This window comes from Eretmochelys imbricata, chromosome 13, assembly GCF_965152235.1.
Source record: "Eretmochelys imbricata isolate rEreImb1 chromosome 13, rEreImb1.hap1, whole genome shotgun sequence".
Classification (NCBI taxonomy): Eukaryota; Metazoa; Chordata; order Testudines; family Cheloniidae; genus Eretmochelys; species Eretmochelys imbricata.
In genome coordinates this window covers 7,425,756-7,569,934 of record NC_135584.1, presented here as the reverse complement: position 1 = coordinate 7,569,934, position 144,179 = coordinate 7,425,756, and the positions used below count along the sequence as shown (strand labels likewise).

Here is a 144,179-nt window from a genome sequence, read left to right as displayed (position 1 = left end):
AAGGATTTATGATGAAACTGAAAAGCTATAAAAGCCAGAATGGAGGGAGAAGTGTGTCCAAAAGAAGCTGCATTCGCTTGGTTCTCACTTTCAGAGCTGATTATCCAAGCTTCCTATATATTTCAAATAAGCATCAATCTTCAGACACAGCAGCGCAGCATGGAGATTTTGTGAGCCCAGGAGTACTTTTTATTTGTAAACCCAGCTCGGCGTTTGCCAGCTCCAGCACCAGACTGAGCTTCTAGGGGGTCCTTCCAAAAGGACTACAGCTATGATGGCTGCCAGAGTCCTCTGACTCCATTTCCCAGCATGCTTTGAGTCACGGGTGGGGATAGAAGGATCTAGAAACTGTTCTGGAGCCAATAGGAAGGCTTCTGCCTGGGACGAGCAGTTCATGGACCAATGACAAGACAGGGCTGCACCACCCTCAGTGAGGGGACTGGCTGACTTTAAAAGGTAAGGGTCCCTGGGCTGTAGTAGTAACTATAGCTCCTGTAAGGCTTTTGGATCCATGTAATTCATAGACCTACGGCTATTCATGTGCCCCTCCTTCCCGCACCCATGTACCCCACCCAAATCCCTCCTTTGGCTCTGCAGGGAGAGTCAATGGGAGCTGTGCATGGGCTAACCACCCGCTATGCAAGCTAGTTGAATCCAGCGAGCGCAGGGAACCATAGCACTGAAGACCCTGCCGTATGGGTGACAGTGTGAGTAGTACAAAGTGGGCATGGATTCTGGGTAAGTACTTGGCTCACTAGCCCATGCTGCACTGTGACCACGGCTATTTTTACACGTGCTAGCTGGGTTCAGGCTTGCCCAGGAAAGTTAGCCTGTGCATAGCTTTTGCTGTGTGGACATACCCTAAGAATTCTTGAGTCCTGTACAGTCTCTGCAGTCTGGTTTCCTTGTGCTGTCTCTCCTGTGTTCAAGCCTTCAGCCCCAGGGGGTGGAAGATGGCCCCTCAAGGAAAACAACTTCCCATGCCTCCCACCTCCTCTCTAATATACACCAGATCAGTGGAGGAGGTTGTAATCTGTCTCCTTGCTTTCCAAATCACTTTTAAAAATCCTCATGGAAGCTGATAAGCCCTAGTCAACATAGGATTGTGTAGATTCCTTTCTTTTTTATTGCTGAGTTATTGGATTTTTTTTTTAAAGGAACAAAGCATGTGCCAATAATATGCCTGGTATCATATTTTGGTATTATTAGGAACTCGTGTTTTCAGACATTAAGCCTCATTTGCATGCTGAGCCTGGGATAGAAACATATTCATCACTTATTCATTAATTATTATTTTCTGTATTGCTTTAATGTCTCGAGGGCCCATTCACATTGTGCTAGGCACTGTACAAACATAGAACAAGAAGACAATTTAACACCTCCCTCTTTACTGGTCTGAGTAGATGGCTGGCTGCCTTGCAGGGAGTTAGCTTACTCCAATTTTATGATGCTGGAACTATTGGGTGAGGTTCCATGGCCTGTTATGTGGGTCAGATTAGATGACTGTGATAGTCTCCTCTGGCCTTGAGAAGCTGTGAAACTAGGCCCATCTCCCTGCAGGTATTAGGTACCTAACTCCCATTGATTGTGATGGGAGATAGGTTCCTAAATATCTTCAAGGCTCAGGGCTTTACTCCCTACCTCAGAGCGAGAGAGAACAGGGGGAGACATTGTGATTCTTGCACAATCCACTCCCTGCTCGTGGGTCATGGCAGCTACACGCTGCCCCTTACTCAGGGAAGACTGTAGAATTGCAGTCTAGACCGAAGGTTTTAGATCCTTTTTCTGCAGAATGGATATTTCAATTGGCACAAATGGAGAGGGGAAAAAAAGGGTTATCTTCTGGTGGGACTCAAATTCCAACATGCCTGCCTCCGTATATTGTGCATGCCTTGTCTTCTATTCGCTCAGACAAGTCTCTGCTAAAATACCAGAAGTCTCCACTATACACTTTTTAAATAACAAAATAATATGCACGCAGCAAGTTCTGTGTTTGGTTTGGAGTCGGACGTAATTAGGAAGGTTGTAACTGAAGAATAGGACCAGAGACAGTTAATTATATTCTTTACTGCACTGATAAAGCTGAGCCTGACTCTAATCACAATGGCCTTGAACAGTAATAATAGGTTACATACATTTCTGTTACAAACTTGCGCTGTTAGTTCATTCCCTTGCTGTGTGCCTCACAAGTGTAGTGATCTGCATTTGCATTCCTAAAACTTACTTCAGTTACCTTTCTTGGTAAGGCAACTAAATCCAAGCAGATATTACTGCCTGTTTCATGGCAAAGTCTGTTTAAAAACATTAAGGCCCTCTTATCTATATATTTTATCTTTATCTGTGTGCCACTCAATTCTATATAACTTCTAAAAGGTGTAGAAGGCAGGTCATGGTAAGTGAGGTGAACTTTAGGGTTGCTTGCTAAATATGTAAAACTTCAAACCCAAAACAATACTGGGTTAGTATTAGCTGTTATTTTCTATGCCGATGAATGCACAGAATGAAACATGGGAATGGTACATGGGTAATTAACTTTATGGACAACGTAGTCCGGAGCTCTCAAGTCTACCTGTATTTTGGGATTTTAGTTTGGCCATTGCTCCACTAATTTTGATGTACAGAGTGTCACTGGAAAAGCAGAAAAAAATACAAGCTTGTATTTGTTTATTAACCCAACAGTTTAGCTGATTACTTAGAGAGGGAATGCCCCCACAGCAACAATACTGTTATCTGTAGGGAAAATATCACAAACCCCATATCTGGTGACCTTTAAAACATAGGTGTCAATGATCAGGCAGGCAGTGTGGGTCCTGGTTCTAGTCCTAGCTCTGCTCCTGACCTGTTGCATAACCTAGGACAAGTCACTTAACCTTTTTGTGTTTCAGTTTCCCTATCTACAAAATGGAGCCAGTGATATTTACTGTCCCTTGTAAAGCCCTTTGAAATCTACAGCTGAAAAGTGCTAGATAGGGGGCTAGAGGAGTTCTGCTCTGCCTGCCACAGCCCTGGAGCTGGAGGAATTCGTTCTCCCCACCACAGCCCAGGGGAGAGGAGTGCTCTCACTCTCCCTGCCGCAGCCCAGGGACAGGAGGAGTTCTGCGCCCCTTGCTCTCCCAGCTACAGCCCCAGGGTGGGAGGAGTTCTGGGCCCCCCCGCCTGGGTCTGGACGAGCTCTCTGCCCCCCCCCCTTTTTCTTCAATGGTATTTCGTCCTAACATGCAGTGCACAAACTCAGTGAGGTTATACACACATTCCCATAATGTGAGGTTATGGATGCACGTGAGCCTACTTGGTTTGCACGTGTCCCCCCCCCCCCATAAAGTTAAGAAACTTTCAAGGTGGTTCAAAGGTATAGTTCATTGAAATGGTGAATATAATGCTGTTTATTTCTTTGCATCTGATGTATGTGCGTGTGTTGATATGGTTTAATGTGTATATAATATGTGTGTGTTTAATGTGCCTTCCTCCTCAAAAGCAATAAAATTTAAATTCCTGCAAACGCCCCTAATTCTAGCTATTAAATAATGATGACTGACAAGTGGCTGTTTGGGCACGTGTGAGGGGTCGGGGAGACTTTGAGTTTGCAGGATTTCATTTTTCCAGATGGCTTCATACAGAAGCATAAAGCCTGGCTTTGGGCTTTCTGTGTCTGTACCTCGCTGATGGGAGATCTCTCTCCTGCATTCATTAGCCTCATCTTCATAGGGCTTATCCTCTTTGCCTATTCATTTCCAGAGCAAAGCTTCCACTCTGGGCTGATCAGCTTTGTCTGTCTCTCCCTGGAAGTGGAACATCTGCTCAGCATTCATCCATTCGGGGTTTACGACTGCAGATGCAAATGCTCCCTTTGCAATTGCAGGCCCTGCTCCGATATGGAGCACCTTAGCTTCTAGGTGTCTTCTTCCACCTGTGTCATTTCTCAGCAAAGACCTTATTTTAGAGGGAATCCCATAAGAGGGTGGGGGGTGGAATGGCCAGGGTGCAATACAGTACACAACCCACACACTGTAATACTCCAGGGGCCCCCTGCCTGACTCTTCCATGGGAGGCTCAGGCAGGTGGATCAATGCAGTCACACATCTACTATCTACAAATCACACTCCGGGTTGTCAAGAAGTGAGGATCACGAGGGGAGGGGAGTTCTCCTGGGCAGCCTGCTTGTGGGCTGTCATCCTCCACCCATTGGAACGGAGGCAATTCTGCAACACTTGACCTTCCATGAATGTGCGAGGCAGGCAAAAAAACAGCATATCACCTTTGCAAAGCCAAATGTTCCATGTTAGCAAGGTCTCTTCTTTATATCCTCATCCTCATAGCCTTCTTGTACCATTCTATTGCTTTGTGAAACGCATTACAAGAAAAGCATAACTCCTATTCTCTCTGCCCTTAGCACTGCTAAGAATAATTCTTACCACTCCTACAGAACTTTGTAAATGGCATATGAATATAAATCTCTTCTCCCACCAATGAAACGCAGCCATGGGTGGAATTAACATCACAGAACGGTACAACACAATAGACTAGTATAGAAAGTGGACAAAAATAATGCTTTATCCAATTGAAACTACAGGAGGTGTTCAGGTAGGTGGAATGTACACTTAACCAAATTAGACTTCAACCAAGACAGCATGGCCAAGATGTGCGCTTGTGAAAAGCATCGTGGGATATGTATTGCCCACAGAACCATCACTGGATGATTTTAATGGATGATGTCTCACCTGAAAGTTCTGGGAAGTAAGCCCCAGACCCTCAAGGTATTTAGGAAATCAATGGAGGTTAGAAGCCTAAAGACCTTTGAGGATCTGGGGATGGGTGTTTAGAAATTATAGGAAGCTTTTCTGTTTGAAATTTGTCATTTCTTCAGCTTGTCAGCTTTTCCTCTCATCCGTGCCCCACCAGATGCATTGCTGTCTGGTGGCTGAGCTGAAAGAGAGTGAGGAAAATACAATACGGAGGATAATATCTGTTGTACTGCTGTATACAGCAGTGCTAATATGAAGGAGGGAGACTTTACCACGGTCATCTCTCATGGCTGGGGGGAAATGGAACAAAGCAATCTCAGACCCTCCTATGATTGTTCTTTAGCACCAGCTACCAGATCAGAGGAATAAAGTATTGCAGCTCCACATCCTAAGGGGAATTATCAAATTAGAGCGTTACAGCTGAGAGTGGTGGGAGGATGTGCAGCAGCTTGTCAAGGGAAAGTGATTCAACGGATAATTGTTTCACAGGAGAACTATCGGAACTAATAATCCATCTAATAGCTGAGAAGAGTTAAGTAAAGAGTGAAGGAATTTGCTTCTTGCTTTTTCCGGCTTGGATCAGTAATACCAGATGCCATGTAGCAGTTCATCCAAACTGAGTTTATAGAAAATCTTTCCCTCCCTGCATTCTATTTAAGTTTTACTTCTCGTTAAATGATGCAACCCTTGAATATGTGAGCAATGCAGTGCTCCATCTCCTCCAGTCAGGAGCGCTACTTAGCCCTAAATCCCCTCTGAATACCCGAGAAGCGACAGAGTAAAGCAGGGTCCAGGGTAGCGCACAGGCTTATTGCTTGGGCTCCCAGAATGGAACTACCGTCTGTTTTCTTTTCCTTTTCTTAATAATCTTTGAGGTTGTACGAAGCCAAAATGAAGCAGTGGGGATGCTCACTGGCGTGTACATAGTAGAGCTCTGTGTTGTTGCTTTTCTAAATTGAGACAAGCAACGTGTAGGTGTTGGACGAGAGAAAGGAACAACTGCAGTAGCATAAACGGAAGTGTTTGTGCCTTGGCTTTTGTCTAATGATTAAGGAATTAGTGGGATTTGGGCCCCTAACTCCCCTAGGTGCTTTTTAAAATTTCACCATTGAGAATTCGGGCCAAATTAAATCTGATTTTCCTTGGTATGTGTCAAACTCATTCCTGGCAGAACTCCATTTAAATCATAAATGTGGCCCCAAATGTTTCTTTTTATTCCACTCAGTGAACAATATGGGATCTCTCATGTAGAATATTCGCTACCTGCAAATTCCTTTGTATACCAGTAAAAGGCTGGTGGAGGTAGCTGATATTGCAAAAGGACTTCTATTTAGTTCCCGTTTGGGTAGTCCTTTTGCAAAAATCTTCTCAAATCTCTTGTATATGGCAAATTATCCATTGCTTCTTACATTTCTGTAAGATTCTAGGATCATAGTCAACAACAGCCCCATACGAGATTTTTATAGGTTCCCTTAAGGGACTCGTAAGAAAGCAAAGAGCTCCATTAAGTTATAGATACAAAGAGGGAAAAGTATATACTTTCAAAATGAATGAAAAAAGTCCCCATGGAGTCATTTTTATGAGCTTTTATGAGTTTAATCTACTATTATGCCAGTTATACTCAACTTTCTAAGGAACCAAAATGAATACAAAATGCACAGTTCATAAAGGCCAAGTCATTGAATCATGATTTGGAAGAATATTAAGCTGATAAATAAGAGCAGATAATTGCCATTTTGTGACTTGTTCTTAGTGCTTTTCTTGTATGTTCCAGCAAACCAAACGTACAGGCAGACATTTCAAAAGTTTATGATTTATCCATCTATTTAGCCGTCCAGCTCATGCTCATTGCCAGGGTTTCTGAGTGCCATACTGATGCATGAAACCAGTTACATTTAGCTTTAAAGGTAAAGGGCCTGATTTGAGAAAAATTGCACCTGAAAATTACAATGCTTTACTTTACAGACACAATTAACTATGGGCACAATTCATAGTTCTTTAGCATTTAACTACCCAATTGCACTTACCACCCAGGTAGTCTATGGGCAGTGAACTGCGTTCATAATTCATTGCAGGCACAATTATTTGCAGCTGCAAAATTGCACCCCAAAATTGGAGGATGGGGTAATGCTCATGGACAAAGTATTACATGCAGTGACGTCAAGGTCGTAAAGCAACAAGTACGGGCCAAATCAGCCTTTCAGCGTGTGCATTGCTCCTGTTGATTTCAGAGATTGGGAGCTGCCTATTCAGAATTCGCTCTAAGCATTTAGATTGCTATTGATTTTCCTTGTGATTGGCTCTTTCATTCTGGCATCATTTTATCCAGAGTAGGTCAGCACACAGGCAGCATCCATTCTCTATTCCTTCCTTTGATCCAGTTGACTTACAAATTCACAACAAGCTCATGTGACTTACCCAGAGGTCACACAAAGAGTTTCCTCCAACCACCACTATCTATGCCCTTCACTCTAACCACCATAATAAGGCCTCCTAGAGTTTCACTGCTTCTTCCTGGAGATACCTGTTTGTTTCTTGCTGTCAGTCTTTTCTGGGACTTCAGATTACAGCATCTGTATGTGGAGATCGGAATCCTGTTTGTGATATTGTAGTCATTCCCATAGCAACAGATGCTGATGTCACAGGGCACTGTATTGTGCCTTCCTCACTGGGATGCAAAGGACAAAGCTCTCATTTGTATTCAAACCATCTTCAATAATAACGCATTACTGAGATTTACTATCCAGTATAAGGCAACAGAAATCTGACTGATGCTTAAATAAAATAACTACCCTTTATCTACTCTGATTGTGATACTCTATCAAAGTGCCTCAAGTGCCTACTGCCTATCACTCCACCAAGACACTGTGCACTTTAGCCATGAATGAGACACCACCTGATAAACACTTGTTAGGCACAAGATAAAGCACTCATAAAATTATATATAAGTAACTGTTCCTAAGCGGTGACAATTTAAGATCACAAAAGTCAAATACAAGGCAATGTGAACACTGGAGAAGCAATTCTGACTCCGGGGATAATTTTAAAAATTAGACCACTTTGATGAAAAAGAGGTGGTGTGTGTGTACGTGCCTGGGCACCCGTGCATGTGTTTACATGCACTTAAAGTAATAATCCTATACAAGCTAATCTGGGAGCACATTCTGCCGCTTAGCCTCACGTTGAGTTTTCTTTGTCTGAATTCCTTTTGTGTTTGTTCCTTGATGGCTCAGTTACATTCTGTCACACAGACATTTAAGTCTGTCTGAGTAACAGCAGGAAAAACGATGACCATAACTTTCACGAGATACTTCTGAACTACCCATCTTACCCAACACACGGTGCCTAGCAGACTGAGATCTGCAAAAGTTGCTAGACAATTGCCTGAAAAAATCAAAGCAGATGCCCAGAGAATCAAAGATTTCAAAGAAATCTTTTAGTTAATTGCATGCCATTTTGCCCTGTGCCAGTTGACTCAGAGTTGTCTTCTTAGTATATGCACAGCGTGATTCAGGTGGCATGTGACCAGGATTCACCACCAAATTTGGTCTATTGGCTGGATCATTAGCTTCCCTGGCCCAAGCGGGTACTGGTGGGGAGCATGACATGAACGGCGGATCCATGCCCTCCCCCCGGCCCCAGCGACACCTTTGTGCCATTTATCTTCACTAATTCTTTTATATTTATCAGGCAGTAAAACATGTATTTCTTGCTCTGTTGATATCATTTTGAAAGGGGGGTTGTATCTAGTTTTTCTAGCCTACTTTTCATCCCCTGTCGTTAGTCAACTTTAGTTGATATTCAGCAATTATTTATATGAATGCATCCATCTAACCAAATCAGTTTCTAGACATTTTCCTCCAACGTTCAAGCTTGGGTGGTAGGCAGCATTTTCTATTCTGAGCACTTCAGTAACGTCATTTACTTCACTAAAGGAAAAGGATTTTGCTTTCCACACCAGTACATGAGCTTTGTAAGCACACACCTCTATTTGCACATGGCCTCATATGAGCTAACTGGTTTGCATGTGCTCGGATATATACATGCAGTTGTGTGTGCCCATCTTTAAAAATCTATCATATTATTTACAGCACTTGGGGTACCCCTTCCTTTTCTCTTTCCCTGGAGATGTCTTGGTGCACGCTCCCATCACAGTAATTGTTTTCAGCACAGTATGGCTGGCTTGTTAAATATTTGAACACTGATTGTGGTATTTGATAGTTTATGAGATGAATACTCTTTAGAAGTGCCCAGCATGGAGGTCACTTAGCAATAGCCCAAGAATCATGTCTTAACAAAGAGACTGAAAATCATATAGAAGGATATAACATGGGCACCATTTGATTTAACAGGCCGGGTAAAGGAAAGAAATCATGCTTCAGGCAACCATAAACCCAGAAATTAGTGCATTTGCTCAGTACAACTGTATTTTTTTTTGCTATATAGACAGCTAAATGAAGGGAGGATTGGATAACCCTCTAAGAGCTTTCAAGTGCCCAACAAGAAACCATATAGATTTGGCATGAGGGGAGGCTTCAGTTTTTATAAATGCATTTTCTACCCTAAAATTGCACATCCAAATTTTCATACTGTTCTACCACTCTCCCTTCTGGTCACTTCTGTTACTAAACTAGTGAGTGATGAACCTTCAAAGAGTTGGAGTGTGGGTGTAGTTCAGATGAACATCTAGACGTTTGGATGCTTCTCTGAAGCTTATATGAACTATTGGAGCTTGCAAAACTAGGCAGGAAATTTCACATGTAGAAATCTTCCTTTTGAGGTTTCCGTTATTATCTGTATTGTGGTAGCACCCAGAATCCCCAGGCATGAACCAGAACCCCACTGTGCAGGATGGTGTACAGACACAGAAGAAAAAGACTGTCCCTGCATCAAAGAGTTTCCAGGACTTCTACTTTGGATTGTGGCTGGAAATACCATAATGACAACCTTTTATACAGCAGTTCTGGTTCGAGCCAGAATCTTGAAATGAAAAAAACTGTGTCCAAATGTTTCCAAAACCTCAAAATAGCATCCAATTCAAGCACTGAAATAAAGACGAGTGGAGGTCTCTCCTCTGTTGTAAACATGAAAAATTGGAGTAATATGACCTAGTGATTCAAGTAAGGGACCTGCCATCAGGACAATTGAATTCTCAATTCTGCCACATGTTTGTGTGAATTTAGAAACGTCACTTGTGATCTGTGCCTGCTTCCACCGGAGTCAATGACAAAGCTGAATTTGGTGGAAGATGGATTGGGTATTTAACTGCTTTCAGCGTTAGTTTCTCCGTTTATAAACTGGAATACTAATACTTATGTACCTCAGGGGTGTGGCGAGGCTAAAGGCAGTTTTGCCAACCCCAGGCTTTCAAGAATCATGAGCCACCCCCCTCCCCACAAAAATCATGACATTGGTTTAAATTTTGAGAATTGGGGAAAAAAAAAAAGCAGTGTTCTTTTCATCGCTTGATTGTTGGAGACTTTGGGGTTCATGTTTTCCAGCTCTTCTCTGAAACCACGAAGCCTAGAAACTCTTTTTAAAAAACAGAAGCTGAGATTCTCAAATAATAACATGATTCCACCAGTTGGGAGCTTTAAGAAAATAACCTTTATCACAAGCTTGTGATGAAATCACCAGAGTCAGCGGCACAGTTCATGTATTGTGCTGAAATCCCCCCCTGTGCAGAGGGCCAGCACAAGGGTCTGTACACCATGTAAGTCCCACTTAACCCCTATTTGGAGGGATGTAAATGGTGTATGGGTCATACACTGGCTCTCTGAATGGGGGGGGTGAATTCCTTCCATCTTGGCTGAAAAGTGCGGTAAGCTTCTCAGGTGGCAGGTGCTACAGAAGCGCAGATTAGCACTATTGTGCTTTGATCCTCCGTATCCTTATTTTGAAAGCAGCTCCCGAGTCCTGAGGTAGCTCTGTCAGCAGAAGTCCCACATTTGCATTTTACTGGTCACTTGTGTCACAGTGACTCATTGTCACTGTGTCAAGTAAGAATAGTTTGTTAAACCACTTGGGATGCACCTCTCCCTCCTCATCCCCACTCCCAGAAAGAAGCCTCTATTATGAGTTAAATGTAACCCATTGGCACCTGTGCGAGACATTACAATGACAGGAAAATCTTATAGATTCATAGATACTAAGGTCAGAAGGGACCATTATGATCATCTAGTCTGACCTCCTGCACAACGCAGGCCACAGAATCTCACCCACCCACTCCTGCGAAAAACCTCTCACCTCTGTCTGAGCTATTGAAGTCCTCAAATCGTGGTTTAAAGACTTCAAGGAGCAGAGAATCCTCCAGCAAGTGACCCGTGCCCCATGCTACAGAGGAAGGCGAAAAACCTCCAGGGCCTCTTCCAATCTGCCCTGGAGGAAAATTCCTTCCCGACCCCAAATATGGTGATCAGCTAAACCCTGAGCATATGGGCAAGATTCACCAGCCAGATACTATAGAAAATTCTTTCCTGGGTAACTCAGATCCCACCCCATCTAACATCCCATCACAGACCAATAGGCCTATTTACCATGAATATTTAATTACAAAACCATGTTATCCCATCATACCATCTCCTCCATAAACTTATCGAGTTTAATCTTAAAGCCAGATAGATCTTTTGCCCCCACTGCTTCCCTTGGAGGGCTATTCCAAAACTTCACTCCTCTGATGGTTAGAAACCTTCATCTAATTTCAAGTCTAAACTTCCTGGTGGCCAGTTTATATCCATTTGTTCTTATGTCCACACTGGTACTGAACTTAAATAATTCATAGATAGATATTTAGGTCAGAAGGGACCATTATGATTATCTAGTCTGACCTCCTGCACAATGCAGGCCACAGAATTTCACCCACCGCTCCTGCAAAACACCTCACACCTATATCTGTGCTATTGAAGTCCTCAAATCGTAGTTTAAAGACTTCAAGGAACAGAGAATCCTCCAGCAAGTGACCCATGCCCCATGCCCTCTGATATATTTATAGAGAGCAATCATATCTCCCCTCAACCTTCTTTTTGTTAGGCTAAACAAGCCAAGCTCCTTGAGTCTCCTTTCATAAGACAAGTTTTCCATTCCTTGGATCATCCTAGTAGCCCTTCTCTGTACCTGTTCCAGTTTGAATTCATCCTTCTTAAACATGGGAGACCAGAACTGCACGCAGTATTCCAGGTGAGGTCTCACCAGTGCCTTGTATAACGCGGTACTAAAACCTCTTTATCCCTACTGGAAATACCTCTCCTGATGCATCCCAAGACCGCATTAGCTTTTTTCAAGGCTATATCACATTGGCAGCTCATAGTCCTCCTATGATCAACCAATACTCCAAGGTCCTTCTCCTCCTCCGTTACTTCTAATTGATGTGTCCCCAGCTTATAACTAAAATTCTTGTTATTAATCCCTAAATGCATGACCTTACACTTCTCATTATTTATTAAATTTCATCCTATTACTATTACTCCAGTTTACAAGGTCATCCAGATCCTCCTGTATGATATCCCTGTCCTTCTCTAAATTGGCAATACCCCCCAGCTTTGTATCATCCGCAAACTTTATTAGCACACTCCCACTTTTTGTGCCGAGGTCAGTAATAAAAAGATTAAATAAGATTGGTCCCAAAACCGATCCTTGAGGAACTGCACTGGTAACCTCCCTCCAGCCTGACAGTTCACCCTTCAGTAGGACCCATTGTAGTCTCCCCTTTAACCAATTCCTTATCCACCTTTCAATTTTCATATTGATCCCCCATCTTTTCCAATTTAACTAATAATTCCCCATGTGGCACGTTATCAAACACCTTACTGAAATCTAGGTAAATTAGATCCACTGCGTTTCCTTTGTCTAAAAAATCTGTTACTTTCTCAAAGAAGGAGATCATGTTGGTTTGGCACGATCTACCTTTTGTAAAACCATGTTGTACTTTGTCCCATTTACCGTTGACTTCAATGTCCTTAACTACTTTCTCCTTCAAAATTTTTTCCAAGACCTTGCATACTACAGATGTCAAACTAACAGGCCTTAATAAACTATTTCAGCTTTCCAATGGATACAGAATCAGACAAGGATGTTTTTTATAGACTTTACATTTTAAAGCCTGCAAACATTTCGACCTGGAAACCAATTGTTATTTTAAATATTTTCTTAACCAGTAAAAGAATCGTGACTTTAACAAGCAAGGTAGATTTAAGTTCCATCCCTCACCCGCCCCCAAACTCTCTTCAAAATAAAGTGAGAAAACCAAGAATAGAAAAATGTTAGAGAGAGAAAATTATTTGGGGGCCCAAAATATAATTTGCAGGGCACTGGAAAAGCTAAAACATTGCATTTTCCGTGAGCCACCATTTTCTTTTGTATTCTGTGCCAATATATGTTGGTTTCATTGGCAGAGACATAGCATTCCTTCTTCTCACAGTAAGTTCCTTGTCTGCCTTGGGAATCAATAAGAAATTAAAATTTCTACCAACAGCATCATAGAAGAAGCCATTGCTTTTGTGTTTAAATCTGCCAGGATGTTTACAATTTCGTATAAAACTAGAGGCAGAAAAGAAACCCTCCTCTGAAAACAAATGGAAGAATGTATTAAAAGAAAAGACACTCTTTTCTACAGCATGAGAACAGATGTAAGATATCATTTTCTTTGCAATGGAACAGATGGAATTATTTGTCCTTCATAGTCAGGATAGCACCCTGGGTTTATTGTTTGTTTTTTCGCTTGAAAAAGTTTAAAAGGGAGAGACTGTTCTCTGAGATTCCCATCCTTAGTAAACAAGATCTTTCTACCAAATTAACCAAAGATTTGTTTAAGAGCCTGATTTTCCGAGTTATTCAGCACCCCTGCAGCTCCAAACCAGCTCAGCAGTCTGCACTAGATTTTTCAAAAGCATTCAGCACATTGGAGGCACGTTGGGTGCTCAGCTCTTTTGGGAACCCGGACACAATTCTGGGTGCTCAGCGCTTGGAACTCGAGCCTTGAGCCCATTTGTAAACCAGGTCCCACTTGTCTAAAGTCCTAGCCCATAGCATTTAGATGTCACAGTATGAAAGGAGATTTGACCAGATCTCTCTCTGATTCAGGCAGACATGAGTGTTATCATTTACCTTTTTGCAAATAAATAAATAAATTTAAATTAGGAAACTAAAATGGAATACATATAAACCAGTCTGCACATTCCTCACCTATTTCTCTGAAATACTGGACCAGAGCCTGAGCTGCATCAAAACTCTGCTCAGCACAGCTGAGCAGGTGTATGTAGGGGAAGGAAAGAGTCATCTATTTGCTCTCCCAATCCCTGGCCCTTCCGCCCTACCCCAGTATACTTTAGAGCAGCGTCAGGGCTGCTCTAAATTATAATTACCCGCATTGGCTCTCAAGAGGCCTTTCTGCAGCTGGGAATCACGGGAGTGTAGGAGCACTCCTGCAATGTCCCTTTCCCCTTGGTATGCCCCCAACATCCCCACTATGCTGTGACCTGAAGGATGGCGGCGTCCACCTTGGATTCCCCTAACCCTGGGAATTCCCATCTACTTAAGATGATTTGGGGCTATTTTACACCACTGGAGCAACACAAAGCAGCTTGTCTGGGGCCAAGATTTGGCCCAGTAGTTTCACAGAGTTGATTTTGCACTCAGATTATATTTGAATCTTCTGCTTGGAAGGTTTGTAACACTGAATTGGAGTCTGCTCATGCTATTTCTCTGGAGATAAATTTTTTCTCCAACAATGGAATCTGTAGAACTGGCTTCATTAGACAGAGGTAGCTGCACTTAGTGGTATCAAGTGGTAGGATTATCATTTTGATAGGGCTCACTAGATTGTCCCCTATGCTAGAGAAAGCTGCACAGGGGATAGGAAACTCTGATAGAACTCACTAGTGGAGTTTCTTCTGTATGGTTCCACTAGCCCTCCCTCACACCTGCCCTGGTAACTCAACGTATGTTGCTGCCATGGACTGAATGTTGGTAGCTCACCTCAAGTATGGGGGTTCTTGAAGTTGGGCAACCCATGTATGGCCATACTTCGTTATCCCCATGAGTTTCCAAGGGATGATAGATACCATGGAGAGCAGCTTTGCTTCTCCCATTTCCTTTTCGGCTCACAATTATGTAGACAGAAGGCTCTTGCGTAGGTGTTATCTGACCACATTTGCCTCTCCCAGAGCAGAGGGGAGCAATGTGGCCTTTACTCTGGGTCCTTTCAGGATGTGCAGCACTGTAGCAAGCTAAGGAATTATTAAAAGGAACAATAACAATACAATGCATGCCTTTTTCCTTGGTGATAGTAGCTAGCTAACCACCAGCCTGCTTTGGTGTGTCCTCTGTGTATCTGACTAATACAATCATTAACAAAAAGAAAAGGAGGACTTGTGGCACCTTAGAGACTAACCAATTTATTTGAGCATAAGCTTTCGTGAGCTACAGAAGTTTTGGTTAGTCTCTAAGGTGCCACAAGTCCTCCTTTTCTTTTTGCGAAGACAGACTAACACGGCTGTTACTCTGAAACAATCATTAACGGAAGTCATTTCAAGTACAGAACAATAAAAAGCCTCTAGGAGCCAACAGAGGCTGCCCCTTTATAATGTATCTTAATCCCGCTTCTCATCAGCCCCCCTCCTTCCTCCAGAGACCGATCCGAGTGGTGCTACAACGCACTGACATTTTCTGTGTCAGTCGCCTGCGCCGGAGACTCACTGTGAACGTGGATTCCCCGTGGTCTCCCAAAGGGCTTGTCTTCACGGTGCAGCAATGTGCACCAGAAGGGTGGGATCTAAAGCTCACTAACTGGCCTGTGTAGCCCCTGCCGGGCTGCATTACAAGTTTCCAAGGGTGTGTTAACGCCGTGCTATTTCAAACAGTAGTGCGCATTGCCAGGTTGTGGTAGACAAGCCATTTCTTAATTGAATAGATTAGATCCAGTCTGACACAGTTTAGCTTCTTGAGTGCCCTGCCGTGCTTTACCGTGGAAGGTTCCTCCCAACCCCCCAGTGTGAAACTCCTTCACATTTATATCCGTTGTTTGTGGTTGTTTTCTGGTTTTTCTGTCTCTAATGGTGATGGCTGTACAGTGGAATGATTGTTGGCAATGACTACACTTGGCTTCTGAACACCACCTTCCATCAAAGTCTAACTCTTTTCCTCTTTGAATTCTGTTTAGTTTCCTTCTTAGCATTTTTTTGCTACAACAGAATGTTGGCTTTTGTCTGTGTATGTATGAAACAGAAACAATGACAAAAAGTCTACTTCTCTCTGTCCCTTCCTGCTATAGCAACGAAAACCTGGCTTATCTTTAAAAGTTCTTTTGCAAGACTATATATGACAGGCCTTCCACTCGTTATTATTGATCAGATCCTCTATTAAACTATTGATTGTATTTGCTGCTTCAAGACACCATTTGGAACCAAATTTAACAAACTTTCAATGCTTTCCATAGGAAAGTTACGTCATAATTACCCCAGTGTCTTCAACGTATTGAGCACATGCTTTCTCCATGCCAACAGCAACATCAGCTTTACCTCTCTGTCAAGTCAATGGGATTTGTGCTCTTAAGTCACTAAGATGCTTTTGAAAATCCCACTCCATGTCCATATTGGAAGGATGAAGGGATATATAGACTGGGTTGAGATTTAGAGTGGGATTTTCAAAGCTGCCTAGTGACCAAAACCCATAAAGCATCTTTGGAAATCCCATCCACTTACCTTTTGGCCAATAGAACCACCACTTGTTCTCCCACCTGGATTTTCTGGATTTCAGAGGCTCACGGGCTGGCACCGTTCTGTAATTTATCCACATTAGAACTTGGATTGCACAGGTTGGAGGAAGACGAGATTTTTTTTTTAAATCACTCTCTGGGAATTTTACAGAAATAATAAAAATTAACTTAAAACAAAAGGGTAGGAAAAATAATGCATTTTCATAATGAGTGAAGTGACCCTGATGCAACCCTTACAGGGATGTACTGTGAACTGTGGGACCAGACTGTGAACCCTTTAATCATAGTGGTGAGTATTTACTAATCCAAGAGACTCACTGAAATGAATGTGTTACTCCTGGGAGTAAGTGCTCTTGAATAGGACTAAAATGTTGCACAATGTAGCCCATTAAATTCTGAGTTTCTAATAATTAACCTGCCTAAGGATATCTAAATAAACACATACTCTGCGTAAACACTACAGGCCAGATTGTCAAAAAGAACTCAGCTCCACTCCATTAGTCACCCAAAGGGAGACAACAAGAGCTGCTGGGAGCAGATCCCTTTGGAAAATCTGGTTCTACAAGTGTGAGGGTTTTCTTTGGTGACTGCTGTTGAGTGGAACTGGAACTCAGGCAAATTCAAGGTGACTGTGAGGTGACAAAGTGGGAGGATGTAGGCTCTTAAGTGAAAGAATACCAGGAATGAGCTGAGACGTATGCTATAAATAAGGCTAGTTTACGGCTGTTCAGACTGTGCTGTGAAAGACCATATTCTCCTTTCTGCAAACTTCACTCTAGCATTAGCAGCACAAAGTGAATTGAAGCCGAATGGCAATTCCCTCAAATCCCTTCTGCAGCGGGGGCGGGGTGGGGGATGTCCACCCAATGTTAAATTGGCAGAGTCAGCAAGCATAGCCACCAGCTTCCCCACTCCCGGGCATAACTGGGAGGGAGCATGTTGTGGGCAGGAGGAGGTCTTGTGGAGCTGAGCTGCACTATACCTGATCTCCAGGTCCCCTATACTCTAACTTCCCCTGGAGCTGAGTGGCTGAGGGTCCGAGGATCATAGCTGTCTCATTGGCACAGTCACTGCACGCTATGTCTGAACACAGCTTGGACGTAGTGGAGAACTGGGGGCCTGAGCAGGTTTCTGCAGGATTAGTGTCTAGGATTAGGACACTGAACACCATGTGGTACCATTAGGGTGAGGCACATGGGGAAAAAAGCTTTATTAGCCCATGATCTTTTCAGCACAGGATATAAATTCACACAAGAAAACCATGTTAACTCTCGTGGTGTATAAACTTCCTCAAAACGGGACAATATTTCATAATGATTTCACTTAGGGACAGAGGAATCTACTGGGTCCTTGAATCCATGCCCCTGCTATCTCAGGCAGCCCTGTCATATAATTTCATTCATAAATTTATCAAGCGGTATCTTAAAACTAGAGTCATAGCGTTTAAGGCCAGAAGGGACCCCCAGATCATCTACTCTGACCTCCAGTATATCACAAGCCAACAACATCACCCAGCAATTCGGTGATGATGAAGAAACCTGTCATCTATCACACCCAGGGCCCTACCACTATTAAGAGCATTTCTTCTCCAATATATCCAGGAAGTTAAAGTCTCCCACTATGACACAATTCTCCAAAGTATTTATCTCCCTCATCGTATTAGAGAGATCTCTGTCCATATCCAAGTCAGACCTTAGGGGCAGGAGGTCTATAGGAGACCTCACACCACCCTAATATAAATTCTTTTACAATCCTTCCCCAAAGTGAAGAACAACTAGTTAGGTTGTTTGCCCCCACTACTGCTATCAGAAGTCTGTGCTAATTGCGGTACTTCATACACGTTAGAAAGTTATATGGGGCCAGATTTCAAGAGTATTCAGCACCCAGCCACTCCCACGGTGACACTTATGGCCAGCTTCTCAAAAGAACTCCGCACATTGGGTGCTGAAATCTAACCACTTATTTTGGTGCCTAAATGGGAGCTGAGCGCTCTCGGAAATCAGGCCACAGTTGTGGGTGCTGAGCCCTGGTGAAAATTCTGGTTATATGAGAGAAAGTCACGCATGAGGAACCCAGTGCCTTCGAAATATGAATGTTTTCAGTAGATGGACCATGATGTGTTTTGTGGAACAAGCCACTAAGTGGCGCTATTGACAGTCTACAACAAAAACGCGGGCAGGGATCTCATAGGTAATCGCCCAAGACTGAGAATCGGAAAAGAAAAGGAAACAATTTGGAAAGGAAGGAAACACTTATGGGCATTTCCACTGAATGGCAACATGCAATAACACAACCATTAGCAGTCACACAAAACTACCATCTTAATCTCTAGTAGTGCACGCACCCTATAGGATTGTAATCATGGGTGCAATTTGAATGCAATGAAACTCTCCCTGTCCTGTTGGAATTCTTCACTCCTCTTCATTACGTTTGTATCTATGGTAAAACTGACTATTCCAATTTTGCCAGACATAATGGTGGGCGGGGGGGTGCACGCAGCGCACAACCATTTATATTGTGCCCTCAAGCTGCTTTGGCTGCCACAAGGAATCTGACTCTTGCCTGTTTCTTGAACAATTTATGGGACCTGGAAGTCACTGTTTCCGATGAAAACCAAGGCAGGTGAAACTGATGGTGTGTCCAACTTTCAAATTTGAGTGCCTACCCGTAAGTGTCTAAATCCACATTTCAGTAGCCACTTGGAAATCTTGAGCCAAATACTGCAGCCTCTAGTTGACAAATACTTCAATTCATTTTCAGAGGAGATTTGCCTGCTTGAGGATTGGATAAGGACTAGCTGCAATTATCCTGAGGCACCTAGTCCCTCTTTCAGGTGTCGCAGTGACTAGTTTAGGTTCACACATGCATTTTACTGTGAAAGAAATCCAGGATCTCTGTGTCAGCCCGTAGTGTGACCTTCAATGTGCGTAATCACTACATATTAAGGGTTAAATCCTGTCCTTTGTACTGTGAGGGCGTGGGAGGTAGGGATGGCTGATCAGGGTTCAGGAGGAAGCTTTTAAAAATCCTTTAATATGTGAGGGAGGAAGAAACCTCACCACTCCTGAGGGAATGAAAGCTTTGATTGAGAGTTCACTGGTCTGGTCCTTTGTGTCTGTGCAGCATCACTGCACATTCCTGCTCTCTGTTCGCTCCCAGTGTGGCTCAGGGTTTAAACGGGTAGCACTTTAGATTTTTTTTCTTGAAAATTATTCAGCTGTTACCATCGGACCGACCCACCCTCCCATGTGCAAAAATCCCAGCATGTCAGAAGACATAGGGGTGTTTTTTTAAGATGAAAATAATGGAATTCATACTCCTCCTCCCAGATCTTGGCAGGGTCCTCTCTTTGTTTCTGTCCTCCCACCTTACAGCTGCAGGGGTTGGTTGCCTCCAGTCCGGAACTCCCGTGGAGCATGAGTGGAGCCAAAAAAATCTCCTGCTGCTCGTAGAGTCCCCTCGCAGTCTCAAGTGGAAGATAAAGCTGGTCCAGAGAGAGCCTTGAAGCCCACAGCAACTGAAAAGGAAGACACGTGCGTTCTAGTGTAACTGCTGCCAGCATCACTGTGTATGTTTCAGTTCTCTCTGCTTTGGCTCGTTACCTATTTTTATCAAAATCTGCATCGGCATCAGTCTAGAATCAAGTCCATATCTTCTGTCGTTTGACCAAACGCCTGGAAACATTAAATCAGCCAACCACATAACTAGTTTGACAGAAGGGGCCAAATTCATCCTTGCTGCAATGCCTCTGATTTCAACAGTGTTATACCACAGATGAATCTGGTCTAGCAAGTGCAATATTTACAAGCTTCCACCATGCATCTTACTTATCCTTCATTGAACAGCAGCATGAACATGTGGTTGCCACATGCAAATCAGGACCTAAGTTAATCATGAGCACAGAGGAGAGAAGCATTTCTCCAGAGGGAGAGAGAGAGAGAGAGAGTGTGTGTGTGTGTGTACTGGGGGATGTAGGCAGGTAGGGTGTGTTTTACTTTGAAGCATTCAGCATTGGTCACCCTGGGAGTCAGGATACTGGACGAAATGGACAGTTGTTCTGTTTTGAGATGGGAAATCCTCTTTGCTTCTTTATTCAGCAAAGTTTTGAAACTAAAAGGATTCCAATCACACTGTTTGTCTGATATGAAAGTCAAGTCCCATAAATATTGCCCCTGTCAGTGGTTTTCCTTTAAAATACTCTCTGTGAATCATTTCAGTCTAATCTAGTAAATAATTTGATACAACACAACTGTACATCTTTATTCCCCATCCAGAGTGATAAATCTTATTTTATTTTTCAATATGCTGGAGGAAGGGGCATTTTCAAGCACATACATAATGAAACATCCAATAACACCGTTAGCATTGGTCATTTCGATGTGCCAGTGTCCCCCACCCCTTCCTCTTTCACTGCCCACTCCACACATCTAGTATTCCGGCAACATACCCTGCGTGAATTCACAATCCAAGTTAGCTCACAAGCTCCTGCAATCAAGTAAGGGACATTTGGAGAAGGGAGAGATGTCCCATTGCAGATTTATTTAAAAGCTGTAAATCAGTCCATCCTTATGAGTCAGAAATCTGCCAGGTATGTGTTTATGGCTTATAGGCTACTACTTTAATGGAAAATGATACTAGCCTTGTTCTCTTTGGGCCAACTCCCTGAACAGCTTTGCCTCTGCATCTTGTAGACTCCTTAGAGGGCACTCCTGGGGAAATCAGACTTCAGGAGGGTTAATCAGAATAAAAGTTCCTGATGGGTTCTGATATATTTTTTGTTATTGCTTCATATTAGATCAACATAAAAGGGAATTGGGAGGATTCTTTTGACAATCTGTGGGCTCTTCTCTCAGGCTCAGTGGGACCTCTGCTTAACACCCAGGTAGATTGATTAGACAAGGTCTTTGGGGTGACATTTTCTTGAATGATTTAAGTAAATGCCTTGCTGTAACATTTGAGGTTGGTCATCTCTTGGTTTCATGATTCTTTTTCTTTTAAGCCCCAGACACACAGACACAAAATATACTAAAACGAGGCAAGCTTAGCGGAAAGGTCGCCTAGTTCAGAAACAAACAGTGGGGATTTAGGGTCGAGGTTTAGGTGTGCAAGGAGAGAACATTTCATTTCAAATCCTCTCAGCTTCCTTTGCATGGAGACTGCATGGTTAAAAGGACATGGGGAAAGAAGAACAGGAAAGAGCCCTTTTCCCCTTCATTTCAGAATCCCTTCACCTGAAAGAAACCTGATCAATGCCCTGCCCAGTGCATTTCTATGCCAACTTCTTCATTTGGCTTCCTAGCAATGAAAGAACTCTGGTGTCTTTTTAAGGTGTTTTCAATAGATGATATGCAGAGTGTTGCAGAGAAGGGGTTAACTTTCTCTCCCTCTGGCCAGAGAAAGGACCACAGCTGCCTGCACTGAGTGCAGGGATTTGCTGGGTCTCAGGTCTGCACCAGCTGCAGGGAATTAATTAATTCACTCAAGATGCTATAAGAGGGATGTGATAAGAGGCAGTGGAAGCTGGTGGTGAGGGTCAGGATTTCTGGGATGAGCACTCACATTCTCTATATAGTGAGGGCTTCCTGGCCTTCTTTAACTCTTGTTTTTAAATGAGGGGAGTCCACCTTAGACCTTTATTTTCATTTGGCTGAAGCAGGCCAAGTCTTATATCTTGAGTTTGGCTCAGAGAAGCTTTGTTGGGGTTTCTTGTCGGGCAGTGCAATCTTTACAAGTAGGCCTGTTTAACTATGTACTCCATCAAGGTGTCTCAACTCCACTTTGATGTTCAATATTCATTCCTGCCATAGTTTGTATGGACGAATGCCTCCAGAAGCGAGAGTGTCCCTTTAAAGTCTTTGTATAAACACTGGTTACAAAATGTGTTATAAAGTTCTGTTATAAAATATCAGCAAAGAAGAAAATAAATAGTAACGCCCCAAGTCAGTCTGTCAAGGGCCTATACTTTGAGCATCCATTCATCCTGGATCCTTCCTCTCTTGCTTTGGACGCCATAAGCTAAAGGCTGGGTCTGTTCCAGAGCTGCATTTGGAGAATTTTTTTAAAAAGGCAGGTATTTTTGGTATCTTAGCACAGGCTAAATCGAGGCCCCATTGCTGTACAAATACATTGCATTAAAGAGTCCCTGCCCTGAAGTGCTGAGGTGGCAGGAGAATATAACTCCTTATAACTAACAAGCTCAGTTCCAGATTCCTTTCATATCAAATATTCATTCTGATCCGTTGCCACCTACAAAGAAATCAAAAGGAAACTGTGCACTTCCATTCAAGACATTGAGGTTATTTCAAATTTCCTGACCTACTAGACAACCTCAGGACCACTCTTCCCCCTCCCCCCAACCCCAAAATAAATTGATGAGAGTTGCTGTATTTCACCCCAGCATTTGGGATAGCCCCAGCCTTGTAAAAGAGATGCAAGGGTCTGGTTGTAAAGCGGGAGCTTCTGTTTATACTAACAAAAATGCCTCAGCCATTTATGGCTGGAGCAGACTTGCTCAGTATTTAATAGTATATATTAAATCAATTAACTTAGAAACATCCTATGGAGGCATTTGCTGACTTTAAAAGAGAATGCTCTGAGTGCACCAGCTGTTAATTAAGAGACACCGATTCCTCTGATATACCTTTATGAACTGAAAGCTCTAGAAATGAAAATGAACTGTAACGGCCTGTAAGACTATTGTTTTAAATCAACAGCAATAGGGGTACCGTTGAGATGGTGCAACTGAACCAGCTAGGCTGATATTTCAGTACGAGCAATTGGTTTCTGTAACCATCTCTTTCAGAATTGTCATTGCAAGGCCGGGTGGTATTCAGAGTTGAGATAAAACACAGGAACTGGTGCGCTGAGTTCCCAGTGACAGTTGTGTGTGATCGATGGTATTCTTTTGGTTGTAATCCAAAATATTTGCGATTGGCTGTGCATAGAAACTTAAAACACACTCCAAAACCGAGAATTTTATACACGCATGCAGATACTCTCAGAAATTTCAAACCATATGTAGCCCAATGGATGTGTGAGTTGCAGTTGGGGGAGACACATCACTTTTTCATGGTTAACATGAAATTACAGGACTGCAAAGGAACAAAAATCCTCCACTGTGAGATGATCATAAAACAAACTGATTACTGCCTATCTGAACGAATGTGGATTAATTGGAAGATTTTGTTCTTTTGACATGGAACGCTTTTCACTGACTTTAGTGGGCTTTGAATCAGGCCCTATAATATTGCACTGGTTGAAATGTTCACTTGTTAGATCATCTGAGCTGTCTGTCTGTTCTATGTCTTTAAATGCCTCAGACTGATTAGAATGACTATTTGATATGGAGGAAGGTTGCAACTGATGAAACAAATTATAATTTGTTTCATGTTCTGCCTTCCTTAGTTCCTCTTAAACATTCCAAATGCAGCTTGAGAAGTCACCCAGGAAACTTCTCCTTGGAAGCCAGAAGAAAATGATCGGGGGGGGGGGGTGTTGTGGATGATGGATGCACCAGCCCATGACAGACTAACCCCAGGGAATAAAAGATATTTTCCTCTTCATGGAGATTTCATAAGAAAAGACTCCAAAATGTTAAAATTAAAGGGATATTGTCTACCCTTTTGGCCAATACGCTTCACTAGAGTTGAGTGCTACAAAACAGTTCCCACCAGTTTGCGTGAATGTTTTATACACATTCAGCTGGTTCCTCCTTTTATTTTATTCTGTCAATTGACCTCAGTGGGAGGAAAGCTGGTGGAAACACTGAATTTATAGTGAATGGTGGAGAATATCTGTGGAATGCTCCTTGGGAGTTTATGGAGGGAATTTATCCATGCTGATCCAGTCAGGTAACTGAAATGCTACCATGTGGCCTATGAGACAAGCCGATAATAGTTGCAAATCAAATATTTAATATGGGCAACCAGGAGCGGCCTCCTGATGTACTGCAGCATTCTCCAATAATAACTTCCTGAAATTAGTCCAAAAAATTGTAAGCTGAGGCAAAGTTTGCTGAAAAAATGACTCGCTGCTCTTACAAAGATCAGTTTTATCATGGATCATACCCAACTTGCAAGGCCTTGGCCTTCTCCGGAATTTCTGAGTGGAAAAGCTAAGTCACCCCATTACAGAGCTATCCACTAGACCATTGGTCCCCAAACATTTTGTATTGGTGACTCCTTTCATACAGCAAGCCCCTGAATGCACACACCCCCCTTCTAAATTAAAAATGGGGGTGGGATAATTTAATTTTCATTTAACTGGGGCTCAGGACTGACATCCCCACTCTCCCCCACACATGGCCGGGCTTGGAGCTGTCAGCTCCTGACCCTCATGTAACCACCTCAGGGGGTCATGACTCCCCAGTTTGAGAATCCCTGAGCTAGACTTTCCTACTGCTGAAAATTGCTATACTAGCCCAAACTGTTGCCGACAGCCATGTTTGCTGCATGAAGCAGATCATGAGAGGAGACTTTGCCTCTAGCACTTTATTCAGTCTAGTTTCTCCACAAGCCTGGAGCTGAAATGGAGCTGCTGGAGAGAGGTGGAGACTCACACTGTAAATCCTGGAACGTGGAGGATATAGAATAGGGAGAAACATGGGGAGGGAGAGAGAGAGAGAGAGAGAGCGAGCGTGTGTGTGTGTAGGCTAGTTATGCTATGGCACTGGTCATGAACTGATACATCGTAACCGTACACAACCGAGGCAACCATTTTTAGACCATATTTTTGGCTCCCTCTGCTCATGGAGTAGTTTTGCCAAACGCGTGGGCAGCCTCAGACAGATTGGTTATTTACGTTCTTTCTGAGTGATGTTTGCACATACCCCAGGTACGTGAGTCGTGCTACAGTGTTTATTCCAATAAGACAAAAGCCACTGATTCTGTATCTATCTTCCCTTTTTTTCCCTTTCCCACTAAATACCAAGCAGCAGATGGTTCAGCCTTGTGTGGCCGGGAAAGTGTGGGCAGACACACTGGCCACAAGATCCTTTGCCTGGCCCTGGCTGTTCTGTTAATAATTTTTCCATTGTAACAATGATTTTGGTTGCTGAATGTCCATCACACTGTGTGCTGTGGCCCTAGAGTCCAGGCTTCTCTGTTTCCAAAGGTGATCTACAGCATCAACAGTTTCTATTCCTTCTCCCCAACAATTCCTTCCAGTTAATTAGCCAGCTAGGCTTTGCAATAGGTCCCAAGCCAGGATGCCTTGGGAAAAAGGCTGGCTGCAGGAACTGAACCCACATCTTTTCTCCGTGCTGGATTATTCACAGGTGGGCGAGTTTATCTGGAGAAATGTAAAAGCTGGATCGACGGGGTCCTGCTGATATTTAATTAATGAATTACCTTTTAAATTGCAGGGCTAGGGGTGGCAACACTTGATCTCTTTACCCAGTAGAATTAACAGACTTCTGGGCAAAAATGTGCCAGATCCAGCAAGATCCAGGTGCCCTATAGGTGTATTTGTGTAGCTCTTGCACTAGGATGTGTTGGAGTTTGGATTTTTCTGGGCAAGTAGGAACACCAACAAGTGCCCAGTTTTGGAATCTGGGAGCAAAATAATTGTTTTTAAAAGGTAAGATCCTGCAGACCCCACTGGACTCATGTTTTTGTGGTGCTGCTCCAGTTTGCAACAGGAGCTGGGGTTTTTGGCTGCACTAGGAGCCAAGATTCCCCCCTCTGTTTAGACAGTAGAATTTTGGGTTAAGATGAAAAATAGACAGGCTCCGGGTACCAACTACCGGGGCCAGGATGGGGGGGGAGGGGAGAAGGGTGTCCAGATTTTTACAGTAAAGTTAACTGTGGCTACACATTTCCTCTTTAGATTGTAGGAGGTGGGGCTTGGGGCCAAAGATTGCAGTTAGATCCTGGGGCCGGGTCCAGGTTTTTACGGGCACTGGTGCACCCAACTGTTTAGGAATTAGCATTTGGTAGCTCGGGGTCCAAACGTGGCTGGATCCAGGAGCAATCCGCGCGCTGGGTCCGGGGTTTTTGCGGCACGTGTGCTCGAGGGGGGCGGGGGGTACATCGGGGTCTGGGTTAATAGTGGTCCAGCAAGAGTATCTAGCCTGGTTCTCCGTTGGTGCCTGTGAGCCCGAGGTGGGGAGAAAGGAGCAGGATCCGCCAGGCTCCAGCTCGATCCGGCTTTTACCTTTCCCCAGCTCGTTCACATCACCCACCACTAGCTCCCCAGCTTCGACGGGCACGTGTGTGAGAGCGATCATCGCCCTGCTGCCAGCCCGTTGGTGCCGGCCGCCTCTGGGGAAGCAGACGCGGGCTGGGGGAAGAGAGAGCGGCTCGCCAGGGCCAGGCGCAGCCCCTGTGCCGCCGGAGGCTGCTCCCGCGGATTTTGTGAATCGAGCTGGGCGGGCGCTCGCTCCCCCTCCGGGCGCCGCCTTCCCCGACGCATTTAAACGAGCCAAGTTTCCACGCCGCTCCGGAGTGGCAGCGTTCCACCCTCGCAGCCGGGCGGAGCGTGGGCAGCGCTGGGTACCGCTCGGGCCGAGCATCCCTGGGCCGCGGAGCATGCACCTGAATGCAACGTCTTCGTGGCAACGGCACGCGGGTCCGTCGCGCCTGCAGCCCATGGACTGGGCGGCGGGGAACGTCTCCAACAGCTCGGATCTGTACTCCCAAGGGCCGGGCGAGGAAGATCTGGATGTGAACACCGACATCTACTCCAAAGTCATGGTCACGGTCATCTACCTGGGGCTCTTCCTGGTGGGCACCGTCGGCAACTCCATCACCGCCTACACGCTGGTGCGCAAGAAGTCCCTGCAGAACCTGCAGAGCACCGTGCACTACCATCTGGCCAGCCTGGCTTTCTCCGACCTGCTCATCTTCCTCCTGTGCATGCCCATCGAGCTGTACAACTTCATCTGGGTGCACCACCCCTGGGCCTTCGGGGACGCCGTCTGCAAGGGCTACTACTTCCTGAGAGACGCCTGCACCTACGCCACCGCCCTCAACATCGCCAGCCTCAGCGTGGAGAGGTACATGGCCATCTGCCACCCCTTCAAAGCCAAGAGCATCATGTCCAGGAGCAGGACCAAGAAGTTCATCAGCTGCATCTGGGTTGCCTCTTTCCTGCTGGCCATCCCCATGATCTTCACCATGGGCGAGATCTACGGCAGGGACCAGCAGCCCGACTCTCTGATCTGTACCACCATTGTGGAAGCCTCCACGCTTAAGACTGTCATTCAGGTGAGTTTCCCCTGCGTTCCTTTGTATTCATGCTAAGAGCTGACTGCACGTAGCCACGCTAGAGATCCGATGAAGTGAGCTGTAGCTCAGGAAAGCTGATGCTCAAATACATTTGTTAGTCTCTAAGGTGCCACAAGTCCTCCTTTTCTTTTTGCGAATACAGACGAACAGGGCTGCTACTCTGAAACTAGAGATCAGTGATCAGTAAGGTGCTTTGATTGATTAATTAGTTGATTGATTGACTTTTTTTTTTAACCTAGCAGCTGCTAGCTTTCATAGAGAACAACAGCTGACCGCTGTCACTCACTGATCTCCTGCAGACCTGGCTGTGTTGCAAGCCAGTGCTCAATCTAGCTCAGTGGTTCTCAGACTCTCCAGAATACTGTACCCTTTTCAGGAGTCTGATTTGTCTCACCTCCCCCCAAGTTTCACCTCACTTAAAAGCTACTTGCTTACAAAATCAGACCTAAAAATACAAAAGTGTCAGTGCACACTAGTACTGAACAATTGCTGACTTTCTCATTTTTACCATATAATTATAAAATAAATGGATTGGAATATAAATATTGTACTTGAGCCTGTTTTTTCACTTGTGAATCTTGTCGGACGCATGTAACTTAGCTTTGCAGGGCCCCTTGTGGTGTGGGACCCCAGGCATTTGCCAGGCTTGACACTCCGTAATGCTGGCCCTGCACTTGTGATCCCCCTAAACCTATCCCGTGACCCCTCCGGGGGTTGCAACCCCCAGGTTGAGAAACACTGATCTAGATGAGTTGAGTACCCCCTGGAAGATCTCTGCATACCCCCAGGGGTACACATACCCTGGGCTGAGAACCACTGTTCTAGCTGACATAATAAGCCAGAAAAACTTCGTAGATGTGCTCTGTGCAAGCCTGAGCATTAGTCATCCTTTGCACTCGTATGACCAAGGGTAAGTCCCGTGAAATGGTCTCTGGAGAGCAGAAGGTGGTGGTGTTCCAGGTGAACATGTGCTTACTTTTATTGCAGGCTGCCACCTGGCCAAAGAGGGGGGCAGAGTGGGAGGAGGAGAAGGATTAACATACTGATCCCTTTCCAGCTTCAACAATGTAATTTATTTAGAAGTCAGATTACTTCTGGGAACAAACACATCCATCCATTCTGTGCAATTTTTGTGCATAAAAGAAGCAAAGGTCTTTTCTGACCTGTCATGGGGCTTGATTCTGATCTTGCACTGGTGTAAATGAGGAGTAACTCCACTGAAGCCGATGGAATTACACCCAGGCAAATCCAGGTGTTTGTGAGATCGGAATAAAGTCCAACATCCGTTTCAGCCAAACGAGCATCTCTCCACTGAACTTCAGCAAGTAGCAGAAACGGTTTCTAAAGTAGACACTGGTGACTTTGCTCTCTGTAAATTCAGGGGGAACAAGGCCAGTTCCCCATTTTAATAATGTCTCCAGTGCTCGATGCTGTCATTTTAGTTGGGGCCAGACCCTCAGCTGGTGTAAACTGGCAAAACTCCATTGGATGAGGACTTGGACTCTTGTGTCCTGTATGTTACTGTTTTCACTTTACAGGAGCAGTTAACCACTGGAATAAACACAATCCCACCCTTTTACTCTGACTTTTCTGCATTCTATATATTTGTCTTGCACCTGCTCTCAACCTGTCATGGTATCAAAGAAACATAGATTTCCTTTCTTCCAATCTTCAAATTACATCTCTCTGCTGATATTATTGTATTTCCTTCCTATGGCAACAGAATGTAATCTCACAAAGTTATGGCTCATATCACAATACAAATAAAAGTGAACGAACTTGCAAGGCAAAGAGCTGCTATTTAAGCATGAATCGTTGCTTGGAATAAATCAGAGTAGCTCCTTCAACTACACAAACTGAAGCTCTAACACTGTACAGCGGGTGGAACGGAATGCAGGATAACACCATTTAGTCAGTGTTCTGTTTTCTTATGCACATTCTACTTTTACTTTTTGATGGAACTTTTAACTTTTCAAGGATATTTATGTACTGGAGCGATAGGCTTGAAAATGTAAGAGAACCGGACATGAACTGGAAGAAGGGAGAAGTCAGCCTATGTAGTTTTTCCTGTTGATGCCAGTCTCAGATCTGAGAACTTTTGGGGGTCTTGTCTTCTCGACATGAGTTTTCAGAGGGGTGGGAGTTAATCTCTAGCCAATTAGAGTTTAAAAGAGTATATAACAGGGTGAACATGAAATCTTTTCTTCTTAAATACTCCTCAGAGTAGTTTGTAGAGAGGGAATTCTATACAGTTAAATGGAAGCAAATCATCACCCTTTTTTCTGATGAAGAGGGCTGAGATATGTACGCTGAGAAGAAGATGGAGTATATTACCTAACTTTCAACTTCAGATCAAGCAGCCCCCCCCCCTTTTTTTTTTGGTTAGGAATCTTGTGAAATTCTGACGTCAGTTACTGCCCAGTGTATTTATCCAAACTTTTCTCATCTCTGAGGAGATGCAAGCTATCCCTAATGGGAGACCAGTGCAATTGAGGTCCAGGTATCTTGTATTTCAAATCATCTTCTGTTTAGGATTAAAATGACATCCAGTGGCTGGCTGTGGGGCTGAAGAGGTGGGTTTAGCTCCTAATATGCATCTTCAGAGATTACAGATGATGCCAATTTCTAAGCATCTTTAATCATCATTGTTTAATATATATCTCAGTGCTGTGGAATATCAGTGTTGTATTATTCCAAACATGAAAGTGCAGGGGCATTAATTTATTACACAATAGGAAATGCATCACCTTGTGTGCTCTGACTGACCAGTGTAGAAAAACGTATATTTTGTCTCGTGGTTTTCTAATTTCACTTGTGCACTAATTGAAAAAAACTCAGAGGACATAATGGTAACTTGTAATGTAAAACAGCAGCGGGTTTGGTATTCATTTATGTAACACAGCGGCTTTCCCTAACTGGAGACCTCGACTTAAATGCTGATTTGCTCATGCGACAAGCTGGTTTAATGGCTGTTTAGTTCCTTTGAAACACACGATAAAGCAGCAGCAGTTCTTCACTATATGAAGCTAGTACAGAAAAAAACAACAACCCAGGACTGAACAAGTAGAGATCACTTCAAGCCTGACTTGCAGTGCCTTAATCAAGTTGAGTGGCACAGAATGTGACAACGAATTCTCTAACAGCATACAAGTCTGTGGCCTTGGGCAAGTCAATTAACCTGTCTGTGAATCAGTTTTCCACACATGCAATGGAAATAATGATATTGCATTTATCAGAGCTGGGTAAATACTTTTAAATAAATCACTTTTCCTGTTTGCAGGTTGTCTGCAAGCAGGTTATGATTTTCTTGAATTTGTTCATGATTCAATTAATTATCAAATATTAGTTGTAAATAGTTTTTTGTTCTGCATCTGGTTTGCAAGTAGTTAATTGAAACTATTCCAGAGTCAGAAACCAGTTTAAGCTGTGTTGAATATCTTTGATTGGACACCTAGGTACACGGTATTGCTTCTGTTCCCCGATTGGATGAACATACCTCCTAGAATCAATTTCTGGAGTGAATATTGGTATGTATTTAAAATCTGCTGTCTGCAAATATTTGTCAATATTTGCTTAAAATTTGCAGTTTTTGGCAAACATTCCCACAATTAAATATTCATATTAATGAACATAATGAAACGGCTGGAGACGGGACACTAGGGCTCTGAGTTACTGCAGAGAATTCTTTCCCATGTATGTGCCTGGTGGGTCTTGCTCACACGCTCAGAGTCTTACTGATCGCCATATTTGGGGTTGGGAAGGAATTTCCCCCGACCTCAGATTGGCGGAGACCCTGGGCCTTTTTTCGTCTTCCTCTGCAGCATGGAGCATGGGTCATTTGCAGGTTTAAACTGGTGTAAATGGTGAATTCTATGTAACTTGAAGTTTTTAAACCATGATTTGAGGACTTCAGTAACGCGGCCAGAGGTTAGGTGTCTATTACAGGAGTGAGTGGGGGATGTTCTATGGTTTGCAAGGTGCAGGAGATCACACTAGATGATCACGGTGGTCTCTTCAGACCTTAAAGTATGAGTCTATAAATTGAACCAGTATTCATGGCAGGTCTCTAGCATATGCCCTGTGCTTTAATGCTTCTTAATTAAGAAGGCTTTACTGAAGGTTAATTAATTAATCTTTTAATAGTAATTCAAAAATTCTCTTTAAGTTCTAAGGAATAGTGAATGCAGTAAAAACAATACCTTAGATAAACTGTTTGGTATAACTGTGGGCAGGGGGGTTGAATTAGCAGTAATGCAGGACTTTAAACTCATTACTGCATCATGCCTTGAAGGGGTAAACTCTGGACAGCCTTTGATGTTTAATTTTACAGAATAGTGATGTTTCCCGGTTTTGTATATCACCATCTTTGCATCTGCTTATGCTTATAATCTATCTTGTATCTTCATTGACCAGCCTTCAGTCTAGTTGTCAATCCAATGCATCTGGCTTGTATTTTGGCCTCAGTCTTGAATTTGGCAACAGGCATTAAGTACATTGGAGCTACGTTATTTAACTCTGTTTAATACTTTAACTGAAAGTCATCCTCTAACTGAAACTGCAGCCAATTGTTCACATAAACTAAAGCACCTCTCAAAGCCATTTCCACACAGGCAAATTAATGTTTGGATGCCACGTCAGCTGGAGTAGGTTTTTAAAGTTACTCACCGTGGTTGTAACAGGCAGAAGAGTTTTTGAGTGGGATGTTTGTTCTGCTCTTTTTGCATGTTAATACCCAGTGTGCTTTTGGCTATTTCATGGCACTGCTATTGTCTGTGGGTCTGACTGTCAAAAAAGGGAGACATGTAACTGCATAGGGAAAAAGTGAAACTGTGTGCCAAATGCAGGCATGGCCGGTGTGACTGCATGCAAACTTGTAGTCACACTCGATGAGCAATTGTATAAATCATGCATTAATCATTAACTCCAAGTGCAAATTAGACACAGTGACACAAACATTTTTACACATGCAGTTGTGCATCTAACTAGTAATCAGGCCTTGTATTCACCTGTGCTGCAATAGTTTCAAAACCACTTTGCCTTCAGTTTTTATAAAAGAAGGCTCCATTTCTCCTCACAATAGGACAGCTCTCCCATGATACTGTGCACGCTTATTGAGCTGGCTGTGAGAGCCGTTATTTCAGCTAGCAGCAGACCCTTCCCCTGCCCTCCCCAGGCCTCCATCACATAGGTACGTGCTGCCCGGGATCATCTCTCGTCTTGGACCTGGGCTGTTCCCTCCCTTCCATCTCCCCAGTTATTGTCAGGAAAATACCCCCCACTTTCAGTTCTTCACATTTAGGTGGGCAGCGGTATTATGCTGTTTGCACAGCAACAGGAATATGAAGAAACCACACGGGCACAGCTGAATTCCAAATAACTGTGTTTACTCACTGTACACAAATATACCAAGCCTGGCTCTGTATAATATATCCTGCTGCTCAGGATGATTTCTAGCTGATTCTAAAACATAGAACATGGAGGGCATTGCTATAGGGCTCAGAAACAATGTCAAGGGATACTACCCTATTCCTATACACAACAAGGGGGAGACCCCTAAAAACTAAATTGAAAAATCTTTGGCCAAAGGAGGACATGAGGCTGCAACACCAATCGCAATGGTAAAATCAGCAGTGCAATCTCTAAACCCACAGCACTGCCCCAGAGTCCTGCTCCTTCCTAGCTGACCAGGGAGATGGGTGGGGCACATGTGGTAGAGAGAGGACAGATGGCTCTCTTTCTCTCTCTCTCTGCTTCCCTCATATATATCTTGGTCAATGAATGCACACTTCGGGGACAGCAGCACGTAGAGCTGCTCTCATGGTATAACCGAAGTTATAATCGCTTTGATTAAAAAAAAATCCCCGAATTGTTCCAATGCAGGAGAAATCAATGGGTTTTTAGGGCAAATGTAGCATTGCAGGTCCTGAGTGATGGGAACCTCTTCTCAGCCTCGGTACTGACTTCAGCCTGCTTCTTCCTTTCGGGATGACTGTAATTCACTGTGGGCAGGTATATATAGTACCTGATGCGTGCGGATATGCCATTTATTTGCAGAGCAGCTGGCACAAGTCCCCTTGTTAAAATACATGGCTGCAGTAAAATGGTGTCGCTCCATCGACTTTAAGGATCTGGCCTATGCTTGGCAGTGTCATAGAATCATAGAATATCAGGGTTGGAAGGGACCTCAGGAGGTCATCTAGTCCAACCCCCTGCTCAAAGCAGGACCAATCCCCAACTAAATCATCCCAGCCAGGGCTTTGATAAGCCTGATCTTAAAAACCTCTAAGGAAGGAAATTCCACCACCTCCCTAAGTAACCCATTCCAGTGCTTCACCACCCTCCTAGTGACAAAGTTTTTCCTAATATCCAACCTAAACCTCCCCCACTGCAACTTGAGACCATTACTCCTTGTTCTGTCATCTGCCGCCACTGAGAACAGTCTAGATCCATCCTCTTTGGAACCCCCTTTCAGGTAGTTGAAAGCAGCTATCAAATCCCCCCTCATTCTCCTCTTCTGCAAACTAAACAATCCCAGTTCCCTCAGCCTCTCTTCATAAGTCATGTGCTCCAGCCCCCTAATAATTTCTGTGGCCCTCCACTGGACTCTTTCCAGTTTTGCCACATCCCTCTTGTAGGGTCGAAAGGGCTCAGCACGTGTGAGAAGGTGTCAGGCAAAGTGGCTGTGTTCCAAGTGCAGAGCTCTGTGCAACGGGGGGCAAAAAGCTGAATTTCGAAATGCTCGTCTGCTCTGAGACAGAAGCGGTGGGACTCTACCTCTCAGAACGCACGCGTGTTTCTTACCACCTGTTTCTAATACAGGGAGCTGTTCTGTGACTCCTCAAAGGTTTTGGCGGGCAGTTATAGTAATGCCGTTCTTAGTCCCACGATCCTTGTATGGAAGTTGTTTTCCTATCTCTCCAAATCCCTTGTTTATTATGTGTCACAGTGTCTGCAGATTGTTAAGGTACTTGGTACAGTACATAATCCTTCGTATGAAAGAACAGGCTTCATAACTAACCATTCTGTTTTATTTCCACCTGCTCTCAACGTCAGGCCCGTTCCAGAGTGCCCTCAGGAGAACTTAACACGTGGAACTGGAAAAAGTGAGTTAGGTTTCATGCTGGAATCATAGGGTTAGAAGGGACCGCGAGAGACTAACCCCCTGCCAAGATGCAGGATTTGTTGTGTCTAAACCATCCAAGACAGATGGCTACCCAGCTGCCTTTTGAAAACCTCCTGTGAAGAAGATTCCACAACCTCCCGAGGCGTCTGTTCCATTGTCCTACTGTTCTTACAGCTAGGAAGTTATTCCTGTGATTTAATCTAAATCTGCTCTGCTGTAGTTTGGACGCACTGCCTCTTCTCCTGCCCTCTGTGGCAAAAGAGAACAACTTTTCTCCATCTTTTTTTATGGCAGCCTTTCAAGGATCTGAAGACCGCTATCATATCCTCCCTTAATCTCCTCTTTTCCAAACTAAACCTACCCAGTTCCTCTAGCCTTTGCTCACATGGCTGGCATTCCATCCCTTTGATCATCTTTGTCGCTCGCCTCTGGATCCTTTCCAGTTTCTCTACATCTAGATGGGTGAAAGACTAGAGAATCAGAAATACAAGACTGGGCCAGTGGACTCTCAGTGTTTTCATCAAAGTTATGACGTCTGCAGCTCTGCCCACCTGCTGCATCCCTTATTGCTAATGAAACTCACTGCTTCCTGGAGCCTACTGCCTAGCCCAAATGCTACCGCACCTCCATCCTTCAAGTCTCACTTTTATAAATGTATTTCTTCTGTGAGGTCTACAAATAAACCTCAGTCCTCCCATATTACAAGCACTGCAGTTGACCTCAGTGCAGCCCTTACGTTGTATTCTTTCCTAGGGAAGGGTACTGGCCAAGATCTTGAGCTGACACAGGAATGTTCAGCAGAGATCATGAGTGTGTGCATGCAAAAGTGGTGATTTTGGCAATTGACACCCACTGCCCTCAGCCCAGAGGGGCCATTCCAGCAGCCAGAACTCACCGGGGTGCAAGGGAGTCCCAATCATTCCTCCTTTTCTGTCCCACAGAAGAGGGTGTCTTGAAGACCAGCTGCGGTCACTTTTTCCCCATCCCATAAAGAATTATTGCAATTTAAATAACTAAACAAATCTTATTTTGCATCAGAATAAAGCTGAGACCTTTGGAAATTTTTCAGTGAAAAACCGGAGAGGCAAAGAGACACTCTCCCCAAAATAGCCAATAGCATGTGGCTTGTACACTCTCCTAGATATGGGAGACCCAGGTTCAAGCCCCTGGTAAGAATCAGGCAGGGGTGTATTTCTCCTATCTCCTTCCTGCCACTGCTCCCTGACAATTCATCCTGGACCCGAGAAACCTCCTCTGTCAAAGTTTCATCACAACCAGTAAATTCCCATGAAAAGTTTCATTTTTCACGAATGGCATTTTCCATCAAAAAACCTTGTTGTTAAATTCCCAATGAACTCCACTCTACACCACCTGAATAGCTCTTCTAGAAGAGGAATCCTTTAGAGGCTGGGTGAGGCAGGTTCACTCTGGTGGAACAGCAAGAAGCTCCCCTCACAGAGGGCAGGTTCCTGGCCATTTTCTTCTGTTTGTTGGCAAAGGGACAGGTAAATCTATGGCACTGTATAAATAACAATCAATTGGTGACGGAAGCTCTCTGCAGACCACTAAAACAAAATGGTCAGTTTCTACTTGTGTTTATACCTATGTCAAACCAGAGTGACTCTATAACTTCAGTACAGGCATTCTGGATTTACACCAGTGTAACTGAGGTGAATGCACCCACTGTCTTGTCCTTGGATTAGCATAACTTTTAGTTTTAAAACTTTAGTGCTATTAAAGGTAAATTACTTACCACTCTTACATGCAGCACTGGGAAACTAAACCTGTTTTAGAAAAGTTTTCTATTCCTAGAGTGGATGCAGTTATACTGGTATAAAGCTATCTTTATACTGGTATAGTTTCCCATATGGGAAGAGCTATATAAAGCACCATTATATATATAACATGTCGAAACTAAAGGGGTTGCACACTTGAACTAGTCTGCTGCAGGTGAAGTGGTACAACTTCTTTGTGTATGCAAACCAGGGAGCTTGATTCTCTACTGTCTTGCATCTTATGTGGTCATGTAGACTCCAGCACAGCGATTAAGCCCCTGTTTAACTTTAAGCACATGCTTAAGTCTCATTGAATTCAGTGAGACTTATGTAAATGCTCAATTGCTGTGCTGAATAGGGATGGAGCCCTGAACTGGGGGCATTCCACCTGTATGCAGCGAGTGCAGAATGGGGGTAAAATGCTATCACTGATACAAACAAAGAGAGAATTCTGATATGTTAGCATTTTGCACTCTCTCTTGCAGGTGTAAGCCATTCTGCAAGATGCAGGACAGTGAGAATCAGGCTCAGTGATTTGAATTCTTCCTTTTGATAATGAAACTTTTGTTAAGCGGAGAATTAAACATGCGAGATGTCAGCTCCTCAAAGCAACCGCATCAACAAAGGCAGCTGATCTTGGTTGCCATGTGCTGCATTAGCCAAGAATGACTAATCCTAGCCCCTCTGCGCTGCAGCCGTCCTTATAGCTGGATCTAAATTAAATAAGCTCATGCTTTCGTTGCATTACATAACCACTTGGTTTGCTGTGTTGTGGCAGTTCTTCCACAATATTTTTATACTGATTTTAATGCATTTGATTTCTCTTTTCTGAGATGTCGGCTGTAGGGAATAAAAGAACAAGGAAATGTTGTGGGAGATCAATTTAGTTCTTAATCTTTTCCACTTTTTTGCAAATGGTCGGTAAGGGGAAAACCTAAATTAATCTACTGGCTCCTCTGCACAGAGGAAAGAAAACCCTGTAGTTGGCTTTAATCTTCTTCTGGATAATTTAAAACAGCTATTTAATTGTCTTTCCCCCACCCCTCCCTGAAAGGATTTTACTATGGTCTCTATATAGCATCTGCTTGAGCCAAACAGATGGCACTTTCACTTACTGACATTTAGAAATATTTCTCTGTTTCCTCTGCCCTGGGCATGTTCTGATGCCTATCAAAGGGGTAACATTCCTGACATGCACCAGGTTTGATCTGTACAGATATGATATGGTGCTGGATTCACTTCCATCCGGCAGTCGCGATGATGGAGAATGCTGGTGTTATGTCTGGCAGGGAAAAGCTTTTTGGGATCTTTGATATTTAATTGCCCTTTAATTTTTACATTTTACATTTGCATCCCAGTACTGCCATCTTTCCACTTCTTCCTGTTAAACATCACTCTAGCATTGCTTTGAACAGCATATTGAAATCTTTCATGTTCTGTTTCTTTTCTGGGTCAGGAAGAAGGGGCTGCCCATTCTCCATGTTCAGCTCGAGAGGCTTCTAACTTTCATCCGTTTCTCCACACAGCAGGGTCTATCCCAGCAGAGAACATAGACGTCTTGGGCTCTGCAGTGGATGAGAAAGGGGCCTTTTGAACCTCAAGTGTTTGTGGCAGTTTTCATATAATTTTACTGCCTTAGCGAAGCCATGGAGTCAGTCACGGCAGGGGTACCCGGGGGCGGTGATTATTCAGATGATATTGGTGATGGGCTACAGTTTCTGCATCTGGAAGCATTTTGTTAAGCAACCTTCCTGAGTGTCTTGAATGGCCAGTGTTGCATGAGCAGGTGTCACACTTAATCCCCTTCCCTGCCCTCTAAAGGAATGCTGCTGCCTGGCATGTTACCGCTATCCGTCCAGTATGATGACTTCACAATAACGTGCTGTCGTCTATGTGTCCTTTGACGCTTCCCCCTTGCCAAGGGCATAATCCACCTCCCATTGAACTCCATGGGAGTCTTTCCATTGATTTCAGCAGGAGGCGGACCAGATGATGGTTCCCCATGCCTCTGTTTTCATTGATGTTTCTCACAGCTTCCTAGTGGTCTGCTAGCGCTCACAATGTGCTAGGCCCCATTCAAATACAAAAGAAGACACAGTCCCTGCCCCAAGGAGCTTTCACTTCTTGCTCTGGCCAAACTCTCATTGAGTTTTCCTTGTACTTAGGCATCTGGAAAGATGTTCATCTGGGGGCAAAATTTAACACTACATTCTAGGACATTAAACATCAAAGATTCTGTATGCTTTTGGGTGTCTTTGATATTTTTCTTGTGTGGAATGTAATTTTTACATTTGTATCCTAGTACCCTTTCAGACCCATCAGGCAACTTGCTGAAGTCAGTGTCTACAGTGTGGGATTAGGCTTGGTCTGCACTAGTAGCCCAAAAAGTTACCATTTTCTAGACTTTAAATAATAGTATGAGAATATGGATAGTGTAAGGGAGACATTTTTCCAAAGCCCGCCCCCCCCCCCTTTCGTGTGGCCACATCTGCATGTGGCATCCCTTTGTGTGCATAAAACTTCTTCTTATGGCCTGTTTGCATGCACAATTGCAGGTTTATTGCATGGGAAGTGCACATTTTACAGCTGCGTTTTCAGAGGATACGTTGACCATTGAATCCAGATTGTAAGGTTTTCATCGATTCAAACACAATGATTTTTTTAAAAAAAGTCAAATAATATCAGGGTTTTAAAAATAAAAATAACCAATGGGTCAGATTTCTGAGAGCCTCTGGGCTTGATTCTTCTCTGCCCTGCTCTTTGTATCACCACTTATGCCCTCCAAAGTGAGTGTAAAACTCGGTCTGATCTGGTACGATTTTTCTGTCCACTTTGTAAATGGCAACACAAAGTGCAAGGCAGTGGAGAATCCATCCCTGTTTGTGCAGCTGCACATGCATAATTTACATATTCAAATAGCCAGTTAGGCATGTAACCGGTCATTTACGTGTGCAATTACACATGCAGTTTTACATGACCATGTGAAAAATCCAGCCCCGGTGTGAATTATCATTTATCTTAGAACTTCATACAGACTGAAAAGGAACCCTTCTAGATCCATTTTTTCTGTGTGTGGCTCTCTTTTCTTCAGGTTCCCATACCACCCTCACCACCTTAAAACTAATGGAGGGAGACAGGCACATAAAAAGGTGGATTTATTGGAACTCCTCACACGTGCTCTGCTGAACCTCATAAAATTGGACAGAGGCAAAAGGAGCTCCCCCATAGCCCCTTTATTTCAACACACAATTTCCAATCGATTGTGTTAATATTTTTGAAGGCATATGTAGAAACTAAATCCAGACTTACCTTGCAGGGAGGAAAGAGTTAACAGTTCACTTCCCTACACTGTCTTAAGCCACTTCTGCGGCATTGTGTTCAGTACATAGAGTCTTGCAAATAAAGTCCATTGATTTTCATTCATTCGATGGAGCACAAATCAACACAAGTTTATTTTTTCACAGCTGATGGCGACTTAGTGAGGTAAGTGAATTACATGCCACTTTCTCTTTACTCCGGGAATACTCCATGTCCTACTTCAAGAAGCTAATCTCTTGTGTTCTGTGCTGGCTGGTTCCTAGCTGCAGCTCTCCTTTACCATGCTTGCCATCCACTTTTCTCAGAGTCTGAAATAGACACTTTTCCATTGCCTTCATTGTTTGACAGATCCAGAAGTAAGGTTCTGGCTTGCAGTTAGCTGAAAGCTCTCTGCAGCTCAACAAATCCAACAGCGCTCCAAACCATTTATTCATGTAGCTTTAAGAGTAGCATGAAAATCACAGTGATGGTGAAGGCAGTTCATATTTGATCGTTAAAGTAATAGTCTCCATATATAACAGATGCATTTGGTAAATTTTGTGTTGCCAGAATTTTAACAAGGTGCTATCCTCAAACATTTTCCACCTCCATGGTGGGTGGTGTGACATCTGCTACCCAAAATCCTCTGCTCCCTTCCAACCAAAATATTCTTCAGTTAGATACTCATCCTTTTTACACTTCATTCTTAACCAGTTTCTGCCCTCACCACTGTGCATGGAGCCATCCTAAAGGGTTGGGAAAGTTAGAAAGATGATTCTTTGGGATATATAGTGATGTGACGGGTATAAAAGCTAGGGATTACTGCTCTATCTTGTATCACTCTGAAAGGGAGACATTTGGTGGTGGAACGTACTAAGATTGAATTGATCATACAATAATCCTCTGCAAGTTGCATAAATACTCTAGGCCTGCTTCTTTTCTCCTGCTGATAGTTCACCAGTGTAATTCCATTAATTTCAGTGCTGATAAAGTGAGCAAAGCTGGTTGGGGAGGAAAAGTTTCCCCTGGGGAAAAAAAAAAGATTCGATTTAACAATTGTCAAGTTTCTTTGAATTTTTGTTTCCAGTTTTCTGAACCTGAAGCTTTTTTGTTTCATTGAAAAATGTCAGGTTTGGGGTTTTCCAGGGAAAACTGGAAATTTTCACGAGATTTCTCATTTCCTAGACAGGCTATTTTCTGTCAAGTGTTTGGATGGAAATGTTTCAAGCCGATCTTGGTGTAAAACATAGTGTTGAACATAAAACCAGTGGGACACATGCTCAGCGGGTGTAAATCAAAGCTCCGTGGCGCTTGTAGGGCTACAGGGAGGATTTGTCTCATTGACTTCAGTGATGTTCCTCATAATTTACATGGTTGTAGCTGACAAGAGACACAGGCCCTGTGCTGTTGAATAATTGTTATAAGAGAAAAACCATTTCCACTGGAAGCATCATTGCCTGCATTCTCCCCACTTTCAGCCAGTGGATTTACATTTCTCCGCGACTGCATCTTCTGCAGTAAATTTCTTTCATAAAGAGCTTCCAGCTGTCACATTGCCAAGTCCATTTCTATAAGTATACAAAATCGAAGAACGGGCATCCTAGACCAGACTGGGAGGGATCTGCAGCGTTTTCTGTCCTCTCTCTACAATACCCTCCTGTGCACTCCACTTACGATTACTCCCCTTGGATAACACAGGCTGAATCTAGGGCCGCTGCTGTTCGGGCCAGCACATAATCTAGTGGGAAATGATTCTACCTTGCTTTAGAAGATTTTTCTCCTCCTACAGGCCGCCCTTTGAGTCTAACTGTCACTTTGAAATGAATGCTGTGCCTTACTGTATGCTGATCACAACTCACTAAACCTTCAAAGCAATTTGTGGGGGCTTTCTCTGGCATGGATTCTGGACATATGTGGACTCAATTCTTCCCAAGCCTTGCAGCTTGTGTAGTCATTTACACCATTCAATGACACTGAAAGGCAACCCATTCAAAAGTCATAAAAGGAAATGCTTTCCTATGCAACATAATCCACATTTTCTGCCACAAGGTGTAATAGAGACCAGGAAGATTAAAAAAAAAAGAAGATTGGCAATTTCAGGCTAATCAGTCAGTTAATTAGATGGGATAAGAGTAATTAGGTTGGATAATAAATATACATGATTGAGGGCATAAACCAATGAATCTTTGACTGAGATCAGGAAGAAGCTTCCCTTATGAGCAAGTTACTCCAGGATTGTCCACTCTGGGATATCTTGCACCTTTCTGACAGCACCTGTGCCAGAGAGGGGTTAGAGGACTGAATACACCACTAGTCTATCCCAGTTGGGCAATTCCTATTCCAAGATAGAATTTCACTCTTTTGCATTTTTGAGAATATTGTGCAAGGTTAGAAGGTTGCCATTTCAGTCATTTTCTCTAGGCAAGTTATGTTTTCAAATTCTCTGTCTATTCTTTAGGAAGAGCCATCCACTGGATGCGTTGCTTAGACAGTTGGAGAGCCGGGAATTCTGCTTTTCTGCTGCAGTGTGTTTTATGACTTCATCTTCTCAAGCCATTTGCCTGGTTATGACATCAGTTGCATCCTGACTGATGTGACTGATCTGTGGGGCAGGAAGGATGGTCTAGTGCAGCGATATTCAGACTCAGGCTCTCGAGCCGCGAGTGGCTCTTTACTGTGTCTTCTGCAGCTCTTTGCAGCACATGACATAAAAACAGTACTGGTACTATAGTAAATGAAACAATTAATTCACACGACTGTCTCTCTTTTGGGTAATGTTGATCACTAATTTTGTTCCTGAATCAGTGTGGTCTGAATATCATTGGTCTAGTGGTTAGGACAGTCATTTAGGACTTGGGAGAGCTGGGTTCAAGTATCTGCTCTGCCATAGACTTCTTGTGTGACCTTGGTAAAGTCACTTAACCTCTATGTGCCTCATTTCCCCACGTGTAAAATGAAGGGAAGAGAGATTATCCCCTCCACATTTGTGTTGTCAGGTTACATACATTAAACACTGTGATGCGGTCAGACACTATGGTTATGTGGGCCATATAAGTGCTATCACCCCTTTGGCACAAGCAGTTAGCCAATATTTTGGCCTTGCAAGATTGTTTCCATTATGAAGAGACGTGGATGATATGAGTCAGGTATAGTCTTTGATACAATGCTATTTATTTACAGAGAATGTATAAAAAGTCTTGTTTCCCTGAACATAGTATGAGTCAAATAGAAGGAGGCAGTTTCTTTGCTCTCAGCTTCCAAGTCTGTGCCCCATGGAGGTCTCAGTTCTCTCTGAGGTCCTCATTCACAGTTGCTTCTCTTGCTGTCTGCTCGCTTTTCTTCCCTAGCCCCAACATTTGCAATCGGGGAACATATCAGCCCACATGGCTCAGCTTCTGATCAGGCCATGTATGGTGGCCCATTGACTTGGGCAGGGGCTTCTACCATTTCCAGCTATCTCACTCCCTAAAGAGGCTTAATTGCTCATACCATTTAGGCTGAAAGAAAGGTACTTTGCCTGCTTAACTGCTTTAAACAGGTCTATGATTGATCTATAGGTCAAAGACCTGCTTGATGGCAGCCGTTAACCTCTCCCAGCATAACAGGACTTTAGTGTCTACTCAGCACTTAGCACAATGGGACTTGGTCCTTGATTGGGATTCCAAGGTGCTACTATAATATAAAGAAGAATACAGACGTACGATGCTGAATAAATAACTAAATGAAGTCTCATCTCATATCAGATATATCCTTTCAGGGAAAATATCCTGCCCATGCTAAGTATGAATTTAATCAGTCTATAACTACATTAATGTGAGTGTGTGATGCCAATAATACTAATATGATTTTGTTTTGTCTGCTGCTTTAAGAGTTTTGGGAAACTGTTTTATGAAATGCAACTCATGTTGACTCTGAAAGAGCATAATTTAGTGCTAATGTTCCTTTAATGATTCTTCCTGGAGGTATCATTTCACCGTCCGAAGATAGTTTGACCATTATCATTTACTCATTTCATTCTGAGGAGAAAAGCTGATTGGAAAAGTCTCATCCCGGATTTCATTTTATAGCCACTCCATCCTGTTCCTGTGATACCATTTATCACAGATGTTTGTCCTGACACTGAAAATTCTGAAACTGAGTTACCCTTTGAGACCTGGCATTGATCTTTTGTGATGTGCATGGAATAAGATAAGGCCCTCTCTATCCTTGGAAAGAAAGAGAAATAAAGCTCAGCTGTCTCAAGGTGGAAGGAATGGGTGGTGTGTAATGCATACATTGCATGTATAGTCTGCAAGTAACAGACGACGGTAGAGTGAAATTCTGGCACGTGCATCCACCTTTTTGCACCACAGCAGGGCTGTGAAGCTGCCTTCACTAGAACAGATAAGGTTTTCCCAGCATGGAGAATTCCTGGCTAGCATGGAGGCACAATAGCTTGCTCTACACCACCACTTCCTGTGGTGGGGTGTAGGAGAGAAGACACATGCACGACAGGTACATGATGCTTAGAAGCAAGGCTAAGATTTTATCACAGTTATTTTTAGTAAAGTCACAGACAGGTCACGGGCAATAACCAAAAATTCACAGAGCCTTGACTTGTCCGTGACTTTACTAAAAATAATAGGGGCAGGGCTAGGTATGGGGGGAATGGAGTCCCATGGGGCAGGGGACTGACAGGCTAAGCCCTCCCTCCCATCATGGCAAGGGGCACAGCTGCAGCGGGGGGCACACAGTCCCTAATCTGGAGCGGGGCACAGCTGTGGGCGAGGGGTATGCGGCCCTGGCTGAAGCTGCTGCCAAGTCCTGGCCACAGCTGGGGCACTCTGCCCTCGGAAGCCATAAGGCAGGCGTACAGCCCCACTGCAGCCACTAGTGCGTGGCCCCAGCTGCAGCCCACGCCAAGCCTGGCATGCCAGGGAGCTGGGGAGTAGAAGCCGCAGGGCTGGGCCTGCAGGGTCCTGGTTCCAGCCAGGCCCAGTTGCAGAGCAAGGGCACATAGTCCTGCCTCCACCTCCTGAAGCCCTAGAAGTCACAGAGGTCTGGTAAAGTATGGGAATCTATGACCTCTGTGACTAAATTGTAACCTTACTCATAAGCAATCTTCTAGTAGCAAACAGTGCTGAGACTGCTCTGAATTATGCTGAGGGAAAAACAGGCCCCCCGCTGTCTCAGGTAAATGAGAGGGAAGAGAATCAGGGAAAAAGAAGAGAGAGCCATCCACACTAATAGGACTAGTGTGTGTAAATAGGGTAGTTAATAAAGACTCTGACCCCTTTCAAAGGTGGTTTGTTTTTTGCACTGTTTATCCTCTTGGAGTTTATTTTATTGACAAAGACAGAAGCCATGCAACTTGACTGATATACCTGAGAGAGTGGGGAAATTCCACATAGTGGGGATAAAAAAAGGAAGCTTTTTCCCCTGACAGGCTGGGTCAAAACAAACCAGCAGCTTCTGAAAGCTGCTCAGGGATTTAGAGGTGGATTAATGGACTGAGCACAGTGAGATGGTCAGTAGGGCACTGACGTGCATTATTAGGGGAGAAAACCCCCAGTGATCACCCACCTTCAGCCAAAGGCTTGTGCTGACATACTGGCATGAGTGGGGAGACAGAGTGAGCACACCTCTACTCTGACCCCTAGTCCAGTATTTCTGGGGCTACCTGTAAGATCCCATGGCTCTCACTGCTGCTGTTTTTTTCAAATCAGCCTGACACAAATGGTTTCCTTTATTCACCCAAATGTGAAATCCCTCCTCTGCTCTCCCACTTTTCACCCCCACCCCAAACTTTTACTAGTCTGACATCCCAGATAAGCTACTACTTATCCTGGACTAGTGAAAGATTGAAGGACTGATATCTCAAGAACCATTAGGGCTAAAAACCAGAGGCCTTATTCCACTGGAGAGCATGGACACTCCTTTTCACGGAGATATAACAATCATCCCATCATGCTAATTCACCAGATATCAGGGCCCTAAACCATGACAATGTAGATTAGATGAAAGGGTTAATATGGGGGGGGGTAGCTTTCCTACCCCCTCTCAAGCACCACGTTCCCCTGCCTTTGATAGGAATTGGGGAGGGGGGCTCAGCACCTCAGGATTGAGTCCCAAAATGGAGACTACAGGCCGAATTCCTCTCTTGCTTATTCTAGTGCAACCTCATTGATTTCCGAGGGGTTAAGTGGAAGCGTAAGAGAGCAGTATTTGGCCCTGAATGAATTCAGTCACAGCTCTTGTTCCAGCAAAAGCCACTCCTTCAGGTAGTTCTTCATCTAAACCTCAACCTCCATGAGGGCACCACAAAGCCTGAGGAAGGCTCAGTCCCCCTGCACCCACCCCAGCTCTAAAGGATTTTTTTGTGTCTTGTTCTAGGAAGATCAGCTTCCTGGTGCAGGAATACCCAGCCTTTTTTCCCCACCCCAACATTAATCAGTGCCTCAGCTTTTATTTGACCTTTAACCACTCACCAAAGCTATTTGTTGCTTCATATACTCAGGGGACAAAAGCATTTTCCCTTACTTACCTAACATAGCCAATAAATTCATATGAATGCAGTTTGTTTGTTTTTTAAACTGCATCAATGGATTGCTCTTAGCAACATGGAATGACTCGGTACAGCTCTGTATAAATAGATATTTAAATTTAATATGTAAAACACAAGTTTTTTCCTGCTGTTTACAATACATCAACAGCTGTGTCTGGAATTCAGAGGAACATACATATTACAGCAGCTTCTAATTTACAATCAATTGCATGTATGCAGAAGTGATGGGACTTATGCATCTGATGACCCAACTCCCCAGCAATTGGGGTAAACAACTAAGCCCTGCTGTTTACATCCCACATTACTAGTGCTCACATGAGAGCCCTGCAATCAAAGCAGGAATAAAATCAGAGGTTTTAAAACTGTGGTTCATAGTTTATTAATAAACCTGCACATCCATCTCTGTTATCATTTAATGTGAACATGCAGGTGAAAAGTCACTGCTGAAAAATACTTTACAGAGATTATAAAAATAAGACTTATAGCCTTGCTGTTAGTGCCATTTATATGCATGCTGCTTTAGATTAGTGTTTCTCAAATGCGGCCATTGTGGCCACATGGAGCTACCAGAGGCTTTTCTTGTGGCTGCAGCTTCCTGGGCAGAGATTGGGAGGAGGAGAGAGAAGCAGGGGCCCCTCCCCCAGGGCTGCCAGCAGGAGCTGGCCCACAAATGCCAGAGGAGCAGGCAGCTGGTGTGAGTTCCCCACCTTCCCAGGGGTGGTGGGGCTCAGGCTTCCAGCTTCAGCCCTGGGACAGCAGGTGCCAGCCACAGGGCTTCAGGCTTCATACCCCCTCCCACCCTCACAGCCAGGGGGCTTCAGGCTCCAGCCCTGGGCTCGCCCCCGGCCCCCCACTGCCTCCCTACCCACTTCTCCATCCATGGCTTGCCAGGGCTGCCTAAGTCTGCTCTGAACAGCAATATTTATATATTTATCACTTTTCACTGCCTCCCAGCTAGCAAGTAAGTCTGTGTGAAAAGTGATACATACAAATATACATATCAGTTTTTAACAGTTAGCAAGTTTAAAAAAAAAAAAAGCCAAAAAAGCAAAAGAAACAAATAGATAAGAATGTGCAAAGCACCTTAGTTGTGTTTCTATTCTGTTTAGGTCCAGTAAAGAAGAGACAACTGTAGGTTATTTTTATCATCAAGTCTGCAAACAAAAAAAACCAAAACAAAAAACCAATCAACCAACCACTCTACATAAATAAATTACAATCATTTGGACATGGATATGTGTATTTAGTTAACTTTAGGAAAAACAAATAAGTATTTTAGGAAAAATGGTCAGAGCGGCCACACTCTAAGGCCCCAAAATGTCTTGTGAGAATCCCTGCTTTAGACAGATACAAAAACTGATTCCCACCTTGAAGAATCCTAGATCTTAGACCAATGTTTTCCAAATGTAGGTGCTGGAAATCATGCTCCTAATTCCCCACTGAGGCATCTACATGAAAGGGCCAACTGCAGCTTCCATGAGATTTCCTGGGACTCCAACACTGTGAAGAGTTGCCCTAACAGGGCAGGTGAGGATTCTTCTAAGAGTGCAAGGCTAGCGTGACCCACTCTTCCCTCACCCCTCCCAGCCATAGGGTGCATCTCCCTGTTTGGCTGGGGTTATGGCTAGAGCACAGTGTATCTGGTGATCCCCACCCAGTGGAGTGCTCCTTAATGGAAGGTTCTGGTCACACTGGAATTCAGAGTAGCACATAAGTGGTTAGCACCAGCACCGGATAAGCAGAAAAGTGCCTTAGTGCAGCTCAGATGAGATGTTTTAAAGAGCTAGTGCTCTTGCAGTGTCTCATATAGAGTCAGCCAGCTATGACCTAGCAAAGCTAGCCAGTAAGTTGAAGTACTTGAATTTCTCCCCTTGCCCTTCCCCACGGGAGATTTAAATGGGAAACAAAGTAAAATATGCTGATCACTGAGTATGCCGTCGCTGTAGGTTTTATCTCTAAGTATATAGCCCATTTTCATTTTATACAAGCTGTCAGGAAAATTAATCTGAGATGATGCTAAACAAATTCTTGTGCCCTGCAATTATCTGGAGCGATTTTACTCTTTGGCACATACATGTGATGAGTTTGTCAGGTAGAACGCTAGGGGTTCTCAGCACCTCATTCTAGTTTCATTAACAGCTTTTGCATTTGACCTCCTATCTGCTCCCCCCTCGCTAAATCTGCGCATCAGGGCTTTGCGGTATACAAGTAATTCCTTCTTCCAAGTAAGCGTGGAGGGTCTGATTCACCACTGCCTGTCATTTACACCAGCGCAAAGCACTAGAAGTCTGATGTGGTATTTTACACCCACTTTCTGTGGGCATAAGTCACAATATAGGTCTCTTAATAGTCCCCATGAATGCTTGTAATTAAAGCTGTACTTCCTCCTTTAAAATTTCTGTCCCAGCTGGGGAGGGTCCATGCTCACACTTCTCCTAACTCATTTAGTTGGATGTGCCAGCATTTTGCCCTTCAAAGTCAAGCTTTATAGAGCTTGGGCAATATTAGTAAGTAGTTTACAAAAGGAACTAGACAGCCATACAACATGGAGGCATTAAGTTATGGGGGGCATATTAACAGCCAGACTGTATGTGGGTAGTTACTTTATGGGGCTGTCAGTACCTGTTGTGTGGCTTTCAACTAAAGAAAGCCAGGACACCATGCTGGGCTATATCATGCTTCGTGAGTACTCCGTGATAAACAGCATGCCACTCTAGCAAGGGGGATGGATGCAGAAGCTTCCCAGCCTGGGCCCAATCCTGTGAGGTTCTGGGTTATCTCAATTGCCACTGACTGAGCAGAGGGTTCTCAGTACCTTACAGTATCAGGTCCTCTTTACAGGTGCTTGCATTCACCCTCCCTCCTGCCTTTGCTTTCAGTCACCTGCTACACAGCCTGCTTCTCTTGTACTGTTATATTATCACCCTCAGCAAGCACAGCATTTCTGGAACAGTTTGAAATGCAATTGCTGGACTGTGCTATGCAAGACGAAGCTTTACTAAGCATTGCAAACAATGTAGGCTTCCCCATTTGACCAGTTAATCCTTTTTATTCCTCAGTGCCATGAGTGCTGCAAAATAGCCTTGCTGAAGCTGGTCACAGTAATGGGTTATATGGGAGGAACACATCTAAATCCATTACTAGTCCACAGAAGGAGTTTTTACATGGCCTTACCATATGCTTCTCTCTTCCCTGTGCTGTACTGTTCTCCAGCCCAGCCCACAGAGTCTGCCTTGGGCCCCTCCTGGGCTGAATGAGAGAAAGGGGCTTTTTAGGATGTTGGCATCGGTACTTACTTGGATACTTGCCTCAGCATCAGTCACTGATCTTTGCCCATCAAAATACAGCCCTGAAATAAAGAGCCACGCAGCCCAACACACGGTGTCAGTAGTTTAAACGTAACCAGTTTCTTTAACCAAAACACATATTACTCTATAAAACCATTATTTGTGTTGCAGCAACACTTAGAAACCCCAGTCATGGACCAGGGCCTCATCATGCAAAGTGCTGTCCAAACACAGAACAAAGACAGTTCTTTTTCCAAAGAACTTACAGTCAAAATAATCAGAACAGCAACTCCACTCATTCCCTAAGATATGCAGATACCATTTCTGTCATTGATGCCGAGCATTTTTACAGTGCTTCTCAACCATAGATCTAAACATGCTTCACAAAGATGGTCAAACATTATTTCCATGGGGAACCTGAAGCTCAGCAAAGATAAATGAGTTGGCCTAGGTAACAGAGTCGATGTCAGAGCTGTCTTCGCTACAGAAGCTTCCACTGAGTATCAGCCCATGGATTAGAGCTGGGTCCCAGTGAGAAATACAGCCAAATTCACGCTGCAAAAGTTCCCTTCTATTCTGGATAGGACAGGGCTATCTACAGCCTCCCCAGAGGGTTTCTGCAGATGGGTATGGCCACCAGTAGCCTCCCCTTCTCCTCAGGGTGGAAGGCAGGCCACTGCTGGCTCTTTTCAAGGGCCTTGACTGCTTCAGAGCTTGAGTGGGGTATTAGGCTGTTAGAAACCCCTCCCCTTCCACTCTAAGATAGAAAGGTAGAGCTCTGACAATCACTGAGATCTCTGTCCCAATCAGACACTCAAAGTGGACTTGGTGTCCTAGATTGCACTGTGCTGTGGAATTGAAGTTACCTGTGTAACAGTTGGCAAGTATCAGAAAAGCTTCCTGGTCTACTAGATGCTGTTTGAGGTCGTCTTGCAACAAAGGAGAACTCTCTTCCTATGTTATCTTAACAGCATGACCAATAGATACTTTCTTACAAGGCAATAAAAAAAGCATTAGACAACTCTAGGGGCCATTATCCTAGCATTATGGAACTTAGGTCATCACCTAACAAGTCCTTGTTGGGTGCAGTACAAAGCACACAAATGTTTTTAACTAGTATAATATTACAAGCTTAGTGTCTCCAAGTTTAACAGAGGAACTTACCACTTAAGCCCAGTGTGAAAAATTCAAACACAAACAAACTATTTTAAGACAGCTGTTTCAACCGAAACACATAAAGCAACTTTGTTACCAGAATAGCTATATTTAGATAGTCATCCCCTAGCTTTAGCACTGTCTAATCCCTCCAGCAGTCAGAGCAAGACTGAAAACAGGTGTGAAAACCCTTTCTTTTTATAGAGAGCTGCTTTCCCAGAATTTTCTGAATCCTAGTGCCTCTTTCCTCTTTCCTTCAGCCTGCCCCAATCAGTTAGAAGTGCACTCTTTAAATGAAGCCTCTCGAAGGGGGAGCTCCTCTTAACAGGAAGGAAGTGTCTGTTACAGGAGTTCCTGTGAATAGACTTTTCAAGTAAGCCTGAAGTTACTGTGCTAACACCCCATCCTCTCTCACAAACAATATATAAAACGATATACATTAATAGTGCTTTTAAACATGCTTGTAGAGAAGCGTTCACAGAGGAGATTATTCATTTGTATAGGGAAATGGAACAAGTTTTTGGTTCACTCTCTAATCTGGTGACATTAATCCCTTCCAAGAGAAAAGTGGCCAGGAAGCCCTCAAGAAAAGAAATGGAAAAGGACATGCTAGAAACATTATTCAGGGAATAGAGATATTTATTGAAGGGGTAGAGAGTTCAGCTGCATTCTTAAATTCCAGCTAGAGGTAGGCTTGGCAAATGACCTTGCCTCTCTCTCATTCCACGAGTGGCCCCTTCTCAGCTTCTCCATAATGCAGTAGAGAGGTGCAAGCCCACCACTCCATGCACGCTCCCTGGAGAAGGTCCCTCTCACAGTGAGAATAAGCATGAGAAATTTCAGCCTAGTGAATGATTTTTTCCACCATTACATGTGCTTAAAAATAGGGGCTTTTTCAGCTACTACTAGTGCACTGAAGATGTGGTTACAATAGGAAGAGAAAGCCCATCTGTATCTAGATTATGTTAATTCAGAAGATTTTGATTTTTAATCAAGGCAGACTTCAGAGTCTTGCTAATTCATGTTCAATCTAGCATCACCTTCTGTTGTAGCAAATGCCATATATTAATTACTGACTGGGAAACAGTTGCTTGACCCTTACTTAATGTAGTTCATATTTCATTGTTCTTGTCCTAGAGGCTATCTCAGCTACCATTCTGTGATTCCTGAGCCTCAGGGCTTTCCCTATGCAGTAATCGGAAACTTTCGGTTACACTCTCTGGACACTTAGGGCGGGGGAAAGTGATGAGTCAGCAAAGTACACTGCAAATTGAAATTAAGGAAAAAAGATTTAAAAAATTAATAATTTGTTAAAAGGAGAAGCAGGTAAATAAGGACTAAGGTGTGGAGGAAATGATAATTTCATGGCCACATGCTGGGTAATAACATGAGAACTCCATGCTTGTAAAACTAAATGGTCTCTTTATTAAATCAGCTGCAGTTTAGCATTCAAGCCATGTGCTCACAGACTGAGTTCCTGGTGCCTCCTCCTGATTCTTCCCTCCTGCAGCCTGTGCTCCTCCCTCCAAGCTGCATACAGATTGCTACAATGATAATGATCTGCCAGTACATGAAGGTGTTGACACCCAGGAGGCAGAGAAATCATTCCGGGGAGAGGGTGTCATTAGGAGCAATGGAATGAAACTGAGTGTTATGCTCCCGCGAGGTACACAGGCTTACGAGACAGACACTTTACTACTACCTGCCCTGAGTGTAAAGCTCTCTTGTCTGAAACTGCTATGGATCTGCTCCCTGAAACCACCAACCTCTGGCTGCCTAAGCATTGCCTTCCAGGGCCTCTCAGGCCTTGTTCTCGCTCTGCAGGTAGCAAAAGGCACACGCCAACCCCAGATCCTCCAAGTGTTCCCTGCAGTGTTCAGCCCCTGAACACTCTCAGAAATACCAGGCCTGCTGTTCCAAAGGAACAGGGTACACCAGTTCGTAAGATTCAGCTCAGGGTCAGCACTGGGCTTAACGCTTACACACATTCATAATGAGAAGAAGAATATGCTTATTATCAACAAACAGAGAGATTCAAGTGATAATGAGTCAGAATATTGAGAATAAACGGTTACATATAAAACAAAATCATAACACGCTTTCTAGGGACTAAACTTAACTCACAGATTAACCTCCTGTCTAAAGAAGTTGATCTCACCAAAAGTTTATGTCAGAGGCTGAGACCTCTATTTCATGAAGCAATGCCTCTGTCCTTTACCTTCCTCAGTGAAGGCTGCCCGGGAGTCTTCTCTGCCCCCAGATATAGTCCAGCAAGTACAGGCTTCCCTCCTTCACTGCTGTTTTTTTTTTTTTTCAGTTAGATTCTTTCTGAAGTCCCCATAATCCTTCATTTGCATTCAGCTCAGACTGGTGATGGGAGACCTATTGTGAACAAGACAATACTGAACTTATAGGTAAACAGGCATATACATCTCTTGTCTGACAGGAAACCTGTTTTTCACCTTTGCTAGTGACCAACCCCTCCCTCCCCCCCAGCCACAGACGGTAAGTACATATTTTCAGTGTGTACATATATATAATCTCCTTACATGGTATCTGTACATACATTTCACAGTGACATTGATGATCACAGGGACACTGGCTTTCATTTGAGACTTCACATGGCCCAAAGGTCATGACCTCTAGATTTAGCCTTTTATCCTGTAGAAGACACCTCACCACCCCCATACACCCCCTCCAAGGCCTTGCTGAGGCTCCTGCCAACCAATGGTTAAAATTTCTCTCTCTCACTTCCAGTGTACAATCATCATGGTCTTAGAGAGTCGCTCTCTTCTAGCAAGACATACTTTGATCTGGCTTGGATTTTTCATTAATTCATGTGTTGTCCATGAAATTGTTACAGGATTTGAGACGCACATACCTCTTAGCAGTTTTCAGACTAGAACATTTCCTCGGTCTCAATGTTATTTTTGCAGTGGGTTTTCTGCCACTTTCCTTGGGAGATTATTCCACAGCCCAGTACATCTCATTAGCAGGCAACTGACCCTGATATTTAGTGTAAAATTTCCCTTTCTTAATTTTTCCCTACAACAGTTCCTCTTGGTGTTTATTTGTAGGTTGTGACCCTTAGCCACCACTCTAAGATATTGATCCTGCAATGAACTATTCATAGGGCCAGGGATCCAGTCACAAAGCTCACTCCAAGATTAGAGTCTGCTCAACTACAATGGAATCCATGGGAAGACACCCATTAACTTCCGTGAGCTTTGGACCAAGCCTGTACTCATGACTGTCAGTCATTATTCAGTCATCCTCTATATATATTCATATTATTGCCCATCTGACACCAGTGTCCCATTCTGACATCAGCCTCGCCCCTGTGTCAGGAAGTAGGAGATGTCTGGGGCCTTGCATGTCGGCTTCCCAGTGGAGAAGAAATCAGTGATATGGAATATGGGTATGTTCTGGAAGTAACTTGCTTTATTTACACCTATACACCAGTCCTGAAATTAGGTGGTGAAACAGCATGCAGGGCAATCCCTTCTTCCAGGAATCTCAGCCCAGTACCAATGCCCAGTTCCCAGGGAGCAACTCTGTCTCAAGAACTGACTCTAACCAGAGCTCAAAGGAGAGTGCGAACTCGAACACAGCTCCCTCTCTTTTGATGCGGCCTCTCTATATAATTTTGCCTAACGCAAAACTGACAGTAACACAGCGTGTCTTGCCAAGAGTTAAAACTTGCTTCCATACTAAGAAGGAGGCTTTGGAATACCATGTGTAACAGATCATTTTTCCTCCAGTGTCTGTTCATTTTATGAATATTCTGGTGAGATATTAGGAAAAACTTTCTAACTATTAGGATAGTTAAGCACTGGAACAGGTTACCTAAGAAGGTTGTGGAACCCCTGTCATTGGAGATTTTGAAGAACAGGTTAAAAAAACACCTCTCAGGGATGAACTGTACTAAATTCTGCCTTATTATTTGTACTACACTAAATTCTGCCGTAGCATGAGGGGATGGATTAGGAGATCTTGAGACAGTCCATGATCCAAACAGCTTTATGTTGTTAAAATACTAGTAGTTTGTAGCAATCATAAAATATCCATCCTCTTGTGGACACTTCATCTCCTCGCAGGCTTGCCAAAGTAATAGGTTCTGCATTATTGTAAAGGTAGCTGTAATACAGACAACTAGAAGATTAATCTGAATTGTCTTTACTTTGTACTGCAATGCAATCATTGATGCTCAGGGATGCAGCTGGAGAGAAAACTCGGAGTTTTAGTATTAGTATTGTAATTTGTCATTAGTATTGACAAATACCAGTGAATAAGCTTTTCAAAATTAATTTCCACACAGAGATAGTGCTTATTTTTTATTGTGTTTTCATACAACTGTTTGTTATTCTGTGAAGGTTACATGAAGATAAGTAATCTCAATGAAAGCTGCTTTTTATGTATTGAATCACAAAGAATGCATTTCAGGGGCTTCTGGGAAAAAGCATAGCTATTATCCTGAGAGACCAGAGATATGGTTGAAAATGAGAATCGCTTTTGCCTTGCATTCATAATTCTAACTGTGACTTGTCAAAAATCTGGCTGTAGTGGAGTTGATTGGGCTGCAAAAATAAAAATACAGCTTGGGAAATATTACAAAGTACATTGATTGCCATTTAAAAAGTGAGCATTTGCCAGGAATTATCCTCACTGTGATCACAGCTTTCCCTCTGTACTTAGAGCAGGATATACCTGTGGCAACTCACAGTTAGAAATTGATACGTTGCCACTTTGTACGTGATTACTGCACTGAGACGCTGCCAAACCACGATACAAATAAGAAGTTATGGAAGCAGTTCATTCCAGCTTTCCGGTCTCACGCAGCTGCCAGTTATTTAAAGCTACACATTTATACTGTTTCAAGGTGAATAAAACAAGATTGTCTGGAGACATATTATCAATTCCAGAGTGAAAACTCACTGATAAAATAAACAGAGATCACATCAGGCTATGTGTTATTAGTGCTGTTTAGACATACTTGAAATGCTTAATATTCAATCTAATGATGTGACCTTTTTTTCCCCTTTTGGCTGAAGAGAGAAAGTCAATGAACTTCTCTTTTGTGAGCAGAACATTTGTGATTTTTACCAAGATTCAGAGTAGGTTTTCATATTTTTACATTAAATGCAGTGGCAATGGGTCCTACCTACCAAGTCTGGATACTGTATATATCCAGATATGAGCTTCTTTACAATTCTGCAGTGTTTGCGTAATGACCCCTGCCATGAATAGTCAGCAGAGATTGAACCCTGGACCCTGTGCATCAAAACCCACAAACATCTGCCCTGTAGCTAAAGGAGTCACTCTTAGCTGACGCTTGTTGGCTTTTATCTTCTAAGTGGACTAGCCATTAGATGGACACCCAGTGTGTCAAACTAGATCCAGGGTGTTGGTTCAGTCCATTATAAAGAAAGAGGCTGACTATGAAGTTCAGATTTGGTCCTTGTCCCAAATTTCCCCGCATATCCAGCGAAGGGGATCCACTTTTGTGAATTTGGTTCAGCTCTAATTTTCATCCAGTCAGGAAGTATCTAGGAGGTGTTTCTGCACCTGGGGTTTGTGCCGGGTTCTGCCAACACTAATTTTATAACACAGCTGGAACTTGCTATGCTTTTTGAACATGGACAGACAGCCCCAAACAATACAATAAAGATGGGGCCAGGGGCTGATTCTGAGCTCAAGTAGGCCGGTTTAACAGTGGTGGCATGCTGTTTGCTTCAAAAGTTAGACACTCCTGCTTCACACCAATGTGCGTGAGTGGAGGAGACAAAATGGTGTTGGGGAAGCAGTGATGCTTGACCATTCCCTTTGTGCATTATCTATCAATGTAATTACATGGGCCTGGATAACCTCCAACTGCAGCTAAACATCATCACTCTTGAGTAGACCTTTCATTTCCATTTAATTAAAAGATTATTATTGAATACATTTTAGTTGGGATTTTAAAGCAAGAGAGAGAAGTTGAAGTCCTTAGTTTCTTTGAGGACTAAGAATAGCATCAGATTGGTAATTTACAGTATCAACCGAGAATAAACAATAATCAGACTGTCACATCAGTGCTGTGTTTTCTTTAGCTTGACGCATCTTGGATATTAAATTGCAAAATAAGGGGGAGAAAGAGAGCTGGGTCTTGGTCACATTTTAATCATTCATTTTGTTCATTTCTGCTGGAAAAAAGACAGAACAACCTTGCTTGTTGCTGAAGCACTTGCTAGCTGCACTCAAGCTGTTTTTAGGAAGAGAGGAATCTAATCGTCAAAACAAATCCAAAGTGAACTGAGTTTTGTTGGGTTCGTTTTCATTTCAAAGGTGCGAGAATAACATCAATTAACTTTTTCGTTTCATTATTTCTCTGTTTTCATTGCCGAGGGCCAGTAAATTCTGTCCATAGAAAAAAGGCGATAGCAGGACTGTTTTCAAACATCCATATAAAAAACAAAAAAGAGTAAGATCCATAAATAAGGACGGGCGGTCGGCAATCTTGGGTCCTTGGCAAATCAGAGAGTGACACACGCCAAAACCCCTCCTCCCCAACAGTGCATTTCAGAGAGAGCCTGCCACTTGTCTATATGCAGCGTGGCACAGGGAATTCTCAGCATTTCTTCTTGCAGTTTTTTCCTGACGGTATTGACTGTTCGGAGGTGATGTAAGCTAGCAATACACATGGTAACAGACTGCATCCTTCAAGCTTGCTGAGCAACTGCCACCATTTTTAATGGATACCCACTGCAGGGTGCCTCAAATATGTTCACCTTCGAGGTATCATCTGTGGTGAGATTTGCCATTCTCGACACTAGCAGCTTCCAGCTAATGGATTAAGCTTCTGCTGGGCACAAAATATTAGGATGTTGTCTTGTGAGATTTATTAAAATTGCTTGACGTTGTCTGTGCACTCAACCCCCTCGGCTCCTTGAAGTTAACTCTGTTTGCAGGAAAGAATATTAACTGTCAACTGCCAGGCTTCTGTGAGATTTCCTTCCCCCCCCCCCCCCGCCACCTCCACAAACTTTATTCCTCATTAGAACGAGAGGTGAAGGTTGGCTGGAAACATTAGTGTGGCACTGACATTCAAATGTGTGCCCTGGTTGTGGCGGACCAGTCCTCAACTATGAATCCCTGAGGCTTTGTGGTCGGACAGATGATCTTAATGCCATTTTAAATGACTTCCTTTCTGTCCTTTTGGCATGATAAGTGACTGATGTGCATTGGCTTAAATAATGCAATAGGCTGACTCTGAAAGCAGTGGGGGGGGGTGAAGGGGGAATGGTCTGAGAATGATTCTTGTCTCCCAGAGCCTTAGTTTCTGAGTTTTAATTATTGGCGACAACGCCAATTATTTCACTACATCCGGCAAGTGTTAAAAGAGAGGGTGACAGACACAAAAAGAAGGAAGTTGGCTTCGCTCATGAATAAGTCAATACGTTATTCCTGCTACACTGGAAGTGGAATGACTTCTTCCAGATGCTGATGATTTGCTTCCCTTTCACCGTCTGTAAACTTAAGCTTGCTAAAAATACCCTATAAAAAGCACACCTGCTTCAGGGCTACAGGAACACCTGGAAGAGCAGCAAGGAGAAATTCAAATGAGCTGATACTAGCTACCCACCTCAAGAATGGCAGCGTTCACACTGCACCTTATTCAACTGTCTCTGTTGTCATTTTAGGTGACTGGTTCTTTATTCACCACCTCCACGCTGGTGCTCAGCCGGCTCTCCTGTGTCACCTCAGGCTGCTTTGCATGGCACTCTGGGAGATGGAAAGGGCAATGGAGCCCATCAGCAAGGGCAGTCTGTGTACATGTCTCTTTTAAGCCTGCTTCTTTTGGCATAGACCACTGCATAGATAGCCAGTGATGGAGTGCAGAGTCCTGTCCTGCCCTCCTATTACATGATGGGATGCTTTCCTAATCTGCCTCTTTCTGTATCCTCTGCTGCTGTGGGGGGCCATCTGAGTCCTAATGTTATTCCCTCCGGATGCCTATTTCAGTGCCTGAATTTGAGTGTAGTTCTGCATACTTTTGAAGGATATGGGTCTGAAATTTAGAAACTACACTGATGCGGGCTAAAGAACCTAGAGAGATAGATAGAGAACTGGAGGGGGGCAAACTTTGGGTGGCCAGATCTGCTTTTGGTTTGCACACTGACTGTGCATTGCAGATGAATTGCAGGCTCAGATCTTTGCAACCGAACCAGCAGTTCATGCATGGTCTTGAATTGCACTCTCACAAGCAGAGATTAGATAAGGAGTCTCCATTTGGCTGAAAATTCATCCCTTAAATCCTCCCCACTGGGCCCTCTTATGATTGGAAGGAGCTTTTTCCTTATTGCGGATTCACCCTGGCCTTGGAGCCCCAAAGATCCTCATATTTCCCACCTGCAGTCCTTGAAGTCTAACGAGTTTTGATCTTCATTTTTCTGCTAAAGGAAAGGAGACGACTCTGCTTCAAAACCTATCATCTTCGCTCATTAATCAGCCAGAGGAGGCTGCTCTTGGGTGACACAAATCAGTGCCATGTTTCTTTCTTCTTTCTTTATCCTTCCACACCCTCAGGTGCACAGAGCATCCACCAGTTTCCTCCATTTATTCCAGTCTTGTGTTGCTCTGTTCAGGTTTCTGAGTGCCAGGTTCATGGACTTGGCTTTTTCCTTTGTTCTTCTGTGTCATGTTTCTCTAGGTGGCTCTCTTTTTCCTCTTTCCAGGTGGTGTCCTTATTATCACTTCCTGTGGAAATTGTGTTGGTGGCATCCTAAAAGCATGTCCTCAATATATCCATCATCATCATCTTACCATATCTGATGCTTTAAATTGGTTTGTTCTACTTAGTATTTCTGGTTTTGCAAGAAACTTTTTCCAATGGACTCTGAAGATCTTACACAAGCATTTATTTTGGAATGAGTTGATCTTCTTATAAATGTCTATAGTAGAGTCCCATGTCTCTACTCCATAAAGAATAACCGATACTATGGGGGCGTTAAAAATTTAAATTTCGGAGTCACTGCCAATCATGCTACTTTTCCAAATAGTTTCAAGTTTATGAAAGTTGTTTGCTGCTTTTGATATTTGTTACTTGGCATCTAGCACGGTGTCACCATCACAGAACATCTTACTCCCTACGTAGTTAAAATGACTTACTTCTTCAACAGTTACTTCTGGGACATTGACAGCCATATATTTTGTCTTCCCTGTGTTGATGAACAAACAAACTTGCTTTGCTGTATCTACCAAAAGCTGGGTCTTTTCTTCTATTAAGCAATGGGTTGAACTAAGCAGGCGATATCATCATCCTGGTGTGCTTTATCATCATGTCATTGTGATGCTTCTTCAGCAAAACTTATCTTCAGTCAGCCCAAATGAGGAGAGAAGACTGGGACATTCAAAGTTCCCTAGGGGAGGTGCACCACAATATGGCGATGAGCACTATAGAAAAGCTAATCAATAAACAGTCATTTTTATATGCAATTACTTCAGCTGTGCGTATAGTCATGGTAAATGCAGGAGCAACCTATGCAGTCAGATGTTCATGTCACTGTCTGAACATGTAGGCCGTAAGCCAAGGGCTGGAGTAAGGAGAAGACCTTTCTTTGCTGCAAGTCTGTTTCTAAGAGCCCCAATAATATTGTAATGAGCTGGCCCGTCCCTGTTGGCGTGGATGTGATGTGAGAGAGTGGCTGGGGGGAAGGGAACTGGATTCTTTTGGTGGGTGGTGTTGTCTGTCACCAGCTCCAAGGCAGGTGCTGCTCTGTGAGGGTTCTGGCTGCCTCTACTGCTGAGATTGCAATATTTAGCATATATACAACGCTCTATGGGCCACGTCTTCAGCTCATGTAAATTGGCATGGCTCTGTGGGAGTCCTCTAACATTTCCATAAATGTCACCAGTTTACACCAGTTGAGGATTTGGCCCCTTATGTTGAGATTTACAAGCACTGTGTCTGCTGAATCCTCACAGCGCCCCTCAGAGACATTTCAATCCTATACATCCCCATTTTATAAGCAGGGAACCTGTGGCACAGAGAGGTTGAGTGACTTGCCCAAGGCCACACAGGGAGTCAGTGGCAGGACTTGGTAGTTCCTCAATACCAGAACTTGGCTTGGTTTATAAGACCGTGCTGCCTCTTTCCTTCATTCTCTGACTAAGGGACCATAATGACGTTCTCTTATTCTCTGCAATAGGTTCTGGTTTCATTTGGAGCCCTTCATTGTGTAATTACTTTTTGATAATACAGGCTATTTCCTGTCCTTGGGGAGCCAACATCAGGACTGTCACATGCCAGAAATAATCAGTGCTTTCTCTTTTCCCATCAGCCTGCAGTGAATAAAACCCATTTCCAGACCAGTCTTCCAGCCCCCCTTTGTCATTTTTGGTTTGTTGCAGTAACTCAGCAATGAACAAATGCTTAAATGAAGATCTGCCTGGCTGCTGATTGACATGAAGATGAGACGAAAATTCCTTGCTGTTTGATTAGCTTATTGGGTCTCCAGTTAGATACCCATGTCCTTTATTTTACAGCCAGTTTCCCCACTTTTTTAAAAAGATGCTGGATTTCTCAGCTTGAATCGTTCAGTGATTGACTAAGTTTGCAGAGACCAGCAGGAAGTTTTTGCCATTTTTAACTACTATTTTAAAATGATTATTTTTAATTTGGTACTAGGCAAAGAGTGGGAAGAGACAATGCACTGGGAATGCACAGACAAAACAAAGTTGCAACCAGCTTTATGGAAGTTGTGAGCTTTGAGTTAGCTTACTCAGTCATGCAATCTGTATTATTTCACAGATAGAGGGTTTCAACCTATCTCCACTGGATATCTGTCAGTGTAAGCTTTAAAAAAAACCATTTGATCATTTGGCACGGTGGATGGTCTCAGATCAGGAGAGGCTATGGACTGGGGGAGTGGGGCTGCTTGAGGGTTGTAAATCAGTGGGGCTAGGCTTTCCCTCAGGTTCTGAAGTCAGCAGAAGCTTTGTCATTGATTTCATAGGGCCAGGATTTTCATCCCTGTGCACTGGCAGAGTTTACATGCTTCCTTCCAATGCTGCTATTATTGCTTGTCCGTGGTTAATTATACAGCTGCAGAAGTTTGCTAGGTAGGCTTTGGTTGCATCTGTGTTGGGAAATTATGGGCATCTCTACCAAGGGAGCTGTGCAGGAGGCTGAGTGTGGACAAAGGCTCAAGTGTTCTTTCACCACCATATAGGGCTATGATTGTTGTATAATCATTATTTAAATTTCTGTGAACACTTCTAGGAGTGGAGGACCAGGTTTATAAGCCACCTAGAAGAACAGTGCTGTTCCCTGGGGAAAGAGAACCCTTTCCCTCCTTCTTAGCCTTTAAGGATGGACATGAAGGAGAGGGAGGAGCTATAGACTCAGGGAAAGGGATTGGAGTCTGCATGGAGATGAAAATAGGACAATGCTATGGAAGGGGTTAGTAATTCAGTGGCTGGGGTGGAGCCATGGGGACTAACGATGGAGCAAAAGGAAACAAGATAAGAACAGAGAGGCTGCAGCTAAATTGTCATGGGAGGTGAAGGTGAAGCTAAGGAGCTTATATCAGATGCGGTAGTTGCCATGCAATCAGCCTCTCATTTTCATGTGTACTAAACTCAGTCAAATTTGATTAAGTTCCCCAGATAAGTTATAAAATTATAAAGGGGCTTTTATATAGTTGGTAAGAGGAGTTGTCACACATGTCAGGAGCTGCACAGATGCTATAGTAACATAATATAATTGCTCTCAGAATAGCAGGCAGATCACATGGAAAAGTAAGTATCCCTGGCTTTAGACAGTGCTTAGAATCCTTCTCAGTGTCATGAAGCAAATACTCATCAACAACCACATACCACACAACAGAACCACTAACCCAGGAACCTATCCTTGCAACAAAGCCCATTGCCAACTGTGCCCACATATCTATTCAGGGGACACCATCACAGGGCCTAATAACATCAGCCACACTATCAGAGGCTCGTTCACCTGCACATCCACCAATGTGATATATGCCACCATGTGCCAGCAATGCCCCTCTGCCATGTACATTGGTCAAACTGGACAGTCTCTACGTAAAAGAATAAATGGACACAAATCAGATGTCAAGAATTATAACATTCATAAACCAGTCGGAGAACACTTCAATCTCTCTGGTCACGCAATTACAGACATGAAGGTCGCTATCTTAAAACAAAAAAACTTCAAATCCAGACTCCAGCGAGAAACTGCTGAATTGGAATTCATTTGCAAATTGGATACTATTAATTTAGGCTTAAATAGAGACTGGGAGTGGCTAAGTCATTATGCAAGGTAGCCTATTTCCCCTTGTTTTTTCCTACCATGCCCCCCCCCCAGACGTTTTGGTTAAACTTGGATTTATGCTGGAAATGGCCCACCTTGATTATCATACACATTGTAAGGAGAGTGGTCAGTTTGGATGAGCTATTACCAGCAGGAGAGTGAGTTTGTGTGTGTGGGGGGGGGTGAGAAAACCTGGATTTGTGCTGGAAATGGCCCACCTTGATTATCATGTACATTGTAGGGAGAGTGGTCACTTTGGATAAACTATTACCAGCAGGAGAGTGAGTTTGTGTGTGTATGGGGGTGGGGGGTGAGAAAACCTGGATTTGTGCTGGAAATGGCCCACCTTGATTTTCATACACATTGTAAGGAGAATGGTCACTTTGGGTAAGCTATTACCAGCAGGAGAGTGAGTTTGTGCGTGTGGTTTTTGGAAAAAAAAAAGGGCGGGGGTGAGAAAACCTGGATTTGTGCTGGAAATGGCCCACCTTGATTATCATACACATTGTAAAGAGAGTGGTCACTTTGGATGGGCTGTTACCAGCAGGAGAGTGAGTTTGTGTGTGGGAGGGCGGAGGGTGAGAAAACCTGGATTTGTGCTGGAAATGGCCCAACTTGATTATCATACACATTGTAAGAAGAGTGATCACTTTAGATAAGCTATTACCAGCAGGAGAGTGGGGTGGGAGGAGGTATTGTTTCATGGTCTCTGTGTATATAATGTCTTCTGCAGTTTCCACAGTATGCATCCGATGAAGTGAGCTGTAGCTCATGAAAGCTTATGCTCAAATAAATTGGTTACTCTCTAGGGTGCCACAAGTACTCCTTTTCTTTTTGAGAATACAGACTAACATGGCTGTTACTCTGAGCCCTATAATGTCTATAAACTACAAAGTTTCAAATGGACCTGCCTTCTCAGAACCCCTCACAAGGACAAGTCAAATTTCTTTCTCTTCTCATTTACTTCAGACACAATTTCTTTCTTCTAACATTATTTTTCATTAATTCCTCTTTATGGCCAAAATGTTCAGAAATCACTATTGATTTACCACTGAAAATCAAGTCTCCTTAACGTGTCTCAACATAGGCACCCAAAAATTGAGGCACCTAAAATCTCCAGTAATTTTCAAAAAATCTTGGCCCTTCATTTTTAATTGGTTTTAGCAGCTGTGAAAAGTGCCACATTGATAGACCGCAGATAAAGATCAATGTAAATTGTTGGCTTCCGATCCCTGTGCCTCCTCGAAAGAATACCTCTAAAGCTGCAGAGGTAGTTGTATGCACAGATCCATGAAATCTTAGTCTCTCACCTGCAACACCAGATGACACTGTGAATCGTGAAGGTGGGTTTTATGACTTGGACTGTGGGCGTTTGGATTATGATTATTTTGATTTGCGTGCTGTTTCTGTTAGGAACTAAACTGATAGATCACCCGTTTATGTCATATATATATATATATATATATATATATATATCATAGGTTTTAAATTAAATCAAACAAAACAAAGCTTGACATGAATATTTTAGCATAAGTCAGTGCTACTTTGTGAGAGGCGCAGTTGGGGTTGCCATCAACAAGGGCTTATGACTGAGATCCTGGAGGTTTGCCTCTAGAAGGGTCTCGTTGCGGAAGTTATGCCTTTAAATTGACCTAATGCTTCATCAGTAAAATTTATCGAATGAAATGTGCCACTTCTTTTTTATTAAACAACTGGTTGTTGGGATTGTCTGTAAGGCTATCATTACTCGGGAGTCAGCTGTCATCTGCCTGCATTATGCTTCTATAGAGGTGTCTGCTTAATTTTAATTCAGACCATTGTATTTCTGTTATAGAGTAGAGCAGAAACTGGGGCACAGAATCCTTCCCCTCCTCTGAACTTTTAGTATACTTTGTTGCTAGTTGCCAATGTTCTCTTTCCTTGCCCTTGTATTCAAATAAATTCATCCTGGCTTTTGTTTTAGTACCTTCCTAGTGGTACTCACAGTAGAGAGGAGCAGCGGTGTCTGCTTACTCTATATTTCTCCAGGAGTCTAGACAGCATAAGAGCCAAAATCAATATCTGGCTTAGACCTTTTGCCATTTAAAGGGTAATTCTAAATGTAAAGAGAACTGTAAGTCTTCCCAAATCTAAGCCCTTTTTACAACAGTCACCTACCAAAAGATAATGAAGGACGAGATCCTGAAAACAAGACTGAAATAGGAAAATCTGCAAAAAGGCTTGGTTATGAAATGCCATTATGTGTCCATGAAAATCATTGGGTTCCTAACCCTCCAGCACACCTAGAAAATGCTAAGTCAGCATTTTCTCCCCTCTTCCCAAAGTATTTCCACGTACTTAGAGGTGGGCAGAATACTGAGTTTTCAGTCTATCAAGTAACCATTAGTAGATCCTGTTGTTGATGGCTGTCATCTTGGCTTACACACCAGGGATTGAACCAGGGACCTCCAGAGCTGGTGCCTGGAACAAACTCTCATCCTCTCTGGCCATAGTATGACCGGTGGGTTACAAGGCATAACAAGTATGTCAATACAATTCAGGATCTAGGTGACACAAGATTTCCTCTTCCGATTAATCATGCCAGTTAGGGTCACTCCATTTCTTATAATATATGGATGTATGTCAGGTCTTGTATTTTTATGCCTGCAGTGCAGTATATAAACAAACCCATTTGTACTTCATATTACAGTAGGACAGGATGTAATTTTCTCCTTATAAATTTCCTAATACAGATAGGTCTAAAGACTTGGGCAGGTCTATTTCACACCCATCTCTTGCTGGATCACAGAGCTCAGGTGAGGACTGCATCATTAAGATCAACATAAGATGGAAGGGAGTCAAGTTCTTTTTTTAACAATGTATTTTTGCCAAAAGAGTAACTAAGTGGCAACAGGTACAAAATGTACTTTAAAAGTTAGCGGCAATCTACTCTGCTTTTGCTGTCATTTAATTTTTGTTTAAAATACCAGTCTTAGTGTGTCGCTCTCTCTGCTCATATTTCTCCACTGCTGACAACCAAACACTTTCGCTTGTCTCCACTATATACATAAGCTAGAGAGATTTATTAGTATGAACAGTTCTCCGGTTCTTCCTTGCAGAAACCCCATTTTTCATAGCAAAAAAAACCCAAACAAACCCCACACCCTCAAACAAACCACCGCACAAGTGTTATAATCCAGGTACACAGCACTAGAAGCAGCTTGATCCATAGCCCACTGAAATCAGTGGGAGTCCTTCCGTTTACCTCAGTGGGTTTTGGATCAGGCCCTTATTTTTATTCTTAAATTGTAGGGGGATAAAGCCGCCTCTATTGTTACATTAGTCATCATTCCCCTTTTTTTCCTGTATGTTCCCTGGTTTCCAGATAGTGGTGAGGTGTAGGGCAGGACTTGTGAATGTCTTTTTGATGGGCCAAAAATAGGTCTCCTGCCTTTGAAAGGTTTCAATGCATTTTGATTTAGCTTTTAATTCCAACTTCAGGATCACGGTGGTGGCTTGCATTATGTGCATGTGCAAACACTAAATAAAAAGGCATTTCTTCATGCAGGAGGAGAAAAGCTCTCAGTATGAGTTTTCAGATCACATACGAAAGGCTACCGCAGAGCCTGCTGCCTTTGCTTCCGGTGGGTACCAATGGGCAGGCATTTGCATGAATTGTAGAAGGCATGCAGGGAAAGGGGTTATTGTGACACTAGCCACGAACATGCATCTTTCAATATAAGAAAATACAACACATCTTTCATACAAAGTGTGGACCAGATCCTCAGCTGGTGTAAATGGACATAGCTCCAGTGTCCTATATGCTGTTCCAGAGTTAAACAATGCCTTGCATGGGGGAAAGCACATCAGAGCTATAGGCCAGGGTGAAGAGAGAAGTTTTCAAATGAGATTGGATTCAATGGACATGGTGAGGTACAAGGAGGCTTTTTGGGGTGGCAGTTTTGCTGCAGAGGAGCAGGATCTTGCCTCAGCAGTGTAAAGGGACAGTGATGAGGCTGGAGGTGGATAAGGAGAAAGGGAAGTGGAGACAAAGTCCATGAGACCATCAAGGACATGGAGAAAAGTGGTTAGAGAGAAAGAGGACATGTCTGAAGTGGCTCTTGAAGTGACGTTGTCTGGAGTGGGGTGATTCTGCTGCACTTCTTTGTATGTGTAAGCAGAGAGACAGTAGAATGACTAGAAAAGCACCTAAAAGACATAGGCTGTCAGAAGCAGTAAAACTGATGCACGGAAAATTCCCATGGGTTGGCACAAATTTGCCTTTCCTTTGGTGTCTTTCCTCTTCTCTGATAATATCGCTCACAGGCTGATTAGCAACAAAGGGGCCAGCAGGGAGCTGAGTCTCAAAAACATTTAATTCCTGTCTCAAACAAAATAAAGTCATGGCTCCCTGAGCCTGTAATTCCATAGAAGTTAAATAGAGGGAATGACTCATGTCAATACTTGCCATTCCCCCTAGTCTTACCTTAGACACACACCAGTCCCGTGTAGGCGCATCTATGGGACAAGCAATTCCATGCTTATTTATCTCTGTTTTTGATCTGGCAAACACCTTCAAAATGATATTAAATGAAAGGGTGGAATTGTGGGGGGGAGAATGGAGTGCTGCTCTCCCACGCTCTGCCCCAGAAAACAAGCCACACCCACAAACCCAGCCCTGCCATCTTGAGATGTCAAACCACTGCTACTTACAGTAGATGGTACAAGTCTTCACAATACAAATTTCCCTCTTCTTCCTTACGCCCTGTGCATACAGTGATATCAGCTGATCAGCGGCCCTCTTCTTTCTTGTGTAAGCAGTGTCAGGATGAGCTCCACCCTGACATCTGGTGGTGAGGTGTGGCAAGTTGTGGAAAAGAACTTCAGAGGCCGATCTCATTTGCATAGGCACACCCACCCTGCCTAGAATGAGGCCATAGCTGCCCAAATGGTCACTTTGGCTGCTGTGGGATCCCCAGTGTCTCTGTTATTGGGGCAGGAAGAATAAATTGTTATTACCCTGATTATGGGAACTGTGCTTGGAACTGTACTTGGCCTTTTGTTATGATGGAGGGACTCACCACCAACTAAGTAGCACTCGCTAGGCAGGGGTCATGGGTTTTAAAACTCTGTGAATTGAGAGAGGCTGGGGACAAGTATTAATACTTGGTGGCATGGGCCCCTTGGTGAGGGCCTTACATGCTAATTGCACTTCCTCCTCTCTCCACTGTGGAATATCAGAGCTAATTTTGATTCCATTAGGAGTCTAATTACAGGCTGCTGAGCTCACTTTGGGCTAATGGTGCACCAGCACTGAGGCTCCCCTACTACAAGCTGAATTCACCAAAGAGCTGAACTGACTAAGAGCTGAAATCACTGAGCGTTGTGTTAAGTAGTGGGGGAGCCTGAAGATATATTGTGGAGCAGTTTGCGGGACGGCTGGAGTGCCTTGTGGACAGGCTGGTGGAGCAGTTCGTAGGACGGCGGGAGCTGCTGGTGGGACGCGGAGCAGTTTGTGGACCGGCTGGTGGAGCAGTTCGTGGGATGGTGGGAGCTGCTTGTGGGCCACGGAGCTGAGCGAAGGAGTTCGTGGGGCGGCTGGCGGAGCGAAGCAAAGGCCTATGGAGCTGTGGGGCGGTCAGCTTCAGATCATGTAAGGTGCCTCTTACCCCTGTCCCATCTCCACCCAGGTTGGGAGGTAAAGCTCCGCAGATAAACTTTCAAACTCTGGGGCTGCCCTGACCAGGGACAGAGACTTTTGGGTCATTGGACTTTTGGGACTTTGGGTGATTTGGGGTTGCTGGACTCAAGAACCAAAGGGAAAGGGGCATGCCCCAATTTGCTTGGGGTGGGTTTTTTTGCTCATGGGTTGTGTTATGAATCCTGTTGGTGGTGTTTCCCCAACATAATGCCACATTGTTTCTCTCTGTTATTAAAAATAATCTGTTATTATTTTGCTACACTCAGACTATGTGCTTGCGAGAGGGGAAGTATTGCCTCTTGGAGGCGCCCAGCGGGGGTGGTATATATTTGTCCCAGGTCACTGGGGGGGGGCTCGAGCCGGTTTGCATTGTGTTATTGGAATGGATCCCCTAGATATTGAACCCGCCCCTTGTTGCTGCCAACTCTGACGGGCAGAAGGGTTACACTTGAACACAATAACACTGAAATAATTTATAATGCTGATATTTAAATTCCCATCATTAGGCTTCATAATTAACATCATGTTGAGAATAACAGAACTTATTCACACATCTCTGAGCTATTCACACATCTCTGTATGCATCCGATGAAGTGAGCTGTAGCTCACGAAAGCTTATGCTCAAATAAATTTGTTAGTCTCTAAGGTGCCACAAGTCCTCCTTTTCTTTTTGCGGATACAGACTAACACGGCTGCTACTCTGAAATCTGAGCTATTGCTTATTCATTTAAAAAACATGTAAATTGAGACTGGGCCAGATACTAGCCACCCCTTAAGAAATGGTACTTACCTTCTACATATACTCATCTGCATCTTATACGGATTTGTTGTTAATCTGCATTATCAACTTTTGTTATCTGTATGTCCAGCTTGCCTGTGTTATATTTTTTCTACACTGTTAGCTTTATCTTTGCTCTTAGGGAGTACTGTGTTACCTAGATATTAGAGCAAGACACTGGAACTCAGGGCTCCTCTATTTAAAACCATTTTGAACATGTTCTTTCAAATGAAATTTTGACAAAAACTGGATCAAATATTTGTGAAATCTTTTGCACAAAAATGTTTTTGACCAGATCGAGTTCTGTTCTGTTAGCTCAGTTAGCTTCTCTGTACCTCGGGGGATAATAACATTTATCTCATTCCCAGGAAGTGGTGAAGCTTGCTTAATGAATGGTTGGAAATCCAGGTCCAAAAGGTGCTGAATAAATTCAGCCTGTATCTCCATTCTCTACATATCCTCCATGCAAATTCATTAGTCTCTGAATACATGAGCTAATGAGAATTCTCCACACTTGAAGGTTGAAATTAAAATGCTGCAATTACCAAAATATCTTCCATTAGGTGGAATTATTTATGAGAACTTGTCACTTGAAAGGCTCTCAGTATGTTTTACTGATTCAGAAATTAAAGGGTCTTGTGATGTTCTGCTAGGAGAATTGGATCCGGGGTCTGTTTTCCTTCCATACCCATAGGACAAGTTGACTAGAAAAACAGGTGGAATCAAAACCTGAAAGTTCTGAATTAGCATCTTTATTATTCCAAGTAAAACTTGGGGTTCAGACACAATCCATGCAAACCAATTCTTGTCATGGTATCTGAAAGGTCAACATTTCACTATGGTTCCTGAAATCATAGAGGAGCATTAAGTTCTGTGGTTGAAAGATAATCAAAAGCAGCCTGAACCACAGTTGTCAAATTAATTTGATCACTGTAAGTCTGCTTTGGCATATAAAAACCCTGATCCAGCAAAGTCCTTAAGTGCATGCCTTGATTCATAGATGTCAAAGCCAGAAGGGACCATTGTGATCATCTAGCCTGACCTCCTGTATAACACCGGCCATAGAAGTTCCCCAAAGTAATTATTTTTTAACTAGATCATATCTCTAAAAAAAGGAAAAATCCAATCTTGATTTTAAAAATAGCCAATGATGGAGAATCCACCAGGACTCTCGTAAATTGTTCCAGTGGTTAATACCTTTACTGTTCAAAATCTACAATTTATTTCCAGTCTGAATTTGTCTAGCTCAGGGGTGGGCAAACTTTTTTGGCCCGAGGGCTGTGCCTCCCCAAAGAATCTGGCCCCCACCCCCTCCCACTTCCCGCCCCCCTTAGAACTCCTGACCCATCCAACCACCCCTGCTCCTTGACCCCTGACTGCACCCTTCCAGGACCTCCCGCCACTTACCACCACCCACCGCCACCCAGGACCCCACCCCCATCCAACTCCCCCTGCTCCCCGTCCCCTGACTGCCCCCCCCCCACAGAACCTCCGCCCCATCCAACCACCACCTGCTCCCTGTCCCCTGACTGCCCCTTATTCAATCCCCCCACTCCCCACCCCCTTACCATGTTGGAGCCAGCCACCCCGCTGCGCTGCCCAACAGGAGTGGCGGGCCAGAGCGCTGCCCACATGACGGCGTGGCTGAGGGGGAGGGAGGACGGGGGGGACGGACGGGGGGAGGGGCCGGGGGCTAGCCTCCCCAACCGGGAGCTCAGGGGCCGGGCAGGACGGTCCCACGGGCCAGATGTGCCCCACAGGCCATAGTTTGCCCACCTCTGCTCTAGCTTCAACTTCCAGCTGTTAGATTTTTGTCCTTTGTCTGTTAGATTGAAGAACCTATTATTAAGCATATTTTCCAATCCTCTAACCATTCTCATAGCTTTTCAATGACTAGCTGTGAACAGATTTCTCCTGTATTCATCTGCTCTATTCCTAACATTTTAAATCTCTGCTCATACAGAAATTTTTTGTCTAAGCCTCTAATTGCTTTTGTTGCCCTTCTCATGACCTTTTCTATTTCTGCTACATTGTTTTGTGTGTGTATATACTGGGCCAGATCCTCAGCTTGTGTAAATCAGCAGAGCTCAATTGACATCCTTTATTTTTTGTTTTGAAGAGTGTGGCACTCTCACTTTCTGTATCTTGCTTTGAGCTTGAGGTTCAAATGACTCCAAATGCCCAATGTGAAATTCTGATCAAATCACCAAATTTTGTCTGTTTTTCACCCAAAATCAGAAAGTCACCTGAAACTCTTCCCTGATTCATAAAAGGTTCTCAGACATCAGCCAGCCAGCCTCTTCCAGGGTGAAATTTTGGCTCCATTGAAATCAATTAGAGCTTTTCCATTGACCTCAGTGGGCCCAAGATTTCACACCCAGGTGAATTTGTCCTGGTTTTGGGTAGAGGGAGGGCTGAACCCAAAAGTCCAGGTCAGTAGATGCCCAGAAGTTTGGAAGTTTCGGTATCCAAAGCCAAACCTGGATCCAATTTGGATGGCTGGTGTCTATCACTAGTGTTGTGGTTCATTACTGATTTCCCCTCTTGTGACAGGAGGGGTAAATGGTGAGTCTGCAGTGTTTTTATGATACATTGGCATTAGATTACATGTCTCTTGTGTTAGTTAAAGCACTGACAGTTCCTAGTAGCATCAATATCTTCTTAGGCTTAGAAATCATTGCTCAGTTTAAGGGCAGAAGGGGCCACTCTGAGTGTTGTTTCTTTTTGCAATTTATTAGCCTTTTAAAAAAGAGGTACATTTTAGATAAATGAAAAAGAAAACAGTCAGTTTTTCATTCCGGTCTTGTTCTTGGGAAGAAAAACAGTAAAATTAATTACATTTTGATATTTTTACAGAGAGAATGAAGTTTGATGAAATGATCAGGCAGGAAAATGAGAAGAAGAAAGGTTGACTGGAAAACCAATTTGCACTTTATTGAGACAGATGTGTACAAAGGTATTTGCCTGGCCGGTTCACTTGGATTGCCTTTGATAGAGTTTAAACAGATATCTCACTAATCTCAGCTGTTCAGTCTGAATTCTTTGCCTCTTCATGTTCAGAAAAGTGACTCCAGTTCTCTAATAACCCAGCGTACAATGAACTCTTCTTAAAAATGCTCTGATAAGAAATGTCACTCATTTCTGGTCATTGAAATAGTGCAGAAGATACCAGACGCATGAGATAGTCAAAGTACAGATACAGAAATGCAGCTCTGAATTATTCATGGGATTACAGCAGTTGCTATTTAGTTACTTAGGCCTGGTCTACACTACAGAGTTAGGTCAACACAAGGCAGCTAATGTCATCCTAACTCTGTTAGCATCTCCACTAAAATGTGGCTCCCACTGATATAACTCACCCACTATGCAGTCTTAATTACTCCACCTCCACGAGAAATGTAGCACTTTGTGTCAGTGCAGATGCTAAGTTACTTATGTCGACCTTAGAGGCCTCCAGGAGATGTCCCACAATGCCCTACTGTGACTGCTCTGGTCACGGTTTTGAATTCCGCTGCCCAGTGGCCAGGTACACAGCTACACACCCATCCCCTTTTAAATTCCATATCCTGTTTTCTCAGTGTAGAGAGCTCACTGAGCAACTGCCCAGCTTACCACGCCTGCTCCACGCTGCAAACGTGCTCCTGCCTGGAGTACGCAGGAGTGGCATTAAAGTCCCTGCATGCATAGACACTAGTACCATTCAGTGGATGTGTAGTATCTCGTGGCATTCCTGTGCCCTCATGTCATGGGGGATGAATTCATAGATTCATGGAGTTTAGAGCCAGAAGAGATCTTTACATCATCTAGTCTCACCTCCAGTGTGTCACAGGCCATTAGATTTCACCCAGTTACCTCTGTATTAAGTCCAACAACTTGTTTTTGGCTAACATATATCTTCCAGAAAGTTATCCAGTCTTGATTTGAAGACATCAAGATATTATCAAGGTTTGGGAAATTAGCCCTTGTGATGCACCAAGTATATGTATTACAAGTTAGGACTGTCCCGTGTTACTTCGTATTTAATCAGGTCATGATCACGATTCCCTAGGCAACCACCAACTTCTAGTACAGTGATTAATTAAGCTTTATGTCATAGTGACGTCCAAAATAGAATTACCTCGTTTTTGTTTAATACCTTTTGTGTTAGAAAATCATCATCTATAATTTTTAGAAACTAATGACTTTTTACTACTGGCTGCCTGGGGCCTTCAGCCTATGTTGCTCAAATGGAGATCCCCATAACAACATAATTTTTCTTTCCACATTCTACAGACAGGTGCTTAGGGAGTAAATCTTCCTGGTTTTGGTTTTGATTTGGTGGTCTGTAACAGATCTCTCCCAGTACACTCTCCTGGGCTTTGTTAACTAGCTCATTGATTCATATGCATTAAAGATCTCATGGTTCTGAGTTATCAATAACTAAAGCAGGTAAAGGTGTCTTTAATGTAAAATGCCCTCCTCCCCACCACTTTTACTCACCCTGTCTTTCTATATAGGTTATAACTTGGTATTTTAACATTCCAGTCATTCAGTAATGCCAATTATATCAAATTTCTTCTCATCAATGACAATTTCATATTCATCTTGCTTGTTGCACAGTCTGCTAGCATTGGAATAGAAGCAAATGGAAACTTTCTTCTCTTCACATTCTTTTCCACATTGGTTCAATTTGTTTGTGACCCGCTGGATTGAAGGTTGTACTGCATTTGCCTCTTGAGGGTCCTCCCCTTGCGTTGTTAGTTTAATGCCCTTCTGGCTTCTCTAGCTAGTCTCCAATTGAGAAGATTAGTGCCCCTCCCCTTGTGAGATGTAAACAGTCCCATTCATAAGCCCCATCTTCCATTGGAATATGGGTCCTTGTTCCACAAAACCGATCCTTTCAGCTTCACGTCAGTTGTGCAGGCAATGGTTCACCTCCAGTATTTTCTGCCTTCTCTTCCTCATGGAACTAGAAGGGGAAGAAGACCCATTTGGACTTTCCTCTTCTTCAGCTCCCTTCCAAGATCCCTGATGTCTTCTGTAGTCTGTGTAGTTCCACATGATGCCATTAATTGGTTCTAATGTGTATCATCTCCAGTAGAGACTTGTCAGATGGCTTCACAGTCCCACCCAATCTTACTATTATCTTTTATTTTTGTTCCAGAAAGACAGCACCTCTTTGTATCCTTTACTAAATTGTCTGTCCATTCTTCTTGGTGTAGAGTGATTGCTTGCCTTCTAAGATAGTTGAAGAACCTCTTTTGGTAGCTACTTGCTTTGCACCATAATGACACCTATGACACCCTGTAGCTTTCAGTTCCATTCCTCCAAAACCAGGTGCAGTTGACTTGCTGGATATCTGATAATGATTTGATTAAATGATTTGGGTTTAATGCCTCCTGGCTCTCTTTCCCCTCTTGGTCACAAATCACCCTTCTGCTGGTCAGTTTCTACTCTCTCTAGTTCCTGTATCACTGATCCTTCCTCTTGTGGCATCTGTGGCAACAGTTTCTGAATCTGGTTGTCCAAGACCTCTTCATTTTCTCAGATGCTACACAGTGATGAAATTTGGGTTTCCCTGCCCCGTACTCTCTCCAATATGGCCACCAGCTTGCATTTCATACACCAGAAGTCTCTTCTGTCTTCCAGCAGAAAGGAAAACTTGGCACATCCATGATAGTTCACAGCAAGTTTTCTCTCATTGTCCGTATCTGCTGCCTGGTGTGCAGCCATACCTAAATGGAAGGAATCACACCCCTTCTTGGAAACACCCTCCATTTGGTGCTTCTGTTCCCCTCTTAAAGGGTTCACGTGACAACTGGTTTATTTACTTAGTCTCACTGTTTAGCTCCACCCTCTCACTGACAGGGAGGTATTCACCACTCGGGGACTTCAGACTTTGGGTCTGATCTGAAACCCAAGTATCCTAGCCATGTGGAGACATGAACAAACAGTCCTCTCTCACCTGGCCTGTTCAGGGGTCCAAAACCCCAGCCAACCAGTCCTCCTGAAGACAAACAGCCCAAACCCACCACTCACTGAGGCCCCGACGTCCAAGTATGGCACCTGCAGCTACACCCTCTGAAACTCCCTTGAGTGACACTCCAGTACACCTGAAGAACCTGAGGAGCCGGATAGCAGCAGATCCTATTGCCACACTCCCACTCCTTCTCCAGCCGCCCAGCCAAGCCGTGTTTCACAAAACTAGACTAGGGCATGTGGAGAATGCAGACCCTCTCCAGAGATGGCTGTATTTCAGGGGTACTGTGTCAGTAATGGGCTAATCCTGCAATCCCTATCTAGGCAATAGTCCTGCTGATGTCAACAGGAGTTTTGCCTGAGAAGTTCAGGTTTGGGCCCATAGTTTGTAAATCGCTTTGGAAGATGAGGAGAAGTCCTGATCTCAGGCAGTGCTTTGCAACTGCATCTTCATCGACTTTAATGGGAGATGCAAAGGTTCATCACCATTCAGCATCCAGCCTACGCTGACAAAGGTTTTAAGGACACTTTTGCAAGTTCTTTTGTAACCGTTGCTATGGCACAATTCCTAATTTTCCAAAATATTGTTGGTCATCTTTGCCAAGCTGCATTTGGTGCCCACGGAGGCTGTGTTGTCAAATCCAAACCCTCCTCTTTATGTAAATGAGGAAGCTAACATGCTATCACTGGCCAATAGTAAAAAATAGAATGGGCAATCCACAGTATAGCCTGCGGCTGTGGTTCTTTCATTGGCTATTATCAGCTCTGTGTTGATTTGCATCTGTAGTTTGCAGAAATTGGCACTAAATGTCTCTCATTTCCCTCAGTAATGGATCTGACAAACACTAAAATTACAGTGAAGCCATCCAGCAACATCCAAATAGGACAAGCTTTTTACAAATGGTCTTAATGAAGGGGGATCAGGGAAATGGTCACCATCAATTGTTTGGCATGCAGTCTGATACATAATAACAAAAACCATAAATATTGTTTGTGAGCTAGTTGTTGTGGGGCAACAAAGACAACAAACAAAGGCATTTCCATTTTGTATTTGCATGCCCTGAAACTAGTTGTTAGTTGGAGAAAATAAATTAATTAAAAAAAAAAAGCCTAAACAGACAATTTTGGGCTATGAATATTTATGACAATATTGGACTTGCAAATCTGAAGTAATTTAAATGTCATAAATAGTGTAAAGTCTTCCTTCAGAAGATAAATCAGAGAAATGATTCTTGATTACCCATCATAAAACTGGGAAATTAACATCTTTGGTCTTCAGAAAGTTCCCCAGAACAATAACACTTTTGTCTTATCACCATTTAAGCCAAATATTTTAAGAAGATGACAATTAGTTTTAATTAAAAAAATAAACTGGTTGCTTATTTATTAGCTAAGTAATTAGCTGGGAAAGCCTGGCTGCATACTTGATAGTGCTAGGTCACCTCTTCTCCACAAGGGTTCTGTCTCCAAAATTTTCCTGTTTTGGGGAAGCCATTGTTTTAGTTAGAGATGAGCCCTTGTATTAAAGCTTGTATTTAAAAAGTATGTTATTTTTATTTATATATTATATAACACAGCAACAAGGGCCTTCTGTAAACTGCAGCCATCTGCAGTCTGTGCAGAATCCCATGTAACGACTTGGACCCCCCTTTCGGGGTGCCACTGAATGTGCTGGGGTCCCCTGAACGCACATGTCCCAGAAGCCTGAGTTTCCCTTACTCTGTGTTGCTGTGACAAGCTCTCAAGCCCCTTTCCAGCACGCACACACAGAGACACACCAAGCTGTAGAATCACACAGAGCCTGCGATCAGCTCCCTGTGGGAGGACTTAGCTGGGGGATTGCCCAGCACTCACGTGCTCACCTCCTTTTGGGGGTGTAAACCCAAAAATAATATTGCATTGTGCTGTAGAGAGAGATCTGCACATCACAAGCTCATAAAAATCTCCCCCTCCCTCATTGTGGAGGGAGATATGCACAGCGCTTTGCCCCGCTTCACAGATATGAATTGCACAAACTGGGTTTTGAAATAAACAAAAAATAGGGTTATTAACTACAAAAGGTAAATTTTAGGTGGTTATAAGGGATAGCAAACAGAACAAAGCAGATTACTGAGCAAATAAAACAAAACATGCTACCTAAGCTTAATTCAGTAAAGAAACAGGTTACAAATCATACACACTCTCCTTATAGTGTGTATGATAACACCCATTTTTTCATGTTCTGTGTGTATATAAATCTCCTCACTATATTTTCCACTGAATGCATCCGGTGAAGTGAGCTGTAGCTCACGAAGCTTATGCTCAAATAAATTTGTTAGTCTCTAAGGTGCCACAAGTCCTCCTTTTCTTTTTGCAAATACAGACGAACATGGCTGCTACTCTGAAACCAAAGGTTACAAATAGTAATTTCTCACCCTGAATGTTGTTTTAGTCAGGTTGCAGAGTTTCTGCAGCTTAGAGTTCCAGTTATTTCTCTTCGCAGGCTAGACCCCTGTCTCAGCCTGGACTCAGCCCTTGCCATTCCCCAGCTTAGTTCCTTTGTCTCTTCAGGTGCTTTCAGCAGTCTTCCTTCTTGGGCGGGGAGGCAATGGAGAAGAGCCATGTTTGACTCATTTCCCAGCCTTAATTAGGACTTACATAAGGCGGGAATCCTTTGTTTCCAGTGGAAAAATACCAGCAGTGTCCAAGGTAGTACTCCGTACCAGGTTGACATCATCACATGACCCTGCAGTGTCAAAGCAACATCCCAGGAAGCTTCTCAGGAAGGTGGGAGATTAGTATCTTCAAAGTTCTATTGTCCTTCTTAAATGCCCCATTCAGGCTGATTGCTTACTGTCTGGTGGGTGTTCCACCAAGTACACACCCACTTGTAATTGTTACATAATCAATATTCCTAACTTCAGTTACAGAAATGATACATGTATGCAAATAGGATAATCATATTCAGTAAATCATAACCTTTCCAATGATACCTTACATTACCCATCTTGCATAAAATATATTTTAGTTATGCCATATTAATTTCATAACAATATTTCTATGAAGAATATGCAGTGTAGTGTCACACCTCACTTTGCTAAATAGAGGATGATTTATGTTCTCTACAGCTGCTTCCCAGGCCCTTACACAGCACTGATAGCTATTCCACACAAGCATGAGCTGCAGTGTTTGGCTTCTGATTCTAAAGTTGCCTAAATTGTGGTGTGTTTGGCATCAGAGGATGAGTTCTGCTCCATCTCTAGTTTAAACAGATTAAAAATTAAAATTAATTTAGGAAAAACAAGTTACCTTTTCTCTCACAAGAGCCCATTTCTACACCATTGAAGTCTGTTGAGCTTTTGTCATTGAATTCAGTGGAGTACTGGACCATAGGAAGTGCCAGATTGTATCAGACCGGTGGTCCATCCAGGCTAGTACCCCATCTCAAACAATGGCTACGATTAGAGTAAGGTGCAAAAAGTCTTCAGAGTAAGATGCAAATTCTGTAGTGAAAAATTAACCTGCCTATAGGAGAAGTTTCTTCCTAATGCCAGGGAGTTAATAGCTGGATTATGCCCTTCAGCAAGAGGGCTTATATCTCATATAAATGTTTTATCCTATAATGTAGATACAAATGTCTGATCTTTTTTTAAATCCTACCGGTCAGCCTCCATGATATCTTGTGGCAATGAGTTCCATGGGTTAATTATGCATTATGTTTTTTTTTAAAAAGCATTTCCTTTTGGAAAATGAGAGCAGGATCATGACTGCAAAATAAAACCTATTTTATTATTGTTTACTATTATTTTATATTTATTATTATTATTTGCAGTTAATTGATGATACCTTGTACAGCTACTGGTGTATGTTTTGCATTGGATTTATTTTCCTAACTTAAAGCATGATGAATCTCCTTCAGACCTCAGAAGGATTCCAGTGTTGTTGTTTCCCTCTCCCACTCTTTCTACCTACCTGTTAAGCCATCATATCTGTAGCTCTGACTCCCACTGGAACGGATCTGTTCAGTGCAGGAGGTTTTTAACCAGTTAACACTGCCTCATCATCATCATGATGAGAAGCAGAAATATTTTCCAGTGCCCTGGGTTGGCTGTCTAGTTTATATTCTTCTCAGTTTGGGCCAAGTTTAAGACTGCTGAGTCTGAAACACACACACACGCATGTGCACAATCCGATTGCTCCCCCAGTTCAGTCAGCAAGTTCTTCCAATCATAGGGCCATATTATTCTGTACCATTTGTGGGCTTTCCTGCAGGGTGACTTGTGGAATTTCTTGTTCATTATTTCAATAAGAGGACAGGCTCCGGAATGAGGAAGGGGCTCAGGGCCCTGAATTCAGTAGGTAATCCAAGATCTACGGAGATCCTAAGCCTTTACACAACCAACCTGTCTCCCATCTCTAGGGCAAAAAGAAAAGGAGTACTTGTGGCACCTTAGAGACTAACCAATTTATTTGAGCATCGGATGCATCCGATGAAGTGAGCTGTAGCTCACGAAAGCTTATGCTCAAATAAATTGGTTAATCTCTAAGGTGCCACAAGTCCTCCTTTTCTTTTTGCGAATACAGACTAACACGGCTGTTACTCTGAAACATCTCTAGGGCAGCACAGCTTCTTCAGGAGTTTTCCTGCCATTGGCTGACACCTTCTGGGGTTCTGCAGGAGCAGCTGCGGAGAGTACATTGACATTACTATAAAATACCAACGGGGCACATTTTCAAAAGAGCAGGCCTAAGGTCTGTGCACATTTGCATGAGTAATTATCTCAGTTGCATATGCAGATCGGGCTATTTCACATGCAAACGATACATAGACACTTAAGTGTCTATTTGCATGTGCAGCCACCTGTTTTACACCCTCAATCACAGTAATCACTCACTTAACTATAAGTGCACAATTGTACCTGGACCTTGTGCATTCACCCTTTCCTTCCTGCTTTTTGTCAGAGCCATTTGCACTTTAATCCTATAACACGGGAGATAAAATGGGAGAAGAATGCAGATTCAACAACGCTGAAACATTTCACAACATTGTGTTGATTTTGCCAAATTGTTCTAGTTGGAAATAAAACTAAAAAAAAAAAAAGAATTCATTTCAAAATTTTTGAAACAAAATGTGATTTTTTTTACTCAAAATGGTTTTCCATTTCATAATTTACTTTAATTTAATTTTTAATTTAAAACAGTAATAAATGCTTGAATTACAAGTTAAATGTTTTGTTTCAGGTCAAACAAAATGTTTCATGCAACACAAAACTAATTCTTTTTAAAAAAATTTTTGATTCACCAAAGATTTTGAAAAATTTCAGTTTCTTTTCAACCCAAAACAAGATTTATTCTTTTATTTTGTGGAATTGCCAGGGAACCAAAAAAAAAAAATAAAATCTGTAATTCACCCATTTCTACCAGAAATGATCAATCTAGCCTGACCTCCTGCATCACACAGGCCATTGAATTTCACCCTGTGATTTCTGCATTGAGCCCTGTAACCTGTGGCTAAACTAGAACGATCTTTGAGAAAGACTTCAAGTGATGGAGAGCCTACCACATCCATTGGTAAGATTGTGGTTGCACATTCTGCACCTTTGTGCATCACTAGCAACAATAACATTTAAATTACATCCCCAGTCTCTAATATCCAAGATATATTCAGTTCCTCACTCATCCATTTCTCAATATATCCAGCATCAGATGTATATTGTACATGCTGTATTCTATGTTGCATTAATTTAGATGGAATATATGAGCCAAAGGTGTACCATAATCCAGTTACTGTCCAACATTAAATAGTTTTAAACGAAGTTAGGGGTTTGGCATACAGAGACCCCAGTCTGCTTTGTACCATGGCACACCATTAAACACATCAACTATTAAAATCCTGATAACCTTTTATTAAAGAAAAGAAGGTGAAACAGTTTAAAGTATTTAAAATGTAAAGTATTAAATAAGGCTTTCATTTCAATAACATCCCTTGTTCCCTTTTCCTTTTGCTGTAGCGAGTCGTTAGAAGGAAATAGCCCTTTGTTTGATAGTCTCTTAGATGGTATTAGAGATGGTCATAACTGTCCTTTTGGAGAAAAGGAGAAGTTAGTAGAGATGAGCTGGAGCTGTCATCGCTGTTTTTGTTAAAGTGCAGTCCCATTTCGTAGAAGACAAAGCAGGACAAACACTCTCAAAAAGGGAGAGAAAAGAGCATCAAAGATAGAAAATGCAGCATCAGTCTCACATGTTGACTTTCCCTTGCAGCCTCACTGCTGGGAAAAACACAGAGCCAGTAACAGTCTTATCAGCCATTCAGAGACTTGGCAAAGTTGTTCAAGCATCAGACTGATTAGGGCATACCGTTTAGCTGCCTCTCTGGTCGCAGGCTTACAGCAGTGTTTCAAAATATGCAGTCTTGGCTGTCTAAGGCAGACTCTATTAGAGAGAAGGCAAAAGGATAGGAAAGAGAAGAAATAAGGTAGGGAAGGAAAAGGACACATGGATGGAGGGGGCAAAGCCTTATCTACCAGGTGGTGGTTGGGATTTAGCTGGAGATGGTGGAGGTGGTGATGTCATTTGGGTCCCTCTCTCTGGCACAGTCTGGTCAGGACATTTCCCAGGATTAAGATAAAGAAGGTCTGCAGTCCTAGGGGACAGAGGGGTGGCAGACATCATGGTGAAGCTCACTCCTTACTCTTCTTTGAATCAGCCAGTGAGCGTCACGGTCCATTAGCTTTTTACCCAAAGTTTCTTTTTTGAGGACCCCAGAAGGGAGTGATGGATGGAATAACCCATCCCATCGTTAGTTTGCGTACCAAGTAGGCCTAATTTCCAACACACCAGTTTTGGTTCACTGGTTTCTGATCCCACACTTCTTTTGTTTACCAGGCACACTCATAACACAGTCCTTGAGACAGATCACTAGGCCATTTTGTTTGGACTAATTCAGCCTATCTGCCTCTTTTTTGCACCTTTTCCCATCAACATTTGTTATTATAGGTTACTGTGACATTTTAGGAATTTTTACTCACTTTTTCCAATTGCGCTCACAATTAGGGTAAATTTGTAGGCCCAGTTATCACAACAACTATTTGCCGGAGGCTGACTCTTCTCAGCTGGACAGGCCCCGGTGGTATGTTCTGTACTAATAGAACATTCTTTGCATTAAATGCACTATTGCGCTATCTGGAATACTGGAAGTTACAATGTAAACTTGATTCTCTTAAGTTGCAGAGAAACCTGAACGAAGTCTGTTTGTCAAAGTGCAAGCTCGGGTGACAAAGCATCTAAAATAATGCAAAACAATTAAATGTTGCTCCAGAGAGAAAAGATCAGCTACAAACTATGCTGCAGTTATGGAGTCTGGCCAACTTGCTCATCCATGCATATCAGGGTGTAGTGCAAGAGATATGGGGACTGCTGCAGTCCTGAGGATGCAGGATCAGCTGCAGAGCATCTCTGATATTATTGCAAGGTCTGTGATGTGGGGGACGATTGTTTTTGACCTCAGTGGTTTCCACATGTGAACAATCCCATGACTAAGCACAGGAACTAGGATGTGCCCCTAAGAACTTCCCTGCTGTTCTGTTTATTAAATAGCTGCTATTAGAAATGTGTTGGATAAAGAAGAGCCCAATCCAGTTGCCCCTAAAGTCAGCAGGAACAGGAACAGGCATGAAAACATGTAGTGTACTGTAATAGAACAATGCAGCAATGCACTTGCCAATAACAATCCGCTAGCTGGGACCAGTAAAGAACAAACTGTTTCACAATTCATGCCATTCCTATGCTTGTCCTTCCGGCTTTCCTCTTTATAAGCGTGATGGAGGGAATGTAATTAACTGAAGACATACAGTTAGCAATTAGCACACAATATACCAGAAGGATCACACCCTGTTTTGTGTTACTCCCCACACTCACTCCTTGACTGCAGCAGTATTTCTTGTATGGCTAAGGCATGCAGGATTTGGTCTGAATAGGAGAGGCACTCATTTAAGTACCCCACTGGACTCTCCTCCTTCAAAAGTATCACTCTGCAGAAGCAGGTGCAGTGTTCTTACGTTCCATAAGAGCATAACAAGCCCCAGAGACCCCTTGTTGAGGGATAGTTCCATGCTCATAAATCAGTTAAGCAAACCAAGCTGTCTCAGGCCTATAAGCAAAAAAGCACCTCTTGATTTGTCTTTGACAACACTGTTCAAGTATAACAGAGGCAGGTCAATTTCTGCCTCTTTCTCAAGCAATAATCTGAAAGATTTCTTCCTGGTAGCTCATCCAATCACTGCAGTTATGAGATGCATAGTCAGGACTTGCAGAGCTGTGGGAAAGTAATTCAGGTGAGATACAATCAGTGAATGCTACTTGCACTTATTTGTTTTCGAGAGGCCGGTTACATTTTCAAAGCTACGGAACAGCTCTAAGAAGAGACAGGTCTCTCTTAAATAGTGCTGAGACCCGACAAGAAAAGTTACGTGAATATCCTCCTGGGAAGGACTATCATGGAAACATTGACTTAAGAGAGTTTTAAAATGCTAACTTATCCTAAAGTTACACACAGATTTCCCTGGCATAGTGATTAGTACCATAGTCCAGGCTATAACTAATCACCAAATACTGTAGCAAAATCTATCTGCCTTAGGTATTTATAGGGGGCCAATCACCACAGTATCTAGGCACTGAGAGTTATATTGAGATAAGAATAAAATTATTTGAAATCGACTCTGCTCTTCCATTCTAGGGCTTAGATAATCACGTATAGATTTCTTGTGGGCAGGCTTCTATGGGAAGGTGAGTTTTGCACTGGGCTCTCAACACAGTCGTGAGACCTACTCTACATTAGAAAAGGTTTATACATATAGCTATACCAGCAAACCTGCTTCATGTAGACACAGCTTATACCCACAAAAGACTGCTATTGTCAGTATAGCTTATACCAGTTCTCCGAATGAAATAAGCTACACTGGCAAAAGCACTTTTATGCTGGTATAACTGCATCTACAGTAGGAGTTTTGCCAGTATAGAAATATTTAAAAAATCACCCTCCTTTACATTACTGTACCACAAAAGATTCCAGTGTAGGCCTGGCCTCAGAGTAGAGCACGTACCTATCTTGGCCCATGGCTTTGCACCATCTAAAAACCAGTTGTCCAAGCCAGGAGCAATTTTCTTGTAAAAAAACAAAGAGGTTCAGTTTGGCTATGGCAGGGCCTGGCAACACAAACCAGTCAAGAACTGGTGGAACTTCTGAGGTCAGTCGAGCAAAACTCTAAATATCTGTTGCAAAGTGCATAGTCCCACAGAGGCTGAGTATTAATAGCTGCTTTTAATCAAACTTTATTAGTGTTAACCAAAGACCGTGGTTTCAAAATTCAAACTATTTGTCAACCGCTAATTATTTTAAGCTAATGTGATGGTATTTTACCAGCTGTATTAATGTAACTTTTAATCATCTGTGAACCATTTCAAGTAGCTTCAAAACGCTTCATCCTGGAGGCAAACCAACAGATAAATCGTCCCTGGTATTGTTGGTGTTGATCTCACCTTTTTCTTATTTTCCTATCTCTTTTATACCTGTTTGACTCTGGTGCAACTCCACTGATCGCACTGGAGTAACTTCTTCATTGCAGCAGGGTCTGGGAGATCAGAATCGGGCCCAATGTCAATTTTTATGTTTCCTGTTCTTTATTAACTCTCCACCAGGACCTCCCTTTGATTGGATTTCTCTTTAGCATCTCTGCATCCAGCTTCATGCAGAAGGATTTAGGCACAAGCTTGATTTACTATATCAGTGCAGACTGACCAGAGCCAAATTAAAGCAATCAGGGGCTCTAGGCACATATCTCATGCACTCCACCACAACACACACACACACAGGACACTTCACCCTTTGGGGAAGCAGCAAGTTTCAGAGTTAGGACAAATGGGGCAGTGCATACCTCTTGAAACGATTGTTTCATGTCACGTGCACACTCAGGCAGGCACTGGCTACCCTTCAGTTCATGTTTTCAAGCTTTTCTTTGCTGCTCTGAGAGCTAGAAACATTTTTTTTAATGAATCCAGAAATTCTGATCTCATCAAGTGACTCCCCAAACTGAGGGTCTAGGCTTGGTCTTATAATACCTTATTCTGGCCCTGAGGCTGACAAGGGAGTGAAACCAATAATTAAGTTTATGTGGTTAGGGCTAGATTGTGGTTTTACTGTACAACTAGTGTAAGGAAATAACCCACAGCAGCAGCAAATTACTACTTACTAATTACTTGTGGTTTTACTGTATGCCCAAGGAAATGATCTATTTCAACAGCAGATTACTACCCACCATCCCCTGACCTCGAACCAGTTCAGCCGCAGAGCTGGCATGTGAAGGGCAAAGCCAAAGCTTCCCCCACTCCCTGACCTGCTCTCCTCCTTGTGAGGAGTAGCAGGTATATAGCGCCAATTTGCTCCTAAATGCCAGGACTCAGGTCTTACTCCTCCTAATGTTTCCATATGGCCACAGTGCAGTCCATATTTATTTTTGCCTTTTATACAGTGCATCTATCATAGATCTCTAAAAAAGTGAGGGAAGTGACAGAAATCCACTGAATGCATCCGATGAAGTGAGCTGTAGCTCACAAAAGCCTATGCTCAAATAAATTGGTTAGTTTCTAAGGTGCCACAAGTCCTCCTTTTCTTTTTGCGAATACAGACTAACACGGCTGCTACTCTGAAAGAAATCTACCATCACCTCCAGTTTAACGGTTCCCTGGCTCTTAACGTTCAGGGATCTACACAGCATCTGCTTGAACGCACAAACTCCGTTCCTTCGCTTCGCAGCACAAACATTGACTTATAATTGTAGCACATGTGTGGGCCCTTTAAATATTCTAACACACATGCATACAAGTGCCAGGGCTGCAATCACCAGGACTTGAAGGGATTTGATGTTCCCAGATGATGAGAGAGAAAAAATAAGGATAATTGACTGTCATTGGATCCTGGTCATTCAGACTTGCTCTGTGAGAAAATATTCAAGCATAATAGATTCACATTCACTACAATGAATATACTGAGCATGAATCGAAGAACCATGGAATACCAAGCAGAAGTTAAAGAAGCAGAGATCCCTGCTTTGGCCTCAGGAAACATCTGCTATGATTTATTTACACAATTGCACACCATTAAGACATGTAACAAGTCTGCACTGTTCTCATTAAGACGAGAATGGCTGCACCTTCTTAACCAATCTCAATTTACAAAGTCCATACTAGAAAAACGTGTGTCAGCTGCACTGAAAGCTTACAGTCATGTCTAACGGCTTAGGAAGTGTGATGATTTTCTTCTCAGTTTTGACAAGGGCATCACTAGTTTCTATCTGCAAAGCAGAATCAGTCAGAACCGCGGGGAGCATCATAACCAGGCTAGCTCCTTCTTTGACAAGTGGCCACCATCTGATATGCCAGGGGTTTTCTCCACCTATTTCAAAGGGAAGAAAGAAGAAAGGAAAGATGTAAAATAGCCCTATGACTCCACCGCCCATAGGGAGCTGGAGTAAGACTAGATTATTTAAATGCCATGAGCATTGGTCATTACAGGAGGAACGTTTATTAAAATATATAGATGGCAAGCAAAGAGCAGCGTTAGGATAGAAAATTAAATGAATTGTGACGGGTGATGAGTAACAGCCCCTTTACAACAGCGAGCGCAGACCAAAATCCCAGCAGATTTTGAAAAGTGAAAGCCAACTGCACTGATATATTATTTAAAACATAATTTCAACTTGTCATTTGAAGTTTCATGTTTATTTCCCTCCTCCTCCCCACCGCAGACTAGAGAGTGGCTGTTTGTTTAAAAAAAAAAAAAAGCAAAAGCTGTAGCAACAAAGGGTTTCATTGTCCAAGGGGAAATGTTCAAGTAAGTTTCAGTTCAGCCAAAAATGATGCAACAAATGGAAGGAAATCAACAACAAGACCTTGAGAAGCAAAGTCAGGGCTAATGAACGGATTGGCAATGTCCTATAGTTTTCGCTCCTATTTGCAAGCAAAATAGGGTCAATTTAATTAATCACCCATGTAGCTCAGATATTACCATCATTTATGATTAATAATAATAATTAGCAAATATTGCCACTACCTGTGATTAGCATGGAAATACTTCAGACCTCAAGATCTTAGCTATGCAAGGAAATGATGTCAGCAGGTATGCAGTCAGGCCCAGGAATGCTACCACCTTTCAGCGCCGTGATGGCTTTGCAAATCTCTTGCTTAGCACGAGGTACATTGAAGTTGTTTTGCACCAGCTGCTGTTTCATCTGGGCAAGTGATTTCTCTGTGAAGGGAGACTTACAATTGGGAAGGCTGGCAGAATGTGTTCATCATCGACACATGTTGGATCCTTTGTGGGAGAGCAGTTCATTTCTATCTGCTCTGTATATGATTAACTCCTGATGTGTGGGTGATTAATTTTCCACCTCCAGATCGTTAACTGTTTTGCATTCTCATCAAGTAGGATGCATATGGGCTTGAAAATGCTCCACATTGTGTATTCGTAAACAGTATCCCATCTGGAACCAACCAGTCACTCCGTCTTTGGTGGCTCATGGGTATAAAGTGATAAGCTACAGTAACCAATAAAGCAACACTATATTGCAACAAAGAAGCCATACTGATGAAAATGCAGTTTACGTGGACCCATCAGATCTCACCAGTGGATCAGATGCAGACCCCAAAGCAATTAATATGTGTGGAGCAAACAGGTGGAAAACAGACACCAAATGGGTTGTTTGCAAACTCTTTGTAGCCAGCATTCAGTTTCTGATGCTGTGAATTGAATTGCAGCTTCCATGGGAGCAGGACTGGGCCCTAATGTTGTTATGGTGTCTTCCATTTCTGTCATGAAAAATGCTTCTCAGGAGAGCTGTTGTGCCCATGAGATAGAGTGTACAGCAGGCTCCACGCACGTGCACAGTAGCAGTGTCTGTAGCATTTAACAGTAAGTAGCCCTTATATCGCGGTTTTTACCTCACCGCGCTTTACAAAGCCAGCTCGATAGCCTTTATCCCCATTTTATAGAAAGCTCAGAGAGGTAAAGTGCCTCTTTCAAGGTCACAGACTGCAGATGCTCAGAAGCACCCCTAGGGAGGGAATCCAGTTCACCCTACACCCAATCCTGTGCTCTATCCACTGGACCCTGTTGTACTCCCCTAACCCTTTAATATCTGGATACTCTGGCCAAACACTTACAGAGCTGACCTATGTGGGAACCATAGGCAGAGCTGTTGCCTAGGGTCAGCAATTGGAAGACAATAGAGTAGATATCTGAATGGCAGATTAGGGAGTCTTTAACCATCCAGGGTAGGGTGACTAGATAACAATTGTGAAAAAATGGGACAGGGGGTGGGAGGTAATAGGCCCCCTTATAAGAAAAAGTCCCCAAAAACGGGACTGTCCCTATAAAAATGGGACATCTGATCACCTTAGTCCAGGGTTCCCCTGCATCTCCAACCATATAGAACAGGGCCTACTGTGCAGCATGTCCTGTCTTCTAAGTGGTAGTTGCTATAGGTCTTAAAGCATGTAGGTGAGGTTTGGAAATATTGCATGACACCATTAAACTCCACAGAGACACATCGATTTTTTTATGTAAATAAAACCTGAATAAAACTTAAACATCAACCAACAAGAAAAGACTAAAATATCTTAATATAAGCAACCAGCCAGAGTGAATATACAGGTAGCAGCTGTATTCGCAAAAAGAAGAGGAGGACTTGTGGCACCTTAAAGAGACTAACCAATTTATTTGAGCATAAGGTTTCGTGAGCTACAGCTCACTTCATCGGCTGCATCTGATGAAGTGAGCTGTAGCTCACGAAAGCTTATGCTCAAATAAATAGGTTAGTCTCTAAGGTGCCACAAGTCCTCCTTTTCTTTTTTAGTGAATATACAGTATATCTTCAGTCTCATAAAACCGCAATTACTTCAGATATTTTAAGCAGGATCAACAAATCCTCTCAAATAAAACCCTGTTCCATCTTTAATGCAAATGAGACTTGTTAATGTGGTAGAAACCATGTTTCAGAGTAACAGCCGTGTTAGTCTGTATTCGCAAAAAGAAAAGGAGGACTTGTGGCACCTTAGAGACGAACCAATTTATTTGAGCATAAGCTTTCGTGAGCTACAGCTCACTTCATCGGATGAAACCATGTAAATTCACTTGGAAAAAATGTTAACAATCCATCAGTGCCTGCATCATCACTGAAGTACTGGCTCTTTGTGAGCAGAATGAGCTTGGCAAATGGAGTTACCTATGGTGAAGCTTCACTTATATTTGCATGACAATGGAACAAATCCTGGGCTCTTTGATATCAGTGAGAGTCATTCCATTAAAATCCCTGGGACTAGGATGTGACTCAGTGACTTCAGATTGCAGGTTGTCTTCAGGCTTTTGTCCACTCCTTCATCTAAGCCACTGTGCTGCCCCCTGTGCAAATACAAATTACAATCAGTTTGCTTTCTCCATGGCAGAGACTGTCCAGAAGCCTCTAATGAGCCTGTGATGCCATTCCCAAACTGGTCATGAGGGTGTGCTGAAGTGCAACACGTGTTGCATCCAGCTGTGACTTTGTTTAGTTATTCTATAGAAGTGGCTGGGATGTGACTGTCAATATCGATTGCTGTGTCAAGACAAACGCTCCTCGTAGGAGTATAAGGAAGTATGTCTAGTGTTAAAATCCTAGCTAACGGCCTGTAAATGTCCATTTGAAATAAGATGGAACCACTGTTGAAATATGAGATGTACAACTATTCATACTCATCCTGGTGCTCCTTTAATTTACACCAGTTTAAATCAGTGAAGCCTATGGAGTTGTTCAAATAGAGGTGGATCTGAATCAGCACACGAATGTGCAGTTCTTTCTGAGCTTCTTCACCCCTACAGTTTTGAGGATGCATCTACCTAGGGAAAGGGAACACTCATATTTTTTGCTTGGTTTCCTTTGCTTGAGGTGTAGACATCTGAGGCCTGATTCTCTTCTCACTTAAATCAGTTTTACACTAGTGTAATTTCACTGACTTCAAGGGAATTAATTACTCCTGATTTACATTGGTGTAAGTGATAAGAGAATAAGGCCCTTAGTTTAACATTTTCTGAAGTTTGCTGCATAATTATGTGAAGGTTCCTTAACTAATTCCTACTGATAAAATAAGAAAAAACAAAACAAGTGCTGATTTCCCCTTCCTGCCTCTTTCAGATATGTAGCCTGATGCTATCATATATCCCCTATGGTCACTGCTGTGTCATGTGCTAACTTCAAAGGTTACATCTGTAATTCATAGCAGACCGCAACATTTTGACATCAGATAGCTGTGCATGTGAACAGTGTTTCATATCATTATAACCTTTATTTTAAATGTCTCCAGATGATATTTAACACTCTGTTGAAAAGGTTTTGCTTGGGTGGAATTAAGTTGCTCCTGAACCCTCTTGGTCTATGCATATCATTCCCAGAGCAAAACAGTTAGGCCACGTCTACACTACCCGCCGGATCGGTGGGTAGTGATCGATCTATCAGGGATCGATTTATCGCATCTAGTGTAGACACGATAAAAAGATCCCCGATCGCTCTGCTGTCAACTCCGGAACTCCACCAGGGCGAGAGGCAGAAGCGGAGTCGACGGGGGGAGCGGCGGCCATCGATCCCGTGCCATGAGGACGCGAAGTAAGTGATTCTAAGTCGATCTAAGATACGTCGACTTCAGCTCTGCTATTCTCGTAGCTGAAGTTGCATATTTTAGATCGATCCCCCCCCAGTGTAGACCAGGCCTTAGAGTAGAGCTTTTGGACTATGTGAGATCCCTCTAGAGAACTTCAAGCTCTCCGAAGAGTCTTGTGGAGGATGCAAAATATGCACACTACTGATGTGTTTTTTTTAGTTATAGCATCTTAGTACCTATCAGATTGTATTAACAATAATATTTTGCAGCTATACCTCTAAGTGCTTTAGAAAGATGGGAAAGTATTATTGCCACTGGTTTACACGTAGGGAAACTGAGGCACAAAGCTGTTGGATGTTTTTTCTTAGATCACACAACAAAATAGATCACACAACAAAAAAAATTATGTGCCTGTTCCAAAAGGGAGGATAGAATCATAGAAATGGCCAATTAACACCTACACAATCAGGGCACAAAAAAAAGGGTGGAGGGAGAGTGGGTTATAGATTATTGTAAAAACCCATAAATCCAATGTCTTTATTAAGTCCATGATTTTTAGTATCTAGCAGACATGGGCGGCGGGTGAACCGCCAGTTGGAGGAGGCTAGCCCCCGGCTGGCCCAGCCTCCCTTCCCTCACTGGAGCCTTCCCCCAGCCCCCGACCACAAGGCAAGTGGGCAGAGCACAGGCCCCCACAGCCCCCAAGCACAGGGCAGGCAGGCAGTGCATGGCCCCAGGCCCCCCAAGCACAGGGTAGGTAGCCCCAGTGCCTCCAGACCCCCATCTCTCCCCACAGCAGCGCGGCCTCAGCACCTAGTGCCCCCTAGCAGAGGGCAGCCCCAGCCACCCTAAGTCTCGGCCGCCCTAGCCCCAGCACACTGCTTTCCTGAAGAGGAGCAGCCTGCTGGGCTGGGGCCAAGGGGGAAGGGCAAGCAGGGCTTCGGGGAGAAGCATGGGCAGGGCCATGCCACGCTGTTTAGGGGGGCACAGCTTTCCACAGCCTATGCAATGCGCTGCCCAGGCTAGCAGATTTATGAATTTAAGCTCCCAGGCTTGTTGTTTGAAGGTGTTGTTCAGGTTTCCTTTGAGGATGAGGACTGAGAGATCAGATAAGGAGTAATCACTTTCTGAAAAATGTTCACCCATCGGCGATAGGGTGTTTTTGTCTTTTTATCATTTTTCTGTGTGAGTTCCTTTGATGATCAGTATGCCCCACAACACACCTTTCAAGATGAATGGGTCCTACACATGCCTATCACAATATGTGGTGTACCTCATCCAGTGCAATAAATGCCCCACTAACAACTATGTGGGTGAGATGAGACAATCACTACACTCTCAAATGAATTTTCCTTTGTAATTCCTGTGTAATTTTCCTTTTTCAGAAGCTTGTCATACTCTGATTGTCAGAGCATGAAATATTGCAATTTGCTAGGGGTGTTTTAATTATTAAGGGCTAAAAATAATCACCACCAGTTAAAAAAAAAAGATAATTATGACCAATGAGTGAGAACTGGAAATTTTGTAAAATTCATTTAGTTAAATTATCAAGATTCTTAGCAGTCAAATTTAGCAGATCTAGCAGAATGTGCTCTTCTGATTGACATATACTAACAATAAATGTCTCCACTATCAGAAGGAGAATAATTTACTTCTAATTTCCACTGGAAATTAGGTGAGCCAGAATGTGGTAGATTGTTAGATCTCAGATATAGGGTTTAATTGGTTTGCTAAGAAACAAAATATGAATGATTGTTTGGATTATTGGAAGTTTCTAGCATCACATTCCAGGAAGTCCCTAAACACAGAGTCTCTAATGACCATTTCTCAAGTGGTGCTCTTGGAATTCAAGAGGGCCTATCTATCTTAGATATTTATATGGCCCCATCTCCGTAGTATCAGAGCATCTCGCAATCTTTAATGCATTTACCCTCACAACACCCTTGTGAGGTAGGGAAGCACTTATTATCCCCAAACTGAGGTACAGGAGAGGCCATAAGAGATTTGTCCAGAGTCACACCAGATTGGAGCAGGAACTGAACCCCGGTCTCCCACAGCCCTGTGCCCTAACCACTGTACCATCCTCCCTGATGTATTGGTAGAGAATCTCTGTGCTAAAACTTTCTCACCAGCAGAAAATCAAGAGCTTCAAAGCCAGTGTCGCTCTCACACCTCAAGACGTGTGCTTCAGCTCAAAGCTGAAGGTTTCCTGAAGGGATAGTTGATGTGAGGAAATATGAGCATAGAAAAAGCCGTCTGTCCAGGTCAGTTCCTAGCAGCTCACTGTTTTCCACATGCCTCTGCAGGATATTCTGGATTTCAATCATCAGACTTCCCACATCCAGAGAGGGAAGAAAGAAAATTGGCTTTCTTCCGGTCCCAGAACTCACTGCTGTAAATTATCCCTCATTTTGGCCACTTCCCACTTCTAGTCCCTCTTTTATTTTCAGCCAGTTGACATGGCAAGCAGCTGTGTCCTTGTCTTAGAAGGCATAGCTTTGGCATCTCTGAAAAATGAAATATTTGCCTCTGCTGTGACCTCCATGTTTCATCATGTAACAAGGGGTCGGAGGGGGAGGGAAATCTTTCTTTTGAGTCACACTTGAACTTTGTACTGTGACTTGATAGGAGCCTCTGTCTCTGCCAGAATAAAGTTATCATAACTTGAGGCTCCAATTAGCCATCTATCTTGGTCCATTTTGACAATTGTTTATTTTCAACTATCCCTCAGTTATGCTTCTGCTCAAGCCAACTTGCTTTTATGCTCATGGTTCTTGGTTTTTCTCACCCATACTTCGAATGCCTCAGCTTTCCATATCCAAATGACACCAGAATGGTTTGAACTGTAAATAAGCAGGGTCCTCGGGCAAACAGTATTTGCAAAGAACTGCAGATCCGTTCTGAAGGTTTTGTTTAAAAATACGATTGGTTTTATGTGGTCTGTTGACTTATGAGATCCATTTTGTGAGGAAGGAAATTGTAAATCAAAACCAATGGAACTGCTGAAGACTGTATATCGCTACTAAGAGATTCTAGAATGTGTCACTTAAATGCAATTCAAGCGACTTGGGTTGTCACATTGGTATGAAGTTTCCATAACGAGAAGAAAAGGAGTACTTGTGGCACCTTAGAGCTCATGAAAGCTTATGCTCAAATAAATTGGTTAGTCTCTAAGGTGCCACAAGTCCTCCTTTTCTTTTTGCGAATACAGACTAACACGGCTGTTACTCTGAAACATAACGAGAAGGTGACTTATCTCAATTAGATCACAATCTTTCTTCCAGGTCTTCTACATATCCTGAAACAGCTGCAGGACAATGAGGTTCTTCTTTAAAAATAGCAACAACAGTCTCCAAACGTCACAAAAATAAAGAGGAGGATGGCTTAAGGTGAAAGCCAAGAACTCCACTGACTGCTAATGCCTCTCATTTTGAATATCAGCTTTGAACTTCCATTTGATGCATCAGTGGAAAAAGTGCTTAATGTTCAGGATTGTCAGTTCAGAGGCTTTGTGGCTGCAGGCTGTTAAAAGGGAAAATGAAGTGCAGTTGAAAATATATGATAGCTGGACAGGTTTATCTGGAGATATGATTCTTTAGGACCAGATTCTGAGTACATAGGAAGGAACACACAATATCTTGCAAAACAAATCCACCGCATAATCCATTGGTGCCTTTACCGATTGCCTTGACAAGTGACTATGTGAATTACCGTCTTCCATTCCGACCTCTTCCGTGGTTTTGACTAATCCTCAATGCTGACAGTAATGTGTCTCTTTTGGCTGCAACCACTAGAGCCTGAAAATTACCCTCCTTGACTTTTCCCTCATGCAGAAGCATTCTCGTTCCTTTGGCACATACATGTGTCAAGAGGAGAAGTCACCTGTGAGGCCAATGATTAAGTGTTGTCATGGGGGATAAACATTCTGTGTCACAGCTTGTCCTGGTAGTGTTATTCAGAGCGCACTTGGGAGTGCATCATTGCTTGGTTCCAGTGCTGCTTAGGGCAGTCAGCCAAACAACTTGTGAATGAGCTGTCACCCATGTGGCTGGTTTAGAGACAATGGTCTTGCAAGTTCTTTTGCAAGGTTGTTCCATTCCAGTGTAAGTTAAATGTGGCTGTGAGTCAGGCTATGCACTAGGAGTAGTATTTGGATTGAACAGCTGAAACTCTCAAACCCTCTGTGTGCTTCTCTCTTACTCCTAAAAAAAGGGGTGGGGCCTGGGCAGATGACTAAGGACAGATGCTCAGCTGCACACTCCCCTTGTAGGTTTTAGTCCTGCCTCCAGATAGGAGTATGTAATTCATGGTAACCACACCAAAGCGTTTCCACTAACGCAGGATCAGGTTCCCATCCGCTTTTTACCTTGATGTAGAAATGCAACCCACCGCACCCTCCGTCATGTGTATGCATGCAAAATATGTCCAAGCGAAGGGATTTCTTTAGCCCCTCCTTCAAAAATAGAAAAGCCCAACACAGAGTTCGTGTGAGGAGCTCACCAAAGTAAATGAAGAATCCTTCCAAGGTGGTCCTGCTATTACAGTGTGTTGCTCCTGGGACTGGGGGGGGTGGGTGTCACATAATAAACCTTTCAGGGCTTCTAATTTACAAAATTCATTTCAGCTCTCCCCAGAGTTGCTAAGTGAAGTGATATGTCTATCTTGATGTTGCAAATAAATTCAAGTCCGCCTCAGTGGTATCCCAGGGAGACCACATGAGCAGAACAGTTCAGGGGAAGACTATGCAAAGGCACAATGCTTCAGAATAAACCTCAGCAGGGACTGGTGGAGCTTCTGTTTTGAATACAGAAGAGTGAGAGTTACACTAACAATCACAGGAAAAATCCCCGCAAGATGGATGTGGCTCCGATTTAGTTTTTCTGTGGTTTTGCGAGTCTCTTGTTAGCATTACTGCGTGACTTCTATGAAACCCACAGTCACAGCTGCATGGACAGACTTCAGAGAAACTTCAGAGAAGCCTGATTTTATTGAGGTGATTGTGCGGGGCTGATGAATTATTTTTAATTTAATTTTTATACATTTCCATCTGTTTTATTTCTCCTAAACATATGAAGCCCCAACCCAGTCCATCCATCTTCTGTGTCAATCCGCTGGTAGGTGTTAAATGTGTTGATGTTTATGTGGAAGTTAAGAACTCGCTTGGCAACAGGGAGTTAAAAGGAAATCAGCTATCAAAAAAGTCAATTTCAAGTGCACCTAAAGGTCAGGGAGCAAAGGGTTGACTAAACAAATCACTTCATTGCCATTTGAACCGCAGTAAGGCCCAGTCAGATTGGGGCACCATGTGTTAGGATCTGTACAAACAGGAAGAAAAGGGGCCAGATTTTCAAAGATATTTAGGTGCCTAAAAATACAAATTGGCACCTGGGATTTTTAAAAGCTCCTAAACAGGTTAAGTGCCTAATTCCCACTGAAATCATAGGCCATAAATGCAACTTTGGGAGGGAAAACAATTCAATAGAATAATTTGTTGTACCCTAGATCAGTGGTTCTCAAAGCCGGTCCACCGCTTGTTCAGGGAAAGTCCCTGGCAGGCCGGGACGGTTGGTTTACCTGCCGCATCCGCACGTTCAGCCGATCACGGCTCCCACTGGCTGTGGTTCACTGCTCCAGGCCAATGGGGCTGCACTGCAGGAAGGGCAGCCAGCACATCCCTCAGCCCGCACCACTTTGCGATCGGCCGAACCTGCTTTGTGCTTGTGGAAAACTTTCTAGCCAAGATGTCACTAGGAGAGTGGTACTGAGTAGGGACATTGGATATGATTCTGATCTCGCATGGGCACAAATCCATTGGTTTCAGTAGAGTTATTCCTGATTTACACCAATGTAAGCAAGAGCAGGATCTGATCAGAACACTGCTGGTGATGGTAGGCATAGCCCGTGAACCTAAACTCTAGACCCAAACAAACCCGAATGTTGAGGGAGTTCAGATTGAGGACCATACATTTCCATCAGGAGCCAAAACAAGGCTAAGACTGAAGCTGGGAGTAAATTTGAATCAAGATTCAATTTAGATCCAAACTTGGTAGGCCAGGCTTGTTTTATTTGCTCCTGTTCTGATGAGAGACTTTTGCGCGAGCTCAGATAAAAGGGTGCTTATGTTTAGCAGACCAACTTGCAGAGGTGGGGAAGTATGGAAGTTCAATTGCTGGTATTTTTACAGAGCTTGGAGGAATGGTGGTACAAATGCTGCTGATGCATCTGAGAGTTAGTCTGAGCTGTGCATGCGTTCATCAGTATCATGGATTGGGGCTGATTCTACCTCTGTCGGAGTCAATGAGAACTTTGCAGTTAGCATCATGCCCCTAAAGATGATGTCTGCTTGGAGAAATATTTAAATCACTTATAGCCAAATGTTCAAAGGGTTCTTTCCTTGTGTGTCAGCACCAACATGCATGCCCAAAGCATGATTTGGATGCATAGACCCCAACATGCATGCACACGAGCTAGCCAGATACATACAGATTTGCCTCTCTGACAATGGCAGGTTTCCCATTGTCTTCAATGAGAGTTGGATCGGGCATTTTGAGCACCATCATTCTTTCTCCTGAAAATGAGGTGGCGCTGGGCCACCACTCAGCTCAGTTTTGGGGCTGAGCTCACAGAATTTGATTAAAAAGAAACACGATTGGAATAAAACCACAGAATACTTGGGGCTAGGAGAAAGGAGATGGGCTTTTAGCAGCATTCATTGCTTTCAGGGGGATCTGCTTGTATATAATTTTGGACAGCAATGAAAACCTTCTGCCTCTGGGGGAAGCATTGATTCTGTCTATAATTTTTTTTATCATCAGAGCCTGGGTATAAATTGAGAAAGGAAAAAAAAAATAGTCTTTCAAGGTAACTGCCTTCCGCCATGATCTGCTTTTCATGTTTTGTCACTATACATTCTTGAAAGAGAAAGTCAATAAGTTTCCAGGTAGTCTCTCAGGATTTCTGAAGAGTGTATAATAGCAAAGAGGTGTAAGCAAAGAAACAGAGCTTTAAAGAGCTCAATAAGGATACTGCATGATTCCTGTGTGACTGCTGGGCGTGCGGCCAATTTACGGGTGGGGCAAAAGTTTCTAGCTGAAAGTTAGTTAACGCTGAAACACAGGGGAGCAGGTAAAGCATTTAACATTTCCCTTTATTGAGTGCAGTAGTTATGCATCAGGTAAGGAAGAAGTGTATCCAGCAGTTAGAGAAACTGAAATGGGAGTCAGGACCCCTGGGTTCTTCTCTTAGCTCTGCCATTGGCTTGCTGTGTGAATTTGGGCAAGTCATTTTACCTTTCTATGTCACAAGTTTATCCCTACCTCAGAGGTGTATTGTGAAGCTTATCTAGGTAGATCCAGATGCTCAGTGGGTGTTAATCTGCACAGCTCCATGTATTTCCATGGAACTGTGTCAGTTTGGACCAGATGAGAATCTGACCCTTAATATTTACAGAGCACTTTGAGGTTTTGGGGTGGATTTCAAAAGATGAGGCATTTTTAAGGCCCAGCAGCGTATAATGTACCAACAAGGTAAGATGTCTTTTTTTGTAGAACATACAGGAGTCTTGCTTAGAAAATGTTCAGAACAAAAGCGATTAGCAGATAGTCTTAATGAAGTGTATCCAGGAGTTTCCTCAAGAAATTGACCATAGAAGAACTCCATTATTATTTATGCATCCGATGAAGTGAGCTGTAGCTCACGAGACCTTATGCTCAAATAAATTGGTTAGTCTCTAAGGTGCCACAAGTACTCCTTTTCTTTTTTCCATTATTATTGCTAGCAGTAGCCAAAAAAGACCTATTCATCATATGGATAGCGAGAGATGGAACACAGCTGGTTATTTTGTTAAAGTACATCAGGATCTGGAGCAAACTGCTATGCATTACATACTAATTTTTGGTCTAGCTAAAGAAAAGTGGGTAACAACAATTCTTTCTCTCTTCTCCAAAACTAGACTTGCATCTTTCTTAGATTTATGAACCAAAAAGGTAAATACTTGTAGCTGCAGGGTGCCTGTTATCCACATGTTTGTGTAGTACTTATTTTTTGCATTACTCCTGGTATAAATAATTCATAAAACTAATTGGTGTGTATCTATCTATCCATTCCTTCATGACATTTATAATGCACTCATCATCCAAGTGGATAGTCACCATGTCTGAATTAGATTGAGACACAGCTGGTGGAAATAACAGCATACGAAACCATTCTTTTAATAAGTTATCATCTGTTTATTTGACTTTCAAACGATGGATTTTGATTTATTGTTTTAGACCATTCAGATGTGATGGAGACCTAGCCATTTTGGGAAATGAAGTTAGAATGATCTCTGTTAAAATGCTAATTTTGACTCTGGCAAAAATCCCTATAATTTTTAGTCTTAACAAAATTGTTTTAATGGTTTCAAACACTTGTAGTAAATGGTTTAAATATTGTAAATGTTTTGAAATTTTAAAACTGTTGCATCCATTAATTTTTTTTAAGGCTTATGGCTTGTGGTGCTTCATGGACGACTAAGATGGAAACAATTCCATGTGGATATCATAAACTACTCAGACACTGCTCTTGTAGTTTATGATGTCCACAGAACCCGCTAGTTAAATGATTTCCTTGCCATCACTGTAGCTCATTTTCCACTCTAGAAGTTTGAGCTTTCTGGACAAAGGTTTCAAAAGAGTGATAGACACTTAACTACACATTTCTCTTGCAATACTGCCAGTGATGTTGGGTTAAATATAAATGCTAACTACCTACAGCTAGACCTATAACACTTTCAGTTCCTACAAATGTACAGGTTTCAGAGTGGTAGCCATGTTAGTCTGTATCAGCAAAAAGACCGAGGAGTACTTGTGGCACCTTAGAGACTAACAAATTTATTTGAGCATAAGCTTTCATGGGCTAAAACCCACTTCATTGGATGCATGCAGTGGAAAATACAGTAGGAAGATATATATACACAGAGAACATGAAAAAATGGGTGTTGCCATACCAACTCTAATGAGAGTGATCAGTTAAGGTGGGCTGTTATCAGCAGGAGAAACACCCACGTTAACTGATTACTCTCATTATAGTTAGTATGGCAACACTCATTTTCTCATGTTCTTTGTATGTATATATATATCTATAATATGTGTGTGTGTGTGTGTATATATATATATATACACATATTCCTACTGTATTTTCCACTGCATGCATTCCAATGAAGTTAGCTGCAGCTCACGAAAGCTTATGCTCAAATAAATTTATCAGTCTCTAAGGTGCCACAAGTACTCCTCATTCTTTTTACAAATGTACAGTCACCAGAGTCTAGGAGTATAAAGACTCCCATTGACCTCAATGGGTTTTGAATCAGGCCATAATAATCATGGTGGGAAATACATAATAAGCTTTCCAATTCAAATGTATAGGAGGAAGAGGCTTGTTAGTCTGATATATGCTCGTCAGGTTTCAGCTCAGAGTTTCATGCCAGTGTACATTCTCTCTCCTAACTCTCTCTTGCTCTCTCTCTCACTGTGCTGTGCAGATGAACCAGAGTTTTATGACACTGGAGTGGCAATATAAAGTGGCTGCGACCTTATCACACTGAGTCTTGGCATGGATTAAAAGTGCATCCTCAAGATGTAGATGCCTCTAATTTTCTTGAAGCTATTGCTTGTTAAACTCACTTCCTGGCTGAGTTTGTAGATACTACAGTGAGAATGCACAAATGTTTCTGTTTGATGTTAACAATGTCTTCCACTTGAGGCAATCACTGGTTAATTTGATCTTCCATTTAATTTTATCAAAACCCCAGGAACCAAATAATTTCTATTAAAAACAATACAACTTCCACTTTTTATTCCGATCAATTTTCATTCTTAGAGTACAATGGTTATTGGATAATTTGATCACCAGCTAACAAAAAAACTATCATTAAATCTACAAGGAAAGGCCAGTATTCTGAATGCAACAGAAGAAAACTAAGCCCAAAAATTGCCCATGGTAAGAAAAGAATACAATAAGAAACTGTTATTCAGAAAACATTGATAAGAGCTACCGTATACTATGAAAGCTGAGAAGTATCCTGCTGGTCATGTGGATAAAAACATCAATGGTTTATTTCAATCAACATATTGGATTGATATAGGGACAAGGCACTATAACTGAAGAAAAATTGATTTAGCCACTTGCATCCAATTTTCTGCCACCTGAGTGAACTTATTTCACCTTTGTTTGAGTTTCCCCTCTGTGCAATAAGTCCTGCATTCCAAAAGCTAAAGGTGTAGCCTGTAGGTCTCCGTTGCATGCTATTTATCTGATATCATGTGAAATAAAATATGATCTCCTGATTGAAATCCTATGTGGGTTTGCCATTTGTATCTCCTGCAGGTCAACACGTTCATCTCCTTTGTGTTTCCAATGGTCGTCATTTCTGTTCTGAATAGTATCATCGCCAACCAGCTCATCATCATGTTCAAGCAAGCAGCACAAGAAAACCAGGTCTGCATTATTGGAGGGCAGCAGACGATGCTCAGCATGTCCATGGAGCCCAGCCGTGTGCAAGCTCTGAAGCACGGAGTGAGAGTCCTGCGTATGTACCTGTGATGTTAAACATTGAATGAGTTAGCAACATGTTCTGGGACATACCTGGTAGAATTACAGACACCAGCAGTAGATCTGGTTGCAGTTTTTCTCCAAATCTATTTTTCCCAATGAAAAATGGCCTCTTTTGAAGGCCAAAACTTCCACAAGAAAGTTTTTGGTTTACAAAATTTTCCAGTTTTTCCTCAGACCCCCAAATTTTCATTTTTTTGTTTTGTTTTTCTCCCTTTTTCTTTTCTCCTTTCCCCTTTTTTCCCCATGTTTGCCAAGGAATGCAGTAAAATGAATGCTATCTAGGGTTTGGGGAGTTTTTCATTCTTTTTCTTTTTTTCATTTTCCGTTTGCCACACTCTAACTTTTCCAAATCCTCAGCCTTGGAAAAGTCGAAGAGTGACAAACAGAAAAATGAAATTCTCTGACTGCTACTCAGAAGCTATTCAAAAGTTAGAGTAGTTTGGAAAAGTTGGAATAACATAAGTAAACCCAACCTCCTGGATATCACTTATTTTATTGTCCTCGGGGGGAGATCAAAATTATTATTATAGTAATCAATAATTATTATACTTATTATTATAATCAAAAAATTATTCAAACTCTAAAGTGGAAACAACTTCTGAATTTCCTGAAGAATTGTTTTTTTCCATTTTTAACTGACTCTAACCGAACATGTTACTGGTCTTGTGTCTCATCACTAGTGAATGGATGATAAATTTAAGGTTTTACAGTTGCAAGATAATTTGTGGGAGCACTTAAGTCCATCTTTAAGTCCATCCTTATTTAGAAAAACACTGAAATATGTGCTTAAAATTAAGCATGTGCTAAAGTGCCATCCCAAATAGGTGAGCTTTCTTGAGTCAGGGCCCAAATACTGAAGCCATTTTAATTATAACTTGTGGTTTTACCAACAGCTCAAGAGCTAAGCAGCAAGATGCTAAGGATAACTTGTATAGTCAAAGATTTGGATCTGTACTTTGACTACCTTATGCACACAACACTGAATAGAAAACATGTGCACAATGATCTCAGCTGCATGTGCAATTAACGCTGTTTGTGTATGCAATCACAGTAATTATGCATGCAAATGCACTTCAGTTTTTTCATGGAGACTCTTCTCAAAATCCATCCCTTGGTATTTTCTAGTCCAATTTATTTTCCTTACCACACAGTAAAGTCAATTGCTGCTGTGAAAATATTCTTTACTTTATTGGAGCTGTGCAGAAGACTCGTTTTTTCACTTAAAATGTATCTGTGTGTGAAAAGAGACTTTGGCAGATATTGTATGTAGTGTTGTTGCAGCCGTGTTGGTCCGAGGATACTGTAGAGACAAGGTGGGTGAGGTGATATCTTTTATTGGACCAACTTCTGATGGTGAGAATCAAAGGATATCACCTCACCCGCTTCGTCTTTGACAGATATTCACAGCTTTGATCCAGGGTTCAACTTTGCCATTTCACCATTTCTGTTGGTGACAATGGCAGAATCCTAAACTTCAGACAAAAAATCATGAATTTCCATCCCTTCAAACTTCTGATGAAATATTTTCCCCCTGCAAAAATTGACATTTTCACAGCACATTTGAAACAATAACGTTAAAATGTCACAACCAGCTCCACTGATTTCACCAAGAACACACGTAGCCCATTTTTTCACTGGTTTCTACTTTTATGACTTGAGGTTTCAAAGGAGACAGTTTAAGTCCCTGAGGACAGTTTGTTTGTGTTTTTCATTACCTGGGAGGGTTTGGACAGTGTTATCATTTCTCTCTGAGGGACAGGGTTATTTTCTTTTCCGTTTACTGCTCACTGGCAGTGGTGAAGAGCTGCTGAGGTTTTGCTCCGGAGGCCATGTTAATGGGTTCTGTGGCTGGACCGAGTTCCAGCATTCACTCGATGTCAGCAAGGAGAAGGAGGAACTGCATTGTGGAGCAGCAGGAATGGTTCCATCTGCACATTTACATTAACGCCACTCAGGGTTCAGTTGTGCCATATCAGTACAGTCCTGCACTGAAGGTTTTCCTGAGTCGTGCTGTCAAAGAGGGCACCCAGCTTAGTACATCTTCCAGAACTGCCCAGGATACATGTGGAATTTACCTTTTCAGTGTAATGGACCACACCTCCTACCCATCCTCTTCCGTTCCTTTGGAGCAGCGAGCACTCCATGTGCTCAGGCAAGCATGAAGATTGCATTTGTGGCTGCACAGAGGCTGCATTTTGCATCTTTCCCCCAGCCCACATTGTGCACCCATTCACAGGAATAAACTGTGGGCTTCAGTGAACTACAGCCAACCCAAACTTCTGAATAATTTAAATATGGTTCAGAGAGACATCCAGGCCCAGCTTTTGCAAACATGCCCAGGCAAATAATGGATTCACATTTGCACACACAGTTATTGCGGTTGCACAGACCATTGCCATAACTAGGAGTTGTGACAAAGCTCTGTCCTTGCCTCTGTGGGTCCTGCGTTTCCTGGTGGATTTCACTAGCCTCAGAGGCTCACTGTGACCTTCCACGTAACCCTGCTCTCTCTAGAGACAAGGGTCACAGTCTACTGAGCCATTTTCATCATAAGCCAGCGAGGGAGGTGAATAGAAGTTATCCTTCCTTGCACAGTCTCTGTTGTCTCCCAGTCTCAGTGATTAATCAGGGGGCAAAGGGGTAGGGGGGAGCCCGGCCCCACCTTCTACTCCAGGCTCCAGCCCAGGGACTCTAATAGTATCAGCTATGGTAGCTGACCTTTTAGAAACATGACATGTACGATTCCCTGAGCTACTTCCCCCACAGCAGCCCTCAGTTCCTCAAGCTCCACTTCACCCTTACCTCAGGGCCTCCTTCCTTGTGCCTGATATGGTGTGTACTACTCAGCCTCTCCAACAGCACAACTTCCTCCCACAGCTCCTGACATGCACACCCACCTGACTGACTGGGAGGCTTTTAACTAGTTTCAGCCAGCCCCTGATTGGCTTCAGGTGTCCCAATCAACCTAGCATTCTCCCTGCCTTCTGGAAAGTTCTTAATTGGCCCCAGGTGTCTTAATTGACCTGGAGCAGCTGCCATTTCACTTATCCTGGTACCAGGGATTTGTTTAGCTTGGAGCTAATATATCTATCTCCCACTACTTTTCTATAGCCATCTGGCCTTGCCCCATCACAGAATGCATATGTTGTCTAACCAACCATTTGCATGGGCGTTCAGGATAATTACCTGGAGAAATTAGGCTATTGTGGGTGCCTATTGAAGTGACACTGAGAGTTTGTGGTTGCCCATTGTTGTGGGTAACACGATTTATCTTCTTGCTTTCTATACACAGAGTCCATAAATCTATTCAGCACATATGCTCATATGTACACACTCTTGGTGGTAGAGTTTATAAATGAAGCCAAGAGCAAAACTGCTGACAGAATTTTAATCAAAAATGGTTTAGTCAATAACATTTGAGGCAATGCAGAGATTGCTTTGTTCCCTTTATTTCTATGCAGAGCTGCGGTTCAGACACAGGTCAAATCAAAGATCTCGAACCTGGAAATAGAGCTGACCTATGGCAAACTTGATGTCTTAACTTAATGGGACAAGGGAAAAGCAAAGGAATCTGGAGAATAAACTGGGAGGTGATAGAACAGAATCAGTTAAAAAAAGGCACAGAAAACATTCTAATAAAAGACGCTTCTCTTCTGTTTTATATGGTGACAGTCGCAGGTATAAAGTACAGTGTGACAGTTTTTCTGGTGGTTTTCCATACAGCCACTGTCATCATTACCTTGGTTGAAGCTGAAATGCTTTCCCTACTATGATGTCTGTTCGACCTGGTCTACCCAGGAGTGAAATCTTAGCCCTATTGATAGCAAAACTCCTATCAACATCCATGGCGCCAGGATGTCACCCTAGGATTTTTCAGGTCCATTATTCCCAATGAGTGCAGCACCACAGCTCTGATGGAGGCTGTGATAGACGAGGCTGAGGCATTCTGAACACTATCTTGTCTAGCACTTAGTGAGAGAAAGGATGATCCTGTGGCTAAGCAACTCACTGGGGACCCAGGAGGCATTGTTCCGTTCCCAGCTTCATTGCAGTCTTCTTGTCTGACCACGGGTAAGTCATGTAATCTCTCTATGCCTTCCTTAACCATCTCAAAAATGGGGATGATAATACCTCACAGGGCTAGTATGAAGATAAATGTATTAATGCTTGGGAGGAATTTAGATATTACAAGGGTGGAAGCCATATCAGCACCTCAATGGATTAATATTTTATTCTATTTTTAATACTTCTGCCTATTTCTATTTTTCAAGTGTCAGTCTTTTCTCGCTCAGCCCCAACACCTTTGTCCTGACACTGAGTTGTATCCTTTAGATGACGGAAGATAGATTTCTTCATGAATAACAATGCAAAAAACTAAATTTATACCTCTCATTCCCGAAGAGTGACTCCCTTATAAAAGAATTTAGTCACAAATAGGTGTCTCTTTAAGACACTGTAAGACATGGGTCTTTTCTCCAAGTAAAGAAGCTTTTGTTAATTATTATATTATTATTTTTTCCAGGCAAATTTTCACCTTGAAGATTTAGTGCCAATGCTCAGGAAAGCTGTTGCACATTAGACATTTGCCAGAACAAGAAGCAATGGTCTCAAGTCACAGTGTGGGAGGGTTAGGTTGGATATTAGGAAAAACTTTTTCACTAGGAGGGTGGTGAAGCACTGGAATGTGTTACCTAGGGAGGTGGTGGAATCTCCTTCCTTAGAGGTTTTTAAGGTCAGGCTTGACAAAGCCCTGGCTGGGATGATTTAGTTGGGGATTGGTCCTGCTTTGAGCAGGGGGTTGGACTAGATGACCTCCTGAGGTCCCTTCCAACCCGATATTCTATGATTCTATGATTAGGGCTTCAGTACAAATTACGTTGGTTTAGACTCCCCAAGTCAGGATCAGAGTGTGGCCATGAAGCAAAGCGCTTCAGCATTGCTTCGGCAGCAACACCAGGGGGCAGTGTGCACAAGAGTTCATATAAATACCTGCTCCACCACCCATAGGAGTGTGCAGCATCCATTCCTCATTGGTACAGTAACTCCATATCATGTAATTACCCAAGCTTGTCAAGGGACGCAACCCCATACGCTAGGTGTCCCTAAACCTCTGACTGCCAGAACCTGGGACTGGACAACAGGGGATGGATCACTAGATCTGTTCTGTTCACTCCCTCTGATGCATCTGGCACTGGCCATTGTCAGAAGACAGGGTACTAGGCTAGATGGACCATTGATCTGACCTAGTATGACCATTCTTATGTTCTAATTTCACTGCTTTAAGATTCCTAACCGCTCTCAGAAAGTATGTTTTCATCCAACCATTGGAATATCATAGGCTAGACTTGGCAGCTCTGAATTCACTCAGCACAATACATTAGAGCAGTATGTTACCAAAAGAGGCTAATGGCACTCAGAATCAATAGCTCATGAATTAACACATTATTTGCTAGCATTTACATCCTTTCTTGGCTACATTTACTTTTAGTTGTGTCCTAAATAATGAGGAAGTTCAGAGCCAAAGAAGGTATGAGTTGGGCTGCTATGTAGACCAGACTGGCAATTCATTAAATTTGTGGGTTTCTGATCTTAGTCCTACCCAGATGTCAGTGTGGGTGTGAGAATCAAAATTCAAAGAGCTCAAAGAGCTGACTTCTTGCCAGTATCTTATGAGGACAGTTCTGGGTAATTGCCTCTGTGTGTCAGCATGTTCACTCTGAATCTCCATGAATAGAATGCATACAGTTTTGCCTTCCCCTGCCCCAAATTTTCCTTCCAGTTCTCTGATCATTAATTATGATTAATGTTAATTATTAAATAGTGCTGAGCTTAACCTCTTTACTACTGAATGATGTCCCAAGAAGTGTGAAACTTCTGTGCAGCTGTGGTTCCTGGTGTTCTGCTCATTTGACTTTGTTCTGTAGTAAGAAACCTTTTGCCTAAACAAATCCACTATCTGCCAACAGTAAAGTGGTTCATGAATCCAGGGCTTACGGTCTTCTAAGACTTGAGTCTTTTATGCATATATGTACATAACATCTCCTAATATATAGCCTGCAGTGTGTAAAAACTTGCCATCTGTTATCTGCTGGTTATTTGCTCTTCTCATACAGAAACCATTAAAAGAGACAATATAGGTGAGGGAATATCTTTATTGGACCAACTTCTCTTGGTGAAAGGAACAAGCTGGGGTGAAAGTACGTCTAGGGACTGACCGGTATGGGGCTGGGCTGAGATCGGCTCTGGCCCCCGGAAGGGGTGGGGCTGGGGAAGATCAGAGCCAGTCCTGGCCCACCCAGTACTGGCAAGTGCCTCCTTCCCCTTCCCTGGGGTAACAGCGGCAGCTGGGGGCTCTGGCAGTGGTTTAAAGGGCCCTGGGCGGTAGCAGCGGGCGGAGCCCTGGGCCCTTTAAATCGTCCCTGAAGTCCCACCACCACTTCCCGATGGCGCCAGGGACAGGGCTCCGGCCGCCACTACCACCCTGGGCCCTTTAAATCATCCCCGGAGCCTGCCGGAGCCCTGGGGAAGCGGCGGCGGGGCTATGGGAACGATTTAAAGGGCCCAGGGCTCGTCCGCGGCTACCGCCCCGGGCCCTTTAAATCACCGCCCCAGCCCCGCCACCACTACCCCAGGGCTCCGGCAGCAATTTAAAGGGCTGAGGGCTCCAGCTGCTGCTGGGAGCCACAGGCCCTTTAAATTGTGCCTGGGGAAGTCGATCCACCCCAGTACGGTGCACCGGCTCTTGCCAGTACCCCGTACCGGGGCGCACCGGCTCACTTTCACCTCTGGGTACAAGATTTCAAGCTACACAGAGCTCTTCTTCAGGGCTTGGGAAGGCTGAGTGGCTGAGCTACACACAAGTTGGGACAGATTGTTAAGCATAAGGGGTAACACAAGTTGTAGAGGCCACTTGAAATGGAGCAGGCAATAAAGGTTGGACAGTGACACAAAAGGAGTTTGAAGTGGGTTATTAGGGGTTAGCAGGCAGGTGTTGTTACAAATTGTTAGAATGAGCCATGAAACCAGTGTCGCTGTTGAATCCATGAGTTTTGGTGTCCAGTAGCGTTATGAGTTTAAGTTCGCAGGCTTGTCTTTTGAAGGTATTGTGCAGGTTTCCTTTGGGTGCAAGCATTTAAAGAAAAATTAACATCAATTGTTTTCAAATACATTTAGCCAATTTAGTCAGGCAACAAGCCAAATAATTCTCACATTTCACCATTCAGTACCTGCTTTTTTAATTCATTCATAAGTATTTTAAAATGTTTTCAATATTTGAAAAGTACTTACATACCGACTGATGCATACAGTAATATATGCTTTAAAAAACAAGAACAACTGGTATTTTAATACCTAATATTTAAAACATGCCAGTGAACACAGATAAAATCTTGCCCTACGTTGGATATTAGACATGCAGGTTGGGGGCAGCCAAATTAGGGCTGGATGAGAAATGAAGCAAATGCTCCTGTCCCTTTAAAACAAACCAGGGACACTGTCAGACCTCCTAACGTTATCAATGCCACAATAACCAGGTAGCAGGTGGACGTGACACAATAAAAAATTATCATATTTCAATTCCAAGTCTCAGAGTGTATGGTTACAAATGAGAAAATATTTTCAAACGTGGGATGAAGTGCCCCTGGAGAGAGTTTGAGCCTTTAGGGCTTGATCCTTCACGCAGTGAAGTCAGTGGTAAAATGGCACGATCAGGTAATTACTCACCAGCATGCCACAAAAGGGCAAACACACAGCCCAGTGTCCAGGGTGTAGAATTCATAGTCAGAGTGGGCTTGGAAGGGTAACCTTAGTATCCAGCATGCTAAGGGGCAGCATGCAGTTATGTTGCTCCAGGAGCAGGGCAGAATCCAGACGGCGACCCTGAGGGTCACAACCTGGTTCCTGTTCAGAGCCGAAGTAAAGAGCTGCTGGGGTGTAGACACCATGCTGTCTTCCCAAAATTCATTGACCCTGCTTCAAAAGGCAGGAAGGCTTCCTCGGAATGCAGTCTCCGTCCCCTTGCTGATTTGTATGTAAATAGAGTGTCCTCTGTTTTGGTTCCACTCTGCTTCCTTTACACTGGAGACAGGTAGTTAGCTGCCTTTCCACCTGTTTTTCTCTGTGTTTGGTCACCGATGTTAAAGCATAATGTCAATGAGAAGCCATAATTCCTCATATAGAGTTAAAGCAGATATTTCACAATGATTTTAATCACCAGTGTGTCACAGGCTTTCATAAAGGACCTTACCTGATACACTTTGTAATATTGTATACAAGCAGTTGATTCAATTGCTTATCATTAGGTTCAGTCCCCTATCTATGAAGATAGGGCTATTCTCCCATACTGCTAGTTCAATGACTTTGTTTACCTTTTATATAAATGTACGTTAATTGTCTCTGCCTGATGACCAGGCTGGTCAGACAAGCAAATACACACTCCTTTGTCTAAGACAAACTGTGCTTATGCTTTGCTTGCCAAACACATTATAAGGATATAATTCTAGCACCTATCCACAATTCTTTGCACAAACCTTGTATATACATCACACAAGAATATTAATGATCAGTGAGTTATTAGTATTCCAGTGATATATTACATGCCACCTTTTGGGTATATATGATGACAACAGAGTGTTAGGTGTACTGAGTATGTTAGGTCTGACAAAAGTTGCTGACACAGAGTAGTGAACCACCAATGGGCCTCTGTGTCACAATGAGTGGTGGTTATTAATTATTATTATTATTACTTATTATTTCTTTTGTAAGCTGCATATGTATAGGGATCATTTCCCCCACTGAAATGCAGCTACCTCTGCGGTGATGGGCCACAGCCACACAGATCATTGATATAGGGCCTGATGCCAAGCCCACTGATGTCAGAAGGAGTCTTTCTATTGACTTCATCAGGGTTTGGATCAGGCCCATAGTGCACAACAGTGAAGAGATGAGACACTGAGTTTAAGGATGCTAGGGAGAACAGGTGGTCCTTTGGTGTGACATAATCCCACACGGCAACTTGGAGCCCAATTCCAGCAAAAGCTTACCCATCCCAGCAGTCCCAGTGAAATCAGTGGCACTCCTTGGTTGAGGAGGTTTGGGCCCTTGGATTCTAAGGTCTTCTCTAAAAGACACCAAAACAATTATCTCAGTTTATCTACTTTGGAAGGGTGAAGGAATGAGCCGACCCTGCTGGAATTGAAATCAGCAGCTCCAGAGTACTTAGAGGTTTCAAACCTGATGCTGACTCCAGTGAGCCATCCTCTATAGCAGCTTCAGAAGGTTGTCTCTTGTAAAATGCCATGTGTCTTCAATTCCAACTGACTTCAAAGGGAGCTGAGAGCTCTTGACACCTGCTGCTAGTCTCAGCTCCTCCTGGCATCATGCCCATACAGACATTAATATAATTGTGTAAATATTACACAAAGCATGTAATGTACTGCACAAAGTTAGCACGACCTGTTCTCCAAGAATTATTGGGGTATTCAGTGACCTCCTAGCCACTGCTGGCATTAACCCTTACAACTGTCTTTTATCTCAAATAACATGGTACCGTTTGTTGTTCTTTGTGTGACATCTTCTCTTGTCATGGCATGGTGGCCACCGTCTTGGCTGACACACTGGGGACCTCCAGAACTAAAAGCATGCATTGCTACAGCTTGAGTTAACGAGCCCCGGCTCTGTAGCTGGGGACTGTAACAACTCATATCCCATGTGGGTCGGCACAGTGGGGGACCTGTAACACACACTTTCCATAGGCATCAGCTAAATGAGCATATAAAATGGGTATACATAAAAGCCGCCTCTCGAGAACTCAGCATTGAAGCAAATCCCTAATGTAAGCCCCATTACACAGTCTGAGATGTCATTGCCTAGCAGAGTCCACGTTCCTTGAGAGGTGTTGGAGATGGATGGCTACGGACGGGCTAACCCTCCAGAGGCTGAGATGTTTAGTTCAGATAAGGCTGGGAAAAATGGCTGTGTAGCCAAAGTGCTTCTGCCTTTGCTCAACTGTCCACCAGCCACATTCATTTCAGCGCTCTGCTCAAAAAGATCGGGAGAAAATACTCAGGGTTTGCCAACATCAGCTGAACAGAATCAGTAAAGAAAACTAGCAGTGAGCTCCTGCAAAGGCATTAGCAGCAATGGAGAGTAATAAACAAAATTCTAGGGGCAGGATCTCTAGTCCATTAAGGCCTCTCTATACCGCGGTGTTGGCACAAAGGGCCAGTCAAAGCACAGAAACAAGCCCTGGGGAATACCCCTGGCACAAGCAGGTTGTAGAGTTGTGGCCCCCAATGCAGAAAGTTTGGGGGCAAACTGAGCTGAGAGTGGCAGGGTGAGTTATGGAGGAGCTCCAGCCAAACACACTCCTCTCCAACAACTCTCTGCTTCCCAGGGCCAATAGTGAACCTTTTAGGTTCAGAGCATCAGTTAGCGCACCCCCAAGACCGCTTTAACAAGTGCTGGGAGCCACACAAGCTCCCAAATGTCCCCAGAATACGTGGAGCACAAAGGTGGTTTAAAGTGCCTCCTGTAATTCCTGCCCTCAGCACACGGACTGAGAATGGAGGCCATTGCATGTCGGTCAGTGCCTTTCTAGAGACCATTCATTTTCCCAGGTTTATACTAACACACTGTGAGTACTCATAGAAGTTAGACATGGAAAAACCCTGCTAGGTCATTAGACCATCTCCCTGTCACTGCAGGATAAACAGGCTAAGATAAAATACTGTGTGTAAGCGAATACAATTATCTCCCTAAATTAACCTCATTTCTAGTTTAGCATGTTATTGAGAAAATCAAGACTGGCATCTTTTAAATCTTCTTTTACAAAATAAAAAAAAAATCCATCAAAATTCATAGCTTCCTCTGCAGGGCTTCCTGCACACTAAACAACCTATGCTTTCTTTTGTTTGTCTGCCGCTTTCTTCCTCTAAACATTTATTTTGTCTTTCCACTGCCTAGTAGGATATGTTTCAATAGAACAACTGATACGTGAGTTAGTACTGTATATATTTGCCTTTTATTTTGTTGGGCATCCCTACTACAAAGTTAAAATTCTAATGAAGAATAGAATGTATAACTGTGTCTCAAAACAGTTTAGATTTCACAACGCAGAACAAAGGTTTGCTACATTCTGTATACATTCATTCACTGAATATTTATCAGACAATACTCTACTAGACCTTCAGTCTGACTGTCAAATGCAGATTTGTATGGATGCTTTATGTGTTCATCTCATAGTTTGCTTAAAGGGTTTAATAAACTTCTAGACTGTGATTTTTAAAACTGCCTAAGGGATTGGGGTGTAATTAATGTTAATAGGAATTGGCCATCTAAATCCCCCTGAGGTCGCTTTCAAAATTGCAGATTTAATTTTAAAAAATCAGCCAAAGTATTAGAGGCAAAATATGGCTAAAAGCTAATATTGCAGCAGCCGTAGCACTGAACTCTTGTAATTCATTTTAAACAGATGGAAAAATAAAGCTGTAATTAGTTTAAGAAAGAACAGAAAACCCCGGATGCAATCATTTAAGGACTGAACTGATTTTCAGTAATAAGTTAGATGTAGAAATGGAGTAGAAAGAAAATAAAAAGCCAAAGCCAGGCGTTCTCAGTTCCGAGGGGATTGTGTCTGGCTTCTCCCCGCTCTGGTTCACCGTGGCTCTGCTTACAGATGTTGAAGCGTATTGTCTTCATATGTGGAAATAGCTGCATTTTATGGGCCCGATCCTGTCCCTATCAAACTCAATTTAAAAGCAGCCCTTGAGTTCACTAGGAACAAGACTGGTGCTTGTTTCGATGTGATAAATGGGCATTCGCTGTGTCGGTGTGACTCAGCTGGGAGCACCTTTGCTTCAGGGGCAGAGATAATGGGCCCGGTCTCTTTCGATAAGGAAATAGCAATTTGGGGAATAAAGGACAGACCGTCTTTAAAAACATAAAAATGACAGAGAGAGAAAATCCATTTCCAGGCCCGTGAACACCATTCCTGCAGGTCACCCACAGGCTGATTCAATGTTGTTGTAATCCACCTTCCCCACAAGACTGTGAAACCTGCCCACCTTTTATTCCTGAGTGTATCCTATGCAGGCACCCAGGGGGTCCGATCCAAAGCCCACAGAAGTTGGTGGAAGGGTGCCCAATAACTTTAATGGGCTTCAGATCAACACCATGGTGCAGAAGATAATGTTTCCTGTTGAGTCAGTCCCCAGGGCACTGTCATCCCATGTGCTCTGCTTTAGCACTTGTTACTCTGCTGTGATATTAAATGAACTCTCTCAACCGCATCTATTTCTCTTTGAGAACACAACACGGTGGGGGCTCACCCAAGCTGAACTGCGACATGTAATCAACAGTCTCTGCCTCCTCTAGAAGAAATCCCTGAATGAACCAAAATGATTGTCTTTGATCCAACAGAAATTGTTTAAATATCTACTTTATCCAGCATTCCTTTTACAACCCATCTCTTTTCCCTGGTAAGCACCTAGCTCAACAAGGTGTGAGAAAAGAGAAGGGGCATTAGGTTTCTGAAAGAGAAGGGGATAAAAGGGGAGGTTTTTTACTCAATGTTTTTTAGATGAAAATTGACATGTGCCCCTGTTTGGAATTGGACCCCAGGGAGTGGCTGGAGATGGGCTGGCTTGCCACCCTATGTATTCTTGATCCAGTTGATAATAAAGTTGAAACATAAGTATTAAGGGTGACAAATACAGGGCAGGGCCTTCTCAGCTGAGATGCACAATGCCACACATCATAAATAGCACAGTAGAAAAACATTTTTTTTTGAGATGCTGCATATCTGGTATTTAAAATCAAACCGTAAGAATATCTTAATAAGGATAAAACCAGTGTGTGCACGAGTGTTAAACCTTGCTCCAAAAGCATCTATTGGGGACCATTTTTAAAGCACTTGTTAGCACAGGGGTGGGCAAACATTTTGGCCCAAGAGCCACATCGGGGTGCGAAACTGTATGGAGGGTCAGGTAGGGAAGACTGTGCCTCCCCAAACAGCCTGGCCCCTGCCCACTTCCCACCCCCTGACTGCCCCCCTCAGAACCTCCCACCCATCCAAACCCCCCCTGCTCCCTGTCATCTGACTGCCCTGCCCCCTATCCATCCCTCCCCCACCCCCAGATATGCCCCCCGGGACTCCCAAGCCCCATCCAACCGATCCCTGTCCCCTGACTGCCCCCCGGGACCGCCTACCCAACTTGTTCACTGCCACCACCCCCTTACCATGCCTCTCAGAGCGGCAGGAGCTCGCAGCCCCGCTGTCCGCGCGGCGGCATAGCTACAGGGGAGGGGGGACAGCAAGGGAGGAGCTGGGGGTGAGCCTCCTGGGCCAGGAGCTCAGGGGCCGGGCAGGACGGTCCCGCAGGCCAGATGCAGCCTGCGGGCCGTAGTTTGCCCACCCCTGTGTTAGCACCTGAAAACTGTGTGTGTATGTAAAAACATGCATACATACAAGTAACACCTTTTGGAGGCCCTTTACAAAACTTCTGTTTTCTTCCTGGCAGCTTCTACAATGGTGTTATATATAGTGTTAGTATACATGGGGGCAGCATAAATACATTAGATTTAATATCAAAATGAATCGCACAGACGATACATAAATGAGCAAATCATTTATTTTCAAATGCAGTAAAAATGCTCCATTTTTTTAATTCAGAGGAGCTGTCACAAAACGTCCAGTCTGCTACACTAGAGTGTTGTGGAATCCAGACACTTTGCTACAGAATTTCGGTCCATCTTGTTATGAGCCTTGAGGACACCTGTTGTCTAATTCTCTCTCTGCTCTGTGAAGGGCAGTCCACAATACAGCTGGTCCTGGACAGCTGCTGCTGGCTGAATGCTACCATCCAGAATGACTGGGAAACTTGAAGGAGCATAGCAGTAACTGTGATTCATGCTTTAGTGAATTTTGCTAAGTAAAGGAAAAGGCACAGCTGAGGGAAATTGCCCCAGCTCTACAGGAGAAAGCAGGTCTGGCTGATGTGTGTTGCTTTTCACTCACAGAAATATCTGCAAAAAGAAAAGGAGGACTTGTGGCACCTTAGCGACTAACAAATTTATTTGAGCATAAGCTTTCGTGAGCTACATCCAATGAAGTGAGCTGTAGCTCACAAAAGCTTATGCTCAAATAAATATGTTAGTCTGTTTTCGCAAAAAGAAAAGGAGGACTTGTGGCACCTTAGAGACTAACACGGCTGCTACTCTGAAACCAGAAATATCTGTGTTTACTGGATTTTTTTTTAACTCTTACCACAGCAGGAATTGAAGATGGGGTCTCAGTCCGCCTATGAATTCCCTGGGAGTTATCAATGTCACTCCGAACTTTGCAACTATTCAAACATCCTTTTCTTGTGTGTGCTGCAGGATGGCTGAGAGGAACTGACACCTGTTGCCTCCCACTGTGAAGAAATGACTTCACACCCTCTTCAAGACTTTGAAGATGGTTTTAAAAAGATGCTAGAGTGCCCCACTTCTCCCTCACCTTGTCTCATTTGAGATCCGTGCCTGCAGCAACCAAAGTAAATGGCAAAGCTCCGATGGTCAGGATCCAGTAAGGCAGGATCAGGCCCTCATTGGATTTATTAATTTTGTTATTTCTTTAGATTTAAGTCACAAAGCTCTAGGTGCTGTAAGAGTTCATTAGAGCTACAATTGCAAACAGTGACCACACAGCAGCCAAAAAATAATCACATCAAAATAATGAATTCATTCAGCCGAAAGAGCAATAACAGATCCTCTAGCTTTCTCTCAGGAACATACACCCTACCTTTCCCAAAAACCTTATCAAAATTAATGGCTTTTGCAGCATCCGTGAAAGGGCTTCAAATGCCCCAGGGGAATACAGCTAGCCTCTGCAAATGTACCCCTCTTCCAGCCTCAGTGCATCATGTAGCTGTACTTTTAATTAAGAAAATCACATGCCTCCCACCAACGCACATCATCTCCTCTGAGCCTTGATGCCAGCTCATAGTCAAGAGTGGGAGTGGGGGTGGGGGTGGGAGGGGATCGGCGTTCGCGTCGTTCTCCCCGTCAGTACCTGTCCTGGGCTGGGGAAGCGAATGATCCAAATTCGGTGATGAATCCTGGTCATGTGCCACCTGAGGCCCGTTGCGCATAGACTGAGAAGATACTTGAGGGCCAACTTATCCCCAGCTCAAGCCATAGGCACCGACTCCATGGGTGCTCCAGGGCTCAGCCCACGCCGCTTCCCGCAGCCCCCATTGGCCTAGAACGGTGAACCACGACCACTGGGAGCTGCGATCGGCCAAACCTGTGGACACGGCAGGTAAGCAAACCGGCCCGGCCCGCCAGGGGCTTTCCCTGAGCAAGCAGCGCCCTTACTTTGGGAACCACTGCTCTAGGAGCAACATGGCTGCTGCTATGCCCCCTCATAAGGCACATCATATTCCCGTCTGTGCACCAGCCCTGTTGGTGAAGAGGAAAGGGTTGGGGACAAGTCCCCACTCTTTGGGGGCACTGTTCACACCCAGGGAAAAGGGGTGCCTCCCTGAATACAGAGGCTGCAGACTGCAGTTGGCTGTTATATAGGCCTCAAAGGGATCTTTCCTGTCTACCATCCCCATAGGAGCCCACATAAAGGCCAGGAACAATTTGGCCCTTACCATCTGTAAAGCACATTTGGGATGAAAAGCAATATGATGGCTATATTTAGCTCTGATTTTTCTCCATGGCTGTTATTTTATGCTGTTTTGACTGAGGTTTCCTGCTGGGATTCTGCCAGACACCTATCATTTCTTACAGCGCTGGAAATATGCATTGTAAGAAAAGAATCTTTCCCTTGATTCCCTGATTTTAAAATAATCTAGATTAACAAAGCCACCCACCAACTGGGCTTTATCGTCCATGATTCGTTAATGTTGCATGTTATTTTCCATTGTGTCTTGGCTAAAACCTCGAAAGGAAAAGAAGCTCTTTCCCTGCTCACTTTTTAAAATTATTAATCATGTTTATTATGCTAGTGACTAGAGCATAACCAACATCGGGGTCCCATTGTGACAGGCACTGCCCCAACACAGAGTAGGAATCAATCCCTGCCCTGAAGATCTTACAATCTAAATAGGCAGGACAGACATTAAGGGGAGAGGGGGAAGAACATACAAGCAGAGTGAACTGAGAGATGTCATGTACCATGATTCGGGGGGCTGGGGATTAGTAGATGGAAAGACAAAGGAAGGGAGGGAAGCATTGAAGAGAGGGAGGTGGCAGGGCCAAGGCAGGAAGAAAGAGGATAAGAGAGGCAGGTGTGGAATGAGGCTGAGGTGAGGAGACTGGGAAGGAGGGGGGTTGGAGCACACAGCAGAGGGGAGACAATTTCCAGTCAATCATCAGCATCCATCAGTCCCTGCTACAGCTGCTTCTGCAGCTGCTCTACCAGCTTCCGCTTCTCACTTTTGTGTCTCATCTGATGAGGTTCCTCAAAAAGGTGTATGGAGGGCACCCATCACGTGACAGGATCAGGTCCTCTGAATTATCCCTCAGCAGTTGGTGGGGAAAGATTATCATTGGTCATTACAGAGGTTATCTCCTAGGTGTGGAATGCAATGTGATTCTTATTCCACTCCAAAGCTGTCTGAGGATTTGAGGCTGGGAGGAGTACTGGAGAGAATTGCTGGCACCAGGGCGGGGAGGAGAAGCTACTGTGGAAGTCTCAATGCCTGGAGAGGGTGATGTTTGGAAGTGGTTAAATTGTGTTGAATCAATTGCTCAGAACATTTAAAGGTAGGTGCCTCCCTCACCGCCATGTCATGACTGTAGAGCCTAATGATTGACATTTAGCCTGAGATTAAAATGAATGAGAGTTGAGCATTTAAATCCATAAGGTATCTTCGAAAAAAACCTCAGACATAGGCTGTATTTCTGACAGAACTGTAGATAGCCCAGATACAACTGCAACGACATCTGAGCCAAAGCTCTTGTGGGCCTGATGCTACTCTGGATGAGTCAATGGGTTTCCCCATTGGCTTCCATTGGAGCAGTCTCAGCTCCTAGAGGAGAGAATGTTGGTTCAATGAGGAAATACCCTCAAGAACTCCAGCAGTCCCAGCCACTTTGGTTTCCTGGTCCCTCCTGCAGCTTTATCTATTCACTCTGTGAGAGCCTATTGTTCAATATATAAAAGTTGCTCAGTTAACAGCTACACTTATCAGAGTGGTAGCCGTGTTAGTCTGTATCAGCAAAAAAACCCGAGGAGTACTTGTGGCACCTTAGAGACTAAAAAATTTATTTAGGCATAAGCTTTTGGGTGTCACAAGCTACACTTATGTTACCCTTGTTTATAGGTTAGACTCACTAGAATGATCATGGTTCTCTGACTACAACCAAATGAATCAAAACTGAGCCGGTTAACCTTAGAACTTTATTAGCATCTTGCAGACAGACCAACTCCACTTTGGAAGACTCTTCAAAGCAGCAGGAGAACTAACTGTGCTAGACCAAAGGAATTAGTCACTGCTGCATCCTCCTGGCATGAAGGAGTTTCTCCGTTTATTTTTCCTGTCATATGCTTGAAACAAGTTGTAGGAAGAAAGAACGTTTTTGGGGACTGATAGGAAACGTGTCATTTTCAGCACTTGTGCAGTCAACACGGACTGACTGACTAACAGCCATAACTCTGTGCCTCATAAAACAAAATACCAAGCTACCAAGGTCCTGGGTTGATGTCAAGAAATAATTTCAGACATGTGATAAAGGGCTTGATCCAAACCCCATCAAAGTCAATTAAAAGACTCCCCTTGATTTCAGTGGGATTTGGATCAGGTCTAAATGGAAGCATTTTTAACTGACTTGGGGAACACAGTCAGGGCTACTGGTGGAATCTGAATTGCAATTTTCATGAATTTCAGGAAGGTCTGATTGCTTTATTTTGGAAAACTTCCAAGGACATGATTCTAGTCCCACTTACCAGTGTAAATCAGGAGTAATTCGTTAAAGTGAGGGGAGACCTAGGCCCTAAAATGCTATTTAACTTGTTTTTAAAGTACTTTGTAGCCTTAATTGTGTCTCTTGATGGAAATTTTTTTGGTTTGTCTGGGAATTGTCCCTAGATCACCGTATAATGAAATGCATTCTGATTGTAGAGAGCCCCCGGCTTTTCACACATACTTTCATTCTCATCAGTAGAGATGTTGCTAGAGAGGTTCTAAACTCCATGTTAGGATTTCCCTTTTAGCTAGGGGCATTTTCTTGAATATCAGACAAATGTAATATACTGTTGTCGCATTCTGGGTGCGATCCAGACCAGTGAGAAGTTGTGTCACTGCCTGCCCCGTGACTCTGGGTGCCTTAAATGTTCTGCTGCTGTGGCTCACAGCCTGGATGCTGACAGCCAGAAAATAAGTGAGCACTGAGTGTTTGTGTGTTTAGCAGCTCTGACTCAGTGCTCTTATTTCTGCAGCCTGCTTGTTACACCCCAGCCCCACTCTAGTATCTACCAGCAATGGTTACTACTAGCCAAGTGACTCCAATAAAACCCCAAACTCAGAGTTCCCCCAAACTGTGTGCTCTGCAATGTCCAGCCCATTCTTGAGCCATTCAGAGGAATAATAAGGTTTGTTTGCTTTTTAAAGAGTCAGTACCCAGCAGCTTGCCTCATTAACTGGATTAATAATCACTTCAATTCAAATACAGCACTGGATTAGTTTCAATTAAAACAAAGCAAGTTTATTAACAACAGGACATAGGTTAAGTGATGCCAAGTAAAAGAAATAAAGGTTGAGGTGGTTACAAGCAAATAAAAGTGAAGAACATGCATCAAAATCTAAAACTTAATCTAGCAAGGTACAGCCTTTATTTACGATGGTTTCTCTCACCAATCACTCTTTGTCCAGCCTGGCTGACAGTGTCTCAATTAGGACCTTCCACAGAAGTACAGGGTGCTGGTTCCCCTTGTCTTCCAAGGTGAAGGATAACTTGGGGTTCTTTGTCTCTTTCTTGTATAGTTCAGTGAACCTTTGAAATAAATTCTTCTGAAGGTTCCCACCCAAAATAAACATCATTCCAGCTATGAGGAAGGAGACATGGAGTCTGGTGGGGAAGGAAGTTCTGTGCTGGTTTCTTTCCATGCTGGTGTTTGCTAAAATGTAAATTGATCTGTTCCTGCCCTCTAGATGCAAATAAATGGCCACTTGCCATGTGATTGTTAATTGACTCTGATGACACCTGGCTGGAGGCATAGGCTTGTCCTTTGTCTGGGAGAAACCTGTTTCCCCACTCCCCAGACTTGTCTGATAAACATGTTTTAGTTCCACATTTCCTTCTTTCCTTTGTATGGTCCCTTAGGCATTTACTGTACATACACCATGCAAGAATATTAATGATCGGTGTGATTAGTTTTCCAATGGTCATTTATATGACACACCAGATACAGTTTGACATTAATTAATTGAGGTACACTGAACTGGTCAGGCCAGCTGAAACTCCCTACCAGATACCAATGAGCCTCTTGCATTAGGATGCTGTTAGGGTTACACCCATAGAACTCCCTCAGTCAATCAGTGGATCTGGAATAAAAATTTTATTCCTGCTACAATAACATATTGAAAGATCACATCTTAAAATGGACTTTTGTGCTCATCAGAAAGAGACTCCACCTATGCCACTGCATTCATGTCACAAGGTTTCCAGCAGAACTGTCACCGTTTCTACTTTGACAAATCTAATGGAGTGTGTGGTGACTGGTGTATTGCAAACTCCTGCTGAAAAGGTGTCCCTCAGGAATAAAACATTACCATTGATAGATACACCTGATTATTGATTTTATCAGTAGTATTATTATGTATTATTTGGATTGTGGTCATGCACCAGGACCCCTAGGTGCTGTCCAACCAGAACAAAAAGATGGGTCCTGCCCCAAAGAGCTAAATCATCCTTAGAAATCATTTGATGATCAGTAACACAATGGGACTCCTGATAATTCAACGGCTTTATACACATGGGACACAGGTATGTGCTATGCACTACTGAGGTTGTGGTATTCCTTATTCTATGTGCCGCTGGATGAAAAAAGTGCTATGGGTTATTTCTGTTAGATAAAATATAAATACAGTCAACGTGGAGACAGATTTTGCTTGATGTAGAGTCTGAACTAGACAATGTGAGGCGTCCTTTACTGCCTTCTCATGCATTAGACCTCTTTTCTTCTATTTATACCCTGCTACTCCCCCATGGGTTGTAACCAATTTCCATTATTTCCATTACCCTTGTTCCATCATAAAAGATAAAAGCCACGGTTATCCCTCTGTGGCTGTTAATAGCACAATGGCACATAGGACCATTCTGGTGCTTTTAAACGAAAACAGTGTTAAACGTGCACAAAAACTGATCGCTTTTTTATTTCCAGTAAAAAAATAATGGAAATGTTTGTACCTTGCAGGTGCTGTTGTGATTGCCTTCGTGGTCTGCTGGCTTCCTTATCATGTTCGGCGTCTCATGTTTTGCTATGTTCCAGCAGATCACTGGACAGAGTGAGTCATTATTTTGAAGTAGAATGCAATTGTACCATGTCACTGCAGAGGTCTAGGGGCCAGACTGTGCTCCCCTTACTTCACCTGAGTACCATGTTATTCAACTACTAGCACCTTTGGGGTCAGTAGTGGGTATGGTGATATTTAATAAGGAGATCAGAATCTGGCCCTGAAGTTTTACAGGGAAAATAAGAACTTAAGAAGGTCTCAAAATTGTCTTCAGCTTGATTTTTTTATTACAGGTTTTAACAGCTGGATCCCAAAGATGTATGTGCTGGGAAACATTAGCTTGCATTCAAACAGCATCCGATTATCTCATGTTGGCAATCACAAAATTACCACCTGTTACTAGTACAGTGACCAGTTTTCACCTCTGCCAGTCCCTAAAAAATCCTTGGTTGGATCATTTTTTATCCATCCTAAGTGGATTGTTGGTATGCATCTAAGACCCAGAGACATTAGGTGTAAGGTGGAGCATCTCATGTCAAAACACAATTTAGTTCCAAAAAGCTACATTTTCCAGGTGATAGGAGAGAATCCACAGACAGAAAAATAGCTGCATCATTTCAACATACAAATGCATCTTGGTTTTAGAAAAGGTACCAACCTGATCTCTTTCTTTGAGAAGATAACCAATTTTCTAAATAAAGGAAATGCAGTAGATCTAATCTACCTGGATTTCAGTAAAGCATGACACAGTTCCACATAGAAATTATTAGTTAAATTGGAGAAGATGGGGATTAATATGACAATTGAAAGGTGAGTAAGGAACTGGTTAAAGGGGAGACTACAATGGGTCATGCTGAAAGGTAAAATGTTGGGCTGGAGGGAGGTTACTGGTGGAATTCCTCAAGGAATGGTCTTGGGACCAATCTTATTTAACATTTCCATTTATGAAGTTGGTGCAAAAAAGTGGGAGTATGCAAATAAAATTTGCAGATAACACAAAATTGCAAGGTATTGCAATATGGAGGAGGACTGGAATATCATACAAGTAAATTTGGATGACCTTGGAAACTGAAGTAATAGAAATGGGCTGAAATTTAACAGTGCAAAATTCAAGGTCATGTACTTAGGGACTAACAACAAGAATTTGGAAGCCACAGAGGAGAGGAAAGACCTGAGTGTATTGGTCAATCACAGCATAACTATGAGCTGACAATGCAATGCAGCTGTGAAAAAGGCTAATGCTATTTTAGGATGCATCACGTAAGGTAGTTCCTGTAGAGATAAGGAAGCGTTATTACCATTATACAAGGAGAAACCTCATCTGGAATACTTCGTGCAATTCTGGTTTCCCATGTTTAAGAAAGATGAACTGAAACTGCAATAGGTGCAGAGAAGGACTACTAAAGATGATTAGAGGAATAGAAAACGTACCTTATGAGAGGAGACTCAATGAGCTTGGCTTGTTAGGCCTAACAAAATGAAGGCTATGGGAAGACAGGATAGCTCTCTATAAATACCTCAGAGGGATAAACACCCAGAAGGGAGAATAGTTATTTAAGGGCCAATGTTGGCACAAGAACAAATGGATATAATTAGCCATCAATAAATTTAGGCTTGACATTAGACAAAGGCTTCTAACCATCAGAGGAGTATAATTCTGTAACAGCCTTCCAAGAGAAGTAAAGGACGCAAAAAACATTACTTGTTTTAAGACTAAGCTTGATAAGTTTATGGAGGGAATGTTTTGATGAGATGGGTCACAGGCCATTGTAGGCAATCTCTGACTGCTATTAGCAAATATTAGCAAATAGCTGGAGATGGGACACTAGAGGGGAGGGTTCTGAGTTACTATAGAGAATTATTTCCCAGGTGTTCAGCTGCTGGGTCTTGCCCACATGCTCAGGGTCTAACTGATTGCCATATTTGGTGTTGGGAAGGTAATTTCCCCTAGGTCAGATTGGAAGAAATCATAGGGGTGTTTCACCTTCCTCTGCAGCGTGGGGCACGAATCATTTGCTGGTTTTAATGAGTGTAAGCGGTGGATTCTCTGTAACTTGAAGTCTTTAAATCATTATTTGAGGACTTTGGTAACTTAGCGAAAGGTTATAGGCCTACTCCAGAAGTGGGTGGGTGAGGTTCTGTGGCCTGCAGTGTGCAGGAGGTCAGACTAGATGATCAAGATGGTCCCCGCTAGCCTTAAAGTCTATGAGAAGAGTGGAGTAGGTTAATTGCTAAGTTTAGCAGTGAAAGGCCAGAATTAACATATAGGAATCATCATCCATTTGCAGGGGCCAGGGGCCTGATTTTCAGACAGTTTAGGTGGGCAATTATGCTTGTAATTGCACACCTACTTTATATGCACATGTATTGATGTTGCTCACATAAAAGATGACAATAGCACATCCTATTAGCTATATGCTCATGCAATTATCCAATTTTTTCCATAGTCATGGCAACTGCATGTGCAGAACAGGTACATAATAGAGCATACGTTTTGCACATGCAATTGTGCACCTAAAGTTTTTGAAAATCTAGCCCCAGATTCCTTGAGGTGAAGATGACAGGAGATGTGTTCAGCGAAGGATCTAACCATTACTCAGATAGTTCTTTTACAATATTACATCCTCCTTCTCTGAAAAGAGTTCTGTTTCCCGCAGTGAATAGGAGAGGAGGGGAGCGGAGGACACTTCTACAATGCTAAAATGCAGCTAAACTAAGATATTATTAAAATGTCATAAATTCCAAGCACAAGAAACAGTGATTTCCAGTAGAGCAGTCCACCAAAACAAATTGTATATCCTGCCATGGTAACAACCGGATTTTAGATTTAATAGAGAAAATAGACTCGTAGGCATACATTGGAGCAAACTGTTATTTCTTGTTTACTATAAGAAAAGCACTTAAAGCAGCAAGCAGTTATGTAACAATAACATTTGCCCTGAGCAAAAGGAATAGACAACTTTGTCTGCAGTTAACATAGATTGATGTGTTCCATTTGCAGTTTAACATTTTTTAAAAGAGATGATTAATTTTGAGGAAGTCCTGCAATTACAGATATATTATGAATGGTGAGCTACCAATATTGCTGATTAATTAATTGCTTATGGTGGTTTGACATAAGTTCATTCACAAATATGCCCATGTCTGAACAAGAGAAATCTTGTTCTTTTGAATTAATACCTCATAGCTACAGACCAACGATGTATTTGTAATGATTGGAACGGGCCACCAATTCTTACCACACAGGGTTTAAGGTCTGTGTTTTGGGGTTGCTAAAACATCACAGGTCTATCTGTGATCAGGCAGAAGAGCACAAGGTCTGATTTTCAAGCATGCTGAGCATCTGTACTGCCCATTAAGATCAGTGGAGCTCTCTGTACCTCTGCAAATGAGTACCCTACTACCTAGACTACACCTACACTATGAGCTAGGGGTTTGGTTCCCCTGCTCATGCTACCTCGCTGAGAGCTAGCGTGAGTATAAATAGCAGCGTAGCTGTGGTGGCCCTGGTTGTGACAGCAGAGGCGTGAGGGAGCTGTGCTGAGTACAAACCCTTCTGAACCTGGGAGGTATGTGCTCGCTCTGCTGAGCTACGCAGCTATTTACACCCACCCTAGATCTCACTGAGCTTGTGCAAACATGTGTACATGAGCAAGGGGCTCACCCCCCTCGCTTGTAGTGTGACGTAGCCATTTATGCCTATGAATTCTACCTGCTCACACCTAGTAATCCAGGGATTTTAGTCCAGTGGCTGGACCCTTCCTACTGAAAATGCTGTCTCTCATCAGCTTATTCCCCTGCTCCACAAGAATCACTCCACCCTGTCAGAACACACCACCCAGCATTCTTCTAACCTGGCTTGCACCCTGGCGGCATCCTCCCAGCACGATGATTGTGCCTTTAATTCAGATGATCTTGCTATTCAGTTTATTGTGGGAATGATCGAATGGTGCTTGTCTAAATACATCCATCCTTTTTCCTGTAGCAGCCTGAAACCAGCTCTAAAGAGGAACCTAGTCTGAGATGAACCAGGGTCCTTTTTCAGTTAATGTTTACGGAAACAAAAACAAAGCAGAGACTCTCACTTCATATTAAATTGCTGTTTATAACTGGTTAATAAATGATAAGCAAATTATAGACATGAGTAGTATTTGTTATAGAGGGTTATAAGCAACGTATTGTCCTGCTGGACTCTATGGCAATCTATAACCATTGATTATCCATTTGTTAAAACATCTATTCATCATTTATTAATCTCTTTATAAAGGGAATCAATATGAAGTATGATCCTGGACAGCATTCATGATTTTAGAGACCAAGATTTCTCCAGAAGAGACTTGGTTGTGGGTACCTGCCCTGAGACAGTCCCTTTACGATGTCTCGGGTTGGGCAGTCAAAAATTAAGGCACCTAAAGTCGCTAGTCACTTGAAAATTGTGGCCTTAGTGAAGAGGAACCTGTGAAGATTTTCTGTGTGTATGAGTCAGAAATCTTGTATATTTCTGTAGGGATAAACCACAGTAAAGAAACTATTAAAGTGTGTTAAGAGTTTAGACCAAAGTTAATAGACCAAATAGTATATAGAATAGACCAAAGTTAACATTTGTTGATCTTTAGAAAGAAACTGCTTGAAAGGATACTTGCTTTCACAGTACTTCCTTTGGCCAGAACAAAGGGCACCAGCACTGCAAGCTACTCGAATTTCACATTTTCTTTATAATTATTAACACCATCAGGAACTAAGTGACAAGCTCTTTCAGTCTGGAAGATGTGCACATTCCCAAACAAGTGCACCTCTGGCTGCCTTCAGCCGCCACCATATCCTAGCACTTTGTAGCCATTAAATCAGAGACACTGACGTGGGTTCTGCAATAGACTGTGGTTTTCTCTGGAGGTCTGTGTGTCGTAACCCTTAAAAACCTTTTGCACAGAGCAAAACCCTATAATCAGGATTCATGCTATCATGTTGACAGCCTTAGAATGGTGCACAACCTCTCAGGCCACTAAAAATAACTGTCCTGACTTTACAAAGTTTGGCATATACCTATGACAACTCTCATAAGTAATTAGAGAAGGCAGTGCAGTATCTTATACACAGTTCTTCAGTCTGTAGACATTCCCGTGCCTTCTACCCTTGCAGTGTTTGCACATCACACTAAAACCACCTGTTTATTATCAAGCTGATGAGTTCCTGGCCATAGTCTTCAGAGTAACAGCCGTGTTAGTCTGTATTCGCAAAAAGAAAAGGAGTACTTGTGGCACCTTAGAGACTAACCAATTTATTTGAGCATGAGCTTTCGTGAGCTACAGCTCACTTCATCAGATGCATACCGTGGAAACTGCAGCAGACTTTATATATACACAGAGAATATGAAACAATACCTCCTCCCACCCCACTGTCCTGCTGGTAATAGCTTATCTAAAGTGATCATCAGGTTAGGCCATTTCCAGCACAAATCCAGGTTTTCTCACCCTCCACCCCCCCACACAAATTCACTCTCCTACTGGTGATAGCCCATCCAAAGTGACAACTCTTTACACAATGTGCATGATAATCAAGTTAGGCCATTTCCTGATACATTGTCCCCAAATGTGAAATAGTTATGGGTAAGGACAAAGTCACAAAGTTCAGCCACCAGGTTAGCCGTGACATTATCGGGGATAGTGTTCCTGACAGCTTGTAGTCCATCTTTGTGTGGAATGTTGGTGTAGAGGGCTTCTACATCCATAGTGGCCAGGATGGTGTTATCAGGAAGATCACCGATGGATTGAAGTTTCCTCAGGAAGTCAGTGGTGTCTCGAAGGTAGCTGGGAGTGCTGGTAGCATAGGGCCTGAGGAGGGAGTCTACATAGCCAGACAATCCTGCTGTTGGAACTCCTGTATGGGTTATAGTTAGACCTGGTTGAAAAACAGGTCGACAATTTCACTAAGAAGTTTGCTGAGGTAATCTCTTTTAACATACCGTCTGTTGGTGAAAGTGACAAGCTTTCAAGCTGCACAGAGCTCATCTTCAGGTCTGTGCAGCTGGAAAGCTTGTCTCTTCCACCAACAGAAGTTACTCCCTCAAAAGATATTACCTTGTCTTTCCTACTCTGGGACTGAAAAGTGGGGGTTTGGTCAATGAAATTTTTCAAGAATGATTTTGAAAATAATTTGTTAAAAAAAGTCTGTGAGGATATTGATGAGAAATGCTGAGGAAAAATTAAAAAAAAATTCTATGTCAATTTTTCAGCAAAAAGTTTCATTTTCAGAAAAAGGCCATTAAAAAAAATGAACAAATTGTGCAAAAAATATTGACCAACACTAGATATGTTATCACAGTGATACAAGCTCCTCATCAGATAGCAAAGTTGTTCCCAAGAACCACATCCAAAGTCCATTGAAGTCAATAGGAATAATTCTGTTGACGTCAATGGGCTTTGAATCAGGCCCCTTATGTAGAACTTTGTTTTAACAGAGGTGGACAGAAAACACTAATATTTTCCGCAAACATTTTTTGAAAGAAACAAAACTCTCCCCTCCTCCTCCCATCCCACCCCCAAAAAAACACTCATGGAAATTTTCTAGCTTTTCAGTGGAAAAACTAAAAATGTTCTGGTTTTCAAAATCTGAAAACAATCAAAAACTGAATATTTTCCAGTAGTTGAAAACTAAAAACAAACAAAAAGCAAACATTTCTTCAGTTTTGAAAGCTGAAAGATTTGGAGCCTTTCACTGAAAATCTGGAAATCTTCTAATGACACACAAAAATGTTTGTTTCCAAAAAAGGCCATTTTTCATTGAAAAAACACTTGGGACTGAAAAATTTCAACCAGCTCTATTTTGTAACCCTCAAACTCTATTTTGTATCTTTCATGTCCAGAATTCACTGAAAAATCCTGTTATTGTCAACCATAAAATGGATATCTCCTCAAAATATATATTCGTTCTACCATAGAGACTGATTCAATGCATCGATGCAGTTCTCACTGGCTTGAGAGAGGAGGTGACAGCATATATTATGATGTCTTAGCTCTGCCATAGATACTGCAGTGTAGACAACCCCACTTAAGCAGCCTTTGTGGTAAACATGCATATATTTGTGCATCATGTAGGGCAACGTTTCAGTCTAGCCTTTTTAATTTCAGGTGTGTCTATAGACAAGGGAAATCGTGGTGGGATATAAAAATCACATGCTTCAAGGTTTAAAACAATTTCTAAGTATTAGGGGATTAGGTTGAGATGTTTGTGAGGAGGTGATTATCCCACATCTATCTACTGTTAGGATTTTTGACGGATTTTAACGTTCCTCTGAAGTATTTGGTGCTGGCCACTGTTGGACTAGATGGCCCACAGGTGATATCCAGTATGGTAATCCCCATCCGCTGAAAATCTGGCTTCCATTTTCTCTAACCCTGCAATTGTAAATTATTCATACTCTCCTCCCGCACTCAAATTTCTTCTCTTCTTGTTCTGTTCCATCAGGTTCCTTTATAACTTCTACCACTATTTCTACATGTTGACAAATGTCCTCTTCTACGTCAGTTCTGCCATCAATCCCATCCTCTACAACCTGGTGTCTGCAAACTTCCGCCAGATCTTCCTCTCCACGCTCATATTCCTGTGCCTGCCGTGGAGGAAGAAGAAAAAGAGACCCAGCTTCACCAGGAAGTCCAACAGCATTTCTAGCAACCATACGTTTTCCAGCCAAGTCACTAGGGAAACAACATACTGAGACCCGAATGAAGTCAAAGGAAGGGAGAATGTGTTTCAGCATGGATTTAGGACATGAGAGAGACCTCTGCGACCTTAACGCATGGTCTCTAAATTCACCATAACACGAATGTGTTTAGCAGTCTCATTTTTGTTGGAACAAATAGGCTTCATTCTGCCAGTAACTTTGGGGTTATTTTAAAGCATCAGCCTTGCCTCTTGTGAATAATGTCTACGCATTTTTGTAACTTCGGTACGGCATAGATTCAGGTGCAGTGTAACCTGGGAAGCCACAGCACTTCTTCAGCCTATAAATGTCAAGCTTAGGCAACTCATATTGTGCTTCATCCTTTTCTCCATGCAGAGATGCCATGCTAAAGTTGAAGAGCTCAACATCGTTTCTCTTGGTGGCACTGAGCTGAGACGTTAATGAGGAGCAAGGCAGTTTTGAGTGAAAAGGGATATTTTTTGAGGGGGGGAGTAGTAATCCAAGAGGTGATAAAAGAAAGAGGAATGAAAATAATGGAATCAATAGGGAATATAGCACTCAGGGAGCAAGGTGGCTATTTATAGAACTCATTCTGAATTCTGATTAATTAGACCAGGGTGTCCAGGAGACCCAATTTAGTGTCCCTATATTAAATAACAAAATAACGATAATGCCTTACCTAGATTAGGATGGCACCTTGGAAAACACTGTTCAGTGCTCTTAGGGGACAAGTTTCAGAGTAACAGCCGTGTTAGTCTGTATTCGCAAAAAGAAAAGGAGTACTTGTGGCACCTTAGAGACTAACCAATTTATTTGAGCATAAGCTTTCGTGAGCTACAGCAAGGGACAAGGATCATCTTTTTGTTAGGTGTGTGTATAATGCCCAGCACAATGGGGCCTCGATACCTATTGAGTCCTTTCAGCAAGGTCATCACACAAATACGTAAAATAATAAATAATAATAATAATAATAATAATAATGACAAAGGCTAGAATGCTAAAATCGAGGCAAATCTTATTGTTAAAAACAAATAAGAGGGCAATCTTACATTTAGCTTCATAGCCAAATCCCATTTTTACCACTGAAAAAAGGTAAAAAGTTAGTTGAGCCATATCAAGAGGTGAGCAAATGCCTGGACCATGATGAGTGAGGGCTGCTAATGGATGAAGGAGAGGCATAGAGCAACCTGCATGAATTCTGCAGGCCACAGATAATTGATTGATTTCTTAGCCACTGTTATTCCAGTTTTTCCTCAATTTGCAGCTGTTTTATTAGAGAGGTTGCTGATATCCCAAAGGGCAAGCTCAAGTCCAAGGTACAAGGGCCACAAAAGACTCTAGTGCAATTTGCTTATTCTGTGACTGAATGATCTGTATTTCCTGTCATTTTTTAACTGGTGTCTTTACCAATCTCTAGCCGCAGATAACACAACTGAAGAATTAACAGAAAACAAGATGATTTAAATTCAGGATTCCCAGTTCCAAAACCAGACTAGAGGGCAGCAGAGAGAATGGTTGGGTCTGAATAGGCCAGTGTAATAGGATGGTTTGCCTCTTAAGGGCTGGAGCTTGCCAACCCTGATTACAGAATGAGCCACTCCTGGGAGAGATTAGGGTGACTGCCCTATAAAGAGCAGCAAGAAGGCAAAATGAAGTAGAAAGAGATAGGAGTGGAGGGAATGGCAGTGAGTGAAAGGTTTCTGCAAGGAAGACTCTGAATCTAAGGGAGCTGTGACAGAGAGGAGAAGCAGTAATCTGGAGGCTCCTAATAGGGATCCTGATTGAGAGAAGGGTTTGGACCTGGAAGCCAGAACCAGAGGGCTGAGGTTCAGTCAGGTAAAGCCTGGGAGTATGAGGCTTACTTCCTACTAGAGACCCTGACTAGCAGAGTGTGACTGAATTAATGTTGGGACCAGAAGGTCCAATATGTAAGAACTCAATAAATGGGACCCCAGAAGGGGAATGCTGTAATTACCTGTCGATGGTGAGTTATTAACGGGCCTGAATAGGGGAGAAGTTGGTAGCCAGACACCAGAGAGTGACCTCTGGCCACAAAGAGGTGCTCAGGAGGTGACTGGCTCTGTTAGTCAGTCATGTTCTGACAGGAGGTGTGTACATACAAACCAATTTGTGGCATAAATCCTCTTTGTTAAATGAATGCTTAATACAGGCATTCAGCCCAGCTGTTGAGGGGTAATATGTATTCAACCATGGCTGCATGCAGGCAGCAAACCAAAGCTATGGTCAGAGGAAAAGTGGGACTTGGATCAGATCTAACCCTAGATTCGGATTTGTGAACCTTTTATCCGAACGGGCTGTGTAGCTTTAGGGTTTGAATTAATGCTCCCATCTCTACCAGCCAACAATCTAATGCAACAAAATACACCAAAAACACAGGCCCCACATAATAAGCTAAAGGAGTAACTCTGCTATTAGATGGGTGAGCTGAGTGAAATGGAACAAGCACAAGGGTTTGGGCAACTTGCGGCAAGCTCTTGTGATCAGCCACATCATATTCTAGTATATACCTATGCACAAGTTAACACAATACTGTCCAGGCCCACCTGCACATAGCCAAATTCACTTACATTGCCAGGTGTGGCTATCATGTCTCCTGGGCAAATGGTTATATCAGAAACCTGACAAGCAAACCAATAATTCCAGTCAGACAAAGTTAAATCTTAGGAAAATCAGTGCAATTTGCTAAAGTTTTGATCGTCATTAAGTGATGCTTAGATTAATTGTGTTGGGTTGAATGGACTATATGAAGGAAGTAAATTGCAGATTTGTTCTTAAAAACGAGAGGGTCACATCATATTAGAAAAAGAGAGGCTGACTGTCTGGTATTCCAAGCAAAGTTAATTCTTGAACTAGTCCAGTGTCACTTAGAAACTATTATTTCTTGGTGGTAACAGGTGCTGCTATGCTGGCACACCATGGCCACTCAGAATTTCCTGTGGCAGAGAGGACAGAACTTATGTCCCTCTGCTTCAAAAGCAGAATCCCCTATCCTGTGAAATAAAATAGAATCTCCAATAGCTCATAGCAGTGTAGGGGCTATGACACACAGCTGAACAGCCCTGACTCCACTGAGTAAATGGCAGAGGTACACCCATAGATATACTAGCCAGTTGATTGCAATATTAATTGTTACATGAAAGAGGCTTACCATTTTAACTTTACAGAACCAAAAGGTTTCCTGAAAATTAGTCTCCTTTTCCCAATTAAACTTCCCACCGGATTGATAAAGGTCAGTTGCCAATACTCTGACCACCACTGAATTTTTCTAGTACAGGACTAGTGTCCTGTGGATTAGGTCCCATATGCTTTAGGTGACAGAGTTAATGCGTGCACAGCTTCAAGTCATAGCTATCAAAAGGCTATTAAATTATAGCTATACAAATCCACTTGAAAATCAAGGGTTCTAAGTTTAGAATGGAAATTTTTCTGGGTTTAGTTTCATTTGACTTTGCCAAAATGTGAGCGCTGCTCTGTTTTGTGTTCTTTTTTTATTCGATTCCCATGGTAATCCCAGAAGCCGTGCAAAAATTACTTTTAAATGAGCATCTTTATTGTACATACAGTGGGCTTCCATCTAGTTAGAAGCACTACTTATTAAATTTACCAAGAAAAACCAAAAGGTAGGGTGGTTTCACTTTACATGAAGGTTTCATTTATAAATGGTTTATGAATAATCAACAGATATTATAAGTAGTGTTACAAACATGAGCAGTATGTGTTAGACATCAGTAGAAAATGTTATGGATGGTTATAAGCCAAAGTGATAAGCAACCTATTGCCCTGTTGGATTATGTAACAGTATTTAACAATTGCTCAGTCATTTATTGAAATATCCATTCATCGTTCATTAACCCGTTTTTAACTATTTATAAAGGTAACCTTAATATAAAGTGTGACCATTATAGGTAAGAAAATATTTTATGAAAGTTTAAAAAAAAGTATTGGAAGACTTGAAGAAACTTTCTATAACAATGCTTTATAGTTTCAAAATGATGTACAAACATTAGGGGAGAGATTTTTAAAAGCAGCTAAGAGAGATCAGGCCTAATTCAAAAAAAGAAAAGAAAAGCAAATCCCCATTAGCCAATAGAAATATAAGGACTTTCAATGGGTAGCTGAGTGCTGAACTCTGGAAGGTGCTTTTGAAAACCCTGAATAATTAATCTTCATAGCTTTTCCGTGAGGTCTGTAATACATATAGCTTCAAAGAAGTTTGCATTTAAATCATTATTTTCAAGTCACACAGTAATGGATACCTGTCTGGTTTAGATCAGAAATGAGCCTAATGAACCAAATTTTCAGCCTAACTGGGCCTTCGAGTTGCAAATAATTCTGGCTGCATGAACAATTTAAATCATTTATGCTACCAAAGCAGGTAATTTAATGTCTAAAGGAGCTAAATTGCACCCAGAAATAACTGACAGTAAGATATTTGCTCTCATAAAAGAGACCTGTTTAAGTCCAGACTGCAGAAGTTGCAGGTCAGGATCCAAGCAGGATACCTGCTGTTTGTCTGTCTGTATCATTTCATGGACGAGAATTCTATTCCTGTAGTTGATCAGTCTTTTCGCCTCGAATGCTTAGGAAAAAAATGAATACAGACAAAAATAATTCTGTAATTTCAGCAATCAGCACAGAACATGGAAATTTAGCTACCATGGAACTCCCATTGACGTTAACAAACAGTGTTGGTAGACAGAATGTCACCAGGCCTGCAGCTGGGCCTTACCCCAGGGATAGGCAGAGATAATACAGTAGCAGGATGTGTCGCAGCCATGCCAGCATCGTTAGAAGCTGCTTCCAGCTGATTAAGAGCGCTGCAAAAATAACCTGAATGGCAGCAAGTAATGTGCACGCTGGCTGTGGCCATATTCCCTGAAGAATCTCACCAAACTCAGCCTGCAGATCTAAAAACTGCCCTCCCTATTACATTTTTTGAGTAGAAGGAAGATGAGTCACAACCTCATAGACTGAACTCTGGACCTAGTGGACAAGAGCCCATATTTCTGATCCTGGGAGTGGCCTCCGGATTGTTTTAACCGCACCTCTAACAGGAGCTGCACAGTTTAAGGGTGGGGTTTCAAAAGTGCCTAGGGAAGTTAGAACAAGTCCAGTCGACTTTCAGTGGGACTTATCAACCTAACTCAGGTGCGTTTGAAACACCCACGCTGCACCAAATCATTCTTGAGATGTTAAACATCATTAATATTCCTGGTAAATACCAACCTGCCAAAACAGGCTTGATTATCCGTTCTTCAATCGGTAGAGAGAATAAAAGCCCAGCATGAAAATCAGTCTTGCCTGAGGTGCTTGTCCTAGATTTTCTCTCGTGGGTTACAGCAGCACTGAGAATATTGTTGTAACATCATAGAGTTTAAGGCCAGATGGGACCACCAGGTTTTCTTGTCTGATCTCCTGTATACTACAGGCCACCAACACCAGCCAGCACCTACACACTAACCCCAATAGCTGAAATTAGACCAAAATATTACAGCCCACAGAAGGCTAGATGATTATGTGCCACACGCAGAGAATAGGAGGGACCGAGGTGCACCTGTGCCCGAGACAGGAAAATGATTAAGTGAGATATACCCAGATATCCTTGTAATTCTGAGCAGCTGAGATGTTTATCTTTGATTTGGCATGAAAATGGGAAAGAGCTCAACTTGGGACAAACCTTGATGGATTCTTAGTAGGGACAGACTAATCTTGAGGAGATACAAGATTTTGTGAACGTGCCCAATTGTTTTTCTGGTTCACGAACCTTTGTTCCTGCATTCTAAAACAGAGACAGGCCCAAATCAAAAGCCCTGATTTGCAATTGCAGGCCAAATCTTTTTCAACTGGCCAAATCTGGATGTCTGGAAACAGGGGGAAGTTCTAGTTTGGAACATAATTTCAGACTCCAAAGTTCTGGCATATTCAGAAGCTCATGGGAGTGAGCAGGCAGTTTCAAGACTCAATTTAAAACAAGCACTCATCTTTTTCTAGCTAAAGAGAAGCCCGCACTGTGTATTATAGAGAAAAGAACACTGGTTGCTGCAAGAAAATGGTACAGACTACATGGTACATTCATATGATCTTTATTAGAATTTTTCTCTGTTTCCCTTCTGCTCCTTTTTAATCACAGTCTCTATTAACCTAAGGTTTGGGGATGAACGCTGAATCTATGTGCATTTCCTACTAGCGATGTGCAATGCTCATTTCCATTCAAAGAAGCCTTAGAACCCACAGATGTGAAATGCTCGCATGGATTCTAAGTGACTTTGCCAGGCAACCTCTTTAAATGTAATTTTAAGCTTTCATTTATCTTTGCAGTGTTCTTGACAGTGTCATCCATTTTGTCAGTGTGTGAAATCAGATTTCTAGTGTCATTATACTAGTCAGGAATATACCCTCGACAAGACTTTATCACCAAAAGTCCAGCACTCATTAGTGTTTTAATGCTCTGCTGATCTTGTCTTTTTGTAAAGTGCATGAGATTTTGCTTCAATGACTTTGCCCTTTAAAAATTGAGCTAAACAGAAGGATCATCTGGGAGGGGTTAGCAAACAGGATCTCTTCATTTATAGCAGCAAATGTATAACAAAACACAAAAGAAAGGTGTGTTACAACTGCACACAATTTGTGTTGCAGATTTAAATAGAAGGTCCTTTAGCCTGTCTGATCACCAGAGCATACGCCCTTCATGAAGACGAGACACATTTACACAGCATGACAGCATAGCGTTTGTGGGTGCAATATACGTTTGATATTATTTTGATATTTTGGTGATTATGGAATTGTATGGTAATTCTGTTAGGGAAAAAACGGTATTGCTTAAAATTATTTCCCATTATGAAACAACAGTTGAACAAGTTTGTCTGTTTTAGTCTGGATTTTTTTTTTAGCAGCTAAATAGCCAATCCAAAAATCTCATTCTGATGTCCTGGCTTTGTACTCAAGAATCCCTTAAGCTGTGCAACTTGACATGTTGTACTTGTGGTGAAAATACAAAAAGTGCACATTTAAAAAAAAAATACAGAATTTGTACGTGCTTTATTTTATGTGGCCTGTTGTGTGTCAGAAATAATGAATGTTAAGAGTGTCTCAGAGTCTAATTTGTAATAGTTACTCTGGCAAAGGGAAGGGAGTGGGATGTGAAATCCCCCCGTGTAGCAATCTAAAATGTTGTTTTAATGTAAGATGCTATGATTTATACTGTATTTTATGACCAAAGTATAATGAAAAGGCTACTTTCTGATATTAACCTTTGTATTGTACGGTGATTTTTTGTTTTTTTAATTCATTGATCTTAAGAAATAAATCTTCAACTTTAAGATTTTGAAGGCTCATGTTTAAGTGGCAGATCTGAGTTAATGACAAAGCTTACTTCCTAGTGTTAGAGGGCCATTCAGCTCTGGTCTAGGCATGTGAAATTCAATTGGCTTTTAACCCGATGTTGCAACTCTGCCAAACTTCAATCCCAGGCAAAAGAATGGAACTGCTGGTATGGGCCTCTGTTCATAAAGAATTAAAGGAGGGTAATATAATTAATATCCATCAATATGGGTTTATGGAAAATAGATCTCATCAAGCTAACTTGATATCTTATTTTGATGAGATTATAAATTTGGTTGATGAAGGTAATAGGGTTGATATAATATACTTAGGCTTCTTTACGGAGTTTGACTTAGTACCACACAACAGTTTGATTAAAAGCTAGAACCATACAGGCACATATTAAGAGGATTTAAAAACTGACGAAATGTCAGGACTCAGAATGTAATTGTAAATGGGGAATCATCACTAAGCAGGCGTGTTTCTAGTCCCATGCAGCTTGGTTCTTAGCCCTATGCTGTTAACATTTTTATCAATGAACTAGAAAAAAACATAAAAGAATCACTGATACAGTTTGCAGACGACAAAAAGACTGGGGTAAGGGGAGTGGTAATAATGAAGAAAAGTCACTAAACATGAGCTCCCAGTGTGGTGCTGAGGCCCAAAAAGCTAATGTAATCCTTGGCTGTATAAATAGGAGTGAGGAGGTTATATTATCTCTGTGCTTGGCACGGGTGCGACAGCTGCTGGAATCCTGTGTCCCGTTCTGGTCCCCACAATTCAGGAAGGATCTTGATCAATTGGAGAGAGTTCGAGAAGACCCACGAGAATGACTCAAGGATTGGAAAACATGCCTTATAGCAATAGACTCAAGCAGCTCAGTCTATTTAGTTGATCGGAGAGAAGGTTAAAGCCTGACTCAATTACTATGTATAAGTACCTACATGAAGAACAACATTCGATAATGGACTTGATTCCAATCTAGCGGACAAAGGGATTACAAGATCAAATGACTGGAAATGGAAATTAGACAAATTCAGACTAGAAATAGCAGGCAGATTTTTAACAGTGAAGGTAATTTACCACTGGAACAATTTACCAAAGGCTGGGGTGGATTCTCCATCACTGGCAATTTTTAAATCAAGACTGAATGTTTTTCTAAAAGATCTGCTTTAGTTCAAACAGAAATTAATTCAGGGCAGTTCTCTGGCCTGTGCTATGCAGGAAGTCAGACTAGATGATCGAAGTGCTCCCCTCTGGCTTTAGAATCTATGAATTTATTAATTCCTTTATAGAAGAAGGAGTGACTTATTTAGGAAAGGTGAGTCTGAATGCCCCACTCCCAAGCCTGCAAGTGCTGCAATTTAAGCCCATTGCTTCTTGTCCTAGCCTCAGAGGTTAAAAAAAAAATTTCTTCTTCCCCCTTGTAACAACCTTTTACACACTTGGAAACTGTTATCATGCGCCCTCTGAGTCTTCTCTTTTCCAGACTAAACAAGCCCAATTTTTTCAATCTTCCCTCACAGATCATGTTTTCTAGACCTTTAATCATTTTTGTTGCTCTTCTCTGGACTCTTTCCAATTTGTGCACATCCTTCCTGAAATGTGGCGCCCAGAACTGGACACAATACTCCAGTTGAGGCCTAATCAGTGTGGAGTACAGCGGAAGAATTACTTCTTATATCTTGCTTACAACACTCCTGCTAATCCAGCCCAGAATGATGTTCACTTTTTTTGCAACTGCTTTACACTGTTGACTCATATTTTGCTTGTGATCCACTATGACCCCCAGATCCCTTTCCACAGCACTCCTTCCTAGGCAGTCATTTCCCATTTTGTATTTGTGCAACTGATTGTTCCTTCCTAAATGGAGTACTTTGCATTTGTCCTTATTGAATTTCATCCTATTTACTTCAGACCATTTCTCCAGTTTGTCCAGATTATTTTGAATTTTACTCCCATCCTCCAAAGCATCTGCAACCCTTCCCAGTTTGGTATAATCCGCAAACTTTATAGTCACTTTATTCTATTAAATGCAAAAATACACGGAAGTTACAGAACTGCTCAAAATATGCAAACCTCTCCCCTACCGATGCACTGCCAAAAATTGCGCAATCAAGAAACAGGCTAATCAATGTGAAGGAAACCAGAAGGCCAATCAAAATTGCTATTTCTTTTCGTAGCAACAGAAAAAAAAAATCTACATCAAGAAGCAAGGAACATTTTGAATCAGGCAGTATGTCTCATTTCTAATATCAAAGTAATATGTGTGCTTTAAAAGAGGCAACTTTCCTTGTCCTTTTGAAACAAATGCTGTCGTGTTTAAATGGCTCCATAAAATGTTATAAACATTCATCAAGAAGTTAATTCATTTACAATGCTTTTAAATCCCCCTCTGCCTTATTGAATTTGTATTTGAGCTGCAGATCAGGTTGGAATAAATTTATGAGGGTATTTAAGCAATAAGGCCGTGTCAGGCTGCATATCTTGGAGAAGTTGTTATTGCAGGCTTTGGGTGGGCTGTGAAACAGAGCATGAAGTGAGTTTGTGCACTCAAGTGTACAACTCCTATAGAAATGCACTACCCAGAGTGCTGCTATCCAACTGAATTGTAGAAAATGCCACCAGTGTGCTAACTAAGAAACGCGGCACCAATGGGTGTAACTTCAATGTTCAGCCAGTCCCAGGGCAGGAGCACATCTGGTAGTATGAGCAAGGGACTGCTAGGCAGGAGACATCTTAATCTTCTGTCTTCTATTCCCTTCCCTGCTTTTAACATGCTCTGAGGCCTTGGACCAGTCTTTGAACTACTCTGTGGCTGGGTTTGCCCATCTGTAAAATGGGCACAATAATATTTACCTCTTGGTTATGAGTCTGAATCCATTCAGATTTTAAAATGCCTGATATATTCTTTCTGATACAGGGATATACAGATTGCATGCACACACACCCTTGCATGTGACTGGCCTGCTGCATTCTGGGGAGGATTGACCCTGCAGGATTGTTTTGCCTGCAGCCTCCCCAGTGAAAAGCAGCTTTAATTCCACCAGGAACTTAAGTTCCAAAGGAGCTTTATGATTAAAGTTCCTTAGGAGCTCTACTCACAGAGGGTGCAGGGGGTAGAGCTGTTCTCATTCCACTCCTCCGCCAGCCAGCACTACTCACTCTTGGAGCTGTGCTGGTCCACTTCAGTTTCCTGGAAGAGGAGAGCTTGCTTCTGCCTTGCAAACTTTCCACCACTGCGGAACCCCAAGTGAATCTCACCTACTAGATATCAGTATAAATTATTCTACTGCCGCCCTGGTGGTCCCAACGCACTTGAGCCAAACTCTGTCCTGGCATGTGCCTTGTGAAACCCCACCTGAAGTCAATGCTACGTCCCATTGTCTTCAATGGGGCTATGCAATGTGTTGGGTGCAAATCTCCACCCACTTCTTGTTTATCGTTGCTGTATTAGTGGTGTCAGCTTCCCATAATGCTTTAAGCCAGGAATTTTCAAAGTGGCCTCAGGGATCAAGCATCTAACTCTCTTTGAAAGTCAGATAAGGATAGTGGTTGATATACAGCATGGCAAGTCAGTGAGAGCTCCCGTTCGGTTGGATGTAACACAAATACTTCTACCTAGTAATATACTTACTATAATATGTCAGTCCCTCAAGTGGGTACTTCTTCCTCTCGCTTGAAAAAACTGGCTGGTTCAGCTATTTTATATTTACAGATATATCAAGTTTAATTACACTTGGCTGCTTCTCGTTGAAAACTTTAAAGTCTGAAGGACGGGAAAGCAGTGCCCCCTTTTTCACTATAAAAATGTTAAGGCGTGTTGTAAAGCATGAACAATCCACTCTGTTTGCTCTCGTGTTGTGGCTCCTGGCTGTATATCATCGACTTTAGTATCTGAGACCTAGCAGAGTGGTTGCAAACCAAAGCTGTAAAAAAACCAGACTGCACTGCATGTATTGCCTTGAGGAGACGTTTCAATTGCACTAAAAGAAGGCTGATTCCCTTTTACATAAATATTAGACAAATGTTCTCTCACGGGGAGAGAGAACATTTCTGATGTCCTCTTTCCTCACTCAGATGGGTAAAATACAATGTGAAATTTACGTCCACACTCACATTGGCAAAGCACAATATGAAAATGGGTGGATGGAAAAGTACTTTATTTTGCCCTTTCTACTAAGTTCTCTGGAGTCACATCAGAAGCTGAACCAGTGAGCTTATCTGCTGTGTCCCTTTCCAATCATTCGTCTGTCATCTCAATTCAGAGTATAATATCTTTTAGAACTAGCTGTTACTATGTGTATGTACAATGCCCAGCACAAGCAGCCCCTGATCTTGCTTTGCCCTTAGAAACGACTGTAACAATAAAAATGAGAGCTGGGCAAAAAATGGATTTTCCCAGTTCATTGGCAGTTTCAAAAAGTCCACACCAAAAAAAAAAAAAAGAAACCTTTTGTTTTGACAAAATCGTAACGTTTCATTTTAATTGTAATTTTAAACATTTCCGATTTCTAAAAAAAATAAAATTAAAGGAAATGTTGAAACAAAATGTCATTTCACACTGAAAAGTTACACCATTTCTTTTTGAAAATGCCACAACTGGTCATTTTGATTGTTTGCAGAAATTTTTTGAACTTTTTTTCGAATTGAAATCGTCAACAAAATCTGCGTGCATTCACGAAACATTTCGGCACTGCCAAATCTGCATTTTTCTACTGAAAAAATGTTTCCTATAAAATATTTCTCACCCCAGTTTAACTAACAGTAATTAATGTGTAGGCTCAATTTTTCCATATTCAACTAATAATTCCCTATACTCTCGAATCTTCAAATGGAAAGCTTCCCCTAGTATAACTTTCCATAAAATGTCCAAATTCAGAAAAAGGCTGAATACTCTAGGAAACATACTTCCAACAGTGTAATGCTCTGGGTGTTGAAAGGGAGCTTTCCTCGCCCATCAGAAATGTGCAATGAAGAAGCCCCAGATTCAGATACACAAGAAACATTTGTAAAAGTTATTCTGGAAATACATGTAAAGGGGAAACACTGAATGAGCAGGGCTGGCATTATCCCTTAGGTAAGCCAAGTGATTATCCTGGGTATCCAAGCGTGAATGAGTTAGGCACCTGCCTCGTGCCACGCAAAATAGCCAGAAGAGAAGATGGTGCTGCTGCCACTGTGTACCTCATAACTTTTTGCTCAGTGGTTAGAGCACCCACCTGGGACTTGGGAGACCCAGGTTCAATTCCCCCCCTCTCTGCCAGAGCTGGAGAAAGCCCCCTAGAGCCCCTCCAAAATAATCTGTTACAACAATTTAAAATCAGCTTGCTAATTGTAACCCAACAACGCTGACAAACTTGGTATACCATTTGATAGCTTCCAAACAGGGACATCATTTGCTATGGGGAAAGGGGAGGCAAGTGCCCTCCCAGACATTGATTTTCCTCCCCCACACTTTTCAGAAGTCTATATGCTCCACTTTCCCCCACCCCTGACTTTGCAGGCTATACTAAAATCAGATATAATTATATGTTGCCGTAACTTTGCACCCCATGAATTGTTCTGAAATTACGCCCCTGCTTATGCCCAGGGAAGGTGGCATGAAGCCCCCTGATATAAGGGGGTAAGGACTTTTGAAAGCCCTGTAATAAGAGGCTGTAAGGACCACGAGGACCAGAGGCCACAGATCTGATATAATGGTGCTGGATTTTCAACGTCAAAGGAGGTTTCAGGGACCTCCGAAAAGAGTGGGGCTAAAAGTGACCGGGCTGGAGGGCTGAGTTGTAAGAGGCAGACCAGTGCAGGCTCCAGTGCTCCTAGATGAGGAGAGCCCGCTATGCCATGCCCAGCCATGAGGAGGCACACCAGCAGTGAGTGAACTCTTCTAGACAGGGTGACTTTTTTGTTTTTTATTGGCAAATAACATATTGCTCATTTCTCTTTATTACACCCATGGTAAAGTGTGTCTGATCAGATTTAGTGTCCGTGCTGATACATTCTGAAAGGCTGCCTCAGATGGTCGCAGGGTGACTCTCTCTTGGACTCAGAGCAGTTGACCCACTTACTCTGGGGTTGTTAGACATGAAAAGTGCCAGGTAATAAACCTTTCACTAGTTTCAGGCAGGTAAACAGGTTAGTTAATTACCTTGGCTAACAGAGGGAGCATCTTGCCTGAGGCCCTGATTCAGCAACGCATCTGAGCACATGTTTGCCTTCTATCCCATGCTTGAGTGCTTTGCTGATTCAGGGTGGGAATTTCTGCCATTACCCGCAACGGAATCTTGGGATGAATGAATATAATGACAAGTCTGAGCATTTGTAAGATACAGACCCAGGTCCTCAGCTACTGTATATCAGTTTATATATCAGCTGGGAGATCTAGGCCATAGTTCTCTAAGTAACCTGGCCTGTTTCTATTTGTTCCTCTTTCAAAGGATATTTTAAAAAAAACCATTTAGGAAAAAAATGGACAAAGTTCATTATGTTAGCAGCGCCACCGCCAATCTTAAATACTGGGAGGCACTTACCAGATTAAAACAGAAATCACATTTCATAGTTTGCGCTTGTAAGGAACACAGACTCCAGGCCCGAGTTTGATTGAACACAGGACGGGATCTCTCCCTGATTGTAGGCATTACAATAGAAACGGGGGAGATCCTTTATAAGTGCACCGTTCAGTGCTTTTTAAATATGTGTAGCTTCTTTGTAGCATTGTAGTGCCATAATAAGTTCACATTGATTTTAAAAGATGGTGGGCGGGGGGGAATATTTGCTGTCCCTGTGCTGCCAATATCACCCTGTTCAGACTGGTCTCTTGGTGACGGATAAGGTGAATATTTATCGAAAATCAATATGCTCATTTTTACATTAAAATAT

General features: G+C 42.8%; 1 protein-coding gene across 1 annotated transcript; it reads left to right on the top strand.

The window, feature by feature from the left end:
- Positions 1-26,978: 26,978 nt before the first annotated feature.
- Positions 26,979-129,992, top strand: NTSR1 (neurotensin receptor 1). The gene is made up of 4 exons (XM_077832586.1): positions 26,979-27,656; positions 101,607-101,808; positions 122,239-122,329; positions 129,743-129,992. Exons 1-4 carry the CDS (start codon positions 26,979-26,981, stop codon positions 129,990-129,992), a joined length of 1,221 nt encoding a protein of 406 aa, XP_077688712.1.
- The last annotated feature ends 14,187 nt before the right edge of the window (positions 129,993-144,179 follow it).

Coding starts and splice junctions, on each gene's coding strand:
- NTSR1 (XM_077832586.1), top strand. CDS start 26,979: ATGCACCTGAATGCAACGTCTTCGTGGCAACGGCACGCGGGTCCGTCG. Junction 27,657..101,606: donor CGCTTAAGACTGTCATTCAG/GTGAGTTTCCCC, acceptor TATCTCCTGCAG/GTCAACACGTTCATCTCCTT. Junction 122,330..129,742: donor CCAGCAGATCACTGGACAGA/GTGAGTCATTAT, acceptor CTGTTCCATCAG/GTTCCTTTATAACTTCTACC.